The 144,179-nt window shown below is 38.2% G+C and overlaps 3 protein-coding genes and 2 long non-coding RNA genes across 9 annotated transcripts; 3 read left to right on the top strand and 2 right to left on the bottom strand.

Annotated features, from left to right (window-relative positions):
- Nucleotides 1–28,477: 28,477 nt before the first annotated feature.
- Nucleotides 28,478–35,019, top strand: LOC113039990 (beta-1,3-galactosyltransferase 2-like). The gene is made up of 3 exons (XM_026198170.1): nt 28,478–28,785; nt 28,936–29,103; nt 32,691–35,019. Exons 2-3 carry the CDS (start codon nt 29,078–29,080, stop codon nt 33,751–33,753), a joined length of 1,089 nt encoding a protein of 362 aa, XP_026053955.1. The 5' UTR covers nt 28,478–28,785; nt 28,936–29,077; the 3' UTR covers nt 33,754–35,019.
- Nucleotides 35,020–40,769: 5,750 nt separating this feature from the next.
- On the top strand, nt 40,770–63,346 carry LOC113039989 (beta-1,3-galactosyltransferase 2-like). Of its 3 annotated transcripts, XM_026198168.1 has the most exons (5): nt 40,844–41,037; nt 42,333–42,446; nt 45,861–45,935; nt 56,975–57,128; nt 60,771–63,346. In XM_026198168.1, exons 4-5 carry the CDS (start codon nt 57,103–57,105, stop codon nt 61,834–61,836), a joined length of 1,092 nt encoding a protein of 363 aa, XP_026053953.1. In that variant the 5' UTR covers nt 40,844–41,037; nt 42,333–42,446; nt 45,861–45,935; nt 56,975–57,102; the 3' UTR covers nt 61,837–63,346. The 3 variants fall into 3 exon arrangements, with proteins under 3 accessions (XP_026053954.1, XP_026053953.1, XP_026053952.1); XM_026198167.1 differs by lacking the exon at nt 42,333–42,446; XM_026198169.1 differs by lacking the exons at nt 42,333–42,446; nt 45,861–45,935 and having other exon boundaries at nt 40,770–41,037.
- A 22,887-nt stretch (nt 63,347–86,233) lies between these two features.
- On the bottom strand, nt 86,234–94,657 carry LOC113039979 (CD276 antigen homolog). 2 transcript variants are annotated; one of them, XR_003275113.1, is made up of 4 exons: nt 94,397–94,657; nt 86,995–87,035; nt 86,588–86,914; nt 86,234–86,411 (listed from the first exon to the last, which is right to left on the bottom strand). XR_003275113.1 is itself a non-coding variant. In XM_026198165.1 (4 exons), exons 1-4 carry the CDS (start codon nt 93,907–93,909, stop codon nt 86,314–86,316), a joined length of 477 nt encoding a protein of 158 aa, XP_026053950.1. In that variant the 5' UTR covers nt 93,910–94,245; the 3' UTR covers nt 86,234–86,313. The 2 variants fall into 2 exon arrangements, 1 of the variants encoding a protein (XP_026053950.1); XM_026198165.1 differs by lacking the exon at nt 94,397–94,657 and adding an exon at nt 93,899–94,245.
- An 8,248-nt stretch (nt 94,658–102,905) lies between these two features.
- LOC113039983 (uncharacterized) lies at nt 102,906–113,136 on the top strand. 2 transcript variants are annotated; one of them, XR_003275118.1, is made up of 5 exons: nt 102,906–103,657; nt 111,486–111,555; nt 111,646–112,279; nt 112,484–112,594; nt 112,763–113,136. It is a non-coding gene; the product is annotated as an uncharacterized LOC113039983 (long non-coding RNA). The 2 variants fall into 2 exon arrangements; XR_003275117.1 differs by lacking the exon at nt 102,906–103,657 and having other exon boundaries at nt 111,051–111,555.
- A 3,805-nt stretch (nt 113,137–116,941) lies between these two features.
- Nucleotides 116,942–118,529, bottom strand: LOC113039985 (uncharacterized). Its single transcript, XR_003275120.1, has 3 exons — nt 118,269–118,529; nt 117,850–118,182; nt 116,942–117,660 (listed from the first exon to the last, which is right to left on the bottom strand). It is a non-coding gene; the product is annotated as an uncharacterized LOC113039985 (long non-coding RNA).
- Nucleotides 118,530–144,179: the final 25,650 nt, after the last annotated feature.

The raw sequence follows: 144,179 nt of genomic DNA, 5'->3' as shown, positions 1-144,179 counted from the left end.
TGTGAGTTCCTGACATTACCCCTTCCTCCAGGGGTGGCTCCTGGCGCCCTGATGGAATGACGAGGGTACCCAAGACCTCACAGAGGTATTGGAGATTTGTATGATCTGTGATGACAGTAAAGGGGTGGTTAGCTCCCTCCAGCCAATGTCTCCATTCATCCAGAGCGAGCTTGATCTCTAACAGTTCCTTGTTTTCCAATGTTGTAATTCTGCTCTGCTGGGGTCAGTTTCCTGGAAAAGTAAGTGCAAGGCTGGAGTCTCACGGAACAGCTAGGATGCTGACTCTGACGCTGGTCGTGGAGGTGTCCACTTCGACCAAAATCTGAAATCTTGAATAAAGCATTGGAAGAAGTTAGCAAATCCTAAGAACCTCTGGAGTTCCTTCACGGACTGTGGAACTTGCCACTCCTTGATGGCGGTTACCTTCCCTTGGTCCATCTGGAAACCTTCTGGGCTGATGTTATAGCCGAGGAACTGATCCATGGAGTGGTGGAACTCACATTTCTCCAGCTTCAGAAAGAGATGGTGTTGTCGTAACTTGTTGTTGTCGTAACAGATTCTGGGAATATATTATGATATCGTCAATGTATAATATGACTGACTTGTTTAGGAATTCCAGGAACACCTTGTTCATGAACCCTTGGAAGACAGAGGGGCTGTTGGTGAGTCCACACAACATAACACAATACTCACAGTGTCCAGAAGGGGTAATGAAGGCCGTCTTTTATTCATCGCCTTTGCGTTTGTGAACGAGGTTACAGACACTCCGCAGGTCCAGCTTGGAGAAGATGCTGGCTCGAGTTCCTCAAGGGCGGCAGGGACCAGGGGAAGTTGATAAGGGAGTTTAACAGTCTGTGAGTTCAGGGCTCTGTAGTCGATGCATGGACACAAGCCCCGGTCCTTCTTGCCCATGAAGAAGCTGGAAGCAACCGGTAAGCTACATGGTCAAATGAATCCCTGCTTGAGGCATGCCTCCTGGATGTATTGCTCCATCACCTTTGCACTCCAGAATGGACAGAGGATATACATAACTCTTGGGGAGTTTAGCATCAGGCAGCAGGTTAATGGCACAGTCCCATGGCCTGTGAGGTGATAAGTAGTGAGGCAGTGTTGATGGCAAAACCGACTCCAACGGACTGATTTCCGGAGAGTGTAATGTGAGCCAGGGGCATCCCAGGATGATATCTACTGATGGTCCCTCCAGTACCAGGAAATTAATTTCCTCTTCATGGAAAAGACCAACATTGAGGGTTAGCCCATGCCCACGTCCTAACGGCTTTCCCTGGATGGTCTCCACTTTCGAGTCAACCAGCGCTGAAACACAGACAGTACAATCGGGATTGACTATTTGGACTGCAAGAGTCTCTGTCCCTATATAGATCAGTTTCAAATATTTCCCATCAGAGTTTTATATGATGTAACGATTAGCCTAACCTGATTTTACCAAGTGAGACATGTTCCTGGGACAACATCGTTGTTGACCCTGGAACAACATTGTGATTAACCAATCAGATTTGAAGAACCAGTTTATAGATTTTGTGAAGTTTATGCTTAAAATCAGTGTTTGGTGCTTGTACATCAGTGTCATTCATCTATCATTTCCTCTGATTTTAGGGATTACTCATGGTTAAGGTTAGGTTTAGGTGTAGGGATATGGTTAAGAATATATTTTTGGAGTAAAATGTTGTTCCAGGGTCAACAAAATATGTTGACCTAGGAACACATCGGACTTGGCAAAATCAGGACGTGCATAACGATTACAGCTGCATTGATGTGATTTGCAATTTACTTGTACTGAAGCTATTTGTTTAACTATATACTATTGGATAGATTAATATGTTTAGAGATACTGTAAGCTCATTGATTTCAAAGGATAGGCAATACAACATTTGAAAATTAATTAAAACTGTCTGACAAAAGTAATGGAAAAGAATATTATAATGTTTATCTCTAAGATGTAGTCTAGTCTAGACTACAACTATAAAGCTGCACGAAATTGAATTACTTAAATACAAGCACCTTGAATTCACCGATATAAAGCTGGTTCGACGTTTGACATTTGTCAGAGATTCAGCCTAGGAAATCTTTTAATAGGTCTTTAACGATTTAGCACAATGACAAGAAATGTGGTGTTATATTTGTTTTCAAATGTAGAAGAGAACACAAAATGTGTTTTATTTATTTTAATTTGCCAAAGGTATTGTAACTGATAGACCTGACAGACTGTAAAAGTGCAGGATAGGGACCCTCTGCAAAATGCAAAACAAAAAGCAAAAGAAAAATATAAAATTAAACAAATAATGGATTAGTTAACAAATAAATAAAATTTTCTATCCCAGCTTTAAAGGCTGTGTCTTCAGAACATTTCTTAAATAACATTTTCCAGTAGCTTTTAGGCTCAATCCCAATTCTACCCCTCAGCCCTTCCCCTTTCCCTTACCCGTGCGTTCACGTGAAGGGGTAGGGGTGTCTCGATTCTCTTTTGGTTGGAGGGGAAGGGGTAAGGGGAAAGTCCAGATAGCTCTTCAAATGAAGATTTTTCGGGACCACACTTCAAACGAAGGGGTATGATTTATCTCGGCAACATGGCTGCTACAGCGAACAAAAAGACACATAAATGTACGCTGTACATTTTTCAACTACAATAAAACACATACTAACCAATAGATAATTCAAATAAATACAATCTAAGCTACAAAGGCTGTTTTGTTACAGATTTAATAAAATACATTTTGCAATCATTTTCATTGTCAAAAGTGATGCCAAATTCATGCTATTGACATTTAAAAATCGCTTGCCCAGCCTTCTTTCTGGCATTACTGCCCCCTAGAGGAAAATACTGCAGTTATTTTGAATGAGTTTGATATTCAAACTTATAGATTCATTTAAAATAAATAAAATCTTATATTTCGATTTTTAAATGTCAATAGCATGAATTTGGCATCACTTTTGACAATGAAAATGATTGTGAAATATCCTTTAAATCTGTAACAAAACAGCCTTTGTAGCTTGGATATAAGATTGTATTTATTTGAAACTAAATCATGTATTAATTTCATTTTCCATATTATGTGTTATATTATAGTTATATGGCTAAAACCATCATCAAAATGTTCTTCTTGGATCCAGTAATATGACATACCCTTCAGATTTGAGAAAGAAAACGGCATGCATTTCATTTTATTAAAATATTTGATTTTAATTCAATAGCATGTATCCTGAATTAGAAATTAGAGTAAAACCTGCATGAAAATGCTTTTCAGGCCCAGGTAACAAGACACACTTTTGAAGTTGAGATGAAAAACTATATACATTTTAATTGAATTTATTAAAATATTTTGAACGTCAAAATAACTGCAGTATCTTCCTCTATGGGGCAGTAACACTGGAGACTCTTTGGAAGGCTTTGCAAACAATTCTTGAATGTCATTAGTGTAACTTCTCCATCGCTTCTGACAATTAAAACTACTGGAAAATGTTTGTCTAGGAACCTCTAAGAATACAAAGCCTAAGGATATGAGAAAGAAAGCTGCATGCTATTTAGATTAATTTATTAACATATTTGAATTTAATTGAATAACATGTATCCTGATTTATATATGACCGTAAAACTAAGTTTAGTTCCAACCCCAATCAAATATACCTTAACAAACAATTATTGAAAGCAATAAAAAGACACACCACAAGGTTGATACAGTGTATTCATTTTAAATTAATACATTTATTGGTTTTAATTTCAATAGCGTGTTCTTTTTTGTTGTCACAATTCTGTGAATATAACAAACAAACAAAAATGTTCCCACAAGGACCTGGAATCAGCCTACTGCATAACCACTGGATTATGGAATGATAATGCCTTTAATGTTGTTTTTTAATTAATATATTTATTAATAGTAATAATTAAGTAGTTAAACACTATAATTAAGTAGTTACATGTTACATGTTGCTATACGCACAGCTCTAACTTAAAAAGGAAAATTAAACTTTGGTAGAGTGTTGTAAAAAGTTGCTTTTTAATGTTGAGCACTTCCTGTAATACAAATTTCAGACAGATTGATTTTTAATGGATGTTTTTATTTTGTTTATAATGACCCGTCCTGCAAATAAAGTGACAATTTCTTTACCCGGCCCAACCTGTCATCACTACTGTCTATGCAGGGTCAGATAGCTCTCGGATTTCATCAAGAATATCTTCATTTGTGTTCAGAAAATGATTGATCTTACTGGTTTGGAATTGGAATTGGTTTCTCTTTCTGCCCCTGGAGACCTAGTGTCCTGTAGAGTTTAGTTCCAACCCCAATCAAACATATTGCTTGATTGATTGATTGAATACTTTATTGAACAACAACAATCAACACGAAGTGTTCAAAAGGATAAAAACACATCTATAGGCTTGTTTCCATACATGCACTAACAACACTGAGGACAATAAAGAAAAGGGGCATAAAAGTATGACTCGAGTATCAAAAAGCTATTTGGAATCACTGCAAACCTCAAAGATTTGGTTCAGGTCTTTATCCAGTAGAGGACGCCACACAACAGAGAGACAAATGACATGACAGTGTAGTAACACTAGAGAATTCAATCCAAAATACCATAGCTGTATATGAGGACAATCCCAAACGATAAGAATATCAGATTCATTACTGTCACCACAAAAAGAACATTGGTATCGATGTCGGATTTAAACCTTTTCAGAAAACCTTTAGCTGGGTAAAATCTGTGTAACACTTTCCTCCAGTAAGACACCATATATGGAGTTGTTACAAGCTCCTTCTGAAAAAGTGATCTTATCTTATAGTTACTACGTGATGAAGGATGTGACAACAAGAATAGTTTTCCTACTGGGATTTCAAATGGGTCTAAAGATAAAGATAATGTGCTGGGTGATCTAACAGAGTCCCTTAAAAGCATAACAGAGAGCTTTCCCAGATAGCATGTAACCATTGAAACAATGTTGAGTCAGTGTTGATGTGTCAACCACAAATCAATGGTGTTAATATTGCTTCAACATTACAAAGTGATGTTGTTTCAATGTCACTTTTGCACCCTCGGTTAATATTGAAATAATGTTCAGATTTCAACCACAAATCAATGGTGTTAATATTGCTTCAACGTTACAAAGTGATGTTGTTTCAACGTCACTATTGCACCCTCGGTTAATATTGAAATAATGTTCAGATTTCAACCATAAATCAATGGTGTTAATATTGCTTCAACGTTACAAAGTGATGTTGTTTCAATGTCACTTTTGCACCCTCGGTTAATATTGAAATAATGTTCAGATTTCAACCACAAATCAATGGTGTTAATATTGCTTCAACGTTACAAAGTGATGTTGTTTCAACGTCACTATTGCACCCTCGGTTAATATTGAAATAATGTTCAGATTTCAACCATAAATCAATGGTGTTAATATTGCTTCAACGTTACAAAGTGATGTTGTTTCAATGTCACTTTTGCACCCTCGGTTAATATTGAAATAACGTTCAGATTTCAACCACAAATCAATGGTGTTAATATTGCTTCAACGTTACAAAGTGATGTTGTTTCAACGTCACTATTGCACCCTCGGTTAATATTGAAATAATGTTCAGATTTCAACCATAAATCAATGGTGTTAATATTGCTTCAACGTTACAAAGTGATGTTGTTTCAATGTCACTTTTGCACCCTCGGTTAATATTGAAATAATGTTCAGATTTCAACCACAAATCAATGGTGTTAATATTGCTTCAACGTTACAAAGTGATGTTGTTTCAACGTCACTATTGCACCCTCGGTTAATATTGAAATAATGTTCAGATTTCAACCATAAATCAATGGTGTTAATATTGCTTCAACGTTACAAAGTGATGTTGTTTCAATGTCACTTTTGCACCCTCGGTTAATATTGAAATAACGTTCAGATTTCAACCACAAATCAATGGTGTTAATATTGCTTCAACGTTACAAAGTGATGTTGTTTAAACGTCACTTTTGCACCCACATTTGAAACATTATTAATATTGAAGACAAAAACATGCTCATAACATTGAATCAATATTCAACCAACTATATAAAAAAAACAAAAAAACAAAAAAAAACAAACACTGTTTCAATCGCATTCTTCTTTATTTTCCAGTCTTTGTTCTTTTAATTCATTCAACTCAAAGCACTCAATTCCATGTAATTCCATGTTGTTTGAAGTGCAGTTCCGCCCACACGGTACGGTGCATATCGGAGCCATTTCTGGACTGCCTGGCTATATTCATACTGGGAAACTTTTCCCACACCCATCTGCAAAGTCATAGCATCTAACAAAAGAAAAACAACAGGATATGAAATGTATTCAATTTAATACTTTAATGGAGGAACTGGAACAGGGAAATATTGAATGAAGTAAGGTCAATTCTGGGAACACAAAAGGCAGAACGACAATTAAAATCATTGATAGTAATAATTCACCAAATATACACATATTCAAGAACGTATCCTTGAATGCCCTCTTTTGCCTTGACTGCTTTTTAACCATCTTCCCAGCCCAATTTAGTGATGATGCCAGCTCATTGGTCAGTGCACAAGAAAGCATGCAACGGACCCTAACTTCCAATGAGGTTCCTCCAGTTATGCTGAAGTGTTTTACCTGCCATACAAAATGTGAACACAAAGCAGAGAGAACATGTAAAAAAAAGAAAAGAAAAAAAAGGGTTAACAACCAAATGGTACCTACATAGAACCACAAACCATTATTGTCCTTGCTTCACTGGATGCTAATATCTCCTCTGCACTCTCAAGCTCATCACTATTGTGCAGAGGGACTGAGACAGGCAAGGGTTGCAGCGGTTAAGAATTGTGAAGAATTCCTGACATTCCTCACGCAGTTCCTTCACTTCTTTTACAAGTTCAGTTACAGTTACGATCAATTTTTGTAAAGCAACATCTTGTGGAAAATAAAAAAAACATTACAGGTCAAAACATATTTAACATGTATACTGTATAAGGAAAGTAGGAAAACTTCTCTGCACTTGCCTTTCATTAACTCTCTTGCAGAATCCCTTGCATCTGCAACAAGGAAAAACTATTGCTAGTGAACAGACTCGCAGATTAGCAACCAAATTATATTTTAGGATAAAGTAACAGTATTGTATATTGGTGTAAACTGCCTGAAATTAGGAAGTTGGACATTAAAATCAAAGCAAATATTGGTCTCATTGCAAAACTGCCAAAGCACTTCTGGACTGGATACCCTCATGATCCTTGGAAGATGGTTCCTGGCAGGGGTACATGGCAGGCAGGGCTGTTGAGTCACTTGACTCAATCAAGTATGGAGAACTGCTGCACATCTGGTCAGAGGACTCTGGAAGCTGATTGAACAGGAGCCATTATATTGGAGACTGCAGTGAAACAGATTTTACGTGTTAGCAAAATTACATTTTGGAAAGTCCACATAAATGGAACAATTGCATATATTGTGCCACTCAGTCTTAGTTACATAACATCACTGTTATACCTGGAAATAGAAGTCTAGGAGCTGGGCAGAGCTTTCTTTCTTTAACTTCCTCTTCTGTTTCAGATGTGTTGTAAATGGGATTGGGTCTAATAGAGAAATAAAACTTCAGATACATCTAGGAATTTCATGTTATGATTATTATTTCCCCTTGTCATTCATTAATTGTGTTACATGGATTTTCTTTTTTTAAACTTCTCAGTTTCTACTTCAGACTGAATGTCACTTGTGTCGCAGTTCTCCTGTAGGTATCTTTTCAAACCCTTCTCAGCTTCTTCTATATATTTGGCTGCAAGTTATATGTTGTGAGTGTAATAAAGTCCACAATAATTCAAATTCCAACTCATATTAATTTATACACTCACCCCGAATTGCAAGGTGTCTTAACAGGTTCATAGGACAACCATTCCTCAGTAGGCAGCTCATATTTTTCACTGCAGCCCGTATCTTGGCTGTGTCTTTGGGTGGATATGGTGGCCAAAGAAGCTTATCTCCAATCAGCCAGCTGTGTGGCACAATTTCTGTGCCACCATTTTGAAATTGATTGATGCACCACTGCTTCATTTTTTAAAACAAAATAACTCCCCTACAACACAAGATTAGAAATGTAAACTTTTCCTTGGAGATGGAAAAGCAGGAACTAATTATGTTAAGTACAAGCTTTTCTTACAACAGCAAAATCATGTTTTAATCTACAAACAATTAATTATGTCATATGGATGAGTGGCATGGCAATGAAAACATTCTTGTCAGGACAGAGGAAATATTTCAGCTTAATATCTTGGAGCCTGGCCATTTCAAGATTGTCATGCAACTCCCAAACTTTATAACAACTGTATGCTGGTTGACTCAAATGGGTAGGAGAAAAATTACTCTTGATTGTGAAACTTTTGAAACAGGACAAAAATCCCCACTCCATCTACCTTAATGATATTTCTCAAAATAGCAATGCGGCCAACTATTTGTACACAATTATCTCCTTGCACTATTGACAGAGTGTACTTTTCAGTGACAGCTTTTCTGAACTGTTTGCCAAGACTAAGGCTATGGAGCACTGGACCGTCAAAATGTGTCTGACTTAAGTTGCACTCATGAGGCTTTGGTGAATCTGGACTTGGCATCTCGGATAACCTTTTCACAACTTGCTGTAAGGGTAAGTGAGGCTTGCGCAAAAGACGTTTTATTTGTCCTAAATAATTCTCAAAAGGAAATGCTGACACATTATCCAAAAGGTCCAAAGAGATGATACTCTTCAGCCAGATGAGTGAGCTGGTGTATATTGTAGACTATTTCATGTTTACCATACAGTTGTCCAAAGTGGCATACAAATGAGACAAGCCTCTAGGGTTCCAGAGGATAAAAGCAAATGCATTGCAACAGAAAACAGCATAAAGTTCTCATACATCGGCATTTGAATGCAATTCTGAAGCACAACAGGGCCTGTATACAACATACTGTAAATGAGTGCAGCTCAGTCACTTTCCAGCGGTCAATTTATGATAACCCTCTTGGCTTCCGACTAAACTCAACCAGCGTGTAGGAACTCAGCAGCTTTAAGTTTTCAGATATGTCAGCTACAGTTTTTTCTGGTCAGTGGCGCAATTGTTTAATGTAACAGCAAAATAGCACCAGGGATTGTTTGCGCCGGAACACGCCTCCTTTTTTGCGCTGAACCGCCCAGGGAGCGCAAGTTCATTCACTAGTTTAGCGACGTGCTTCTGTGGAGGGAAAAGCGCGCTTCGTGCAGGTGCAAAATAGGAATGACACATGCGTCGGTGTACAAAGTCAATTGCGCTGGGTGCAAGATAGGGCCCTCATTGTTAGTTCAATGTCACGGTCTTCACCCATGTGTGCTGTTCCCTTTCATCAAAATTTCAATGCTGATCCAACACACTTTAAACATTGAAATTGTGATGTCAACCAAAATGATGGTGTGGCAAGAAGGGGAGGGGATACGCAGTAGCAGACTACGCCACAATGGGAGTTACACCCAAAGAATTCGTTATCTTGTTCTAACCAGGCACTCAAGTTCGTGGATGGATCAGCCAGAGACAGTGGTCCAGTACAAAAATAGAATTTTTATTTTTACTTAACACACAATAATCACAGCAAACATAGAAGGGAATCTTCACAGCAAACAAAATACACAGTACACCAAATAAAAAACCAAAACACACACGAGAGGAGAACAGGGCAGAATCTTACCAGTGGGAGACTAGTGGCACGAGCAATGAGCATTCATAAGACACCCCAATCACCAGTGTTGAATTCACACACACACCACAAGGGAAATGACCACACTTGGTGAACACACAGCCACAGCACACACCAAGGGACCCACCACCACAAGGGGCACCACTCCCACTGGCAGTTCTCAGCACCTGGACAAAACGGACACTTGAAAGTTAAACAAAACTTAAAACACTTAAACAGGTTGCAGAAATAATATAGACAAAAACAATTAAAGTGGTGCCAGCTAGCCCAGCAAACACACTTTATACTCAACCACTGATTCCCAACAATAACAGAAAGGATCAAACGGAGTTAAACTGGAAGTATCAAACTGAGTTGAACCGGCAATACTGTAACACGCCAGCCAGCCATCTGTAAACTCGAGCTAACCACAGGTCCAATAATCATAGATCCCGGGTGAACAAAGCCACCAGGTACGACGAAAGTTCATACACAAGACATAACAGTAAAACATAAGCAAAACAGCAGTTGTTCAGCATCGATATAGCCAACTGGCGGCCGCACCCCTGGTTAAATAGCATTCCTTATGATTAACAACGTTGCGTCACAGGCCCTGAGCTCTGATTGCTGATCACAGGGCGCACACGCAGCTGGTAAAAGGGCTGCTGCCAGACCGGGCATTCTATAGCATAAAACATTCCCTTTAAGCTCACATTATAAAGTTAACGAGTGGAAAGAGAAACTAAGCTAACCATACCTGCGGCGCTACCGTAGACCGGTAACCAGGCAGACATCAGGTCGCTGGGCAGGTAAACAAGACAAGTCGCGTACCGGTGGCATCATTTGTCAAAAGAAAAGTCCCGGTTTATAAAGGGGAGTAGTCCTCGCGATTGGCTCAAAGTTAGATTCCCAGAACCACTCACAGCTGCAGCAAATTAAGCGTCACTTAGGGAGGCATGAGCCAGATAACTGCATCCTGCTACAATGGTTTGGATCAAAACTCAACATTGAATCAATGTTAGCATGTTAGCATGCAATGTTAGCTAAGCGGGAGAGGTAGAGGTTTCTCCGGTGACGGCTGCAAAGCGGCGCTGAGCTCACAAACACTGCCTAATCAAGCACATGCAAAAAGAATTTGAACATTTTCTAAATACAGTAGTTTTCCTTCTGAAATACAGTGATAAAAAACACCCACTCTGGTTTTTTAAACCCTGCAATGTAGTAATTTTAAACCATAAAAAAGCAACCCAGCCGGCTGGGTTAAACATGATAACCCAACCGGTTGGGTTAAAATAAGCATTGGGTTTGTCCCTTTTTGACCCAGCGCTGGGTTGCCAAAATAACCCAAATTGGGTTGTTTTCAACCCAGCAGTTTTTAGAGCGTAAACACGATATACTGTCCATGTCCAGAAAGGTAATAAAACATTTTCAAAGTAGTCCATGTGTCATCAGAGGGTCAGTTAGAATTTTTTGAAGCATTGAAAATACATTTTGGTCCAAAAATAACAAAAACTATGACTTTATTCAGCATTGTCTCTTTCGGGTCTGTTGGGAGCGCGTTCACTGCAGTGTAGTGTTATCCGGTTTGTGAACTAATCATTTGATTTAACTGGATCTTTTTAAACCAGTTCACTAAATCGAACTGAATCGTTTTAAATGGTTTGCGTCTCCAATAAGCATTAATCCACAAATGACTTAAGCTGTTTACTTTTTTAATGTGGCTGACACTCCCTCTGAGTTCAAACAAACCAATATCCCGGAGTAATTCATTTACTCAAACAGTACACTGACTGAACTGCTGTGAAGAGAGAACTGAAGATGAACAAGTCAATCGTTCATTCGTTATCTGGCTCGGCTCGATGTTCATCTTGAGTTCTCTCTTCTCAGTAGTTCAGTCAGTGTACTGTTTGAGTAAATGAATTACTCCGGGATATTGGTTTGTTATAACTCAGAGGGAGTGTCAGCCACATTTAAACAGTTAACAGCTTAAGTCATTTGTGGATTAATGCGTAATGGAGACAAGAACCGTTTCAGTTCGATTTGTTGAACTGGTTCAAAAAGATCCGTTTACATCGAATGATTCGTTCGTGAACCGGATATCACAAACTGCTTTGTTTTGAACTCGCTCACAACAGACACGGAAGAGAAGACAATGCTGAATAAAGTCATAGACTCTCTGATGTCACATGGACTATGTGATGACTATAGATGATGTTTTAATTAAATTTCTGGACGCGGACAGTATACCGTACATACAGTTTCAATGGAGGGACTGAGAGCTCTAAGATTAAATATAAAATATCTTAAACTGTGTTGCAAAGATAAATGGAGGTCTTACGGGTTTGGAACGACATGAGGGTGAGTCTTTAATGACATTTTTATTTTTGGGTGAACTAACCCTTTAAACTGGAATTATAAATAAATTGACTACAAGTTGGCAAAGAGCCCATCTGCAACTTTCCCTGAGTAATGTGTCAAATGAAGTGAAAGTGATTTTGCCAAGTAGGATATGTGTACTGGGTTAACATTCTCGTTGGTCATGGAACAACATCCCTGTCAACCAATCAGATTTCAGGGTTGGGTTTGGGGCTAAAATGTTAGGGTTAGGCTGGGGTTAATGTTAGGGCATGTGAACTGTTCTTATCAATCAATAACTGTCCTCTAATCTTAAGGGACGTGTTTTTTGGACTGAAATGTTGCTCCAGGATCAAACAAATAATAATAATTATATATAAACAAAGCTGTTGATCTCGAGAACCATATCTTAAAAGAGCTGTTTTGTTTGTTTTCCTGAAACATGGGAGAAAATGTTCTGCACATTGGTTCCCTCAGGAACTACTTGTGGGATTTTATTATTTGTGAATAATAATAAAAAAGGTCTGTGGTTGTGAAACTTTTGTTTTCCTAATGTGAGTCTGCAGAGCTCACATCCCTGAGCACCATGTATACAAAGAAAAAATAAATAAATTGACTGATGTTAAATGAATATGAAGCTTAGTTTAATTTCTCTTCTTCACTGTTTAAACTACAAAATAGTGTGCTATTTTCACAAAACAAAGAAAATTATCCTGAATATTTTTAACTCTGAATATGATTCATAATATGAAGGAGGATCTTCACCAAATTACCCTACTGGTAAAATGTTCAATGTTTTAAATGGCTTGTAAGACATTGAAATGAACATAACATAAAAATAATAGCAATGCACCACAAAAACAAAAATACAACATGCTAATGTCAGGTCAAAATAATAGTTTCAGCTTTGACCAAAAAAGAAAAAAAGAAAGAAAAACTATCATGGATTAATTGCATTTTGTGAAAAAAATTTTGAAAGTCAAAATCTGGATTAGAATTCTTAATGTTGTTATTATAACCTAAAGATGCTATGTGAACGTTTGGAATAGTAATCGTTAAATTGTTCTTGGTAAACAAAACACATTTGTACTCAAATTAATCAAAATGGATTTATTGCGTGGTGGATCCAAACTCTTCATATAAAGAGAGCGAGAGAGAGAGAGAGAGAGAGAGAGAGAGACAGACTTTATTTCTGAAATACTATTATGTCAACAAACAGAAACGTGAATCTCCCACGTCTTTTGTTTATGTTTTTTGGGGTCTGTACTAGATAATATAACGTCATCTATCGTCATCTATTTCTAGGTAAAAGAGCTTTTAGAACGATGTCGTGTACACTACACGAAAACAGCGTTTCATACAGAATTCATCGATGATCATCATGGCAGCTCAATAATATCAATGTAAGTTTAATTTGACAATACTACTTATACATTTTTCACGAATTAGGGTGAAATTCTACTTTTTCATCAAAGTATTATAAACTCTTCTACTTCTGTGTAATATTCTCAGATGTAAATTACAGCTGAAACGGAAAAAAAAAGTCGTCTTCAGATTGACTTCAACAACAGGCTGACTTTCATGCATTTTTTCACATATACTCTTATATTGATCTTCAACTGAATTTCCACCAATATTAAGGAGAAACTCGATTTGAAATGAGCGAACGATTGCGCAAGTAGGCTACAGTGCGTTTACTTTCATTTCCGCATTCTGAACCCGAGAAACTAAAAGAGAAAGAAAGCAAGTTTCACAGCCTTGTTCAAACAGTTTTTTTTATTATTATTATTTAATTGACATGTGAATATGTTCTTTTGCGTTGCTTTAATGCTAATAGATTGAATAATAAAGTTATATTATTTATATGATAAAAAAGGTTTTACAGTGCTAAAACATTGCTATCATTAAATTATAGACATATACACACTATTTATAAACTCAAAACAAGTGGAAAAAATAGACCATTCCCATGCATTCTTTACATTTCAGACCGTCCTCCAAAAAAAAAAAAAAAAAAAAAAAAAAAAAAAAAAAAAAAACTTATTACGAGTTATTAGAGTTAAAAATAACGACAGTGTCGTGTTGAATTTGTCGTCATAAAATGATGCATGACTGTAATTAGCAGTTAAAAAGCATGTTTATTAAAATGCAACTATGGACTCCCGATCTCACTGGAATTTGTACATATTTAAATAGGTGGCTAAATCATTTGTAACCTACCCTCACAGAAATCGAGAAAATAAATCATTATTTATAGTGTAAACATTTTATGAGCACAAGCATTCTTTGAGATCAAACCCATGATCGCATGATTTATGCATATGCAATGCTCTACCAACTGAACGAAACCCGAATTATAATGCAGATAAGAGACTACAAATCATTAAGATGAAAGCGTCCTTTTGCCGAAAGAGGCACAATTGTAGTATAAAGGTTTCGTATTTTAGGCCTATATGCTCCAAACTAGTAACCAAGTAGTTTTTTTTTTTTTTTTCTTTTTTAATCCGATACTTTTTTTACTCTTACTCAAGTAACTATTCAGACTATTACTAATAAATACTTCTATAAGTACTTTTACTTGAGTGCAGTTTTTGGGTAGGCTACTCTATCCACCTCTGAAAGTAACGCATTACATGTATACATGTATATTCCCATCCAGTTACATAAGACTGATAGACTGCAATGGTTTGAGCTCAAAATCTCAGTTTGTGTTCTACTGAAGAAACAAAGTCGCCTACATCTTAGCAGATAATCATCAAATTGTAATTTTTTAGGTAAACTATGCCTTTAAGCTTTACACAATTAGCAGCCACATTGTGCATGATCAATATGTTTTTACGATTTATTTTTGCCGCTTTGCCTTTATTATGATAAGACAATTGAGAGCAGGGGATCTGGAAGGGGATGTGGTAGGGTGGGATCAGGAAAGATCCTTGAACTGGAATTCAAACTTGGGATGCCTGTAATGCAACAACGTTATAGGGGCAACACACTTGTCCACCAGGCTATCCCTGTATATTTCATATATTGATGCATAAAACTACAAGATATTATTTATTTTTTTTATTCCCTTAAAGCAGGTCTTGCAATCATACAGATTTTTGTTTCTTAAATATATAGATTTAAAGAAACTACTACAACTACTTTGGTTTATTTATTTATAAATACATACTGCGTTTAGGTGGAAAAGGTCAGGGAACAGGTCAGGATGCTACATACAAGAGCCCGATTTGTTCAGTTTGATTTTTATAAAACCAAAGAAGAGGATTTGCATATGAGACCATCTCATTTTGTGCAATGAAATATCTCATTTGATGTGCATTAACAGAATAAAACCATTTTTCTCAGTAAATATATTTCTAAAGGTGCTGTTTACATGACATTTTCACCAGATGTCGGTAACAACCCAAGTAATCCATACACACAAATAATAATAATGATGATAAATTCAGAAATTATGTTCTTTGTAATAAAATGGGATGACACAGGGGAAAATGTATTGAACACGCTTACTGAAAACAATTTTAATACTTCGTACAAAAGCCTTTGTTGGTAATGACAGCTTCAAGAGTCCTCCTGTCTGGAGAAACTAGACGCATGCATTGCTCAGGTGTGATTTTGGTTCATTCTTCCACACAAACAGTCTTCAAATCTTGAAGTTTCCATTGGCCTCTTCCTCTTCAGACTTGTTCCACTTCTCTAAATACCAATTCTTAGTGGTGATGGTTATATGCGTGGTGAATTATCCATTTAATGAGCTAATGAGCAATGTGAAAACTGCTGATAATACAGATTAACCTTATATAATAATGCTTATATAGGTGTTGTATTCCCATAGGTGGATGGGGATCAGCTGATGCAAGCTTGACTAATGTGACCTGCCAGAAATAACGCTACACTATTCATCTTCAGTATGACATATTCATCTAACAAATAACTTGCATGCAAAAGAGGAGCACTTTGTATTGTATCATAACAGAATAACGCTATATTATATTACCTCACAGTGATCAGACTTGTTCTTAAATACATGCGTCTCATTTATTTTGCAGGTGAGCCATCTGAGGTGTATCAGCTGATGGCACTGTTTGATGTTTTACATTCACTAAGGCACCAGGATGCTTGAATTCTGAACACTGCTGCAAATCAAAACAGCCCACGTCCATTCCTCTAACAAACTCTGCTGCTGATGGACTGATGAGAGAATTAAGGAATCGGATCTGGTAAATGATGTGCATTTTAAAGGGGACATGACACACACAGTTTCACCCAATCTAACATTGATCTTGAGCAGAGTATGTGAGCGGAGTCGATCGGCAACAATTTCCCCTCCGCACTCCAAGCATTTAATAATCACTCCCCTCCGGGTTCACCATTTCCTGCTCGCACTCCTCCGCCTTCACTCCGCAGCTAAAGTATTTCCGTATGTTTGAAATATCACAGTTCTGTTCATTATATAAACATAAAAAAATCAAAATGGTTTGTCAGGATTAAAAGGTATAAATTGCTGCTTGCTGATGTGCAAATTTTGTTTTTGATGAAAATAACAGTACATTTTCATCAGTTATTTTACCTACGGATTGCTGCATTTCTTACATATTTCTGCTCATTCGAAATCGGATACAGATAGAGTAGCACTGTAAATTTATATTTGTTTAAATGCATTATTGAGAGAGCGATTGCATGTAGATAAGTGTTGTAGTACTTGTTTAAATCATGCTTTCCCTGCTGAAAGTAAACTTAATTCGTTTAAAATAAAAATAAAAAGTCATATGCTAACAAAAAATGTATCTTTCAATATATATAAAAATAGTAGCATTATGCTTATGCCTATTTTCACAATACAACTTTTAACACACTTTAAAACAATTGTAATTTAGTATACTTTTTAAAATTACTTGGAGATACATTGTTTTCAGAGAGTAATAAAACAAATAAATAAAGTGAATGCATTATAAAGTGTACAGTTAAGTTAACACTGTCTATATTGCATGGCTAAAACACTCAATCTGCAATAATAGTATTATATCCCTGCATTATTATAACATTATACATTTTATGGAGAAACAAAGCTGAAGAACAACATTTGGCATTGATATCTGTATAAAGCTGCAGAAGTAGTTCCCCATGATCAGTTTTTAGACCTTTTCAATATTGTTTGGAAGAAGAATGTCATGCAGTTTGTCTTTAGACCTAATTACACATTTACATTTGAGTGATTGAGGATGGACAGCAAATATATTATGATACACTATATACATGTTTGAGGATATACTGTATTTAGCTGAATATCTCTAAAACAATATGTTCCTCAATGCAAGCTCTTTAGTTAAAACACAGAATCTGTTTGTGGTGGATGCAGAAGATGCCCCATCCTCACACATAAATTAAACGGGGTCATAATTTCAAATGTTCCATCACTTTACTGTTCAACAGATTTTTTTTTTCTCTTTTTAAGAGTCTTGTTATTACAGGAATGATAAAGAACACTGCTCAAAAAATATTACATTATATCAGGTTCCTGTTCAAACACGACTGCATCAATTAAATAGATATTTTTTTTTCTCTTACTTAAAATTTTTTTAAAATAATAATAATTATTATTTTATAATGTTTTTGTAGAAAATGTATAGAGTATAGGGCTATATGTTGTTATAACTAATAAATACATAAACAATAGTAAATACATTTACTAATATTTACTATATTTCCCTGAAGAAATTATACATTGAATTTACAATTTTTTTTAAGGAAAGTGATTGCAATCAATTTATTTTAGCTACATTTAAATAAACAAAATTAGCTGAGTAACTTTTAAAATATTTTGTATAATTTTTATGTTTTATATCAATGCTACAATAAGTGTTCTTTTTTTAATGTAATAACTAGGGATGCACCAATAGCACTTTTTCCAGAACAAGTCCAATAACGATACTTTCATTTTTTGGTACTCGTTGATACTGATACCGATACCAGTATTTTCACAGCCTATTTTTTTTTTTTTAACAAATGTTTACAAAATAATAATAGTAAGAAAAAGAATAATCATCATGTGAATTGGCTTCATTACCAAATAGTGTCACGTTACGAGATGCTTGAAACACGACGAGAACCAATTGCAGGTAAGTATGATTTATTTCAAGGGATAATCCAGAGGGGTAAACAGTCCAGGCAGGGGTCGAAACCAAAACATCAATCCACATACAACAAGACACGAACACAAGGCAAGGAAGAGCAAGGCAAGACGAGAGTTGACGGACATGAATAATACATAACATTAAACAAGGACTCCGTAACATAGACTAAGACAGACTGGGTATTTATACACAGAAGGATAATGGGGAAACAGGAGACAGGTGGGGTGAACAATCAATTACGTAACAAGGAGGAAGGTGACCATATAAGGGAACAGGAAGTGATCTGGGACAGACACCGTGAGAAGGAGGACATCTAGTGGAACCCCGGGGAACAACAACCCAGACACTGTGACAGTACCCCCCCTCTACGGAGCGGCTCCCAGACGCTCCAAGACAAAACACCACACAGAGACCAGGAGGGAGGCGGACAGGTGGAGGCTCAGGGGGAGGGACGGAGGGCCGGAAAAGGAACACATGGGGAACAAACACCAGAAATGTAAACATAAAACAGGGAGACCAGGAGGGAGGAGGACCGGAGGAGGTACAGGGGGAGGGATGGAGGGCCAGACTAAACTAAAGGGAACAGACAGAAACAGAACTCAAAAAACACAAAACAGAAGTCCATGAAGGACATGTTGAGGCGTCCACCAGGGCGGAGCAGATGACCACCACAGCCGTGTGGTCAAGGCCAGAGCCCTCCAGGGCGGAGCGGAAGACCACCACGGCCTTGTGGACAAAGTCAAAACCCTCCAGGGTGGAGCGGAAGACCACCACAGCCTAGTGGTCAAAGTCAGAGCCCTCCAGGGCGGAGCGGAAGACCACCACAGCCTCGTGGTCAAAGCCAGAGTCCCCCAGGGCGGAGCGGACGACCACCACATCCTCGTGGTCACCGCCAGAGTCCCCCAGGGCGGAGCGGACGACCACCACGTCCTCGTGGTCACTGCCAAAGTCTCTGGAACCACCTCGGGCACTGCCTCGACATCGGGCACTGCCTCGGCCTTCGGAACCACATTGGTCACTGCCTCGGCCTCCAGAACAGCATCGGGCACCGCATCGGGCACCGCCTCGGGAACTGCATCGGGCGCTGCCTCGGCATCGGGTGCCACCTCGGCCTCTGGAACAGCGTCGGGCACCGCCTCGACCTCGGGAACAGCATCGGGCACCGCCTCGGGGACTGCATCGGGCACCGCCTCGGGGACTGCATCGGGCACCGCCTCGGGGACTGCATCGGGCACCGCCTCGGGGACTGCATCGGGCACCGCCTCGGCCTTTCGAACAGCATCGAGCACCTCCTCGGGAACAGCCTCGGCCTCGGGAACAGCATCGGGCACCGCCTCGGGAACTGCATCGGGCACCGCCTCGGGCACCGCCTCGGGAACCGCACCGGGCACCGCCTCGGGAACCGCATCGGGCACCGCCTCGGCCTCTCGAACTGCATCGGGCACCTCCTCGGGAACAGCCTCTGCCTCGAGAACTGCATCGGGCACCGCCTCGGGGACTGCATCGGGCGCCGCCTCGGGGACTGCATCGGGCGCCGCCTCGGGGACTGCATCGGGCACCGCCTCGGGGACTGCATCGGGCACCGCCTCGGGCACCGCCTCGGGAACAGCCTCGGCATCGAGCACCGCCTCGGGAACAGCCTCGGCATCGAGCACCGCCTCGGGAACAGCCTCGGCATCGAGCACCGCCTCGGCATCGGGCACCGCCTCGGCATCGGGCACCGCCTCGGCATCGGGCACCACCTCGGCATCGGGCACCACCTCGGCATCGGGCACCACCTCGGCCTCTGGAACAGCGTCGGGCACCGCCTCGACCTCCGGAACAGCCTCTGGCACCGCCTCGGTAACTGCAATGGGAACAGCCTCGGGCACCGCCTCGGCCTCCAGAACAGGATCGAGCACCACCTCGGCCTCTGGAACAGCGTCGGGCACCGCCTCGACCTCCGGAACAGCCTCTGGCACCGCCTCGGTAACTGCAATGGGAACAGCCTCGGGCACCGCCTCGACCTCCAGAACAGGATCGAGCACCACCTCGGCCTCTGGAACAGCAATGGGCACTGCCTCGACCTCTGGAACAGCGCTGAGCACCGCCTCGGCATCGGGCATAGCCTCGGGCACCGCCTCGGCATCGGGCACCGCCTCGGCATCGGGCACCGCCTCGGAGACGACAGCGTGAATGTCCTCCTGGACGGCAGCGGCCCACTCGGGAAAGTCCTCGGGGACGACAGCGGTCCGCTCGGGAACATTCTCCAGGCCTTGAGGAACGGTATGTGCCCGTCTCCTCATTCTCCGTCCTCTATGACGGTGAGTCGGTGGCACCTGGACTGGCGACTCAGGCGTTGAGTCGGCCATCTTGTGCTGTGGCACTGGGCTGGCGGCCATCTTGTGCTGTGGCTCTAAGTTGGCGGCCATCTTGTGCTGTGGCGCTGGGCTGGCGGTCCTTTTATGCTGTGGCGCTGGGCTGGCGGCCATCTTGTGCTGAGGCGCTGGCTCAGCAGCCATGACATGAACCATCTTGGGAACCTCTAGGATCCTTGATAGTGTAGCGAAATAATCTAAGAATGAGTCAGCGGCCCTCTTGGGTTGTGGTACTGGGCTAGCGACCACTTGGTGCTGTGGAGCTGGGCTGGCGGCCATCTTGGGTTGTGGCGCTACCATGGAGGGTGTGTGCTTCCTCTCACCTCTCCGTTCGCCATGGTGAGAGGGTGGCTCTGATCCATCCCACACGAGCCCCGGGTCAAAGGGAGGCCATGGTTGAGAGCGATGACGAGTCTCCTCTCGACCACTTCCTCCTCGGCGACCTCCCCTGGTCCCCCGGAAACCACCAGGCGAGTTCCCTCAAAACCGCCTCTGTCCCGCTCGGTGGCTGGGGATGAGGCATGATTAGACATACCGCTGGTTCTCTGTTGTGACGGAGTCCTTCTGTCACGTTACGAGACGCTTGAAACACGACGAGAACCAATTGCAGGTAAGTATGATTTATTTCAAGGGATAATCCAGAGGGGTAAACAGTCCAGGCAGGGGTCGAAACCAAAACATCAATCCACATACAACAAGACACGAACACAAGGCAAGGCAAGGCAAGGCAAGGCAAGGCAAGGCAAGGCAAGGCAAGGCAAGGCAAGGCAAGGCAAGGCAAGGCAAGGCAGAGCAAGGCAAAACGAGAGTTGACGGACATGAATAATACATAACATTAAACAAGGACTCCATAACATAGACTAAGACAGACTGGGTATTTATACACAGAAGGATAATGGGGAAACAGGAGACAGGTGGGGTGAACAATCAATTACGTAACAAGGAGGAAGGTGACCATATAAGGGAACAGGAAGTGATCTGGGACAGACACCGTGAGAAGGAGGACATCTAGTGGAACCCCGGGGAACAACAACCCAGACACTGTGACAAATAGAGATTTCCTTCTGTTATTTACACACTTAATTATACCTGTTAAAATGTATTGTATAAGCTTTTTGCATTGGTGCAGAATGAGAGAGACACTTTTAGCTTAGCGCATTTCACACTGTCTGCTAGTTTCACTTTTGTTTTAATCGTGTATGTTTGACGTTTAAAATAAATGTTGTTCATAGTAAATGGCCATATCATTTTTTTGTTTGTTTTATATTTATGATTTAGTTTTAATCAAAATGCATGATGCGCTAATGGAGCAAACAGCGATCACGATCATGCAACAGAAGTGCGCTATCTCTTTCTCTCTCGCTCTCTCTCACACCCCCGCTCTCTTACGAATCTCTAGCTATACTCACCGTCAAATAACTTTAGTAACTTGTGTAGTGTTTTACTTGCTTGCGTTTTACATATCTGACCGAACTAAACTTTCCAGTGATGTCTGTGAGATATTCACTCAACAAGATCGCGCATTTGCGCAGCCACGTATTAAGCCCTTAAAGGGTCATTGTGGTGAAAAAAAAAAATCTGAATAAGTGAAAAAATTTGGGGCGTTCTCTCGCAAAACTTTTGCGTTCTCTCGCAAAGATATTTGCGTTCTCTTGCAAACATATTTGCGTTCTCTCGCAAAACCAGCTGGGTTCAGACAAACACTTCCTGTTTAGCTTGTAGTGGTTCATACAGCTCCATAAGTCCACAATGGAGCAGTTCATAGAGTTTTCTTTTGAACTCGGAGAAATAGTCAGTGCATGCTTATTAAGGCATGGTTTTGGGACATAGTAAAACTATGTAAAACACTGTGTGACGAGAGCCGAGGGAACTGAGCGAGGCCGGTGGAGCACCTGCGCCATTCACTGGTATCGAGTCCCGCAGGAGTTTCGGAGGACAGTGTTGGACGAGAGAGGACCAGGCTAGGACTTTATTGGGTTTTGGTTCTGTTTGTGTGCGACAGTCATCCACGAGAAGGGGAATGACCGGCCTATAAAAAATAGCTTAGGAATCACTCATTATACCATATTTTCACCCAATCTTGGATTCAATCTTTTTGTCAACTTGTTCTCTTTCAATTAGGACTGGTTTTGCATTTAATTTTCAAACTATTTAATTGTAGGAGTCATTTATCCGAGCTTATGCACCTCAGTTTTTGAGTGAAAAAAGCATTATTTGTTAATAATTTTGTCAATATTGTGAAAAAGGTGAAAAAAAGTGTTGATCACACTAGCCTACTTTAATGTTTAACCAGGAATTTTTTTTTTTAAATGCTTTTATTTTGTACAAAATGGCACAAAGTCACACTTGGGATGTTCACGGTCAAAAATGGCCGGCCATTGAAAGTGAATGTAGAAGATTACAAAACACAGGGCTTGTATTTTGAAATGCTTTAATTTTCAGAAAAGGGGTGCACAGTAACACTTGTGCTGTTTCCTGACAAATCTGACCATTGTGACATACAAAAAATAAACACATTAACGCTGTCATATAGAGAACACAAATCAAACACTGTTCATTTTCTTTCAGTTTTCAAAATTATGAACTAACCAAAATAAGAAACTGTGACGATCTCTGTGTGAATTCATGCAAGTGACTAACAAAAGCATTTTTAAGATAACTTGCAATTGGTCATTTTGTGTCACTTATGCACATGACTGACAACAGTATAATGTATGTGCCTTGCAAATGTGCACTCTGCATTTGAAACAGACAGTGCCTGTTTTCACATATTTTGGGGCACACAAACTGCCTCTCTTTTGTTTCTCTCCTTTGCCTGTGCCAGCTGAAGGACCTGGTTCTGGTGTTTGTATGTCTCTCACCAACGTAGCAGAGGACAGTGCTCTGGGTATATTTTGGCGCCTCTGTATCAGGGGGCTCACCATGGATTTCCCCAGCTCTTCTAGGAACAGCCTCCTCCTGAAGGTTTTCCTTGTGTAATACTCAAAAAAGATTGTGTGTTTTAACGTGTGTGTGTGTCTGGGTAGCGTGTGTATAAATGTATCGATACATGCACAGGTCCAAGGGTTCGATGTTTGCAAGCACATATGCTCATATGTGTACATGAAAATAATGAACATGCTCCTGAAAACTAAATTGTTCTGTTATTTTCAGTCTCCCCATTCACTTTCAATGGTCGGTCATTGTGGGAACACCACAAGTGTGACTATGTGCCATATTTTTTACAAAACAAAAGTTTCAAAATAAAATTCCTGGTGAAACTTTAGAGTAGACTAGTGTGATCAACAATAGCCATTTTTTTCATATTTTTTTTCATATTTCCAAATTGACTCATAAATTATTTGTTTTTTACTCAAAAAATGAGATGCCTACTCTCAGATAAATTAGGCCCACGATTAATCAGATGCAAACAGAAATATAAAACCAGTCCTAATTGAAAGAGAACAAGGTGACAAAAAGATTTAATCCAAGATTGGGTGAAAATATGGTATAATGAGTAATTTATAAGCCATTTTTTATAGGCCAGTCATTTTTAACCGGGAACACCACAAGTGTAACAAGGTAACAAAACCCCCACAAAAAAGTAATAAAATTTCCCCCAAAAAATTTTATTTAGTTATACCCTTTGGGAACAAAGTCACTAAGTTTCAGTCCAAAGTGATAACATTAACTATTATTTTCGGGAAAAAGAAAATCTTCTCAAATGCCATACAAATGAAGCAATGTAATGCATGGTTCTCCTCACTGTATGACAACCACCTTCTTTTGGTGCCATCTTTACAGCAGAAAACCTTTTGAACCGAAGCTTTGCTTGAATTTTGTTGAGGGTGGAACTTGAAAAATATGTCTAGCTTTTGTGATGTCGGTACAGTGAAGAAATCAAGGTAACACTTTAGAATAAGGTTCCATTAGTTAATGTTAGTTAACTACTTCCGTTAACATGAACTAAGTAAGAACAATCCTTCTACAGCATTTATAAGTCTTAGTTCATGTTAATTTCAACATTTACTAATGCTTATTTAAATCAAAAGTTGTGCTTGTTAACATTAGTTAATGCACTGTGAATTACCATGAACTAACAATGAATAACTGTATTTTCATTAACTAACATTAACGAAGATGAATAAATACAGTAATAAATGTATTATTCATTGTTTGTTCATGCTAATTAATACATTAACTAACATTAACTAATGGAACCTTATTCTAAAGTGTTACCGAAATCAAAACTGCGGATGGCTTCCTGACTCTGACTTGGTCTATCTTCCTGAATCTGAATTAATTAATTAATTAATTAAAAACCATTACCCCTATGGGATGTCCCCACTTCTCACAAAAACAACCGTGTGTGTGTGTGTTAGTGGGTGAAGAAATGCATTTCTGAAATGCAGTGTGATGGAAAACACAGTTTTATGTTATGCATTACACGTGGGTAATCATTAAATTTTTAAGCTTACAGATGTATTAATCTGTTGTCAGTATGAAGTGGCAGGTCTACTGACTGATCTGGGATCAAATGTGAGCATAAACTGTGATCTTGAATAAAATTATGTTTATTGGATGTTTATTTACTGAAAACACCACAAAAATTTTATTTTTACTACACCAGACTGTAAATATCATGTATTAAACTCATAATACTTAATAAAATTAACATCATGATTAGCAGAGAGGAATTCCTAAAATGAGGTGCTTCCAGAAGTCATAGATCCTCTTCTTACTATTATTAATTCCTCATTGTCATTCGGATATGTCCCCAAAACCTTCAAACTGGCTGTTATTAAGCCTCTCATAAAATAATAATAATAAAAAAAAACACAACCTGACCCCAAAGAACTAGTTAATTATAGACCGATCTCGAATCTCCTCACAATTATATTCCTTCTTAGAGAAAAATGGTATCTGTGAGGATTTCCAGTCAGGATTTAGACCGTATCATAGTACTGAGACTGCTCTCCTTAGAGTTACAAATGACCTGCTCTTATCATCTGATCGTGGTTGTATCTCTCTATTAGCGCCATTGGATCTTAGTGCGGCGTTGAACAGTATTGACCACAACATTCTTTTGCATAAACTAGAACACTGTTGGCATTAATGGAAGTGCAATAACATGCTTTAAATCGTAGTTATATGACCGCCATCAATTTGTAGCAGTGAATGAAGAGGTATCATATCGATCACAAGTGCAGTATGGAGTACCTCAAGGCTCAGTACTAGGGCCGCTACTCTTCATGCTTTACATGTTACCCTTGGGAGTTATCATTAGGAAACATGGTATTAGCTTTCACTGTTATGCTAATGATACTCAGCTCTATATTTATTTGCAGCCCGGTGAAACACACCAATTTAAAAAACACTAATGGAATGCATAGTCCATACAAAAAAACTGGATGACGAGCAGAGGTGGGTAGTAACGAGTTACATTTACTTCGTTACATTTAATTGAGTAATTTTTTGGGGTAACTAATACTTTTCGGAGTATATTTAAAGATGGGTACTTTATACTCTTACTTGAGTAAATTTATTGGGAAAAATCTGTACTTTTACTTCGTTACTGTGGGCGACGCTCCTCTCATTACTTTATCTTAATGCAATAAATGTTATAAATGCTTCAGTTTATTCCAAACGCGCCGTCTACTTTTCTCTGGGCGATGAGCGATGCCCATTCGTGAATGATTCATTCTTTTGAGTCAATTCTGTTCAAAGGCTTGATCAATCCAATTGTCAAACGAGTGAATTGGTTCATGAATCAGTTTGAATGATTCGTTCAGTTCCCTGTCGCGTGCGCTGAGCGTCTGAAGCGGTTCACTCAGAGTTGTAACGTTTAACATCAGCAGGGTTGAAAACAGGGCTATGGAACTGCACTGAATTGAAAGCTAATCTGCAAAGGCTATTATTTGCTTGCGATGGAGATCCTTATTAGATGAACGCGTGTGCTGTCTACTGTTTGACATGTAATAACTTGGGCTACATTCGATTACAGTACACGATACCACTGTGACATTAGTTTGTTGTACGTGTGTGGCTTATAACAGAGGGGAGTCAAGTTGAATGCAGCTTCCAAAAGACAAAAAAAAAAAAAAAAGCTGCTTAAAATTGTATTCATTTTAATACAGTCACACCGGTGCGAGTACGTTCAGCAAGTCATATCATCAGCTGCTAAATTCAGATCTGTGATCGCTTGCTGGCGCTGAGCCAGAGACAGACGCGTTTTTACAGCGCTGCGCATTAACCAATCACACACGGTTCTGTTGAGCTTTTGAATGCGTCACTCGCTCACTGACTGAATACCTCTTTCTGGCGAATTCTCTCGTCAGAAACAACAAAGTGCAGATGTGTGTACGAATCTATAATTAAGATATTGATTTTACAGTGTTAACAGTTTCAGTGATTTTAATAGGGGTTTTTGAGAGTGACTGAGCTCTAGACTGTCAGTGAAAATTATCTTTAATAATGTAAATGTTTTTTGCTCTCTTTCTGAACAATGAAAGATTAGCAGCAATATTTATATCACATTAACTTTCAATGTTAAATTCACATTTAATATAAAGTCAGTTGTATTAAAAATATGTTATGGCATGACACCTATATCTGTTAGGTTACTTAAGTAAACATACAGGGTTTTATAATAAATTACATAAATTGGAGTAAAGGCTGATGAAATATATACATTTATACACACACACATACATTACATACATTTTATCTATGTATCTAAATAAAAATAGGCTCAGTATATATGACCCAAAGTAACTAGTAACTAACTACTTGAGTAGATTTTTTATCCGATACTCTTTTACTCTTACTCAAGTAACTATTCAAGACTAGTACTTTTACTTTTACTTGAGTAAATATTTCTAGAATTACTTTTACTTTTACTTGAGTACAGTTTTTGGGTACTCTACCCACCTCTGATGACGAGTAATTTCATACTGCTAAATTCTAAAAAAAAACAAAAAAACGGAGTTGTTAACTTAGGACCTAAAAACTCTGCATGTAATAATCTAGAACACTGTCTAAGACTTGATGGCTGCTCTGTCAATTCTTCGTCATCAGTTAGGAACCTAGGTGTGCTATTTGATCGCAATTTTTACTTAGAAAGCCACTTTGTAGCATTTGTAAAACTGCATTTTTCCATCTCAAAAATATATCTAAATTACGGCATATGTTCTCAATGTCAAATGCAGAAATGTTAATCCATGCCTTTATGACCTCAAGGATTATTGTAATGCTTTATTGAGTGGTTGTTCTGCACGATTAGTAAACAAACTACAGCTAGTCCAAAATGCTGCAGCAAGAGTTCTTATTAGAACCAGGAAGTATGACCATATTAGCCCAGTCCTGTCAACACTGCATTGGCTCCCTATCAAACATTGTATAGATTTTAAAATATTGCTTATTACTTATAAAGCCCTGACTGGTTTAGCACGTCAGTATTTGAATGAGCTCTTGTTACATTACAATCCTCCACGTCCGCTGCATTCTCAAAACTCAGGCAATTTGATAATACCTAGAATATCAAAATCAACTGTGGGTGACAGATCCTTTTCCTATTTGGCGCCTAAACTCTGGAATAACCTACCGAACATTGTTCGGGAGGCAGACACACTCTTGCAGTTTAAATCTAGATTAAAGACCCATCTCTTTAACCTGATTTACACATAACACACTAATATGCTTCTAATATACAAATCCGTTAAATGATTTTTAGGCTGCATTCATTAGGTAAACCAGAACGGGGAACACTTCCAATAACACCCGATGTACTTGCTACATCATTAGAAGAATAGCATCTATGCTAATTTTAGTCTGTTTCTCTCTTACTCCGAGGTCACCGTAGCCAACAGATCCAGTCTGTATCCAGATCAGAGGGTCACTGCGGTCACCCGGATCCAGTACGTATCCAGACCAGATGGTGGATCAGCACCTAGAAAGGACCTCTAAAGCCCTGAAAGACACCGGAGACCAGGACAACTAGAGCCCCAGATACAGATCCCCTGTAAAGACTTTGTATCAGACGACCACCGGGACAAGATCACAAAAAACAGATGATTCTTCTGCACAATCTTACTTTGCTTCAGCCTGGAACTGAACTGCTGGTTTCGTCTAGTCAGTGGAGAACTGGCCCCCCAACTGAGCCTGGTTTCTCCCATGGTTTTTTTTTTCCATTCTGTCACCGATGGAGTTTTGGTTCCTTGCCGCTGTTGCCTCTGGCTTACTTAGTTGGGGTCACTTTGGAGTATCCCTTTCTAGAGTATGTTAAAAGTTGTATTGTGAAAATAGGCAAAAGCATAATGCTAATATACTTTTCATACATTTAAAGATTGTAATTTTTTGTTAGTATATTTACAGTGTTCTATTAAAACAGTGAATATATTACAAATATTTCTTTTTTTTTCACTAGGGTATCACAGGTGCAAAAAAACTACAACAAAAAAACAATTGCTTTCAAGCTCCACCTCTAGTTAACCTGTTGCTAAATATGAGAGAGAGGTTTTTCAACAGGGAATATGTGAAGCTGCAAGATCATAGCTGCACTCCTCAGAATGGCTACTAAAAACATTTGGCAAAGGTAAGCAATTTCTTCCTTTATTATTATTATTATTATTATTATTATTATTATTATTATTTTATTGTATTTATTTTTTTGCTTCATGTTGTGTTATTTACATACAATATCTTATTACAGTCTTAGTAACTTGATGTGCTTTGAAATGAATCTGTCTGAAATCAAATTAGAACAATTATCTGTGCCAATACTGATCATATCTGCTTTAATTAGAAGGTGAGCATGTGTGTGTGTGTGTGTGTGTATGTGTGTATGTGTATATATATATATATCCCCTGAAGGAGGGGACAGAGACACATCTGTGACCTGCGAGATGGGATATCGGTCTGATAGACCAATCTACTTTGAGTGAAAACTAAATGAGCCAATGCACACTGGCATGCAATTATTGCATCCAGCTGCTGCTGATCACAGCCTGAGTATAATAAGGCAGCAGGTGCAATGCATACCAGGTTTTTGCTGAGTAGCCGAGCCGGTGACCCAGCTGCTCAGTGGTGATACAGCAACCGTGGCGATGTGGTGACCAATGAATTGGGATCCCTACCAAAGCGCCATGGGGACTGCCTCTACTGGGTGAGCACTACCTCACTGGGTGAGATTGGATAGCACTGGGAAACCGTACATGTTTCACTTGGAACAGGGATGCTGCAGAATTCACGTCCTTCCCGAAGGAGTTTTCGGAAGCAAATACAAATATAACATCTATTTTGGTGTATATGGAGAATCTTGAGGTGATTAAAACCCTCTTGGGAAGGCAGATGTCTGCTGGGGGGAAACAGGCTCTAAGGCTATACCGTGGACTCTACACATATGAGTAATGCTTAGGTCTGAATATGGAACCCAGCCTTCCATGGTTCTCACAGATTCATCATGAAGCAGGGTCTACAGTACGGACACTCTGGAGCAGTTTTAGCAAGCTGACTCCAACTGGGGCCTCTCTGTACCACTACCCATTAGTGGTGAGAACAAAGGAGGATACCAGCTCCACACAAAGGCTATAGAATCTAGCGAATGTGTTATGGGTCAACCAGCCCTTAGCTCTACAAATATCTGTCAGCAAGGCGCCATGAGCCAGCTTAAAGATGGCATTACCCTTCTGCTGGCCTCCGTAACAGACAAAGAGCTGGTCTGAGGTCCTGAAGCTTTGTTTCCGGTCTACGTAGCACCTCAATGCTCGGATTGGACAGAGCAAAGCCAGGGCTGGGTCTGCCCCCTCCAGGGCCAGCGCTTGCAGGTTCACCACTTGGTCTTTGAAGGGTGTAGTGGGGACCTTAGGCACATAGCCGGTCCGGGTCCTCAGGATTACCTAGGAATCAGCCAGCCCAAACTCAAGGCATGAATCGTTGAAGAATATGTGCGGGTCCCCTACCCTATTGGAGGCCAGTGCAAGAAAGAGCAGAGTTTTCTATAAAAGAAACTTTAGCTCAACTGAATTGAAAGGCTTGAATGGGCCTTGCTATAGTGATTTTAGCACTAGAGTCAGGTCCCAAGAAGGTATGGGGGGGGGGGGGATTTAACTTCCTGGCCCCTCTAATGTACCTGAATAAGAGCTCATGCTTACTTAAAGACTTCCCATTGACAGGGTCATGGTACACAGGACGTGGTTGCCACACTGTGCCCCATTTCTGAGTCAGTAGCTCCTTTCCATAGAGGAGTCGATCAAGGAGTGTCTGTGGTGATGAGCACTAGTTCGAGGAAACAGGTCTTGTGATGGGAGTGCAGACCACATTGTCGGTTGATGTACGCAATAGGCACTGTGTTGTCTGTTTGGTCCAGCATGTGCTTGCCTCGTAAGCACCTTTGAGACGGTTCAATGCAAGACGCATTGCTAACAACTCTAGGCAATTGATGTACCAATGCAGCTGCCGGCCCTTCCGAAACCCTAAGAATGCATGCCCGTTGTACATGGCCCCCCAGCGCCTGGAGATCTGCTCTAGGGACACCCCGGCCCGGAGGAATGCAAGATCTTACCATGGGGTGAATGTTTGGTGACAGGCTGTTATAACTGCACTTCCACGCCTACCTCAGAACTCAGCCATAAAGCCAGTGCTTGAGCGGTCTTATATGTAACAGGATAAGCAGTGTAAGGGTCCCAAGAGCCTCTGAAAAAGTTTCAGTGTGACGCTGTCCTGCCCTTGAATGTATTCAAGAAGGCTAGCACTATGAGGCGCACTGTCTATTCGAAACCAACTCCATACAGAGAAAAGAGATCCTCTGCATCAGGTAAGCTTGTTCTTTTCCCAGTTGACCTGAAGGCACAAAATGCTGAGGTGCTGGGGCACTAGATCCCTGTGCTCACACAACTGATCCCGATGCTCTGTAAGTATAATGCACCCGAAGATGCATATCTGCGTCAACATCATGAATGGTAGCTGATGAAGGGTCTGGTTCAAAACTCACAGATCCAAGACTGGCGCCGTAACCCACCGCCTTTCTTGAGTACAATGAAGTAAGGGTTGTAAAACCCTGACATCATATCGGCTCAAAGGAGGGGCTCTATCGCATCCTTCGCCAGTAGGACTGCAATCTCTACCAACAGAACAGGGGCATAGGCTGCTTTCACTGTAGTGAAGGCGAATTGTAACACATAGCCGAGGCTAATAGTCCACAGAAGCCAGCGAGACAGGCTGGTTAGAGCTTACCAGGTGCCAAGATCCACAAACAGCGAGTAGGGCAGCGAGGTGGAACACATGGATCCAACTCGGGTGGCTTGTGAGAGGGCTGGATGAGGGATGAGGGGTGTGAGTGTGGAGTGCATGGCTCACCTGGTTACACAGGTTGGCAGAGGGTGTGTGAGTAGGGTGAGTGAGTATGCTCTCGAACTGCCCACTGCTGCCATCTGGCGAAGGAGGAGGATGAGTGAGGTCCGTTGCTTGGCCCTCTGTGCCCTCCTGGGACTCTGACATAGAGAAACCACTCTCTTGTCGAGATTTCCAGATTCTCCACCCGGCCCTCCTCCAGGGCAAAAGCAGCTACTCCTCTCTGGGTCATCTGTCCCTGGGCCTTTTGCTCTTCCGCTCCCTGCCAGGACGGGTGTGGCGGCCTGCCTATGCCCAGCTCTACACCGCCACTTGCTGGAGGCTGCTTTGGATGCAGCGCGTGAGTGAGGGCGGACACAGGGGGCCACCCTCGGCAAGGAGCAGGCTGGGGAGCTGTGGCCAGCAGAAGGGTGGAGGCAGCAGCTGCCCTTTGGGCAGAGGGTTGGACTGCCTGAATCTGCTCCTGTGCAGCCTAGAACTGCCGGGCAAGGTTCTCAACTGTGTCGCAGAAGAATCATGGAGAGATGGTCATCTTTTTGCATTGGGAACATGACTCATCCACGAAAGCCACCTCAGCGTGCTCTTTGAGAGAAATTTGCTCTTTAGGAAATGCTCTTTTAGTGCTCAGGCACACAGTGAAATTGGCCACTTGCAACACGACAGGGGGTAGTGCAGCCACCCACAAGTGCGCAACCCACAACTGTTGTTTTAAAATAATAATAACAATTATAAAAATGTATTAATTACAGACCTATTTAAAAAAACACATTTCAACAGTTTATTCTCACTATGAAATATATTTTTGATCCATTTCTCTTTTTTTCTCTGCAGTTTGGCTCAAGATTGTGGTCTATTTAAGCGTCACATGAAAAAGACATTTATTCTGCTGCTTACATTAGCATTTTTATTGTCTGCTGTTGCTTATGTCTTTGAGACAACTACATTCTCTCAAACCTGGTTGAATAAAGTCATGAATCGGACTCATTATAAGGTAATTAAAAGCACTTCGGCTGATCGTAATCAAAAGGATTTATTAGCACCTTTGCCCAATCAGTATATCCAACCAAGAGGAACTATCTATCATCATGTGGCTCATCCAAGCAACTATCATTTCATCTTGGATGAACCTGATAAATGTAAGCAGGATCCGTTCTTGGTCTTGATGGTCCCTGTGGCCCCCCATCAGCTGGAGGCTCGTAACTCCATCCGCAGCACATGGGGGACTGAGAGCTCAGTGCAGGGAAAAGCAGTGCTGACTCTGTTCATGGTGGGTTTGACTGGAGGAGCTGAAGCTCAACATCAGCTGGAGGAAGAGAGTCGGCAACACAGAGATTTACTGCAGAGCAACTTCGTGGACTCCTACTTCAATCTGACCATAAAGACCATGGTGATCATGGACTGGCTGGCCACCCATTGCCCTCAAGCAGCTTATGCTATGAAGGTTGATTCTGATATGTACATAAACCTGGAGAACCTGATGAGCCTCTTATTGTCACCCAACACACCCAGACAGAACTACATCACAGGTCATTTGATGAGGAACGAGGTTGTTGTCCGAAACAAAAACTCCAAATGGTATGTGGCAGTGGAATTGTACCCTGAACCGACATACCCCACATACCTACTGGGAATGGGCTATGTTTTCTCCAATGACCTGCCAAAAAAATTAGTTCAGGCTTCCAAGAAAGTAAAGCCCTTTAACATAGAAGATGCATATGTGGGCGCTTGTCTGAAACAGTTGGGCGTTGCACCCTCATCTCCCCCAAACCCTTCACAATTTAAACTCTTTCTGGGACAAGATAATCAAGAAGATTTTCTCAGAGTTATCACGACAATCCTGAGTTCCCCACAGCAGCTAATAAAGATTTGGAAGGACTTAAAGGGGCTCACATAAGACTATTTAAGGCCTCAGTCAGTGAACATTTTGTAAATGTCTGAAAGCTGAGATTGGGTCTAAGACATACACATGTGGACATGGTGACTCTATTTAGACGGGGCAAGGGGATCGTCTGAGGAGCCACTCATGCAAAATGCACTCCTGGGGAAGAACTTCTTGAGACATGTTTAACTTCTTTTACCATGAAACAGGGTTTTAAAAACACAGCACTCCACCTGAGGCACAAATATCAAAGAAATCAGCAATGTTTGTTTACAAAGAAAAATAAAAGAACAAAAATGAACCTTTCACAGGCTCTATTACAACTTTTAAGATTAAATGTATAGTTTTCTGAAATTAACACAAAAGTATAGACTGTATGTATACATACACAAAGATGAATTCCACATAATAATAATTATAACTGAAAGGTTAAACAGTGTTTGAAAAGCAAAAGTATTTTTCCGTAAATCTCTTTTGGGGCAGGTTGTCAACTGGTGTTATATTTACCTTGTTGATAACTGTAAACTAATTAATTTACCATTTCTGTGGGCAAGAACAAAGGATGGATTTATGTGCATTGTTTTTCTTTTTTATTGATTTGTGAGTTATTATGTGTTTCATAACTTAATTATTCTTTAAGTATTGCTGAGGAAATGTTTTCCTAGATCAATGCTCAATCTTCTGTCAAATTTTTAACTTAAATGTGCCGTATATGTGTTATTTTTTTTTTTTTTTAATTGTATACATCTGTTTTTGTTTGCGAACTGTGGGTTTCATTTTACTTTTAAGGTTCACATTCTTAAACAGTGATCTCAGCCTTGCATTTATTTTAAGTATTTAAGTAATATGAATTAGATTGCCTTTACAAGGTACACAGCTGATAATATGCGCACACGTTTCTACATTTCTAAGCAATGTAATATTATATGAGACATTTCATTTAAATAGTAACTAATAATTTTGGGCAGAAAAACTTCCTGTTTGAGTGGGCAGCAGGCCAACTCTCATCACCCTTGTTCCCTCCAAAAAAAGCTAAAGCATTTCTCCATTGGCTTTGGGTGGGATTACTCCAGGAAATAAACTCTCTGACCAACAAAAGTTTATGATTCTTGGATATTTTATCAATATAAACTTCATAACACTATAAATCAATACAAGCTTTATGCATTTTGAAGCCTAATATATAATCACTCTTCATCCATCGTATGAACATCCATCTGTCCATCTTGTGAACAGCTGATAATAACGGCGTACACACTACACTTTATATTTATATACACATACACTTTATTTATCTAACACACATACTTAGTATACACTTAAATTTTGCACATAATATATATGTACATACATAACTGCATTTTGTAATATACCTGCCTACAATTGTCATTTGTATATTGTCATTCACTGTCTACTTATTTGTATTTTTTATTCTTTTATTATGTGTTTTATGTTCTGTCGCTGTCATTCTGTTGTACTGCGGAGCTTCTGTCACGAAAACAAATTCCTTGAATGTGTAAACATACCTGGCAATAAAGCTCATTCTGATTCTGATTCTGATCACTAGCCACTTTATTTGCATTCCTGCAGCATCTGAAGACTAGACTGTAGGCTTTCTCAGTAATGATCCTTTTCTGAAGATAATGTAATCATGTGGCCTAACAGTAACACAATATTCTATGGGCCTCTTTTATGACTCTAGCATAGATGAATTATATGATTTACATAGAAATATGTCTTGCATACTCATGAAATGTATGAAATAATATTGATATCCTACAAGTAAACGGTTACCGTTGGTTAGAGTTTTAATTTTCATGAAGACAGAAAAAGCAATGGGTCTCATTCACTAAATATGCGTAGGCACAGATTTTTGCGTGAAATGTGCATACGGACGTTTTCACGAATAAATCATGATTCATCAAAAACTTTCGTACTAAAATTCATTCTAAATGTACGAAAAGATTCAAGAACAACTTATACCACATGTACGCAATAATCATGTACAAACGGGGGCCTTATAAGCATGTGTTAAGAACCCTATATAATTAGATGTTGTTGATGAATTATAATTACAGTTCCAATTATATATATATATATATATATATATATATATATATATATATATATATATATATATATATATATATATATATATATATATACAGGGCCGTTTGAAGGAATTTGGGGGCCCCAAGCAAAATGGACATAGAGCCCCCCCCCCTATTTTTTTTTAGAAAAATAGAATGCATATACATCAAAAATAAACATTTAATTATTAATAATTGTTTTTCTGTCTGTACTTGTACTTTGAACAATGACAATAAAGTTGACAGATGAATTAAGTGCATTTAAGTGCCATTCAGGTGGGTTTTTAAATAAAGCATTTTCTGAGATGCACATTAAACACCAAACATTAATTTATCTTTTAATTATTGAAAATTAAGCAAACTTAACTTTTTGTTAAACAAAGGGGATTTACTATTAAAAATAAAACATTGAAGAAATTGTGTGATTAAACCTTTAAATTAAAAAAAAAATGTTTGATTTTTTTTTTTTTTTTTTTTTTGTAGTAGGCTATGTACATTCTGCTGAACAATAGTAATACATCTCTGGCAAATACTTGTCTAAAACAGGACTTTTAGTTTGACGGGTTGACGTACCTTTACAGCTCTGTGTATGTGATGTGACTCTAATTTTACTCAAATCAAACGGTAAAATGCTCATGAAGTGACTGTCAGAGCAGTTCTGTAGATGTTGTTCATGTGTTCACATGCTCATTTAGTGAGACATCAGACGCGAGACTGAAATCACCGCGAGCGTCGCGCGCGCTTCAGTGTGTTAATAAAGGAAGACACGCTTCTGCTCCTTTCATTAACAGAGACACGCAGAACATGCAGGATTCATATTTAAACAGACTGTTCCTGCTTAATATTTACAGATATTAGTCCGTATCGTGGTTTGATGTAAACGCAATGCCCTATTTTTAATTAATTCATTCAAAATTTGGCAAATTACGTGTCATTCTGCGTTAAACTAAATTCTGCGATTTATGACTGGATTCCGCGATTCTTGCAATCGAAACACGCCACAACGTTCTCTTTACGTTTGCCTGAGCCCTCAAATCAAAACACTGCTGACTCCTTGCAGTCTGCGATTTCTGATCTGCGTTTTCCTTAAAAAAAAAAAAAAAAAAAAAAAAAAAAAAAACATATTACAGTAACCATATTCCTTCCATTCGAAAAAAAAAAAAAAAGCAGAGATCACTTGACTTGGTTGGCTGGCTGCTGTCAGTGACTACTGAGAGGGGCCCCCTTAGGGGGATCCCGATGACGGTGTCATTATAAATGTCATTACATTATATATAATATTAGAGGTCCAAACAATAATCACCTGATCGATCCTTATATAAACGGTGATTAATGGGTCTCATCTTGTGTTTAGAGGCATGGCACACTTGGTACTGCTTGAAGACATCGCGGCGCGTGCTCTAATGAGAGAGCGCGTCTTTAGAGAGCACACAGATATGTTCGCTGAGAGTGACGAATGGCTGTTCAGTCGCTTTAGGTTGCCCAGAGAAGTCCTCATTGATTTATGTAACTCACTGGAACCACACCTAAGCCACATCACCAACCACTCTCACCACCTTATCTCCAAGCCTGTGTTATAATGCTTCCTTTTTACCTGTGCCCGTAATAACAAATAATTTTTCCTGGCTTCCACCTCCGACAGCAAAACCTCACGTTCATTATCGTTAAAGTTATTTTTCTTTGTCTTTTGTTTCGGTGCCATAATTGTCTTTCTCTGTACAAGTGCCTCGTTGTGGAAAGCCCTTATATGGAGCTGGTTTGGGCGTGAATTATGCTAATTCCTGACCTCGTGCACGCGGGCGCTCATTTAGAAGACTCCAAATTCACTAACAGAAGAACGAGTTTAAGAACAAGCTCATGTGCGTACGCACGTGTTGTGAATTTGGCGGAAAGTTCTCGTGAGAAGTTAAAATGTGCGTATAAATAAGAAAATTGTACGCAAAAATTAGTGAATGAGACCCAATGTCTTTTGACATTCCTCTTTAAATGCTGCCACCTGCTGGTGACTGTTATGAATTACTGTGCAGTCTGTGAATCAGGGAGAGCTGTTTACATAATAAATTAAATTAAGCACTGTATAAAGCACATCAATATAGTTTTCAATGTACGTGCACTGATAACTTAAAGCTTTTTATGTGTTTAGCTGAACCCAGATAGCACATGTGCGTCTGCAAGATGTTTGTTAAAGATAACTTGATCTGGAAAGCATCGGTGTGCAAACATCTGGCAGACATCTGTAAGATGTCAGTTTTGCACATATTCTAAACATCTTACAGACATCAAAACGTCTATTTGACATCTGATAGGAGACGTTCTATAGGTGTTTTGCAGATGAGCAAATCCTCTAAAAATACGTCTTGTAGATGTCAAATAGACGTCTTAGTGATGTACGTGTGCTATCAAGGAAATGTTTTTCATGTCAAGGTAGTGAATGTTGTATATAGTAGCTATTTAAATGAAAAAGACCAAAAAAACTCAAAAGCTGTTTGTCAAGATTTAAATTACCAACAAAATCTGACAACAATGGCATCACACATTTGGATCAAATTATTATTATTTTTTTAAATATATAAATACAATTATTACAACCACCATAGTGATCATTGACCCTTTTCTCATTTCTGGGTTTCTCAGCAGTGGAAGTCATCGTAGTTGGGTTAACCTCTAGAATGGGAGAGTACCACAAATAATCTTATTTTTTTTTTTATTTTTATTTTTTTTGCATTTTCATTTGCTCAAATAGCATAAGAAAAACTCCATGATGGTGTTTTCACAACTTTCAAAACTGGGAACAAATTGAGAGAGACATTCAGAAGAGAGAATGATGTTAAATGTGACCCTATATCACTCTTACATCACACAGTTATATCTGTTGCAATATACAACAATGCATAGTTTCGGTATAAATCATTAGGATATTAGTGTAAGTAAAGATCATGTTCCATGAAGATATTTTGGTTAACTATTGGTCAATATTAACAAACCATACATTAATGAAAAGCTAATTTATTAAAAGCTAGGTTTTTTTTTTAAACAGACCCTGATATGACTTTTTTTTTTTTTTTTCTCAGGGTTACAAATTTACTGTTCATTCCATAGACACTGCATTATAAACACCTTCGCATTGTGATTTCATGCAAAAGTTATATAATACAAAGTATAGTGTTATAAATGTATGCTTACATCCATAAAAAAAAAAAAAAAAAAAAAAATATATATATATATATATATATATATATATATATATATATATATATATATATATATATATATATAAAACTTTAGGAGATGTTGATGATGATGTTGATATGCGTCATCACAGTCTGGTGAAAGGGGTCCATTGCTTTTTACCGTGTATTTTTATATGAGTGGTCCATTTCCCCAGCCCACACGATACCCACGCCCAGCCCACACTGTACCCACACCCTCCCCACACCCAGTCCACACTGTACCCACACCCTCCCCACACCCAGTCCACACTGTACCCACACCCACACTCTCCCCACACCCAGTCCACACTGTACCCACACTGCTGCTTAAACCAGCTCATGACCAGCAGCCATTCTTCAAACATCCCTAACAAGCATATGCTGGAGTTTTCAACAGGACTTGTGTGTTTATTAATTGAATTTTGCAGTATTTATATATTTTGGTGATCAAAGCTGAATTTTCAGCATAATTACTCTGGTCTTCAGCTGTCTTTACAGATATATACGTGAGGTACATTTACTTAACTCAGCCTATTGGTTAACACTAAATCTGAAACACCAGAATCAATGTGCTCGTCTCTTCGCACTTTTCAGTCAAGCTAATGGTTATAGGGCTTTTTTGGGGGGGGGGGGGGGGGGGGGGGGATTTGGTTTAATGTGCCAATGGAGGAACTGTTGTTGTTATTTGCTAAATTAACTAACGTTGGCCTGGCCATTCATGTATATCAACAAAATATTAGTTTAAATGATCTATAACTAGACATTTTTGTCTTTTCAAACAGAGTTTCAAAATGCCACATAATGCTACCCAGCTTATTGAATACAGTATCGAACAATTATCAAGTATATTCATAGACAGCATGATGCACATGCAGTCGACCATATATTTGAACTTGCCTTACAAATTGCAATTTACTAAACTGTGTAAACAAGTACTAAAGATTTAAATTGATGTGAAATAAAAACAAGCTTTTGGAGCGAGTGAGTTTGAAAAAGACAGAAAAGTCACACAAAATGCACTTGGAGTTCCTTATGTATATGGACAACAAGGTTTCTTTTTCTTTTTCTTTTTCTTGTGCCACAGTTCCTCCAAATAAGTTACTGGAGCAATTGAGCTTGACCAAGACTGGTGTACTTAAGGAAGTTGCACATTTGTAATTAGATATTAACTCTTTTTTTTTTTTAGACAACTGTTATTCACAGTTCCTTTAAACAGGGTGCTGGAACAAGTTCAATTCGATTCAATTCAAGTTTAATTCTATAGTGTTTTTTTTTACAATACAAATCATTGCAAAGCAACTTAACAGAAAACTACGTTTCTACAATATTTATTAGTAGCTTATGTGTGGTGATCAGTTTATGTGCATATGACAGGAATTTTCAGCTCAAATTGTTACACTCACAATTGTTTGTTTTATTTGATGTTTTTTCATGTTAGAAGTATATATTTTTTTTTTGTATGTGTGTGTGTGTGTGTGCTAGACCAAGGTTTACTTTATATATAGTCCCAAAAAAGTGATGTTAAAATGGCTTACTTTTTAAGAAGTTTTAAGATCGAAAGTGAGTTAAAGTCCTACAAGGGTTGTTTGGGGATCTGTTTTCCCAAGAGCCAAGATTTTGTTGGCTAAAGGTTTCTTAAACATTGTGTTGCAACACTAAAATGGATAAAAGACTTAAAGTGAAGAAAGCAGTTTAAACTTTGTTGGTGCATGTTAAAGCCTTAAAAAAATATTTGCCTGTTTTCTGTGCTTTTTTTTTTTTTTTTTTTTCTGTAGATAACTGAACTTTTGATAATGCTTTGCGTCTTAGTGCTGTCCTCTAAAACAAATCCCCAGCTGAAAACGAAACCCGTTGTATTCTGCTGAAGTTAAACTCAGGAAGGAAATGAAGTGAAGCCCTGGCCATTACGCTCTGTTATTCAGCGTAAGCTGTGTTGTCGTGGAAAGACCAAACTAGCAGCTTATACAATCTTGACATCAACCCTTTGCAAGCATGTAGAGGTAAGAGACATACTTCATTGCATTGGTGATTAAAATGAAGCTTTGACAGTTTAGCAAAAGGGTTTGCATAAATTTAGCGTGTGTGATATATATCATCTGTGATAATACCATAGTTGCTATTTTAACAATGTTTGATTTGACGTTATCAGTATTTTGCCAAGAGCCAAACAAAGCACTTCTACAGAGTGCTGTGAAGTCTAGTACTAGACTAGACTAGTGCGCGTGCATATAGATTGTATTCAGTCTGTTTAAATGCATTTAAAATGATCACAAAATTGAACATATAGGGGCAGAATATTTATATATTTAAATCATTTCATAGTAAATCAATATCACATGAAGAGTTCTGTGTTTTCCTTCAGAAATCAGCATGATTACACACACATTAATAACAATACAACAGTTTAATAAATAAAAAGTTAATTAAGAGACTTGAGATTTAGACACCACATTGCCTGTTCTAGCTCTATTTCGAAAACAAAAGTAATTCCAAACACAGCCACCATAGTACCGTTTTGCGCCTCTCCCATAGACTGTTACAAAAACAGGTTTCTCCGCAATGACGGTGTTTCGTACGTGAATGAATCACCAGTTTAAATGATTCGGTTCAATCAATGACTCACTTATTGACTTATCTCATGGTTTCATTATTCAAATGAGTATTTAACATCGTATGTCTTATATATCAAAACATTTTTTCTGCATTTGTAACTGCAGGTTAAATGCATTCATGTCCTGCATTAAACAGCGGGTAAATACATCGAAATCCCACTTCCGACGAAGCTTCTGTGTTTCCTCTGCATTGAAAAATGTAATTCTGTTGATACTTATTATTATTATTATTATTTTATTCTAAATAACTGATTCCTTTAATTAAAAACAACTGGTTTGAGATTTATAGGCCTACTATCCCAGGGGTGTCAAACTCAGCTCTGGCTCAAACACACATCCCATGTAGTTTTTGGATCAGATGTGTTTAATTATCGCTCTTGGTCTGTCCCGTTTTTGCCTCCCTCTGTAAGATGTAAATGAGTAATATTAAATCAGATACTTTTTACTTTTACTTGAGTAGTTTTTTAGAATTGTACTTTTACTTCTCCTTAAGTACAATTTTATAAATGTAATGGTACGTTTACTTGAGTAGACTATTTTCGTGCTCTTTCCACGTCTGCTTTCCTGTATGAACTTATCAGTCAAACACTTCCTGTACAGTATCCAAATCACCAACACAATTTAGTGTTTACATGACAGTGTTTAATCTGGTTTTGTTTGTGTATGTTTTTGGACTCCAAAAGTCATGGTTCCCATCTACGTACACAAGACTGATAAACTGAGATTTTGAACTCTAACTATTGCAGTTTGTGTTCTACCGAAGAAACAAAGTCACCTACATCTTGGATGTCCCGGGGGTGAGCAGATAATCATCAAAGTTTCATTTTTTGGGTGAACTATCCCTTTAAGTTTTTCACAATTAGCAGCCACATTGTGTGTGACCAATTTTTTTATCATTTTTATTTTTATTTTGGGGCGTTTCGCATTTATTATGATAAGACAGTTGAGAACAGGCAGGAAGTGAAGTGCAAGAGAGATAAACAGGAAAGATCCTTGGACTGGAATTCAAACTTGAGACGCCTGTAATGCATCAAAGTTATACAGGCTGACCACTTGCCCACCAGGCTATCTGAGACAACAATATATATATATATATATATATATATATATATATATATATAGTTTTGTGCATAAATACCTGCATATTTCATAAGCATTTCATTGATGCATAAAAAATACAGATTATACAGATCATAGAGATTTTTGTTTCTTAAATATATTGATTTAAAGAAACTACTACAACTACTTTGGTTTATTTATTTATAAATACAAACTGTGTTTAGGTGGAAAAGGTCAGGGAACAGGTCAGGATGCTGCATACTTGATTTTATACATATCTTGATTTTATAAAACCAGAATGAGGATGATTTGCATTTGAGACCATGTCATTTTGTGCAATGTGACATCTAATTTGATGTGCATTAATAATAAGTATTGAACACATCATCATTTTTGTTAACATGACATTTTCACCAGATGTTGGTAAAAACCCAAATAATCCATTCACACAAATAATAATAATGATGATCAATACGGAAATTATGTTCTTTGTAATTAAATGGAATGACACAGGGAAAAAGTATTGAACACGCTTACTGAAATCAATTTTAATACTTCATACAAAAGCCTTTGTTGGTACTGACAGCTTGAAGAGTCCTCCTGTCTGGAGAAACTAGCCGCATGCATTGCTCAGGTGTGATTATGGTTCATTCTTCCACACAAACAGTTTTCAAATCTTGAAGTTTCCATGGGCCTCTTCTACGTATGAACTCTAATATTTAGTTCTTTCCAGAGATTTTCTATTGGCTTCAAGTCAGGTGATTGGCTGGGCCATTCTAGCAGCTTTACTTTCTTTCTGTGAAACCAAACGAGAGTTTCCTTGGCTGTGTTTGTGATCATTGTCCCCGCTGGCAGTGGAGGACGACGTACACAAATCAAGTACTTGAGTAAAGGAACAGATCCATATAATCAAATATAACTCCAGTAAAAGTAAAAGTAGTACTCAGTTTTTAATTTTACTTGAGTGAAAGCATAAAAGTACTTGAGTAAATTGGGAAAACAAATTCCACTTCTCTAAATTCTGATTCCTAGTGATGATGGTGATTTTGCCTGCCGAATTCTCCATTTAATGAGCAAACTGCTGATAATACAGATTAACCTTATATAATAATGCTTATATAGGTGTTGTATTCCCATAGGTGGATGGGGATCAGCTGATGCAAGCTTGACTAATGTGACCTGCCAGAAATAACGCTACACTTGATATTCATCTTCAAACATATTCATCTAACAAACCCCTTGCGTGCAAAAGCAGAGCATTTTGTACTGTATTATAACAATATAACCAGTGCTTGAATTGAAAGGGTGGGGGTGTGTGTGTGGGGGGTGGGGGGTGGGGGGTGGGGGGAGCATTTAAGGCATTAGGGACCCCCCATTAGAAGTAAAAAATAGACCTGGGGGTCCCTCAGATATTTTTATTTGAGTAAAAATTATAATGACAAACGTGATTAAATTCACGCAATGGATATGGTAAATTCGGTGAATTCATTATTTACAATCATTTATATCAAGTTTGTTTGTCATGTCTCTTTAAATTTTAAACGCTGCTTGATTGGCACCGCTCCAGTGAAGCTTCCTTCAGCAAAAAAAGAAAAAAAAACAAGGAACAATGAACCACCACTCGCAGTCGGGAAGAGGAAGCTTCTCACAAACTTTTATTGAGGGGAAATTCTCTCTCTCTCTCTCTCTCTCTCTCTATAAATATATCTTCCCACTATATTTATCAACTCCATGTTGGGACTTTTTTATTTCGGAAAATATTTTTAGGCCTGGTTCAGGGGTGCTAGAGATCTCAATGAGATGACTGACAACTTTTTTGTAATTATAGAAGGAGTGTTTGTTGTGCGGTTTCTGTGCTATATATAATCTGTAGCAATTACATTGGCGTATAAATGCAGGAATCACTCTTGAAATAGCTATGATCGACACATTGATAGCCATAGTTAGTTACTGAATAAAGCAGAGTTTTGGACTGAAATGGTTGAATATAGTCTCCAGACTGACAGACACACTCATAACAATCCCTTGCCGTCATCTACTAGAGGTTACTATGTAAACTGCACTGAAATCATTAAATAATCCCAGCCAGTCTTGTCACAATTTATAGTTTTAATATATAGTAAACTAGTTTCTTGCATTTAAATAAACCTTTTGGAACAAACAGTATCACAAAGTTTCAATCATCCAGTTGTCTTTAGAGAAAATAATAAATAACTACAATAATAAAAAAAAAAAAAAAAAAAAAAAAAAAAAAAAAAAAACTACATTTGTAAATAATTCTAGAATTATTCTGTTGGAAGTACATTACTGTTGAAAAGTCATTTCTGTTCACCAAGCCTGCACTGATTTGATCCAAAATACAGTAAAAATAGTATAATGATGTATCATTACAATTAAAAAAATATTTTTTTTCTTCACATGATCTTCAGAAATCATTCTAATATGATGATTTGCTGCTCAAGAAACATTTCTGATTAGTATCAATGTGAAAACAGTTTTTCATTTTTTTTTCAGGATTCTGTGATTAATAGAAAGTTCAAAGGAACAACATTTTATCTGAAATAGATATATTTTGTAACATTATAAGAATTTAAATTATTTTTTTGGATGGTAAGAAATTGAAGAAATTAATACTTTTATTCAGAGAGGATTCGTTGAATTGATCCAAAGTGACAGTAAGTGACAGCAAAAGATGATATTTCAGATAAATGCTCTTCTTTTGAACATTCTACTCGTCGAATAATCCTGAAAACAATTTGTCTTCACCCACCGGTTCCTGAAATCACCTCATAGCTGTGATGGATAAATGAATTGACTTTTGAGAATATACTGGACATGCCTATGATAAATTTATGAACTATTATAAAGACTAAGGCACCAGGATGCTTGAATTATAAACACTGCTGTAAATCAAAACAGCCCACGTCCATTTCTCTAACAAACTCTGCTGCTGATGGACTGATGAGAAAATTAATTAATCATATATATATATATAACACATGACAAGCTAATAACATGGTTTTCAGCATTAAAAGGTATAATGCAAAAGTATAATGCTGCTCTCTCTCTCCTCACAATCAAATAACTTTAGTAACTTGTGCAATGTTTTGCTTGCTTTCTTTTTATATCCGACCGAACTACCAACTTTCCAGTGATGCCTGTGAGATATTCACTCAAGACCGCGCACCTGTGCAGCCGCGCGCTCAAGTCATGCTTCATTTCTTACGGTAACTCCCTTCTGCTCTCAGGGTTTCTTTTTCTGGACGCGGCTCTGTTCACACGCTGTGTGGCTTTTGGTATCGGGGCATTTTTACAGAAGCGAAAGTATCGGTGCAGCCCAAGTAATACATGTAACTCATAGCAAAATATAAATTTTAAGATGTTTCCTAAAAATATTCAAAAACCGTGACCATTTTCTAGTAAATCCCGTGACGTCGGCCCGTCCAATCACAGATGAGCTGAGCTCACTCAAAAACAACAGATAAACATTTCAAGCTTCTTTATTCCTATTTAAAGAGCTTTTCTTATCTTGTCTTATCTTATTATTTAAAGATTAACCATCTCAGCAACACTAATATATTTGCTGGCAAAAAGGAACTAACATGACATAACATAATTGATATAAAAATAACTCTGAATTTGGAAACAGGAACAGATGGTACATTTGAATGTGGACATATATATATAAAGAGAGAAAGAGAGAGAGAGAGAGAGACAGCACACTATAATAAGAAGCTTTTGAAACCGTCTCAGAAGACACAGTATTAAGCACGTATTAATCCATGTTGTGAAAACTGACGGGAAACCGTTATATCCTGCTCCCACTCATACTCGTAGTTCACAGTCTAGTGTGACCGCCCCTTCAGGCGTCTGCTGCTGTGAATCATCACTCTTTTGTGTGTGGAACACAATCTACTACATATACACAACTTCATTTGACTGAAAAATAACAAATGAACAAATACATAATCATAATCCATGACAAAAGTACTATTATAAACTAGGTTAGTGGATAATTCAGCAGCAAAAGATACTCTAGATTCTAGAAAAATCACGGGAGCACAATAATTTGATCAAATCTAGTGACATATTTTATTTACAAATAAAAGAGAATAAGCCTAACATCGGGTAAAATGTACACATTGTTCTTTGTATTGTTGAAAATTACATTAATGTAAAAACTAGGGAGAGCAGGGGCGAAAGTACCATTTTTCAGAAAAAACTTCATTTTAAAAGATAATGTTGTATAAAGAGATATATTTCTGCTGTGGCCAGTAACTCAGAAGTGTGGTCTAAAAATACCAGGTGGTAGAAATGTAGAAAGACTTCAGTATAATTTCACTTTGAACATAAGTTGAACATTGTTACTTTCGACCCCCTGTTAGTCTTGATTTTCTTAAGTATACCTGATTGTGACCTTGTTAATAAGTAACTGCAAACATATTTTGTCATTTATCTTTGCAAAAAAAATTATTAAATTTTATTTTAACATTTTCATATTTTCATTTTAAATTTAGGTTTAAGTTTCATCAGATATCTTAACTGACTGTATTTTTTATTGTAAATTTTAATGTATTTTTATATAATAATAAAAAAGTTCTACAGAATGCACAATATAAAATTTTTATCACATTAGCATAATAAAAAAAAAATTCATAATGCAACAGTAGACCTATTTATGTTTCCATCCAGTTGTTTTTATGCATGAATTGAAAATGTGCATTAAAACATCTGGAAACACTGCAAATTCACAAAGTTTCATCCTTCATGACAGCATCCCACAGTACGCTATTATGAAACCTCAAATTCAGAACAGATGAGGGTGGTGTCAATATCACCATATCAATTTGAGCCGGTTTCAGAGCCCGAGAATATTTCAATAAATCACGCACATGATTTACGAAGGTTTGTGGAAATCAATTTGCCGGTATTTGTGCCCATTATCTCCATTCTACCTTTGTTAAAAAATGTTTTCCTCCAATTCTGCCTCCACTTTGGAACAGATTGCATAAGGTCCTGGGCGAGCCCAAATCAATTTTGGAAACGTTTCTTTGATTGTGATTTTGGGCACAGGTCCAGTTTTTTTTATAGCATTCCCCTGCCATTCACATTCAAACAGTGCATGCCTTCCTTTTTGAACCTTTTTGATGTCTTTTGTAATTTTACAGTCGCTTGTTATGAGCTGTGGAGATGACAGATAAAGCAAAAGCTTCACATTAAGTAACGGTAATTTTCCGTTATTCAAAAATACAGTTTTTACATGAGATTTTCTGCATTTTTTCTGCACAGCTTTTAATGTTCAATAAGATGTTTAACATAAATATTGTGGAAAAAAACATTAAATTATCATAAAGTTTGAACACTGCTTTAAATCAAATAATGATCATAGCACAACTGCAACAATATTCCAATAGTTTGTCCATAACTGCAATACTATAGAAAATATTATTACAAATGATCATCATACTGCAACAATATTCCAATTAAAAAATAAGCCCAAAAGTTAACATTTTATCACAACTTACCAATTCAGTTTGTTCATAACTGCAACAGTATATATATATATATATATATATATATATATATATATATAACTGCAGCAACACACAATAAAATAATTGTTAAAAACTGCAACAATATAGAAGTTTGGTAAACAAATAACAATTAATAATTCAATTGTCCTTAAAAGTGAACCACTTGTGAACAGATTAATTCATCTCGACAACAGATGATGCATGAAAATAAAAATAAAAAAAACAATTAAAATGAAAGCAAATAATCAGCAAGTATTTTAGGTCTGTGACACTGTCAAGAATTTCTGCTAGGCAATGAAGGAAGATCTGACACTCAAAGTTTTTACTCCATCCATTCTGCAGTCTTGTTAATCAGTGAAAAAACCATTGGACTAACTGCCGTTTTCTTTATTGATGCGGTCTTTTCCACTTTCAATCCCTTCTCGGAGTTCATCTTAAGAAGGCATCTGTTGAATGAAAAAAAAAAAATCCTCAGTAATAAAACATGGACTGTAACATATGCTGTGGATATATCTGAAATAAAAGCAGAAGAATAAGAACTTATAAAGGGGGTGCTTGTGGTGGATGTGTACAATAAAGAAGTATGTGAGAGGTTGTTGTTTGTGAGGCAGACTGAGAAAGTTGAAATTGACAGTGTAAGAGAGTGTGTTGTGTAAGATGAGAGTGTGAGGATTACTCTAGGGCTGCACGATTACAGTTTTTGCCCGTTGCTTGAACACTATAGACCCATGCTTAGACTAAAGTAACACAACTTGAAGCTTTTGTTACCATCCCACAAACACATGTACCCATACCTTAAACAAAATGCATATGATGCAAGTATGTGTCATTTTGTCATCAGAGTTTAGGTTTTGATAGCAGAAATGCAATTTGACACAGATGTGAATGGTATATTTCCCAGTGTCGTGTCATGTTTACTCGTGTGTAGAGTTTTGGCACAATGAGTGAATTTTTGCAAAATGTGTTCAAGCAACGGACAAAAACTGTAATCACATGCGGTTGTCAGATGCGTTTGAAGATAAATTGCATTCAATTATGAACAGGATATTGCGCAGCTTGTCAGTGAACTACAGCTCTGTGTATTAAATGCTGCTCCATTTGAAAACAGCTGATGGATATTCACTACTAATCACAGGTCCACTGATGAGACACACCTGACAAACGCATGTGATTAATCGGGCAGCCCTAGAAGCGTGTGTGAGGATGTGTGAGTGTAAGGATGCATTTGTAAGGGTATGTGAAAGTGTGTAACTGTGTGTGTGAGAGTGTCTGCAAGAGTGTGTGGATGCATGTGTGTGAGTGTGATACGAGTTAGAGTGAGTGTATGAGTGTGCGTTTTACCCTTTGCACAATTTCTTGCATTTCTCCTTGGGTTCCTGGCAATGAAATGTTCAAGCAGTAGTATGAAGCAAACATCAACTTCAGAGCGTTGCAGAAGTTGATGATGTGGCTGTTAACTATGACTTGGTCAACAGAAAACATCAATTCCTCTGGGGTCAAAGAGGGAACTTCCTGTTGATAACTGCAGATGGTGAAGTTAGACGTGACTTTTAAATGCATTGTAGTTTCTGAAACGTAAGTGCAAAATGCTATGCAACAAGCTAATAGGCATTTTGCCTCTTTTCTGTGTAGCCCTTAATGTTGTGAGTTTTCAAAGAAACACCAAGTGTAATCTGTGAAGATCTTTGCATTGTGCAACTCACCCTTTCATGTTGACCTTGGTTTTAGCCTCACACAGAATTTATCTGTAAGTACAAAAAAAAAAAGCATGTAAATGTGAAATTTTAGTAAATCTACAAAAATACAAAGGAATATATTGATAAATGTTTTATATCTATAGTTCTGAACCTTATCTGCATCACCTATTCATCCCTATCAGTGAGTCTATCAATAATACCTATAAGCTTCAATAACAGTGCTTTCATTTAGAAGGGTGATAAAAACTGTCATGTCATGAAACAGAAGTTGTGAAACTTTTTCCCTATTACAAGATTACTCAGATGACACACTACAGACATTGTTTTTTCATGCTGTCATGATCCTCCCCTCGTGTCCTTGATTTTTCCTAGTCTTGAGGCAGGATCATGACAGACCCTTGTTTTGTGTACAAGCGCATGGCCTTGTCTTTGGGCCATGTGCTTGTGTTGTCTCGTTCCCTTGCCCCGCCCCCCTTGTTATCCTAGTTGTGTCGTGATTGTCCTATCTGTAACACCTGTCGTGTCTTAATTGTTCCCCCTATTTAGATCTCCTAGTGTGCTCTGTCCTGCGTCGGTTCATTGTGTTTCTCAGATGTGTTCTACTTATGTGATCGTGTGTGAGATTGTGCTGTACCCTCTGAAGTCCTTGTATTACCGTGAGTGTTTGTAGTTAGTGTCAAGAGTTTGTTTGTCTTATCAATCCTGCCCTGTTAAGTTGTTTAGTTCCTGCCCTAGCTGTTGTTTTCCCCCTCGTGGGTTTTGTTTTCCCCTTTTTGTATTTAATAAACCCTTTGTGTTGAGAATCCCTGTCTGCACCTGAGTTCCTCCCTTACCAATACCTGACAGAATGAACCGACCACAAGGGAACTCAGCAGACAGAAGGCAATACTGGATGTTGTCAGCCAGCAGGCGAGATTGTTTTGAGGGCTCTCGCCTTGTGGTGTTCCGGGGGACCAGGGGAGGTCGTTCCGGAGCGAGCGGGCGAGAGGAGGAGCCCCAGAGGTCCCCACCTACCCAGCTGCCAACGGTTCCAGAGGGTCGTATCCTGGCCGTGGCCACTCTGGGGGATCAGGCACATCCCTCACCGAGTCCTGAGGTGCCTCCCACACCCGTCGGTCTCCCCGGGAAGCGAGGGAGACGGTTATCGTGGGAGTCTGCCTCGGAATCGTCGGAGCCAGCCCTGCCAGAGACCGAACTTCCCCAACCCGCCTCTGACCCAGCTGTGGTCTCTGCACCGCGCCCAAGGAGGAAGAGGAGGAAGAGGGGGCCTGCCGGTCCTGTGACCCCGTTTCCTCCCGTGCCAGCAGCGGAGAGCGCTGGCGTGCCCGTGCCAGCAGCGGAGAGCGCTGGCGTGCCCGTGCCAGCAGCGGTGAGCGCTGGCGTGCCCGACCCAGCAGCGGTGAGCTTGCCCGAGCCAGCAGCGGAGAGCGCTGGCGCGCCCGAGCCAGCAGCAGTGAGCGTGCCCGAGCCAGCAGCAGTGAGCGTGTCCGAGTCAGCAGCGGTGAGCGCTAGCGTGGCCGAGCCGGGAAAGAAAGCTGTATGCAAGTCGGCAGTCGTGAGAGCGGAGGAGAGAGCCGCGGCCGACTCTGCAGCAAAGACTCTTGTACAGTCGGTTTCATCTCATAAGGAGATGCCAATTGTCCTAGCTGCTAAAGCATTTTCTGATTATTTGTCCCGTCTTGTCCAAATTTTAGAAATCCCCGTCAGTCCTGTCTTGTCCCCTGACCCTGCCCCCAGAAGTCCTAAATGTCCAGCCGTTGTCTCCCCGTGTCCTGTTGATGTGGCCCCGTGTCCTGTTGATGTGGCCCCGTGTCCTGTTGATGTGGCCCCGTGTCCCGTTGATGTGGCCCCGTGTCCTGTGGTCCCCCCGTGTCCAGTAGATGTTGTCCCCCCCGTGTCCAGTAGATGTTGTCCCCCCGTGTCCCATAGATGTGGTCTCCCCGTGTCCAGCCGTGGTCTCCCCGTGTCCAGCCGTTGTCTCCCCGTGTCCTGTTGATGTGGCCCCGTGTCCTGTGGTCCCCCCGTGTCCAGTAGATGTCGTCTCCCCGCGTCCCGTAAGTGTTGTCCCGCGTCCCTTGTCTGGTCCTGTCATGTCCCCTGTCAGTTGTCCCGAGACCCCTCCCCGTCCCTCACCACCCAGACCTGCCCGTACCCCCCGTCGTCAGCCTTCGTCCTGTCCTCCTAGGATTCCTACCCCTCCCACCCGCCCTGGTCTGTCCCCCATGAACTTTGTGGTCCCGCCCCCTCCCCTTCCCTGTTTGTTTTTTTTGTTATGTCACCCTAACCCTGCCATTGTGTTTTCATGTTTGCCTTTGTTATTATTAGTCATGTCTTGTTGGTTTGTGTCTGTGTCCCAGTCTGTCATGTCAGTCATGTCCCGTGTTTGATGTTCCCTTGAGGAGCGTCTGGAAGCCGCTCCTTAAGGGAGGGGTTCTGTCATGATCCTGCCCTCGTGTCCTTGATTTTTTCCTAGTCTTGAGGCAGGATCATGACAGACCCTTGTTTTGTGTACAAGCGCATGGCCTTGTCTTTGGGCCATGTGCTTGTGTTGTCTCGTTCCCTTGCCCCGCCCCCCTTGTTATCCTAGTTGTGTCGTGATTGTCCTATCTGTAACACCTGTCGTGTCTTAATTGTTCCCCCTATTTAGATCTCCTAGTGTGCTCTGTCCTGCGTCGGTTCATTGTGTTTCTCAGATGTGTTCTACTTATGTGATCGTGTGTGAGATTGTGCTGTACCCTCTGAAGTCCTTGTATTACCGTGAGTGTTTGTAGTTAGTGTCAAGAGTTTGTTTGTCTTATCAATCCTGCCCTGTTAAGTTGTTTAGTTCCTGCCCTAGCTGTTGTTTTCCCCCTCGTGGGTTTTGTTTTCCCCTTTTTGTATTTAATAAACCCTTTGTGTTGAGAATCCCTGTCTGCACCTGAGTTCCTCCCTTACCAATACCTGACACATGCACCATGCACCAAGGTCTAACTGGTAAATGGGTTTAGGCACCAGCTTTTTAAAATACGTTTAATATTTGCTTAACCGATAGACAGATATATCGGAGATATAACCAAAAGAAATAATTTATTAAAACGTGATTAAATACTATTTGTAACATTACAAACGATATTTCAGACCATCCGTGAGACTATATCTGGAAGTACAACAGTAAAACATGCAGTGCAATTAAATACTAGTTCAGTGAATTCAATTATACAAGCGTAATAACCAGTGCTTGAAGAGTAAAAAGTGTCGACGAACATAACGTTAAAAACGTTTCAAATCGCGCGTCACTTTAAGAGCTGGTCCTGATAAATCTGTTTCTGAATTCAGAATTTTCATCCAATCTCGCCTCGGAAAATAGCATGTTTTCAGCTTTTAGATGACGCCTACGATTAAGTATATAAAAACTGATTAAAAACACTGCATTATGCATTGAAGTTCGGTAAAGTTGGCAACATATCTACAGATTCTAAGTTAACGTAACCTGAGCTAACTGTTAAACTCCTGAGTTCTTACAGTTTTTGCCCGTTGCTTGAACACATTTTGCAAAACTTCGCTCATTGTGCCAAAACTCTACACACAAGTAAACATGACACAACACTGGGAAATATACCATTCACATCTGTGTCAAATTGAAGCTCTACTATCAAAATCTAAACTCTAATATCAAAACCTAACATTCCTTTGTCAAAGTGTAACTCTGATGACAAAATGACACACACTTGCATCATATGCATACACTTTCAGATCAGGGGGAACACACTAGTCTACTTTATATAAAACACTGCAGTCTTTAATTTTCACTGTTTATTCAGAAGGCATAATTTCAGGAGGCACATTTTCAAACAACCAAAAAAGCAAATAGGCCTGCTCAATATTGTACATTGTAGCACTGTACATTGCAGTAACATGAACTCAGATAAAGCAAAAAAAAAATAAATAAATAAAAAAAAAAAAAATATATATATCACTATACTGTAAACACAGAAAATCATGGCAATTGTGCATTCGTGAGCTCATGGATCCCGCCGTCTGTTGGCCTCATCCACATCGCAAGCAATGTCTTCTCTCGCTAGGCCCAGGGAAAATATCCCCTTGCATGTCGAAACCATCCATGGATTGCTGTCACCTGTCACCTGAATGTCACCACAGTTCCATTGCCTGCAGAAGAGACATGCGGGCGTGTGGGTTGACTCTCTGCCCAGCTTCCCTCACAGTCAGGCCATGGTTGATGACATGGTCCGCCAAAGTTGCTCTTATATCATCAGAAATAGGGGTCCGTGCATGGCCTCTTTGACCTCCTCCTCTTCCTCTTCCTCCTCCTCATCTTCCTCTTCCTCATCCTCCTCCTCTTCCTCTTCCTCCTCCTCATCTTCCTCTTGCTCTCCCTCCTCTTCCTCCTCCTCCTCTTCCTCTTCCTCCTCCTCTTCTACTTCCTGCTCTTCCTCTTGCTCTTGCTCTCCCTCCATCCTTTCTTGCAAAGTTCTTGAAATGGCTAAACTGAGGGCTTTTTGTAGCTGGCTGATTGGTGTTCAGTTTTGCAAGTAAGTGCCTTCAGTTGTGTATTTGAGTGGTAGCAATTACTCAATGTGTTTTGTATTTTGGATACATGTGTTTTCCAAATGGAACTCTGAGATTTCATTTTTGAACAAAGTGTCTTATGTATGAAATAGAGTGTAGTATGCGGGTGTTTACGGGTGTTACATGTTTACTATCTCCCTCTCTTACTGTTCTGTGAACATAGGAGGCCTCCCCCCTTGTCGTTCCTGACCCTCAATCCTATGTAGAAAAAAAAAACAAAACAAGATACAATAGTACAGGAATTTCACAGGAAAAGGTAAATGCTGATAGTGCATAGAATACAGTACTGTAAGCAGTTACTGAAACCGTGCAGATGTTTTTGATATGATGATATTTTTACAATATCTATTTTCCAGTCGAAATGTTCTTATCACACTTGCCACGGTGTATCGGCTTAGATTTGGCTGTACTGGCAGTCCAGCCTCCCTCAGCATCAGGCCGTGTTTGACAACGTGGTCAACCAGTGTTGCGCGGATCTCATTCATCAGATTCGGTCCTCTTTGAGCACCTTCTTGTCTTCCTCCTCCTCCTCCTCCTCCAGCATGGCCTCCATCTCTTCCTCTGTTGATTACTCCTCTGTTGATTCCTCTTCCTCCTTGTCCTCATCCACGTTCTTCTCCTCGTTCGCCTCCTCGTCTTACTCTTTCTCTGACTTTTTCCATGGTGCTTGAAGACAGATGAACTCACCTGCTGCTTTTTATAGTGATTATACACCTGATTGGTGTGTCTACAATTAAGCAAACAATTGTTTTCATACCTGATGGCTGTGTTGAACCAATTGGTTGGACGGTGCAGTAATTTGACAGTCAGTGCTTTGGTATTGCAAGGAAGTGACGTCATAGATTTTTCTGTTTAGTGTTTTGCAAATCACTGTGTGTAGAGTTTTGCAACAAGTGTGAGGTTGACAATGTGCTTATAGTTGTGCAAATATGGGCTGATGTTTTGCTTCCTGAGTGTAAGGTTTTGTCAATAATGTACTACTTTAAATTTTAGTGTGCAAGCAATCCAAAAAAACTGTATTATAACAGCTGATGTTCAAGGAGCAACATGTTTGTTCATTTTCTATAGATTTTAGATCTGTTTTTGAATAAAGGGTTGGAAATGAATGCTTTTTTTTTTATCCGATTCATTGAGTTTCTATTTTCTCCAGTCATTCTGCTTGTTAACAGCAGCTGTTCTTTATTAATGCTCAATCAGCACTTATTCAGTCACTTACAGTTTTTGCCCGTTGCTTGAACACTATAGACCCATGCTTAGACTAAAGTAACACAACTTGAAGCTTTTGTTACCATACCTCAAACACATGTACCCATACTTTAAACAAAAGAGTTACACTTTGACAAAGGAATGTTAGGTTTTGATAGCAGAGTTTAGGTTTTGATAGCAGAGCTGCAATTTGACACAGATGTGAATGGTATATTTCCCAGTGTTGTGTCATGTTTACTTGTGTGTAGAGTTTTGGCACAATGAGCGAAGTTTTGCAAAATGTGATCAAGCAACGGGCAAAAACTGTAATTATATCATGAACTTCAACACTGCTTCAGTGTTATTTTTAACTCTCTGTAGATTAGGACGATATGCACTCTGAGCAGAGATGATTTAACTAGTGATTTTGTTGTGCACATTATACAACAGAAGCAAGTACACCCATATAGCATCACTATGAATCAAATGAATCAAATCCACAACCTGATGTGGACGATGAGCATACAGATGAGTGCAATATAGAATAAATTAAAATGCAATAAATCTATTGAATTAATATGAAAGTTATTTTTCATGTTGACACTGATGAAAATACACAACATAGTAATTTGATACACATATGACAGCCTCTGAACTTGGTCAATACTAATTATATTATATTACAATCATACTTATATATAGCCACTGGACTAAAAATACATCCATCAACCATCGCTCCCGAAATAAATTGAACAGGTCATCTTGTTAATGCTATAAATCAGTTACAGCAATAAAATAAAATTTAATCATGAACAAGAACATGAAAAACATCACATTAGAATCTCACATGTGAGATTTCCCTTACATTAACTTTTTGCCATGTTACATTAATTTAGTTGACCAGTGCTATGTGCTGTTTTCACAAAAACATAAATTTCATTAATAAAAACACTAACACTGAGAGGCTACGCGATTATCACGTTCACAAAATCAAATAATCGAATGCGATTCATCTAATGAACACATTACCGCCATTACTTTCCGCGTGGAATGGTGCGCTGTGATTGGTTGAACAGATACTTCTAACGTATATAACGTTTATTGCATTTTGGAAAACAGACTCTTCAAATATACCAAATTACAATAGTTTTAAAGTGTTAAAAGTTGTATTGTGAAAATAGGCAAAAGCATAATGCTAATATACGTTTTATATATTTAAAGACGGTACATCTGTTGTTAGTACATTTGTAATACAATAAAGATTTTTTTTTTTTTTTACACTAGGGTATCACAAGTGCAAAAAAAAGTTGCTTCCCAGCTCCACCTCTAGTTAACCTGTTGCTAGGTATGAGAGACAGGCTTTTCCGACAGGGAATATGTGAAGGAGCAAGATTAAAGCTTAACTCCCCAGAATGGCTACTAAAAAAATTTGGCAAAGGTAAGCAATTTCTTCCTTTATTATTTTTTGGCTAATGTTATTTGTGTTATTTACATACAAAATCTTATTACAGTCTTAGTAACTTGATGTGCTTTGAAATGAGTGTGACTTATAACTGACTGACTGATAACTTGTGTATTAAACATAGACTGAAGTAGTTTAAGTCTTTGGTTCTTTAAATTGAGATGATTTTGGCTCATATTTAACAAAAAACCCACCAATTACAACTGATTTGGCAGTTGTCCAGAAGACAATCATTGATTCCCTTCACAAGGAAGGTAAGCCGCAAACATTCACTGCCAAACAAGCTGGCTGTTCACAGAGTGCTGTATCCAAGCATGTTAACAAAAAGTTGAATGGAAGGAAAAAGTGTGGAAGAAAAAAAAGCAAAACCAACTGAGAGAACCGCAGCCTTATGAGGATTGTCAAGCAAAATCGATTCAATAATTTGAGTGAACTTCACAAGGAATGGACTGAGGCTGGCATCAAGACATCAAGAGCCAGCACACACAGACGTGTCCAGGAATTTGGTTACTGTTGTCATATTCCTCTAATTAAATCACTCCTGAACCACAGACAACGTCAGAGGCGTTTTACCTGGGCTAAGGAGAAGAAGAACTGGACTGTTGCCCAGTGGTCCAAAGTCCTCTTCGCAGATGAGAGCATGTTTTGTATTTAATTTGGAAACCAAGGTCCTAGAGTCTGGAGGAAGGGTGGAGAAGATCATAGCCCAAGTTGCTTGAAGTTCAGTGTTACATTTCCACAGTCTGTGATGATTTGTGGTATAATGTCATCTGCTGGTGTTGGTCCATTGTGTTTTTTGAAAATCAATGTCACTGCCCCCCTTTACAAAGAAATGTTGGAGCACTTCATGCTTCCTTCTGCTGACCAGCATTTTGAAGATGCTAAATTTCATTTTCCAGCAGGATTTGACACCTGCTCACACTGCCAAAAGCAACAAAAGTTGGTTAAATGACCATGGTGTTGGTGTGCTTGACTGGCCAGCAAACTCACCAGACCTGAACCCCAGAGAGAATTTATGGGCTATTGTTAAGATGAAAATGAGAAACAAGAGACCAAAAAATGCAGATGAGCTGAAGACCACTGTCAAAGAAACCTGGGCTTCCATACAACGTCAGCAGTGCCACAAACTGATCACATCCATGCCACGCCGAATTGAGGCAGTAATTAAAGCAAAAGGAGCCCCTACCAAGTACTGAGTACATGTACAGTAATTAAACTTACTTTTCCAGAAGGCCAACAATTCACTAAAAATGCTTTTTTTTTTCTCAGGAAGTATTTGTTTGTTGAAATGTTGTTTGATGTTTGTTTTTGTGAATTGGTGGGGTTTTGTTGAATGTGAGCCAAAAATATCACAATTAAAAGAACCAAAGACTTAAACTACTGACATCTTTGTGCACTGTATTTATTTAATACACGAGTTTCATAATTTGAGTTGAATTACTGAAATAAATGAACTTCTCCATGACATTCTAATTTACTAAGATGAACCTGTATATACAGTCTCTCTCTCTCTCTCTCTCTCTCTCTCTAATTGTGTATACTGTATATATATATATATATATATATATATATATATATATATATATATATATATATATATATATATATATATATATATACACTTCACTTTGTTTTGTTCAGTGTCTTTCAGTTTGTAATAGAAAAGGGAAATTGAAAGACGAATGTAAGATGATGCAGGGGAAGAAGAAATTTATTATTAAAGCAGGGAACAAAGTAACACATTGGGACTTGACACTTCATAATAATCCTGGCAGTCAAATTGTGATGTCTCAGTCACATCAGTGACATCACTTCAGTAGACCAATCTAATTTGAGTGTAAACTAAACGAGCCAACATACCTTGGCATGCAGCTATTGCATTCAGCTGCCGCTGATCACAGTGTGAGTATTACTGTGGCAGCAGGTGCAATACATACCAGGTTTTCGTTGAGGAGCCAAGATGGTGACCCGGCTGCTCAGTGGTGGTACAACAACCGTGGCGGTGTGAAGTGACTTTTCACTTTCAATCGGTCACTCTCAAACTCACGTTGGTGACTGACGAATTGGTATCCCTACCAAAGTTGCATGGGTGCTGCCCCTGCGCCCCTATATGGTGTAGGCAGGGTCTTGGCAAGTCATGCTTAACTAAAGACTTCCTATTAAGGGGTCATGGTACGCAGCAATAGCAGCAACTTGGAATTTGAGGTTGGGGGAGACAGCCTTAGCTCCAGCCCTTGCTGCAGAAAGGAAAGAATGACCACAATCAGGCATCTTCGGGGGTCTTCTCGGCAAGAACACCACCACTCTACAAACAGGTTCCACATCAAAGCATAAGCATGTCTAGTAGACGGTGCTCTCGCCGAAGTGATGGTGTTCGCTACGTCGTGGGCTAGGTCACCTAGAACCTCTGCATCCCAGCAAGTGCCACACGGTACCCCGTCTCTGAGTCAGTAGATCCTTCCTCTGAGGAATCGGCCAAGGAGGGGCTGTCACAAGGCACACTAGTTGTTGGATCCAGGTCAGAGTGGGCGCTAGTGTTGGGCGATATTGTCATTTTACTGTATTTAAAACTCCTAGTTCATATATAGTCGGACGCAACTGTCATATCGCGAAACCTGTGACAAATCTGCCACATCTGCGCACAGAAGTTATCAGTCTAAATGTTCTGCAAAATCAGTAATTGGTTAAAATCAATAGTAGATTTCTGTGTGTGTGTGTGTGAAATGCGGTGCTGAAGTGAAATAGCTGGGCATTTTAATAGCCGAATTATAACAGGCCCCCAATAAAAATAATAATAATTATTATTATTATAATTTAATACATTAATAGGAGAATGAGAATAATATCGTCTTGATTATCGACAGAGACATCTGCTATCCTCGATACCTCTGACTATTGTCGATACACAATATTATATTTTATCGGCACAACCCTAGTGGGCGCCACTAGGAAGATTTTGTGTCTAAGCAAGAAAGCTCACTGGGGAGCTGTATATTTGTGTAGGTGGGACCGCTGTCCTGCCCTTGAACGTATTCAAGCAGGAGTGTCATATTTTTAATATAAAACGTGATTGTGAACTGGATATTTTTTAACCTTTTATCACAGTCTTGGGCATGTCAAAGATTAGTAACAACATTGGCTTTGATGCATTGTTAGTTTTTTTTTTTTGTAGCATTAGAAATAAATTAAAATTTGTCTCCCTCATTTAACAGGGAAAACCACCAACAATCAAGAATGCATGATATTATGTTGTCATGGCTTTGCAATCAAAAAAATGTCGTTATAATGGAAGTCAATGGGGCAAAAACAGCCACGAACAATAAATCAGTGGCAGCTGGATACAATAACTGCATGCCAATGTGCATTGGCTTGTTTAGTTTACACTCGAAGTAGATTGGTCTATCGAAGCACTATCCCAATGAATCGGTCACCTACGTGACGTCAAAAGTGACCAAATGAAAGGGAACTAATTTTACAATAAAACATTAAAATATATTTTTCTTTTTTTATATAATAAATAAATAAATAAATTACAGGCCTATTTAAAAAACACTTCTCAACTGTTTTTTTTTCACTATGAAATGCATTTTTGATCTGTTTCTCTTTTTTACTCTGCAGATTGGCTCAAGATTGTGGTCTATCTATGCGTCACATTAAAAAGACATTTATTCTGCTGCTCACATTAGCATTTTTATTGTCTGCTGTTGCTTATGTCTTTGAGACAACTACATTCTCTCAAACCTGGTTGAATAAAATCATGAATCTGACTCATTATAAGGTAATTAAAAGCACTTTGGCTGATCGTACTGAAAATAATGTATTATCACCTTTGCCCAATCAACAAATCCAACCAAGAGGTACAACTATCTATCATCATGTGGCTCATCCAAGCAACTATCATTTCATCCTGGATGAACCTGATAAATGTAAGCAGGATCCATTCCTGGTCTTGATGGTCCCTGTGGCCCCCCATGAGGTCAATGCTCGTAACGCCATCCGCAGCACATGGGGGACTGAGAGCTCAGTGCAGGGAAAAGCAGTGCTGACTCTGTTCTTGGTGGGTTTGACTGGAGGAGCTGAAGCTCAACATCAGCTGGAGGAAGAGAGTCGGCAACACAGAGATTTACTGCAGAGCAACTTCGTGGACTCCTACTTCAATCTGACCATAAAGACCATGGTGATCATGGACTGGCTGGCCACCCATTGCCCTCAAGCAGCTTATGCTATGAAGGTTGATTCTGATATGTACATAAACCTGGAGAACCTGATGAACCTCTTATTGTCACCCAACACACCCAGACAGAACTACATCACAGGTCATTTGATGAGGAACGAGGTTGTTGTCCGAAACAAAAACTCCAAATGGTATGTGGCAGTGGAATTGTACCCTGAACCGACATACCCCACATACCTACTGGGAATGGGATATGTTTTCTCCAATGACTTGCCAGAAAAATTAGTTGAGGCTTCCAAGAAAGTAAAGCCCTTTAACATAGAAGATGCATATGTGGGCGCTTGTCTGAAACAGTTGGGCGTTGCACCCTCATCTCCCCCAAACCCTTCACAATTTAAACTCTTTCTGGGACAAGATAATCGAGAAGATTTTCTCAGAGTTATCGCAACAATCCTGAGATCCCCACAGGAGCTAATAGAGATTTGGAAGGACTTAAAGGGGCTCACATAAAAGTACTGGAGCACAATAAAAAAAGATTTAAAAGAGAAGTCTATTTAAGGCCTCAGTCAGTGAACATTTTGTAAATGTCTGAAAGCTGAGATTGGGTCTATGACATACACATGTGGACATGGTGACTCTATTTAGACGGGGCAAGGGGATCGTCTGAGGAGCCACTCATGCAAAATGCACTCCTGGGGAAGAACTTCTTGAGACATGTTTAACTTCTTTTACCATGAAACAGGGTTTTAAAAACACAGCATTCCACCTGAGGCACAAATATCAAAGAAATCAGCAATGTTTGTTTACAAAGAAAAATAAAAGAACAAAAATGAACCTTTCACAGGCTCTATTACAACTTTTAAGATTAAATGTATAGTTTTCTGAAATTAACACAAAAGTATAGACTGTATGTATACATACACAAAGATGAATTCCACATAATAATAATTATAACTGAAAGGTTAAACAGTGTTTGAAAAGCAAAAGTATTTTTCCGTAAATCTCTTTTGGGGCAGGTTGTCAACTGGTGTTATATTTACCTTGTTGATAACTGTAAACTAATTAATTTACCATTTCTGTGGGCAAGAACAAAGGATGGATTTATGTGCATTGTTTTTCTTTTTTATTGATTTGTGAGTTATTATGTGTTTCATAACTTAATTATTCTTTTAGTATTGCTGAAGAAAAAAAAAGTTTTCCTAGATCAATGCTCAATGTTCTGTCAAATTTTCAACTCAAATGTGCCTCCCCAGTCTAAAAAGAGTAGGCTTATTTATTGAACCTGCAGATTCATAATTTCTATTTCTTCTTCTTTTTTTTTAATGTATACATCTGTTTTTGTTTGTGAACTGTGTGTTTCATTTTACTTATAAGGTTCATATTCTTCAACTGTGATCTCAGTAACTAGTAATTTTGGACAGAAACACTTCCTGTTGGAAAGGGCGGCAGGCCAACACATCACCCTTGTTCCATCCAAAAAAAAAAAAAAAAAAAAGAAAATCATCTCTCCATTGGAGGAATAAGGAAATTAACTCTGTGACCAACAAAAGTTTATGATTCTTGGATATTTTATCAATATAAACTTTACAAATCAATGCAAGCTTTATGAATTTTTAAGCAATATATATAATCACTAGATAATGTAAGATAATGTATATACAGTAGCTCTATCAAGTGGCCACACAGTAACACAATATTCTATGGGCCTCTTTTTTGACTCTAGCATAGATGAATTACACAATTATATAGGAATATGTCCTGCATTGTTACGTCTCCAGAATTCTGTGTTCGTTTTACAGTCATTTTTTTTCTGGTACTGCTTGTGGGCTCTTTAAAAAACTCCGTTTTGGATCAGTTTGGTCTCTCTGTTCCTGTTTTTGGTTTGGTTTGTACCCTGTGTATGTGTGTGTGTGTGTGTGTGTGTGTGTGTGTGTGTGAGTGACACAGCAAATGTTTTGATCGAAACATTTGAGAATAGTTATAAACTATTTCTGTGTGTTAGTAAACCTAACTTGCTCCATTTTTTTTGGAACTTGTAGTAGCAGGACAGAGCGCTTGTGTATTTGTGGATTCTTTTAATTTGTATGAATTATTTTTGTTTCCTTTTCTCTCTGTTGTTTATAGGGAGTTGGGGAGTAGATTTAAAGGGTTAGTTCATCCAAAAATGAAAATTATGTCATTAATAACTCACCCTTATGCTGTTCCAAACATGTAAGACCTCAATTTATCTTCAGAACACAGTTTAAGATATTTTAGATTTAGTCCGAGAGCTCTCAGTCCCTCCATTGAAACTGTGTGTACAGTATACTGTCCATGTCCAGAAAGGAAAGAAAAACATAATCAAAGGAGTCCATGTGACATCAGAGGGTCCGTTAGAATTTTTTGAAGCATCTAAAATACATTTTGGTCCAAAAATGGCAAAAACGACGACTTTATTCAGCATTGTCTTCTCTTCCGTGTCTTTTGTGAGAGAGAGTTCAAATCAAAGCAGTCTGGATATCCGGTTCGCGAACGAATCATTCAGTTCACCAAATCGAACTGAATCGTTTTAAATGATTCACATCTCTAATACGCATTAATCCACAAATGACTTAAGCTGTTCACTTTTTTAATGTGGCTGACACTCCCTCTGAGTTCAAACAAACCAATATAAGAGCCGTTTCTGTCAGACGTGTACGATTCGTGAACCGAGGAGCTGATGATACTGCGCAGCACGTCCTGATTTTGCCAAGTCCGATGTGTTCCTAGGTCAACATATTTTGTTGACCCTGGAACAACATTTTACTCCAAAAATATATTCTTAACCATATCCCTACACCTAAACCTAACCTTAACCATGAGTAATCCCTAAAATCAGAGGAAATGATAGATGAATGACACTGATGTACAAGCACCAAACACTGATTTTAAGCATAAACTTCACAAAATCTATAAACTGGTTCTTCAAATCTGATTGGTTAATCACAATGTTGTTCCAGGGTCAACAACGATGTTGTCCCAGGAACATGTCTCACTTGGTAAAATCAGGTTAGGCCTACTGCGCATGTGTGATTCAGTGTGAAGCAGACCGACACACTGGTCTGAACTGAACTGATTATTTTGGTGATTGATTCTGAACTGATTCTGTGCTAGTGTTATGAGCACGGGTAAACCGAAGGCTTGAATCAAGGGCAATCATCGCAAATCAACCGGTTTATTGAATCGAACTGTCCAAAAGAACTACCGGTGATCCGAAAACCGATGCAACCGGTTTTTGACTCGTGAACGAGTCAGTCTATTGTTCGTTATCTGGCTCAGCTCGGTGTTCATCTGCTTTGATTTGAACTCTCTCTCACAACAGACATGGAAGAGAAGACAATGCTGAATAAAGTCGTAGTTTTGGCTATTTTTGGACCAAAATGTATTTTCGATGCTTCAAAAAATTCCAACGGACCCTCTGATGTCACATGGACTACTTTGATCATGTTTTTCTTAACTTTCTGGACATGGTCAGTATACCGTTCACACAGCTTCAATGGAGGGACTGAGAGCTCTCGGACTAAATCTAAAATATCTTAAACTGTGTTCCGAAGATAAAAGGAGGTCTTACATGTTTGGAACAGCATAAGGGTGAGTTATTAATGAAATCATTTTCATTTTTGGATGAACTAACCCTTTAAGTTTTAAGTCAGCTGTAAGTTTGGTTAGGGCGCATTGACCGTGTGCCAGATAGGGATTGTATTTATTTATTTTATTTGTGATTAGTATAGGTTAGGGGTGGGGTCCTTTTTGTTTATTTCTTTGCTTTGGTCCGTCCAGCCATCCCCTTTTCCCAGAAAATTATTGTTTATTACTTACAATTTATTATTATAATGGTTGCATTTTATTTTACAATACGTGTACTAACCAGAGATGCTCACAAGTCTCTGAGCTAGAGTCCAAGTCAAGTCTCAAGTCTCTGAGCTAGAGTCCAAGTCAAGTCTCAAGTCTCTGAGCTAGAGTCCAAGTCAAGTCTCAAGTCTCTTTATTATATTAAGTCTCTGGTTATAATAAATGTTGCATCACGTACAGCGACCCATCCAAGCTGCTTAGAACACTGCATAGCTATATATAAGGAATTCAAAGCATGTAATATGTTATTATGACAACCCTATTTATTAGCATACAATATCAACTTTGATTTTGGTATATAATCAGTGTAAACAGGCTATTGCAACATGACAAAAACACCAAGAATGCTTTACTTTTAAGTTAATATCTGTATTTTGCATTTATGGATTCAGTAATGGCCTTCTGTCTGTCCTGGCTGTATAGCTGCACACCTCTTGTCTGGCTTAAGAATGAACAAAGCTACGCTGACTTATGTTATTCATACAATACCTACTCACAAATAAACATCAAAAACAAAGCCGGCTGCAATGAATTTCTGTGCAAAACAGCTTTTACTACAAACACTTCAACACAAGAACATTGTTATCACACAAGAACATTTTGATAGAGAACCAAAAATATTTAAAGTAGATAAAATTAGAATAAATAAAATGGAAATGTCTACATACTATTACTACTGTAAACTTTGCAAATAGGACATCAGCCCCTGAAGTCAATGAACAATAACAAAGTGGGCTGCAATGAATATCTGTGCAAAACGTCATGGCTCCGCTCCTACCCAATGACAGAGGCACGCAGGTTTTTTTCCACTGGAGTACTCGCGTGAAGGATGCGTGCACAACTAATAACTAATATCATCACGCTATAAAGGGTTGGCCTGCGCTGGGTGCGCCCCTCCCCCTATAACTGTTCTGTCTCGCGGAGGAGCTCATTTGTGTGCATCTGTATGAAACACGCGCTCTGAAACACGCATAGGAAAAAAGAGCGACAGAAAGAACGGCTCCCCTCCAGCCGTGACTCGGCTCCCATCGTTCATGTTTATGAGCCGTTCAAAAGAATCGGTTCGTTCGCGAACGTCACAACTCTAACAGCGAGCTCATCTGACGTTTACTAAAAATTAACATTGTTCACGAGTCCCGGAGCTCGAGTCCGAGTCGAGTCTGAAGTCTTTCGAGGACGAGTCTCAAGTCGAGTCTGAAGTCACTGTTTGTGCGACTTAAGTCGCACTCGAGTCGGAGTCTCAAACTCGAGTCCCCATCTCTGGTACTAACATGTACTTATAGTGTACTTACAGTGTATTTATCTAAGAAAGTTCTGGTAACACAAGGTAACTACATGGGGTAGGGTTAGGTTTAGGGGTAGGTTCAGGATTAGTACCTAGTTATTAAATATTTATTTTAATTACTATAATAAGTACATAGTATGTACATGAGGAACAGGACTGTAAAATAAAGTGCTACCATTATTATTTACAATATTACCGTGGCTAATTAAAAGCTTTGTTTTTATATGGTATTTGGTGTTTTTTATCCTTGCCTCGCACAGCAACTATACCTCCTTTGCTGGCATTGGTGGGCCCGAGCAGTGGGTTGCCAGCCTTCCCTCCCTTTGGGGAGCTAGAACATAACATTGCAACAATGCAACAACTCATGCAATGTATGAAAATGTTGATATCCTTCAAGTAAACGGTTACCGTTGGTTAGAGTTAAAAATTTTCATTAAGTCAGAAAAAGCAATGTCTTTAGACATTCATGTTTAAATGCTGCAACCTGCTGGTGAATGTTATTAATTACTGTGCAGTCATTGAATCAGGGAGAGCTGTTTACATAATAAATTAAATTATGAACCCCAATAAAGCACTGATAACTTAAAAGCTTTTTAAATGTTTAACTGAACCCACATAGCACATGTGCGTCTGCAAGTTGTTAAAGATAACTTTATCTGGAAAGCATCGGTGTATAAGCATCTGGCATCTTCTATTTGACATCTGATAGGAGACATCCTATAGGTGTATTGCAGAGGAGCAAAACAAACAAACAAACAAACAAAAAATAAATAAATAAATAAAGTATTGTAGATGTCAAATATATAAATCATTAGGATATTATTGAATGTAAAGATCTTGTTCCATGAAGATATTTTGGCCGACCATTGTTCAATCTTAAACCATACATGAATGAAAAGCTTATTTATTCAGCTGTAAATCTCAATTTCAAACAACTGGCCCTTATATGACTTTTTTGGGGGGGGTCCAGGGTCACAAATGTACTGTCCATTCCATAGACACTGCATTATAAACACCCTCACATTGGGATTTCATGCAAAAGTGATATAATATAAAGTGTTACGACCCTCTTAAAAATGGTCTAGGGGTAAAAGGAGTAACATTCAAATTTTGTGGTAAAACTGTAAACTTGGAGGTAGCAAGAGACAATGCAGAGACACCAGTTGCCAACAAATGTGATTTCTTATACAAAGTGAAAATATTCCAAATAACTACAAAAATATTGAAGATATTATAAAAATTATATAAATAGTTAAAGAGACAACCAATATGTACAAATATTTACAACTCAGAAAACAAACAAAAGAACAATATAAATCAACCCAAGAGAAAAAGGACTCTTGTGACGCCAAAAGAAAGAAAGAAACAAAACAAAAGCACTTCTAACTTATTTTAAACCTCTAACCTAACTAAAGAAAAGCAAGCAAATCTTCAGCGCCAAGCGCCATATACTTCCCTATCCTCAACTAATAAAAACCAAACATACAGGGGGTGGCATTCACCTCTTACCTAGGGTGTCTAAACAGATCGAGTTACCTAAATGTTGCACAATGGAAGTCACACGACATCTTTCCTATCCACCTTCCTCTTGGGTAAAGAGTCAATGTCCTAGAGCCTAAGCTCAGCAAAGCTCAAAGAGCAACGGCATCCAAGTCACAAAGTGACAAAAACAAACAAAATGGCAAATCAAGAAGAGGTCAGGTTCAAAAGAAAAATGTAAAAACAAACAAACTGAAATTTGGCATAAACAAAGAAACAACTCAACTCAAGAGACAAGTAACATAACAGCAAAAAACCCAGGAAGCAAAAGAGGTCTCCAGTTCACTTCCTTTCACATCCTTTTATCTGCTGGTGGAAACTTTACTGGCACTGGATAGGTCAGTGTCACATTGATTAATGAAGATGGACAGCTTCCAGAGCCAATCAGCAGACAAGGGAGGCTGCCTAAGAGATTGACAGTTAAGGAGAGAAAGAGAGCAAGAGAGAGCAGGCACAGGAATGTTTATGGACGTAACACTCCCACCCTTAAGAACAAACTCGTTTGTAAGAATAAACACCATACCCAACTATGCTCTCGAGAGAGCATCAGCTAAGACATTCTCTGAACCCTTCTTATGTCTGATTTCTAAATTGTAGCTCTGGACAATAAGAGCCCAGCGCATTAAACGCTGATTGTGGTTGCACATTCGAGTTAAAAACACAAGAGAATTGTGATCTTTATAAACCACAATCAGAAGACTACTGGAACCAAGGTAGTCTTCAAATTGTTGTAACGTGAACAATAAAGCAAGAGCTTCTTTTTCAATTGTTGAGTAATTCAGCTGATGTTCATTACACTTACAAGAAAAATAACTAATAGGATGTTCTATCCCATTCTCATCCTCCTGAATAAGGACAGCACCAGCACCCACGGCGCTCGCATCAACCTCCAATTTAAAACTCGAGTACAGTCAGGTGCCATTAAAACAGGTGCATTACACATCAAACTTTTGGCTGAAACAAATGCATGCTGACTCTCAGCAGACCACTCATAAGATTTAGATGGGCTGAGTAGTGAAGTAAGAGGACTCGTAAGACGACAGTAGAGAAATTCTTACAGAAGCTACCATAATAGCCTTTTGGTAGTCCAAACGTGGAAAAGAATTTCACCAATTCTTTTACGATGACAGGCGCAGTGATTTTTCGTAGTGGAATCGCCTCAGGGAATCTGGTAGCCACACATCTTTTTTTTAATCCTGGCCAAAAGAAATGGCTCAAAATCCTATTATAGGTCTTCGTAACTCCTAAATGACCAGCAAGCTGGTGATCATGAGCCAAGCACAAGACATGTTGACGATAGGAAAACGGGACAACAATTTGATAAACAACGTTCCAGTCTGAATTCTTGTCAACATGAGAACACCACTTTCTCATCAATAAGTCATTAACAATAAAATAAGCAAATTAATTTTCCTTAGCTCCATCAAGGGAAAGAGCAGAATTGATAGAAGTCACAAGAGTTTTTTCCTCCTTCTGCGCAGCAATAATTCTCTCAAATGAGACTGGTAATTTGAGTATATCTGCGTCAGACATAATTACACCTTTATTTTCTGTCTTTAAAGCATTTTTCTTTTCAAGATTGTCACCCGACAACAAGATTGTCAGCCGACAACAGTGGAAACATGAAGGAATTAGACAGATCAATCACATCACCTACTCTGCGTGACTGAGCACGCGTGACGGCACAGGCTGGGAAACATTCAGGGTAAGTTTCAGACAGTACCTCTAACTCACTAAACACATTTGGTTCATCAACAACTTCAATAACAGGCATTACCTTTCCACCTGTCAGGTCATTTCCAAGGATAAAATCAACACCCTTCACAGGAAGTGAATGACACACAGCAACTCTCACGAAACCAGTACTCAACTCGCTTTGTAAGTGCACAAAATGAAGCGGGAATTTCACTCAACCCATATCAATGCCTTGTACAATCACGCTAGAGCCACAAAAAGTTGTTGTCAGACAGCTGTAATTTACCTGCCAAAATAAACGATTGCATGGCACCAGTGTCCCTGAGTATTCTTACTTCTTCCGGGTCCTCTCTTATCCCAATCAGTGATATTAACCCTTTTGAAATAAAGTAACTCTCATCAATTCTCTCCTCAGTATGCACAGCCACTGCATATTTAAGAGCTTTCACAAACCCCATGCTCTTTGGTTGTGGTTGCTGCTTGCGCTTCAACACCAAGCAATCTGCGATCAAGTGCCCTTTTTTGTGACAGTTAAAACATTCATGCTCCTCTTTAATATGAGGTGGACTAAATCAGCAACATGATGTATGAGATTGCGAACTGTCAATCTGTAAGTTTTCAGGACGTGCAGAGGCAAATACATTATTGTGGGTTAAATTAAACTCATCTGCAAGTGCAGCTGCGTGTGACAGTAGTCACCTTCTGTTCACTAAGGTATACTACTACGCGTTCCTTCCCGTGAATCAACAGAACTTGGTGAAAATGGCTCAAACGGTGGACCTCTGCCTCCACGTTAGCATCAACTCCACCACTACGCTTGTCCTCCTCCCCAGAAATGAATTGTGCCAGAGCCACGCCAACCACGTTAACCTCTCCACCCATTTCACTCCCCCCAACGTTTGACATAGGCAACACCTGCAACTCATTCAAACGCAAGATCAGTATTCATTTTATTTCGTTTTTAAAAGACTTTTTACTTACAACAATCTGAAAATGGTCTGCGATCTGCAATAAGTCCTGCTTCCCGCATGAATTAATTTGCTGTACAGATGGACTGGTAACAAAATCTCGCAACTTAAACACTTCCAACATTAATAACCAACCAATAAGCATTACACTACTACACCGCATGAGAAAATTCAACACAAAGTATAGTGTTATAAATGTAGACTACCTACATGAAAAAAGTAAAATATTTAGATGTTCATGTTGATATGCATCATCACAGTCTTTTGAAAAGGGTCCACTGCTTTTTACCATGTATTTGTATATGAGAGCTCCATCTCCTCCCTTTAGCTGTCTCAGGATGGAATGAACTCTTGTTGAATAAGATCAACTTTAAAAAAGAAATCAGTCTTGGAAAATACTCAAAATCCACTTTTCTCAGGATATAATTTTTGGTCTAGTAATTTGAATGTTGCATTTGAAAGGAGATGCAAAGAAATTACACATTGTTGGGTGTTTTTTAGAGTCACTTATTTGCTTTAAATAGTCTTTTAAAATGTCAATGATGTCACAGTAATCCTTCAGTCACTGTGGTGCTTTAAGCAATCGAGTAAGGGAGGAGTCCCCCTCCCAACAACACGTATCGTTACGATGTGTGGTAACCCACGCAACTTGGCTGATTTTGGACATTAGCCTACTTGGCATTTGCCAACTTTCCCTCCCACGTGAACCACCCTAAATTCAGGTAGGCTTTGACAATTAACACAGTCCACATGGGTTACCTTTTTTCATCCTTGGGAAATGAGAAATAGAACAACCCTTGCCAACTATTAGAACAATTTATCATTGCACACCTGCGAGCCATTTTTTTCCTTTTTCAATTTTTATTGATGTTTAGCACTATTGAGCGTGATATTTGTTTAAGGTGGCAATACTATACCACATGTATCCGGTATTTCTTAACACAAGAATAACACAAAAAGTACTCAAATTCAATTTATTTTCTGTGTAAATTTCACAGTACATACACAACAATGGGCAGATAAAAGTGCCAGCAACCAAAAAAGTTGCTCCATTGAAAAGAAAAACTTGGGCGAAAAAGTCCGCCTTAACATTCCGATCACGCTAATTCTGATTCGGATGCCATCAAGCGGTATCTCTGGTCGTAATCAGTCCTTCACTGACCAATCAGGGTTCATTAGCAGAATGCTAGCATGTTATGGGCAACAACAACTCAACCTGTAAGAAATCGAAAGGACATACATACTCGTTCATTCAACTCTCAATCTATAACCCATGTTGAACTTGCAAAACCTACAATCAGATCTGAGATTTCTCAATGGCAATTGGGTGAAAGGGACAAATTTAGCCGTCTAGCCCCATAGACTCCCATTCATTTTGCTCTCATGTCGATTGCCCCCAGTGGGACTCTGGTGGAACTGCAACCAAAATTAGGTACAATAGGACTTAATAGGGAGTGGGAAGGCTCTCCGTAGACGGGCTCTGGTCGAACCTTTTCAGTTCCAATTATGGCAACAAATCTGTGTTTTTATAATGGTAAAAGCATTTTTTTTTTATTGTAATTGCACTGTTGTATTGAGTCACGTTTATCATTCAACACTGATAAAAGCATACCCCACTGTATTCGTATTTAAATATGAGATTATGTTGAACTTATTCTTGAAAAATATTGTGCTGTAGTAAGCAGTATGTAAAAGTATGTAAAATTTCTGTTGCTCATTAAAACGTTTCTAAAACGTCTGTGTATTTTACAAATATTGCATTTAATTCACTTCATCTGTGATAAAGTATGCAAACACCCCCTGAAGATGTCCGGCTTGACATGTCTGTTTTCAACTCCGCCCTGACTGCAAGCGGCTGCTCTCGCTGATCGCCGTTTCTGATTATTATCCCTGTTGAATTTTTTTTTTTTTTTTTTTTTTTGTGGAAATTGTGATACATCACCTTGCAGTCTAGAGTAAGATTTAAGATAATATGTTTATTCAACAAGGTTGCATTACATTGATTTGAAGGAGAAATCATAAAAATTTGACTTATCATTGCTGTCTTTACAGTTATATACCTGAGGTACATTTACGTAACTTGGTTATCAGTTTATGCGCATATGACAGGAATTTTCAACTCAAATTGTTACACTCACAATTGTTTGTTTTATCTTATGTTTATTCATGGTTACGTTAGAAGTTATTTGTGTGTGTGTGTGTGTGTGTGTTAGTGTGTGTGCCAGACCAAGGTTTACTTTATATATTCCCAAAAAAGGGTGGTGTTAAAATGTCTTAATTTTTAAGAAGTTTTAAGATTGAAAGTGAGTTAAAGTCCTACAAGGGTTGTTTGGGGATCTGTTTTTTCAAGAGAATTGGCTAAATGTTGCTTATACAGTACATTGTGTTATAAACACTAAAATGGATAAAAGTCTTAAAGTGAAGAAAGCAGATTAAACTTTGTTGGTGCATGTTAAAGCCTTAAAAAATTATTTGCCTGTTTTCTGTGCTTTTTTTTTCTTCTTTTTCTGTAAATTATTGAACTTTTGATAATGGTTTGCGGTAACACTTTAGAATAAGGTTCCATTAGTTAATGTTAGTTAATGTATTAATTAACATGAACAAACAATGAATAATACATTTATTACTGTATTTATTCACCTTCGTTAATGTTAGTTAATGAAAATACAGTTATTCATTGTTAGTTCATGCCATCACAGTGCATTAACTAATGTTAACAAGCACAACTTTTGATTTACATAATGCATTAGTAAATGTTGAAATTAACATGAACTAAGACTTATAAATGCTGTAGAAGGATTTTGCTTAGAATTGCTTAGTTCATGTTAACGAAAGTAGTTAACTAACATTAACTAATGGAACCTTATTCTAAAGTGTTACCTGGTTTGCTTCTTAGTGCTGTCATCTAAAACAAATCTAATTGAAACAACAATATGGATATTCATTAAACTACCAAAACCATACATGAACAAGACATTAACTAGTTGATGTAAAAAGGCATAATTTTATTGAATTGAAGTGCTTTAGACAGACACAATACAGACATTTTGATTCAATTAGTTGCAAAGCAATCCAAGTATACTTGATTTGATCAGATGCATAATGGGTGCTATGATTAAATCATAAAAAACATTGAGCACTACAGCCACTACAATGTAAACACAAAGCAATGATGGTGATGCCACTGTGTCTCCTCCTCGGTTTCTTTGATAAGTGAATGTGTTTTCTGTTTCTGCTCTGGATTCTGCAATAAAAACAGTAAAGAAAAATAATATCAGTGCACTGTGATAAATGAAACAAATCTGTCTTAAATTACAGATCTAAAATTTTCGGTAACACTTTAGTATAGGGCCCAATTCACACTGATAACTAGCTGATTATTAGCATGTCTATTATTAACATATTGGCTGTTTATTAGTGCTTATAAAGTACATATAATGCATGACATCCATAATCCTACACAATTCCCTAAACTTAACAACTACCTTATAAACTATAAGTAAGCATCATATAAGTAGTTAATTGAGGCAGAAGTTATAGTTAATGGCTAGTTAATAGTGTAAATTGGACCCTAAAATAAAGTGTGACCAAATTTTCTTTACAATTAATTAAAATCATCACACATTTATCAGTTACTTTCACACACCGTTGATGATCAGCTCTACAGTCTCCTGTTCAGATGAGGGAGTGATGAGACAGATGTATTTTCCTGCATCAGCGTGAGAGAGATCAGAGAGACTGATGGAGAAGTTTCCTCTCACATACTCTTCAGGGAAAGTTTTGGCTCTGTTCTTGTATCGTGGGTCCTGATCTTCTATTGAATCTTCACCTTTAGTAATATCATAAACATGTATGCTGCCATTGTGTCTCCAGTGCACAGCAGTGTCTTGAAGTTTAAGATCATGTTCAGTTGAAGAACACGGCAGGAGAACAGAACCACCAACAAAACCCTTTACTGTGACCTGCAGAGAGACTGAAATAACACATACTTTAACTGTAAACACAAAGGTCTGCCATTAATACAGTATATGTTAATATGGCATGGATTTAACTCTTAAATGTAGTTTGTGTTGTTCTCACCTTTGGTAATGAGCACTGAAAGTACACAGATGAAGCAGCATCTACAGAAACAGAAAAATAAATCGGTAGATCTGAAATGACACTTTGCTACAATGTAAAGTAGTGAGTGTACAGCTTTTATAACAGTGTGATTTTGCTGTCCCCTTAAAATAACTCAAAATAAACTGCTGGCCACAAAAGTGAGTACACCCCTGTGAAATGTCCAAGTTGGGCCCAAAGTGTCAATATTGTGTGGCCACTAGCCACTATTATTTCCCACACTACCTCAGCCCTCATGGGCATGGAGTTCACCAGAGCTTCAGAGGTTGCCACTGGAGTCCTCTTCCACTCCCCCATGATGACATCACGGAGCTGGTGGATGTTAGAGACCTTGCACTCATCCACCTTCCATTTGAGGATGCCCCACAGATGCTCAATCGGGTTTAGGTATGGAGACATGCTTAGCCAGTCCATCACCTTTACCCTCAGCTTCTGTGGTGTGTTTGGGGTCGGTATCATGTTGGAATACTGTCTCCGAAGGGAGAGGATCAATGCTCTGCTTCAGTATGTCACATGTTACATGTAGCTCCAGTGCCGGCAGCACTCATGCAACCCCAGACCATGACACTCCCACCACAGTGATTGAGTGTAGGCTTTGTACCCCTCACCTGTTTGCCGCCACACACCATCTGAACCAAATAAGTTTATCTTGGTCTCATCGACCACAGGACATGGTTCCAGTAATCCATGTCTTTAGTCTGCTTGTCTTCAGCAAACTGTTTGCTGGCTTTCTTGTGCATCATATTAAGATGTCTCTGGGATGACAGCCATGCAGACCAATTTGATGCAGTGTGCATGCAGTCTGAGCAGTCTGACAGGCTGACCTCCCACCCTTTCAACCTCTGCAGCAATGCTGGCAGCACTTATATGTCTATTTCCCAAATACAACCTCTGGATATGATGCTGAAGCACGTGCACAAACTTCTTTGGTCGACCATGTTGAGGCCTGTTCTGATTGGAACCTGTCCTGTTTAACCACTGTATGGTCTTGTCCACCGTGCTGCAGCTCAGTTTCAGGGACTTGGCAATCTTCTTATAGCCAATGCCATCTTTATGTAGAGCAACAATTCTTTTTTTCAGATCCTCAGAGAGTTCTTTGCCATGAGGCGCCATGTTGAACTTCCAATGACCAGAATGAGAGAGTGAGAGCAATAACAGCAGATGAACACACCTGCTCCCCAGTCACACCTGAGACCTTGTAACTCTAACAAGTCACATGACACCGGGGAGAGAAAATGGCTGATTGGGCCGAATTTGGACATTTCACTTAGGTGTGTACTCACTCCTGTGGCCAGCAGTTTAGACATTAATGTCTCTTTTGATGAGTTATGTTGAGGGGACAGCAAATAAAATAAATTGTACCAAAGTGTAATTTCTTCAGTGTTGTCACATGAAAAGATATAATAAAATATTTACCAAAATGTGAGGGGTGTACTCATTTATGTGAGATGCTGTGTGTGAATATATTAATATAGAATATATATAAATTCACTATAGTATACATCTCAAACATCTTCATTATTTATCATAACTTATAGACAAATTGAATCAGTTTTAATCATTTAATATAAATACAGTTTATTGCTACTTTGACAAGTCTGCAAATATATATATATATATATATATATATATATATATATATATATATATAGATAGATAGATAGATAGATAGATAGATAGATAGATAGATAGATAGATAGATAGATAGATAGATAGATAGATAGATAGATAGCGTAATGATATAATGTAACACTCAATTCTCACTATTAATTACTTGGTTATTAGCATGCATATTAAGAACATATTGGCTGTGTATTAGTACTTATAAAGCACATATTAATGCCTTATTCTGAATGACCATATTTTAGATCCCTTAATGTATGGTTTAAATCACCATCTGTATTTAAATAAGCAAATACTTAAGATTTTATGGCTGAATGAGTATTTACACATCCCAAAGACTTTGCAACTCATTTAACAAATATTAAATCTATTGAATCGTGTGTATGCTGAAGTCATCTGTAAATATACAATTTAGTTAATGTTTATAAGAGGAGCATCATCACACTTACTCTACTGATACAACATTAAATACCTTGAATGCATTTTAAGACTATCAAATTGCACAAAACTACACAAGCATCGAGATTCAAGATGATGAAACAAAATTGCTATTACTTCTTTCTAAAAAACAAAATAATAATTGCAGCTATTTGCCTGACGATAAACTTGTTAATTAGGAATAAATGATACATGTATCTATTAAAGATATTTTTGAAACCAAAACACGACAGGCTAGTTGCAGATACGAGTTCTCAAACTATAGGCCCAGTACATGTGTTTGAACGCATAACATTTCATTCAGAATTCATCCAACATACCTGATCATCATGGTGCCCGAATTATAATAATATGTTTTATTTAAATGTATTAATATGGCTCGAATTTAAATTAAATTAAAAAAATTCTAACAAAAGAGTGCGTCGTACACACTTTCGATATGCCACACTACGGATGACATCAGACGTAAGTGACGTCAACTGCAACCACGTGAACGATCAGAAATGTGCAGCAGATATTTGTTAATGAAACTCAAATGAACTTCAGTATATTCAAGACACCTCTCTGCCGTACTTCAATGTCTGTATCTGGACTCCAGTTCATCAAAATGTTTTATTTATAATATTATTTAGTAAGACTACAAAATATTGTGCCAGTTTCACAGATTTTTTTTTGTATTATTTTTTTTTTATAGACTGTCATTAAGTGTCTCCACAGTTATTAGCATTAAAAATATAGATTTAAAGTATATATATATATATATATATATATATATATATATATATATATATATATATATATATATATATATATATATATTCCTTTTTAACAAATTATGTTCATTTATAACACTATAATGCTAATTAAGTTTTAAAATGTCAATTCAATTAGCTGTGTAGGAGTTTCTAAACAACGGCTGAGGAAATTATGGCAAATTTGAAAATTTTCTCTCATCTGACCAACATAATCAATCTCTGGCTGCATTAGTTATTAATATTTTCATCTGGCAGCTATAGACATCCTTACATGTTTTCATTTTAGTGAAATGAAAAGGAACAAATGAAATGAGATCATTAAATCAATAACTTACATGAGTATGAGGATGATTCTTCCTTTCTTAAACTCCTTTGAGAAAATTCTGGATTCTCAAGTGAATCATTTATCTGAATAATGTCTTATTCCTGCTGTCACTGAGTCTTTTCTTGTCTTGACTTCAGTTTGTTTCTCAGAGGAGCTTCCAGTTACATTTCCACTCGTGAGCTGCAAAGAAACCAGAAGAGAGAACTGAAAACAGGATTTTCCATGTAATGTCTTTCAAAATTGGTTTGATGTTAACAACACCAACAGATGCAGTTAAAAAACTGAAAAACAGTTACTCTCTGAAGAGAATATAGATATAGATACCTATTTTTTTTTGCTCCATATCTGGGCTTAGTCCAGAAAGGTCTTCTCTCACTTGCCTTCATCCTGACAGACTGAACAAGAGCTGTTAAAAACTGGATTGACTCTGTCAATCTGAGGAGAGGAGAGTAAGCTGTCAGACCTGATGAGCAGGTAAGTGCACAGATCATGTGGTTCAAAACAGAAGACAGCAGATTCTGTTAAGAATAAATGCGCCTGAATGCCCTTTGATAATTATATATATATATATATATATATATATATATATATATATATATATATATAAATAATCAATCAAAGCCATACAAACATGTTTCTATCCATGTAAACTGAAGAGAGGGAACTGAAACAGGGTAATTCATGAGTCTTTCAAATTGTTTTCCATATCTGGGCTCAATCAAGAAATGTCTGACTCATAGTCTCTGTCACTTCTCGTTATCCTGACAGACCTGTTAAAAAAGTGCTGTTAAAAAAACTGGATTGTCAATGTGTTGGAGGAGAGTTAGCTGCCAGACCTGATGAGCAGCTGAGTGGGCAGATCATGTTTTCTAAAAACAAAAGACAGCAACTTCTGTTAAGAATAAATGCACCTGAACTCCCTCTGACAATTAAATACATATACAGTACAGACCAAAAGTTTGGACACACCTTCTCATTCAAAGAGTTTTCTTTATTTTCATGACTATGTAAATTGTAGAGTCACACTGAAGGCATCAAGGGCTATTTGACCAAGAAGGAGAGTGATGGGGTGCTGCGCCAGATGACCTGGCCTCCACAGTCACCGGACCTGAACCCAATCAAGATGGTTTAGGGGTGAGCTGGACCGCAGACAGAAGGTAAAAGGGCCAACAAGTGCTAAGCATCTCTCGGGGAACTCCTTCAAGACTGTTGGAAGACCATTTCAGGTGACTACCTCTTGAAGCTCATCAAGAGAATGCCAAGAGTGTGCAAAGCAGTAATCAAAGCAGAAGGTGGCTACTTTGAAGAACCTACAATATGACATATTTTCACACTTTTTTGTTATGTATATAATTCCATATATAATTCCACATGTGTTAATTCATAGTTTTGATGCCTTCATAGTCATGAAAATAAAGAAAACTCTTTGAATGAGAAGGTGTGTCCAAACTTTTGGTCTGTACTGTATATTAATAATGTTACACACACAGACATACAACCATTGTTCTCTCGGTGTAAACAGAAAGAGAGGGACCTAAAAAACAAAAGGGTCAATAATGAATTTGTCTTTCAAAGTTCCACAATGAAAACAACCGGTTGACAACAAGAAATCACCTGCATTGAGTTTTTTCTTTTTTTCTCTCATGTCTGGGCTCAATTCAGCAAGATCTGTCTCACAATTCCCCTCTCTCATTTGTATTCAGACAAACTGTACAAGTGCTGTACAGAGACTGTAACATTCTCAAACTGATGAGAGGAGAGACTAGAGTCTAGAGAACTGTTATCAGACCAGAAGAGCAAGTGAGTGGGCTGCTATCACACTGTCATGGCAGTTTTCTTTTTCATCAACAAGAAGAATGCAGATAAACCTAGGAGAACAATCATACAAGAGATCACTGCACAATCAAAGTCGCAAACATTTAGTTTTGTAATGATTTTTTTTGTTTAACATATTATTGATTCTGGATATATGAGCCTTTTGAGAAAACTGGAGCCTTTTGTATTATTATAGTTGTACAGTGTTTTATGTGGTTTGATATAATGGATAGTATGCTTGTAGACTGATATTATATGTATGTGTTTGTGCTTGCAAATGTGTGTGTGTGTGTGTGCTCTTGTTTTTGTGACATATCAGGACACAACTCTGTATAATGACATGGGTATGACAGGTATTACAAGGAGAGGGTGACTTATGAGGACATAACCCATGTCCCCATTTTTCAAAACGCTTATAAATCATACAGAATGAGTTTTTTTGAGAAAGTAAAAATGCACAAATATTCCTGTGAGGGTTAGGTTTAGGGGTAGGGTTGGTGAAGGGCGATAGAAAATACAGATTCTACAGAATAAAAAACCATTACGCCTATGGGATGTCCCCACTTTTCAAAAAAACAAATGTGTGTGTGTGTGTGTGCTCTTGTTTTTGTGACATATCAGGACACAACTCTGTATAATGACATGGGTTTGATACAGTGCTTTAAGTGGCCCAAAAGAGGTGCCGGTACTCTATTATATCCTATATATATATATATATATATATATATATATATGTAAGGGGGTGTCTGCGGTCTTGGGTGACGGGATGGGGGCTTAAGGCCTGTTCACACCAAGCACGATAACTATAAAGATAACGATAAAGATATAGTTCTAAAAATCGTTCTCAATATTAAGGAATAGCAGAGTCCACACTACAACTATAACGAGAGAAACGGTATCGTTGGAATCATTTTCAGAATGATTTTTTTCCAGCTGATGGACGATACAAACATTGACATCCAATCAGAATCAATCCTGCTATAACGAGCTCAGAATAAACAGACGATATCGTTCGCTGGTGTGGACGCTAATATCTTTATCTTTATAGTTATTGTTCTTGGTGTGAACAAGGCTTTATGATATTAGACTTCGTAGCCTATAATAAAATATAATGAATTTCGAACCTTAACTAAACACATTTTTATTTAAAGATCAACCGTCTGTCATTACTCTTTAGTCTGCCACAAGAAACAACAACATTAAAATCATGAACTCAAATGTCATTGTAAAAAAACATACAAACAAACCAAAAAAAATCAATGACTGTTGTAACAGTGCGTAAATCAGACCTTTCTGTAACACTAACGCTAATGAGCTTAAACGTATTTTTTGTACGCATTCCCGCGAACTGTCAATCACTCCTGTACGCGTGCATCACTGTCCTCCTCGCAGCTGCAGCAACTTACGCTCTCTTCATAAAGCTTTAAAACAAAAAGGGGACAAAAAGGTCGTATTGTCTTTGTGTATTTTTGTATTTTTTTAGAAAAAAAGATGCTGCAGCCAATGAGCAGTCGGCTGAGGCTGGTTGCAGGACGATTCAACCGCCGCAGACAGTTTTTAATGTTTATCAGACAACAACTACTCAATATTTTGCTTTAGTATAATTTTCGGGACAATTAGGACCTGATTCGGGATTTGGAACAACAGTTTTGATTTCGGGACTGTCCCGAATTTTTCGGGACGTCTGGTCACCCTACTTGAAAGAGCTACTGCATTACTTCATTTTCTTGCGTCTAAGTTTGACCTGCAGCGATATCTCTTAGGTCTGGTGGGGTGTCGATCAGTAAAACATCTGATTCTGACTGTGTTGTTTAAATATTGAGAGTCCGAAGCCAGTAGAACATGTTAAGTGTTCACTGTAATTGAATTATAATCAATCCGAATATGCGCGTTTCACACATCCTTTATGTCCATGTTGAGTACAGACAGCGGCAAAAGCGGCGCGTGCAATATTTACTTGTAAAACCCAAGGGTGTATGGGGAATGCAGTCTCTGCTCTCGGTGGGATGATATAGGAGCTTGCTTTGTGAAGGGCGCTCTGAAAAGCAGCAGCGCAGGCAAAAGATTAAAACCTCTATTAAAACAGATGTCCAAATGAGCTCAAAAGCTATATTTGGAAGTGGCAGTACTGAGTACCAGTGCGTACCGGCCCACTCAAAGCACTGGTATGACACAAGTATTACAAGGAGAGGGTGACTTATGAGGACATAACCCATGTGTGTGTGTGTGTGTGAGTGTGAGTGTCCTCAGCACCCAGAGTTTTGTCATAAACATAATCAGAATCATAAAAGCTTTTGTTTTCAGGTATGTTTACTCATACAAGGAATTTGTTTTCGTGACAGAAGATTCCATAGTGTAACAGAACGACAGTGGCAGAAAAAAAAAACACTACTACTACTACTACTACTACTACTACTAATAATAATATTAAAATAAATTGACAATTTTATGTGTAGGAATATAATAATAGACAGTAGTAAGGTACAGGGGTGCGTTTCCCAAAACCATAGTTGCAAACTAAGTTAGCAACTTTGTTGGTTGCAGTGCAATTTCCCATTGCCAACCAACTTAGTTGCTAATCAGTCCATTCCTTGTGAAGTTCTTGGATATTTTGTTCAGACAATTTTGTTTATCCAAATGTCCATTTTGTGTGATTATGCACATTAGTTAAATCCCATATAACCCACCAAAAAAAAAAAAAAAAAAAAAAATTATGTGAGAGACATGTGATAAGGAAATATACCAATATACCTAACGGACTGAGTCATTCAATGATAAATATTTGCTCTGGTAAATAACTACTGGGAATTTTGTCACACAGAATCTTACTGTCATTCTGTTTGGTTTGGTGACATAATTATATCAGAATTACTGTTTTTAAACTAACTGAATCAATTGTTAAAGTTTGTAAAGTCACTGAAACTTATTACAGTGTAGTGAGTGGCTTTTTCAAGTAAAAAAAAACATGAAGCAATATGGTTTTAGTCTAATATACCATGCCAGTGTTTTAAATGTAAAAAATATTGTCTGAAGCCTTAAGTAAACAGTTTTAATTTAAAGAATCAGGTGATTCTTATAGGTTCCTAACAGCACTATTGTTAATAATGCTAAAGGGAAATGAAAGAGTTAGTGGTCTTAAAAGTGGACATTAGAAACCGTCCTGTGGCTGTTGCATAACATTTTTACTGAAAATGTTTCACTGTGACAATTCAAACGCAACTTGACCAAATCTCATGGTAAAGTCAGTATTAAAAGCACAAAGTTAATGCATGAGAGAAGCCACTGAAAATGAACATGAGCTGATTTTCTGGTCAAGGGTGTGTGAAAGATATGAAGGTTTCAATAATAATAATAATAATAAAAAAATCTAATGATAACTTATCACATTTTACACATGTATAATGTTTTAGTTTATAGTATAATTTGGTATTCATGAGGGTCTTTGGTTTTGTTCATGTTTGAGGTTTTATCAAGCATGTTTGATTATGATTTTCCTGCACAGGCAGCTGGGGCTTTTTGATTTTTTTAGTATCTAAAAAGTTTAGTAACTAAGTCAGATACCCTCTTCCTTATAAAGGCTATGTTTTTATCCAATAGAGGGCGCCACACAACAGTGAGACAAAATACATTGTATTTAATCTGTATTCAACACACACACACACACACACACACACACACACACACACACACAAATACAGGCTACAGATAAACTCAACTTCAGTTCTCTGTCCATTCTTGCAAACAGATTACACATAGATTAAAACGATAATCAATTGAATGCAATTAACAAATAATAAAATGTCATTAAAAGTGTCTGCATAATGTCTTATTAATTTTCAGGTCTTGTTTTGTTTCATGAACCACTTTTAACTTCTACTCTTCCTTTTAATTACACATGTCATACAAATGTCTTATTACAGTTTTTTCGACAGTGAGCATAACTGAAGCTACATGTGCAAAACTCTAACTACAGTCTGCACTAGCAACAGTCACCTGAGCTAAACAGTGCAGCCAAACTCTACACACAACCCTCACTGAGAGAACACACACTTGTCACTCAACACACTGAGAGGAAAAACACAAGCATCAAACACCAATACAGAAAATACTCACGTTTCATCTTTTCAGTTTGAACTATTTCAGTGACTTCATACAAATATTTTCTTCAAAGAAAGGAGTGACATTCTTTCACGTGATTTATTTACATTTTTAGAACATAGTTTTTCTCAGTTACTTTGGTGCATTTCTCAAATCAGAAATGAAATACTCAAAACTACTTGTACAACCTCCACATCTAGTCATTTATACACATCAGAAAACCAGTTTCTCATTCTTTTGAACAAGTTGCGATTGCTTTTGTACATTTATGCAATTATTCAAATTTATCTGCGGATTCCTACATTATGAGTTGCTAATGTCATGTCGCTCAAAATGTATTATATCGTTTTATGTGGATAGTCCTACACCTCAAAACATTTAGTCTTTAGTTCATCGTATAAGTCATTAAATGCAAAATGGTTAGTCTAGTTGTCATAAACTGCCAGGCACACTTTTTATTTTTACACATTTTTATTAGACTTTTTGTCAATTTGGCATGAATTGTGCAAGTGAATCTTGACTAATGAAGAGAATGTAGATGATAAACCAATGATAAACCATTTCTCTGAAATAGCTCAAAGGTTCACCTCATGAGTCTTCAGTTGGAAACCCAGAGGACACACACAAGAGTTACAAATTATGAAAATATATTTTCATCTTTGTGCCTTGTGACTTATTTTCATCTTTGTGCCCATATTTCTTTTTCCAGACCACTAGTAAAAGTGTAACTGGCAATTCTTTATACAGATGTATAAAACAGGTAAAAACTAGACACTAGTTCAATGATCTCATGATTCATGGGTTACTGAGACATCATCGGCACCCGGCGGTGAACCAGTGACATTTCCGAAACAGTTGTGATGTGACTTAAGCTTTGTTTTCTGAAATCACGTGACTTTGGAAGTTTGATACACCATATTACATGCACACTTCAAACAAAGACTACATTTTATTCTGTTGTGCAGTAAAAGTATAGATCTTATTCTGTAATGCAATACGAAAATCAATTGTACATCATTTGGTATTTTCAGCATGTTCCTTTGGCCGTTCATATAGACATCTATTCTTTTACCTTATAATAATGTTAGTATTCCACATATAATTCATCCAAAAAATGCCCCGTGTGCACAAGCTGAACCTTTTGTATTATAGCATTGTGCATGCTGTTTGTCTATTATATGAACATATTGCTTTTGAAGCCTGTTCTCATTAGAGATCATGAAGACCTTCACTGTGCCCCCAAAGAGACCAAGACTACTTTTTCACACATAATTTATAAGTTATTATTATTATTATTATTATTATTATTATTATTATTATTATTATTGTGAACATCCACATTCATTGAAACACGAGACTCTTTGCTCCTCTGAATGTGAGAATTGTGCAATATCAATTTTCAAGCTCTAGAATCACTGGCAGCATCTTTTATGCATTAACATGGAAACATTTTCATGTTGGGTTCAAGTTCACCTTGTCGAGACCTAGCCTTTAACCAAGTGGGAGATGTTTATTATTGTTATTTTCTAATCTTAAATGTATGTTGTTACTCATTTTTTATCTTTCATGTTATGACATTGTACGTTATAGGTATTTTGAGCAGTAGGATTATAAAAAAAAAATATGTGCTAAAATTAAATTAAGTAACGTTAGCCTATATAAAATTGCAAACATCTATCTTTCAGTACTTTTTTACTTAAGTACATAAAAAATCAAGTACTTTTGTACTTTCACTTGAGTAAATTTGAAACAGGAGTACTTGTACTTTTACTGGAGTAATATTTTACCATATGTATCTGTACTTTTACTCAAGTACTTGATTTGTGTACTTCGTCCACCACTGGATGTTTCTAAGAAAGAAAAACATCTGAAATTGGATGTGAAAGAATGACAATATATAAACTTGAATTGAATTGAATATAAGAAATGTGCCTGACAATGCCACAGTCTGTGGATTTAAGAACAAAACTATTCAGTCCTGGAAACAGTTTAAGATTATTAATTGCTTCATTAAGCTCATCTGAATAAAAAGGTTTCCTCTTTTCATAGTTTTACATTGCCATGAAACTTCTGTCAAAGCACAACATGAAGAAAAAACTACTGTGGTACAGAATTGATAAGGCAGGAACATATTGACAGTATTGCCAGAAAAAATTAAAAAGAATATATATATATATATATATATATATATATATATATATATATATATATATATATATATATATATATATATATATATATATATATATATGTATGTATGTATTCTATCTATTTATTGTAAAACAGCAAGAGTATAACAGAACAAAAAGGTTTCAAACTTGTAATACATGCCTTAGAATTAGTGTGCACTGTACAGAAACAATTAAAGCTGTACTAATTTAGCTAAATGTAACAAAGTTTGCCACTGTTCCTTCTGAGGCAGCTTGAGCTCTTTTCTCCATTTAAAAATCAAACAGGTTACAGACAGAACAGTTGGTGCAAGTAACAGAGAAAAACACAGGTCAATATCGTCATCCAGATAGTAAATAAGTTATTTCCTTTTTCTGCTGTTGATCCTGCAAATTCAGAATAATAAAAAATGTGATAAAAACAAGAGATGTGCCTTTAATTTATATACAGTAGCATTCAGACTGGAATTGTTTTAATATATATATATATATATATATATATATATATATATATATATATATATATATATATATATATATATATATATAGTATTTTTACACACCTGTGATGATCAGCTCCACAGTCTTCTGTTCATCTGAGGGAGTGATGAAGCAACTGAACTCTCCTGCATCAGTGTGTTGAAGATTGGTGAGGATTATGGAGAAGTTTCCTCTCTTATACTCATCAGGGAAAGTTTCAACTCTGTTCTTGTACTGTGAGTTTTGTTCTGCTATTGAATCTTCACCCTTAACTATATCGAACACAATCTTGCTGTCTTTGTCTCTCCAATGGACATCAGTATCTTGAAGTGTAAGATCATGTTCAGTTGAAGAACACGGCAGGACAACAGAACCACTGATGAAACCCTCTACTGTGACCTGCAGAGAGACTAACATCACAGAGAAACATTATCGTAAACAGTTTTTTGCATGAATGTATCTTTCAAATACATTTTGTTCAGATACTCACCTTTATTTATCAGCAGTGCAAACGCACAGATAAAGAACCATCTGCAGAAACAGAACAGAACCAGTTCATTTAGCTTAATCTCAAACAGTAGATCATAACCTTGACATTAGACTGGTTTGAGATGAACAGAACTGATCACTGGTGATTATGACTGTCAGAAAAACTCTGACTTGCTGTGGTGTCAGTAATTTCGCAAGATGCAGGTATGCAGTTTACCAGCTGCTCAAACTAAAAGCATGATGGGAAGTGATTCACTGCTGATAAAACGTAACACACATTGTTTTAAAATAGTGCTGAGGGATTTATTATTATTATTTATTTTTTAATCTTAGTCTTTTAACTCAAATTGGAATTTTAAACGAGCCGAATGTAGATAATGGGTTTGATTCTCACAAAACACATAATTAAGATGCCCCCTCATCTTTAATATTTATCTTGACCACATAGATTTTTTTCTTTTAGGGTTATGAATTTAAAATTGTTTTTTGTTTGTATTTTTATTTATTCATTTTATTTTATTTTTTTAATCTAAGATTAATATTGTCAAGTTTGTAATCTGGAGTCCCCATGAACTCCAATAGAGGGCACTCCACTCAGGACTCTTGAATTTGGTGTCTGTACTCCATTTCCCATAATCCTGTGCTTAGGGCTAATCACCACCAGGTGTTCCCCATTGCCACTCCCCTACCTTGTTTGGACTTATTATACTGTGTTTTGCGTTATTGTGAATCTGACATTTCTGAGCGGTTTCCTTGTGTTTTTTCCTGTTTTTTCGACTCTATTTAAACTGATTGCTGCCTGCCCTGACCTCTGCTTGGAATATATCTATGTCACTGAATTATCTGTTATCCCTGATGCTGGTGATTGATCTTGTCTGTTTCTCACCGTGATTAATAAAAGCTGCAAATGGATCCGCTCACCTTTGACTCCATGTAACAATTATTAAATTGTCACTGTGGTGTGTGACACTCCTTTGGGAAAATAACTAATTTAATTCAAAGATCACACATTTGCTGTGAACTTTTTGTCACAAAAACCGGCAATTATTATACATGAATTTTGACTGTAAGTTAAAGTATATATTTACTTTAATAATTAATATAATTTATAGAGTTACTATTTTAACACATCTTCATAACTCATTATAGCGTTAGAATCAGCTGAGTGGAATGATTCAGTCTGAATTAAATGTCTGTTGCTACAAACTGCCTTTTAATTAAGAATATTTATAAAATAAACATGTTAACAGGTTGACTAGATTTCATTTTCCAGTTGTAAATTGTCACTGTTTAACTAAATTGTCAAGATGTTTTAATGTACTAATTACAAAATTAACTATTAAATTAACGTGTTGCTATTTGTATCCCTAAATAATATACTAAATGTTGTATGTGCAGGATGATTATGTATCAGCCAATGTGTTATTAAAGAAAATAAATAGAAACATTTGCTAATTTAGTTGTCATAGCAGCAAATGTAAAATATTAAGAGAGGAGAGAGTTAGTTCTCCTCCTAAAGGATAAAACTTAATAGAAAGAGATATAACAAATGACAGACAAAGCTGAAAGGTAAAATTATTATTAGGTCTGGTAAGTGATTAATTGTTTTATCTAATTAATTACATGATGTGATTAATTAATCTAATTAATCGCACATTAAATTTGGATAAATTACATATACTCTTTTTTACCATGTGAGTAAATGATGACAGAATTGTCATTTTTGGTTGGGTGTACTATAACTTTAATAATTTATTTTCTTAATTTTATCATTATTACTATGAAAATATAAATGTTTTTCTTTAATGAAATGATACTCTAAATAAGAAACTAAAACTGCCAGTAGCTGGTGGTAAATGTCTTAATGATTAAGTCATCCAGTCATTTATTCATTCATTTGATTCGTTCAAATGGCTGATTCATTCAGGAGTAGAAATAGTAAGTAAATAGTGTTTTTATGGCTGGTTCATTGAATCATTAGGCTTGTTCGACTTGAAGCGGATCATCACCATCAGACTGACAAAATATCACAATATTAAAGGTCCCCTTCGTCGTGATCCCATGTTTTAAACTAGTTAGTGTGTAATGTTGTTGTTAGAGTATAAATAATATCTGTAAAATTCTAAAGCTCAAAGTTCAATACCAAGCAAGATATTTGATTTAACAGAATTCGCCTACAAAAAACGACCCATTTGGACTTCATCCTTCTAGTTCCTGCAGTAATGACGTCACTAAAACAGTTTTTTAACTAACCTCCGCCCACATGAATACACAAACAGCGGGGCGTGGTCTTGTTGCGCTCCGACGGAGAAGAGGAAGAGCTGAGTTTGTGTTTGTTGCCATGTTGTCTAAACGCTGTGTTTTTCATCTCTGAGTCCAATCATCTTTGTTTGGGCTTCCCAGGGATGCTGTACTTGGAGATTAATGGTTACAATTTACATTTAACTCGTTTCCCGAAAATTATAATCCACTTGTAAAACTATGTGCAGCACAGCTTGCTGAGGACAACTTTCTCAATCTCAATCAGTTTAATGCCGGATTCGCACAAAGATTATTCCTGAAAGATGGAGCAGTTCCCTCTTTGTCTGGAGAAGGCGTTGTTTATGGACCACAACCGGTAAGTGTATTTTATTATTTAAGTTGGTGCGTTTAACAGTTTCTGTAACTTACTACACAAAGGGCAACGCCGTTTAGCTTTGTTAACTAGATGTTAGGGCTGTGAAAAAAAATTAAACGCGATTTTCATGCTCATCTCGTCAGTAAAATCGCTTCTGTGATTATAAGTACATCTCCAGCACATGCTCCTGCCCAGTTGCTTCTCAAAACAAGTCCAATTTCTGAAGGAGGGACTTTATAGAACAAGGAAGTCATCAGCCCGTTTTTATGACAGTGAAAACAGCGGTATACAGATAGGTGAATTGTGTGAAAAATACTGTGTTTTTTCACACGCAAAACATGAACACGTTATATTGCACACTGACACAATCAAAGCTTCAGAAAAGCGCGAAAAACGGGACCTTTAACTTCTTAATGAACTGTTGTTTAAGATGAGTATCACATTTGCACTCGTGTGATATTGCACTTAGTCTACAACTCATGTGATATTTCTTAACTATGTGATGTAAATATGAGACAAAATTTCCAAAATGGGCATTTTACCCCATATCTTGAATTTTAGGGATGTTCGCTAGGCTCCATCATGCAGTAAGTTGTTGCTATGCCTCATATTAATCATCAATCGACTGTATGAAATGGCAGATGATGCACATAGTTCTGGGGCGGGGGCACCGGCGGCGCCAGGGGGGGTCTTGGGGGGTCTCAAGACCCTGCCAAAAACTGCCTTGACCCCCCCATTTGACCCCCCACCCTCTTCCTGATTAAAAAATATATATATTCGGGATAAAGAACCAAAAATGTGTCTCTTCAAACTACGCAGAACAATAATAAATAATAATTGTTTCAACATTTATTCGTTCACTGAACCGAGAACTGTTTCTGTCGGACACGTCCGATTCGAGAACCGAGGAGCGGATGATACTGTGCATGTGTGATTCAGCGTGAAGCAGACTGACACAGAGCGCATCTGAACCGAACTGATTCTTTTGGTGATTGATTCTGAACTGATTCTGTGCTAATGTTATAAGCGCGTGTAAACCAAAGGCTTGAATGAAGGGCAATCATCACCAATGACGGCATTACATTGAGCGCAAAAGACCGCAAAAAAACGGTGAACCATTTTTTTTTTTTTCAACTGGTTTATTTGATCGAATTGTCCGAAAGAACCGGTTCACTTGAGCACCTGCTTCTTTGCCCCTTAAGTGCCCTTTTATCAAAGCAAAATTTCTTCAAATTTTTTTTGTAATAACATGAACTTTTGTGAATGCCTGCCCATGCCCAATCATAATATTAGTACAATTTATTAATAATAATTTAGCCGTAAATAAAATGACCAACATGATGACATTTCACCTGACAACGACCTCATCCAACCGGGAAGATTCCTCACGCCGCAAGTGCATTTTTTAATTGCTAGAGGATATTTTCAACACTGTGGAAGCTGGAAAGTGGTGTATCATTCTCAGCAAAGAGATTTTGATGTTTATTTACTTATTATTATTTTACAAGAACGATATGATGTGAGAACATGCAGATACGTTGTTTATATTGCTGTGTGTAGCCTGTAGTGTAGAAGTAACACTAGCGTGCTGTTTGAGGGAGAAAAGTTTCACAGGCATCGAGGGGTCTGGTCTTTTTTATGTTATTTGAATAAACTTTTATTATATTACAGTACTTATTTATTTTTAACACGTAAAAATAATTATCACAACACTGGTAAGGCTTATTCAGATTTTCTCATTCTCTGAATTATCATTATAAAAATAAAAACAATTCAGAAATGAATTAAAATATAATTATATTTTAAATGTCATGCAAATATTTTTTTTTCTACAATAGCAACAGTGTTTACAACAGCAAGACCACTTTAGCCTGTAAACTCAATAATATCTATCTGGAAATAAATGTAAAAATATCATTGTCAATAAAAATGCATAATATACCTGACATGAAAGTGCAGTGTGAAGGATATGAATAACAAATGTAGCCTGTCATTTGTTTACATTGCAAAGGAGTTTTTGTTGTTTAGTAGCAGTAATATGCAGTTATTAGCCATGTCCACTGTATTTTTTGTTGGTTTTCATGAGACCCCCCTTGAAAAGACCAGGACCCCCCCCATCGCCCCCCCAATCAAAATTGTCTGGAGCCGCCACTGGGCGGGGCAAGTGCGTTAAATGCATTAATAATTTGAGTGCATCATTTTTCAGAATTAATTAATCTAATTAACATGTTAAACTACAAGCCCTAATTATTATATGACTTAAATACATGCATACCAGTATTAACATATTTCATTTCCCATATTTTAATAAGGGGTGCACGATATATATCAGCCGACATGCATCTAGTCAGTAAAGCCGGCTTTACAGACTAGATGTGCATTAATTATCACCAATATATATCGTGCACCCCTCATTTTAATTGAATATATGTCATGATAGCAAAACTATGACTGCAAATGTAATGATTTCAATCAATAAGCCAATGGATTTTAATGAAAGCTAAAATTTCTGAAATGTACTCTTAATACTGAATAATAAACCCATTAATTACTAGAAGTATTACATTTGTATAAAAATAATAACACTAGTAGCCATGGCCATAGCCAGCAATGAGGTCACCGTAAATTTTTCATGATCTAAAATGAAATTTGATCTCTGATTGACTCATTTGCTGCTAAACTCCTCATATGAATGTCTGCATGTATTATTCTCAATGTTTAGCATCCGTGGTATGAAAATGATCGGAATGCTTCCGAAGTGAACAAGTCTTCAGAGAGTTGTGAGCGAGAGCTCGAGATTTCTCCCAGCTATTATAAGCATTTTCTGACTTGTTTTTCCACTTATTTTGACACTTTAGAAAGTTAATAAAGTAGGAAGTTGCGGTTAAGGATCAGCGATAACTTTTTTCTTATCTAATTGCCAAATTCTTTTTTTAATAATTTTGGTTTATTTTATTTATTTATAGTTTGTTTATTTTAATAGCAATATCTGGCAACATTGCATCACCAACATTAGTCTGGCAGTAATCAAAAAAGGCACTGGCTATTTACACTAAGTGCAAGTATCTATAGATTATATTTATACTATGTTAAAATAGCAGGATTTTTTGCTATTTATACTACTTACTGGAAATAGTGGCAATTGTCTGCACCTCAGTATTGTAGTACATTATAAAACAGTATGCAATAATAACTTATTGAGTCTAATATAATGGATGCCACCTTTTTAGGACAATAAAGCCCTCCCTACACCTACCCTTTTTGATTATTTACTCAATTTTAAAAAATTAGCCAAAAGGTGGATTCGAACCCAAGTCGATCACGTTAAAATATGTATGACACATGCTTTACCATCTGTTTGGTGGGTAATATGTATGTTTTTATGAATAATAAAAAAACTGATAAAATTATCCACCTCATAAGTATTGACAAACTCTGATTCAATAAACAGGGTATGATTTAAAAATGAGCATCCCTCCAAAAATATTTACATTTCTGTCTCTTTTCAAGTGTTATTGAGTAACGTTATATAAGTATATGATTAGTTGTATTTATAGGGGTTATTATAGCACAATTCAATAATTATTATAAAAAGTCCCCGGACCTCACTAATTTTCAAAGCTAGTAGCTATATGTCACTTGGGGCCCATTCTGGTGGGTTATATTAGGGCCTAATTGTTTTTGTTTTGTTTGTTTTTTTACTTCAAAATAAAAACTATAATTCTTTCTTCATAAATCTAACAACAATGATTTGTCTACAGAGCCCCTATTAACATATAGACACCAAACAATTGATATTCAGTATCATGTACAGTGTCATGATAGATCACTAATTTCCAGAAACACAAAATTAGATAATTCCTCAGAACTGTTTTGACTGAGAAAATCTCACAAACGTTTATATTCAGATAAAATGACAAAATTAATAATAGCCAAGCCTGAAAAGTGCTGAGATGAAATTTTGGGCAATCTGTGGTTAGGAGAAAAAATTAAAGGGAGATCATCTTGGCCCAGGGGACATCTGATCACATCTTACCCTAAATAATGATGTTCTTAACTGAGAACAAAGGGGGCATCTTTATCTATTTACCCTAGTGGTAAAATATAAAATATATTGAATGCATTGAATGTAAGAATCAAGTAATCATAACAGCACATGCACCGCGACACAAAGACAATACAAGCTAATGCTAATGCTAATGCCGAATATACACGTGTCACAGTGTTTTGAATGTGAAACATGAGAAGTGACTCAAAGCAAAATTTTATTTAAATATCATAAACATACCTATTGATCATGGTGCCAGCTCACAACATAAACTATATATATGCTGCGAATAAAACTTGTGGCAACGTCTCCGCGTACTGCAACAACAAAATGTTTCCGGGTGCTTTTTTTGCCGGAAGTCGTCATAGAGTCAAACAACGCCTCCGTTGAATTACATCAGATTTTTATACATTTGTATACGCTAGACTACTGAAACAGAAGTTGACTTTCACATATGTTTTTATGTACTCTGATTCTTGATCTTCTACTGAATTTTCTGATTTCATTGTATCTTTCATTTTCATGATACTTGTATACTGTTGTTGTTCGCTTGTTGACCTGACTGCTTCTATTGTTCTCATTTGTAAATCGCTTTGGATAAAAGCGTCTGCTAAATGATAAATGTAAATGTTAATCTTTAATCACGTCTTTCACGATATCCTTGTGTCCGATGTGACATTTGATCCAATAATGGAAAGAACAGCAGTGAATTAAATAAATAAGTGTACTCAGACTTACCTGAGTATGTGATTCGTAAACTCCTCTTGTAAATCATTGTATTCAGGCTCCTGATCCTCAAGAGAGTCATTTCTATAAATTATTTGTTATTTATTCCTGTTGTCCATGAGCCTTCAATAGAATGTTATGTCCTGAATTCAGATTATTGCCACTGAAAAAAGTGGCACAAAACTGCAGAACTTCAAATAAAATACTCATTCTAATCTACAGAGAATTTTTAAGACAATTTAAAAAAATAGTTGTTAAATAAAAATAAAATAAAAAAGCATTTCAAATGCTTTTCAGAAATCAACAGGCAGTTATCTATAACTATATATATATATATATATATATATATATATATATATATATATATATATAAATATATATATTTTTTTACAGATGGGTTCAATCCATAAAATTCTGCCTCACGGATCCTGTCTCATGGTTTGATCTTGACAGATTGTTTAGTTGCTGTGGGACTCTGTGGGACAAAAGGTAATATTTGATGACGCCTTGTTGGGAGGAGGAACTCAGGGATATGGGCAGGTTAACCATTATTCATGACATGACAAAATGCTTGTGATGCTTGTTTTTATCATACCGTTTCTGAAATATACTGAAGCATTCAGTATTTATATTCGGCTAAATATGGAAACTCTGGACCAATGAGAAAGCCCAATTCCATGTGTTCATGTTATTCAGGTACTGTACCAACTGGTGCCCTTAGATTCTATTAAAGAGGTTTGTAACGATGAGGGGCCATTTATTTAGAGTCCAAACATTGATTCACTTAAAACAATCTATTTCAAATGTGTACACCAATTAAAACTAGTTTGTTTTACTACATGTTTGTTTGTTTAAAAAAAGGAGGAAGAGAAAGAGGAAGGATTTCAGAGGAAGTATACCCAATGGGATTTTTGGTAGTTGTTGTTGGTTTCGGAAAGACTTTACGTTTTAGTAAAAATGTATATAATAGAAATATCCCAAAAACTTCAACAATGTATGTCTGTAGTTTTAAAACATACAACTTTGTTAAACAAAAAAACAAAAAAAAAAAAAGATGATAATCTGTACAATTCGTGATGAGATAGAATGTACAGTATTTTCCAGCACCAGTATATTAATGATTGATGGTTTTGATGGAGAAGTTTACCCTTTAGGAAATGTTTCAGTTCATACTCTGGACCATTTTCTCTAGTAAATGAGTAAATAAATTGATTTAGCTTTAAGGATGTGTAGATAATTTACTTAGACATAAATATGCAGTATTTGGGTGACTAAAACACATTAGGGAAGAGTTCAGGACGCTGCACACAAGAGCACAGAGTAGTTAAATTTGCATTTCCTGAGATCAAATGTAAATTCATCATGTGGATCATGCAAATCTGATAAAGGTTAAAGATGAGGGGACCATCTACTCATTTTGTGCAGCATTTTTCCCCCTTAATTTAATTTTCCATTACTTTGTTGGTATTATAACATATTATTACACGGCTCTGTGGAATACTTGATTCTTATTGGTCAGTCACCACATGTTATTTCCCAATAGAAACCAGTAAAAACTAATAACACAGGATCACTTGGTAACGACAGTCTATGCTATATGTTTGATGCAAACTTTTTTCTTTGTGGAAGCTATGCATTTGTTTGGCTAATAAAATAGTAATACCAGTAGAGCAGTATTAATAGCGGTATTAATACTAGTATATGTCATACTAGTATAGCAAACTCACTCTCTAGTTTCATTAAAACGCAGCTGCTGCCATTTTGTGAGGATTGTTTTGCATACTGTGATGATTATAAAATAAGATTATAAGATGCTGATAAGCCTTGGTTAACAACTGGCTGAATGCACATTATAACTTACTTTAGTTGAATTTTATGACTGTGTAGACTTCATAAGTTAGAGTTTTTAAGAGTTAGATTTGAATAATATAATTCAAGTCTCCAAACTAAACTCGCATAGGTTTAAGAACTGGAAAATATGATTTGATGTGCATTAACATACATGTTAAACCTAAGCCTGATGTGTTTAAAATTATTGTACACATACCAAAATATGTTCTTTTCAATTAAAGTTTGTTTTATTCTGAAAGGATTTAAGCACAGAAGAAAGACAAAATCAAAACTCAAGGTAATGTAAGATATTGTTGTTGTTATTTTTATTATTATTATTATTATTATTATTATTATTATTATTTTCTGATTTATTTTATTACAGATCTACTCATATGGTGTAATTGAGGTTTAAAGCAGGAGTTGGAAAATTAAATCACATTGATGTCAGATGTCATTTGGGGTGATATGAAATACTAAAGCTAATCTGATAACCATTGGATACTTAAATTATATCAGTGGACATTAAGTGTTACATTCATATTTATTCAGTAAGGTCACTGGCTCATTGTTCAGTTAATGTAAATGTAATAATAATGTGCATGTGATTCTCATAAAAAAGGAAACTATGACAAACGCTGTTTTGAAGGGTGATCAACATTGAATTGATTTAGTTGTGATTCTGTATTATTTGTAGATAATAAGACTGAACTTTGTTCTGATCAGACTGGTTCTCAAATACATAGATACGTGTCATTTAGTTTGCATGTCAGCTGATGTTTTACTTTCACTAAGGTGTGGAATTACTGTGTTGACACTCAATACAAGGATGATGAACATATAAACACTGTCAAAGCATCTCAAAATATATCTCAAATATATTTCTCTACAAAATTCTGCTGCCAATTGACTGATATTTTAAGGGATTCATTAATCATATTTGGTAAAGGATGTAGTTTTAATATTAACAAACATAGACAGATATATTAATACAACTATGAGTACACAAAGCATGGAGCACATATGATAGGAGGAATATAAAACTTTTCTTTACGGAGGATAAACAGTGTTAAGAATGGATGGTGGATAGATGGAGTTAAAATATATTTTTACATATCATGAATGAACAATTAGAGAATGATGTACAGATAATCCCATCCATTTTAGGATTCACATTTACAGATGAATTGCCATTAACCTATTTACTGCAGTAAAGTGTGAATCTTTTTAAATCTAAGAGTATACATCTCATTTGGAGACAAGCCTCATATACTGTAAAAAAAAAAAAAAAAAAAAAAAAAAAAAAAAATATATATATATATATATATATATATATATATATATATATATATATATATATATATATATATATATATATTTCCACATTTACTTACCTCAAAACGTTATGCAACAGTAAGCCTCTATGCAGCAGTAAACAGGGTTTATAGCAGCACTGATGGATGTTAATATAATATAAAAAACAACTGCAGTAAATGTTTACCTGGGCAATAGAGTAGGGCCATTGCAGGGCTATATGTCACGGTTGGTAAACCGTGATCTCGGGTTGTTTACACTTTGTGGTGAATTCTGTGTGTTCTGCGTCTGCACTGATTAGTTGTGGGCATCTCAGTTAATTGTATCAGCAACAGCTGCCACTCATTACTCATCTCCTATATAATGGCTTGTCTCACGTCTTGTGTTTGTGAGATCGTTGTTTCATGTCGTTGTGTTACCCCCGTCTGGCTTTAGTGTTAGTTTGCCTTTGGATGTCTGTGTTTTTCCCTAGAACCTCATCCACTCTCCGCACGATCACTCAGCCACGGACACTTACCTTCGGCTCTATTCCCCGCAGTTCCTGTGCCACTCTCTCCTGCTGCCTCACGCCACCAAGACCCGGACTCCCGACCTACACTCCACTTCCGGCTGGATTTCTCACCTACCACCGTCTCCCTGGAGTGTTATCGTCTCATCGTCTTTGTGTGTCGTTGTATTATTTGTCTTCATCTCATTAAATCCTGTTAACTCGCATTTGTTTCCGGACTGTCTTTCACCAGCCGTCACAGAACGATCTCACCCAGACATGGAAGCAGCGAGCACCAACACCCTCACCGATTTCATGCACCATAGCGTCAAGAGAATGGATCAGCAGCAGGAGAGCATCTCGAACACCGGACGCGCTGTCCAAGCGCTGGTGGCACAGGTGTCTGGGCTCACCCAGCAGATCCATTAGCTCACGTCTCCCACTGCGCCCATCGCCTCGCCTGCGCCGACCGTTCCCCCGGGGATTCCCCAGGACCACTTCCGGCCTGAGCCGCGACTTCCGGCACCGGAGAATTACGCTGGTGAGCCAACTTATTGCAGAACATTTCTTAACAAGTGCTCTATGCATTTTGCCCTGCAGCCCCACACTTTCGCCGCAGAAGAATCCAAGGTAGCGTTCACGCTCACACTATTATCAGGCAAGGCTGCCTTATGGGGAACGGCGGTGTGGGAGAATCAACATCCGTGCTGTGCCTCGTTCCACCTCCTATCTGAAGAGATGAAGAGAGTTTTCGACCGGGCCACGACCGGCAGGGAGGCCGCCCATCGCCTCTCGGAACTCCAACAAGGACACTCATCTGTCACTGAATACTCCATCGAGTTCCGGACCCTGGCGGCCGCGTGCCAGTGGAACGAGGCGGCGCAGTGGGATAGATTCCTGCATGGGTTATCCGACTGTGTTCAGCAGTAGATCTACCTCCTCGAGCTGCCTCCTACCCTCAACGAACTCATTGACCTGGCGTTGCGGGTGGAGGCCAGCTCAATTTGGTTTCTGCCTGTCCTGTTGTTCCTGTGTCTGTCTTTCAGAAGGAGACCATGGCGTTGCCAAACGTGCCCGTAGAGTATCTGGACCTGAAGGAAGTGTTCAGTAAGTCCCGGGCTGCTTCTCTTCCTCCGCATCGTCCCTATGACTGTGCCATAGACTTAGTGTCAGGTAAATCTCCGCCTAAAGGCAAGTTATACTCTCTTTCTATTCCTGAGAGGGAGGCCATGGAGAAATACATTTCTGATTCCCTAGACTCTGGGTTCATCCGTCCTTCCTCATCTCCAGCGGGGGCGGGGTTCTTTTTTTGTGGGTAAGAAGGATGGTCCTTTGCGACCTTGTATTGATTACCGGGAGCTGAACAACATTACTATTAAGAATACTTATCCATTACCACTCATGTCTTCAGCTTTCGAGAGGTTGCAGGAAGCATCGGTATTCACAAAATTGGATTTACGTAACGCTTATCATTTGGTCCGCATCAGGAAGGGGGATGAAAGGAAAACTGCCTTTAATACCCCTAGAGGGCATTTTGAATATTTGGTTATGCCGTTCGGGCTTTCCAACTCGCCCGGGGTTTTCCAAGCACTCGTGAATGACGTGTTGAGAGATATGATAGATCAGTTTATATATGTTTACCTGGATGACATACTGATTTTTTTCTTCATCTCTCCAGGAACATGTCCAACATGTCAGACGAGTGCTCCAGAGGTTACTAGAGAATGGGCTTTTTGTAAAGGCGGAGAAGTGCGTATTCCATGCACAGTCGGTCCCCTTCCTAGGGTTTATCGTGTCGTCTGAGGGAATACGAATGGACCCTGAGAAGGTAAAGGCTGTGATAGATTGGCCATCTCCAGATTCCCGTAAGGCCCTACAGCGGTTTCTGGGGTTCGCCAATTTCTATCTGCGTTTTATTCGTAATTACAGCCAACTAGCCTCACCTCTGACAGCCTTGACCTCCCCCAGTACTCCGTTCAGGTGGTCTGACGCAGCTGAAACTGCGTTTTCCAACCTAAAGAGCCGCTTTGTTTCGGCTCCCATCCTTGTCGCCCCTGATCCCACATGGCAGTTCGTGGTGGAGGTCGACGCATCAGAGGTGGAGGTAGGAGCAGTGTTGTCCCAACGTGCTGCTTCAGACGATAAGGTCCACCCTTGAGCGATTTTCTCTCATCGATTATCTCCTGTCGAACGTAATTATGACATTGGCAATAGAGAGTTGTTGGCGGTCAAATTAGCGTTGGAGGAGTGGTGCCACTGGTTAGAGGGTTCAGGGGTTCCCTTTATTGTTTGGACCGATCATAAGAATTTAGAATACATTAGAACTGCTAAAAGACTCAATTCCAGGCAGGCTCGGTGGGCACTTTTTTTCGGTCGTTTTGATTTTACCCTATCGTACCGCCCAAGTTCCAAGAACGTTAAACCCGATTCTTTGTCACGTCTTTTTGATCCCTCCGCCCGTCCCGTTATTCCTGAGTGTATTTTGCTTAAAGAGATTAGTTGTCTCAGCACTCGTATGGGAGGTCGAGTCGAAGGTCAAGACGGCCTTAGAAGGGGTAACGCCTCCGTCCGGTTGCCCACCGAACCGCTTATTTGTGCCGGAGGAGTTAAGGTCCGAAGTTGTCCGGTGGGGTCATTGTTCCAACATGGCTTGTCATCCAGGGATAAGTAGAACTAATGGGTTGGTTAGACAACGATTCTGGTGGCCACGTATGGCTCGCGACGTCCGCGATTTTGTTTTGGCTTGCTCAGTGTGTGCCAGTGGTAAGTCATCTAACCGACCTCCTCCGGGCTCCTTCAACCGCTGTTTGTCCCTTCGAGACCCTGGTCACATATCGCTCTAGATTTTGTTACCGCCCTCCCGCCCTCTAATGGCAAGACAGTCGTTTTGACTGTAGTGGACCGGTTCTCTCCTGCTGCCTCACGCCACCAAGACCCGGACTCCCCACCTACACTCCACTTCCGGCTGGATTTCTCACCTACCACCGTCTCCCTGGAGTGTTATCTTCTCATTGTCTTTGTGTGTCGTTGTATTATTTGTCTTCATCTCATTAAATCCTGTTAACTCGCATTTGTTTCCGGACTTTCACCAGCCGTCACACTATACCTGTGCAGAAACGTCTCTGATGCAAATCATTTAGTAAGCATATAACCATGTTGAACAGCTTCATCACAGTAAGGCTACAACAGTTTAAGATGTATTTGTACAGTACTTAAAACAGGTGAAGAAATATATCTATATCTATATATATATCTTATAAAAAAGGCTTGATATCAAATAATAAACTAAATCCAAAAGGTGACAATGTACTTAAAGTTTAAATCCAAAAACATTCCCATAGTAAAAGTATCCTCTCAAAAATTCCCCCTCTTGATGTTTTTGTACCCTCTCTATGCCAATATACTGTAAAGCACTAACATTGTGGCCCATTCATTCCACAGCATGAGAGAAAGGTCATATGAAATTATAGATGACCAATTACAGCATTGCAGTTCATATGCTTTCATTGTTTACTAGATTTACAAATTGCCAAATGTGTAAGTTCACAAAAAAAAAAAAAAAAAAAAAATGCTGTAAAGTTACACCCTCAGGCCATCCAAGATGTTTTCTTCCTCCACAGTAAAAAAAAAAAAATTGTTGAAACAATTATCCTTGGTGATTAATAAAATGCTAGTCAGCAGCTATCAGCTATTGAGAATCAAAAAAGCATATCAGGGAACAAAATTAATACCTGTGGCTCCTGACAATATTCTGAGGCTTTATGAAGTGAAAAAAATTGGTGTGTGCAAGAAATTCTACATTCTTTACAATATCATTGCCTCCAATCTAGCCATGGTCAAACAGGGAAGTCTGATTATTTTCCAGCAAACTGGTTCAAATAGCTGATTCACCAGTTTATTTACATACAGTAATACCGTAAGGTATACACAATTTAATCCCCCAATAATGGACATGGATATTTTTCCTCTCTAAAGAATATCAAGTGAATAAACGACTATTAATCTAGTTATCTTTTTACATAAACGGTGCAAAAACATAAAAACTTTCATTCCACACCTTCATCCGAGTACTCAGTTCACACATGTGCATATAACCGGCTCATGGTGGCCATGTCTTGAATGGCGCCCTAAACCCTTCCGGTCTTCCTCTGAGTTTTCACCTTCATGACGTAATCCGTTTTGTAAAAGTCTGCTGCAGAGCTCATCCCTAGTGGGGGCTCAGCAGAAGTGCGGATCAAGGGTGCATAGTGGCTGCAAAATGGGTACCCTAAAATGACAAATGGGACACACTACTTTATTGTGAATTTAACGGACAAGTGAACAAGGCGGCTATTGTAAGTCCATAAGACCGCTATTACACATGAAGTGTTCCATTTAGGACAGGACTGGTCTTCTGTCCTAGTCAAATCTGTTTCCTCAGTTTAGAGGCTCTTTCCCAAATCACACCCTAAACCCTTACGTGTCCATACTTTCGTGACATAATTGTCACGATCGCGATCCAGAAAACACAGGGAGAGAGATATCCAAATGCAGGTATGCTTTTATTGGGGTAATCCAAATCGTAATCAGTCCAGGCAGGGGTCAAAACCAAAGTAACAAATCAAACATGAACAGACACAAAACAAACGGGTGACTAAGCTTAAGGGGGTGGAAGCATAGCGAAGATGGCCTTGGTGAATTGATTTTGAGGTGAACACAGTCAGCAACAAGATGACCGAAATCCGGGTTTTAAAACAAACCAGTTACGCGTAATTTGTAACGAGAAAATGGGAACAGGTGTACGGGTTAATCAACGTGTGCTTGTGATCGGTGACTAGACTGGTTGGAGTACTTTGAATACCCCAGGAAACAACAGTATGGGGGGGGGGGGGGGGTTGTGGTGATATGGAGGATTGAGGATCAACTGGAGTGAGGACATTGGAGAGCAGGCAAGTTGCGAACCTATGTGTTTGGACTACTTTGAGTTGAGCGATGAAGGCTAAGGACATATGGCTTATAGTGGAGCTTAAGAATTGGATTGGTAGTGACTGACTCTGTGGACATGAGGAGACTGAATATATCCACCCTCAACAGATAAGTGATTTCTGTATATATTGAGGAGACTGTGTAGCTATGCTAGGAAACTAATAGTGTTGTAAACCTGACTCTACACATGGCTGGTCCTCTTCACCTTGCTCGCTGACTCCCTCGACTGGTAAATAAGTTACCAGCTCCGTGTGACGACGGACTGGCATCTCTTATGCGAGCTGGTTATTTCATGCCTTCCCACTGTGCGAGGTATTGCTCCATACTTTGTTTGCACTGTGTGTTATTGCATGGCGCTTGTTTGTAGTGGTCATATGCTGTGCATGTTTGGTTGGAGTATCCACCTTGTATGAATACTTTGAGTGCAGTTTCATTCACAAATATATTTAACTTGGGTAATTTCTCTCACTCCACAGGAGCGTGAGACACATTGGCTGAGAGTGTTAATAAAAAAACCTTGTACATTGTTGCCTTGTAACAACAGAATCTAGAGAGCTGCTGCTACAGTACATCCCGCAGACCTCCTTCTTCACTGTTACGCTCTAACCATCTGAGTCTGGAGAGCCGTTGTTGTATCAAGTTACACTGTCCCATTGCTGTTACGCTCCAACCGCCTGGTGAGCCCACTGTTACACTAAATTAACATATAATATGTGCAGTGTTTTCTTGTTCCCACAGAGCCTTGAGAGTTGTTGATGTATCAAGCTAAGCTGCCTCATCACTGTTATGCTCTGACCGTCTGATTCTGGAGAGGCATTATGTAACAAGCTAAAGTGCTCCATAGCTGTTACACCCAACCGCCTGAGCCTGGAAAGCAGTTGTTGTTTCAAGTTATACTGCCCCACTGCTGTCTCATGCTCACCTTAATCTATAAGCATTGCAAACACACAGATGAAGTAGCATCTGCAGAAAAAGGAAAAAAAAAAAGTTCCTATGAGTTCCTGTAACTTAACAAGTAGATCATCACTAGAAATGTCAAGGACATAAGTTTGATCCTCATGTAACAAAAATAGAGTATATGTTGTGAAAAACATGATAAGGGCACTGAATATAACAGTGAAGACATTTATTAACACCTAGCAGGGACAAAGTACATGCAGCACCTTCGGTTCAATGAAACTGGAGTGAACCCCATACATCCTAAATGCAAACCTTTTAACCGTTTACTACTCTTAATGTAACAGATGTGTTTGTATGTTAATGAAGTATAGACCCAATGTCTGAGATCTCAGTGTCCCACACCCATTTCCATTAGACACTGTGATTGGCCTAAGTGGTAACGGACTTCTTTAAAATAACTAAGCCACTTGAGCATATTCACCAATCTTACCCTACTGATAAAACATTAATACCTTGAACTCACTGTAAGACTAGACATATAAAATAAAACTAACTGCACATGCAGACAAAATGCTAATGCTAATTGCTAATAACTCAAATCAAAATAATAGTTATTGTTACGAATGATGAATAAATAGTAATTAAAGATGCTAAAAATCTTAACTCTAGTTTAATCAAACAAACTGACGACCAGAATACATCAGGCAAAAAAACCCTGAAATGAACAAGCGAACTACAAAATAAGTCATATCAAACTGTCTCTGTCATGTGTGGACCTTATATCAACAATAAAAGACATTGCAAAAATTCTTAATTTTTGTTTTCTTATCTTCATTGGTTAGATTACAACATTTGCCAGTTTTCATAGAAAAATTATTAAATTGGTTAAAAAAAGAAGAATAATAGCTTGTCATTTCAATATGAATCCTTACATTTAATGTGATTTGATCACAAATACCATTTAATAAATAGAGTAAATCTAATCAGTAACTTACATGAATATGAGAGTGAAGCTTCCTTTAGGCTGTATTCTGGATCCTGATCCTCAGATGAAAACAAGAATTCTGAAAGTTGTCTTGTATATTCCATTGTGTCTCAATACCCTGTCATGTCTTGACTTCAGTTTCTGATCATTTGGTTCGTGACAGACTGAACAGGTGCTCCTAAATGACAGGAGTGGAATCAGTCTGACAGCAACAGAGATAAAAGTAATGGAAAGAGATGTAAACACTTGGCCCCAGGATATTGGAGCTGAATATATCAACAAGACAAAATCTGTGTATATCTGACATACAGGGTGACAAGATGGTTCCTACATAAACACATTAGTGACTTCTTGTAAGGCATATGCAAATAAAATAGGCAAATATGTACATATTAAATTAATATTTAGCTCCATATTCAGTTTGTATTCCTAAACAAATAAGAGTTTTTGTTTTTTTTTTTCAAACCAATGGTTTCCTCTGGAAATAAATTTTTTTAGTCAAATAGGATCTGCAGTTAAGATTAGGCTTCTTGAAGAGACTTTCATGGGTTTTTTTTTCAACAGATTAAATACAGGCATGTGAATTTTGTGTAAGGTCTAAAGGTGTCACAAGAATATGACTTTAGGTGCTTCATGAATGAATCTACTTTAACAGCGATTACTGAGTTGTAAAGTGCAAAGTTCTTTAACAAGACCAAAATGGTCATAAAAGAGCGATTTATAATTTTGTGGGTTTTGTCCAGCAACTACTGTAGTTGAGTGCAGCAGCATATCTCAACCATGAACATTTCTATAAACAAATTTTATCAATCTTATCTTATGTATTAGGCCTATATGTAAACAGAAGGAATATTAAAATAAACAAACTGCTTTAAGAATTAGTTCATCTATTGCTATTCTGAAACTTACCCTTGAAAGTGTTGCTAATATGTGTTCAAGCTGCTGAGCATTTATGCCATAGATGATATTTTCAGTTAATAAAAAATGAGAATGTGTAATAGATGTCTAAGGGGCCTCTGCTGCCCTCAGGAGACTGGAAGTGGTAGTTCTCCACTTACAAGCCTATTGTTAAAATGAGACCCAAGCCATGATTTAGCAGAGAGACCTTTCTGGTCCCACCACTGGATGGCAGCATTTACATTTACTAATGATCTCTGTGTTTCACATGATTGGGTTTCAATGGCTGCTCGCTCCACTATCTCTCAAGGGCCAAAAACATCATAGTTTCAATTTCTACTTAACTGTTTAATGTCAGTGTAGTGGTCAATGTGCAATACTGTTAGTGGTCACAGATTATATGTGCAATATTATGAATATATTTTTATAATTTTACTGGTTTTATTCATTTCTTTACTTCTTTAACCAGGAAGGTCCCATCAAGATCAATATATCTTCTACCAGGGAGTCCTGGTCGAGATAGGCAGCAAAGTAGACATTTACAAAAAGAAATACACATCACCACACAATGAACAAACATAAAACACTATTTTCTAAAAACAATACAAATCCTAGTCAGTTATTAAAACATGTATACAGTTCTACAGTATTGTTCAAAATAATAGCAGTACAATGTGACTAACCAGAATAATCAAGGTTTTTCGTATATTTTTTTATTGCTACGTGGCAAACAAGTTACCAGTAGGTTCAGTAGATTCTCAGAAAACAAATGAGACCCAGCATTCATGATATGCACGCTCTTAAGGCTGTGCAATTGGGCAAATAGTTGAATTAGTTGAAAGGGATGTGTTCAAAAAAATAGCAGTGTGGCATTCAATCACTGAGGTCATCAATTTTGTGAAGAAACAGGTGTGAATCAGGTGGCCCCTATTTAAGGATGAAGCCAACACTTGTTGAACATGCATTTGAAAGCTGAGGAAAATGGGTCGTTCAAGACATTGTTCAGAAGAACAGCGTACTTTGATTAAAAAGTTGATTAGAGAGGGGAAAACCTATAAAGAGGTGCAAAAAATGATAGGCTGTTCAGCTAAAATGATCTCCAATGCCTTAAAATGGAGAGCAAAACCAGAGAGACGTGGAAGAAAACGGAAGACAACCATCAAAATGGATAGAAGAATAACCAGAATGGCAAAGGCTCAGCCAATGATCACCTCCAGGATGATCAAACACAGTCTGGAGTTACCTGTAAGTACTGTGACAGTTAGAAGACGTCTGTGTGAAGCTAATCTATTTTCAAGAATCCCCCGCAAAGTCCCTCTGTTAAAAAAAAGGCATGTGCAGAAGAGGTTACAATTTGCCAAAGAACACATCAACTGGCCTAAAGAGAAATGGAGGAACATTTTGTGGACTGATGAGAGTAAAATTGTTCTTTTTGGGTCCAAGGGCCACAGGCAGTTTGTGAGACGACCCCCAAACTCTGAATTCAAGCCACAGTACACAGTGAAGACAGTGAAGCATGGAGGTGCAAGCATCATGATATGGGCATGTTTCTCCTACTATGGTGTTGGGCCTATTTATCGCATACCAGGGATCATGGATCAGTTTGCATATGTTAAAATACTTGAAGAGGTCATGTTGCCCTATGCTGAAGAGGACATGCCCTTGAAATGGTTGTTTCAACAAGACAATGACCCAAAACACACTAGTAAATGGGCAAAGTCTTGGTTCCAAACCAACAAAATTAATGTTATGGAGTGGCCAGCCCAATCTCCAGACCTTAATCCAATTGAGAACTTGTGGGGTGATATCAAAAATGCTGTTTCTGAAGCAAAACCAAGAAATGTGAATGAATTGTGGAATGTTGTTAAAGAATCATGGAGTGGAATAACAGCTGAGAGGTGCCACAAGTTGGTTGACTCCATGCCACACAGATGTCAAGCAGTTTTAAAAAACTGTGGTCATACAACTAAATATTAGTTTAGTGATTCACAGGATTGCTAAATCCCAGAAAAAAAAAAATGTTTGTACAAAATAGTTTTGAGTTTGTACAGTCAAAGGTAGACACTGCTATTTTTTTGAACACACCCCTTTCAACTAATTGCCCAATTGCACAGCCTTAAGAGCGTGCATATCATGAATGCTGGGTCTCATTTGTTTTCTGAGAATCTACTGAACCTACTGGTAACTTGTTTGCCACGTAGCAATAAAAAATATACGAAAAACCTTGATTATTCTGGTTAGTCACATTGTACTGCTATTATTTTGAACAATACTGTATATAAACGGTCTATTTGTACAGTATATATGTACAGTATATAGTCTTATTTATTGAATGTGGTTATATGTTTATATACAGAAAAATCCAATGACAATAAAGGCGTTCAATTCAATTTCAGTTCAATTCAGTTTACTGAATTTAGACTATCCGATAGTTGAGCCCGGTCTCATGAAAATGCGTATAAATAGTATGCCAAATAAAAACAAAGTCTTGTGGTATTGATACACAAAAATTTACTTTAGCGTGAATATGATACGCACATGTTTGGCGTGCATATAATACGCAGTTTTCACATGCATATGATATGAAATTTGTTGGCTTGCATATTGACACGCAGTTTCCCTTTTAAAGAACACCACACTGCACCCCCTAGGGGACACATTGGGGAATGCAGCCTGCATGACCGGTGTCTGCAGCACGTGTGAAACAATGCCAATCTATTTGTCCACCTAGCCCATGACATCATAGGTGGGATGCCCAGAAGTATAAAAAGGCACCTGCTGAATAAGTCATCCACTTATTTGTCTGAAGGAGACATAAACAGACAGGCTGAAGGCCCGAGTGATGAGTTACAAGTGTTTGCATCTAACGGTTCGATTTCTGCTGCTGCCGAGGCACATCTGATGGACCTTCTGAAACCCACTTAGTGAGTTTGGGCTGAGTACACTGCTCCCCCCTCTTCAGGGTTTTAAGTGAGCAGTCCCTGCTCAGAGTGTAGCTGTCTGCAGGTGGTTCTGCTCCAGCTCAAGCATACTTTGATGTGGAGTATGTCGTTCTGAGGGCAGCTATGTTCTAGCCTGGCTTGGGTTCACCTTGACACAAGCTCTCTCAAGTAAGCGCTGAAGTCTTTGTCCTGTCTTCTGCCTTATCTGAGGGAACTGCTATTCTAGGATAGTGTCCAGCCCTCTAGTATTCTGGCCGTGGCCGTGATTGCTCCCCTGCTAAGGGTCTTAAGTAGTTGTCTCTTTGAGCCCTTGCCTAGACAGTGCTATCTCCCCTGCTAGGGTTGTAGTAGATAGCCCACTCTCTGTGGTCTGGGTAGTCTCAGTCGGCCCCCTTATGGTAGCCCATTCCTTGGTACTTAGCTATCTGAGAATTTAAGTAGCTTTCTTTGAGCTATCTTTTGTGAGGCTTTCTAGTTAGTATCTTCAGAGGTCTTGAGTATACAGGCTTATATGGCTCAAATAGCATAGCTATCTGAGGATAGTTGTGCTCTTAACTTGGGTGGGATGTTCCCCTTGGTATAATCGGGTTCCCCATTTCTGCCAAGATGTGTGAGTGGCCTGTGGCGCACCTTTCTGAGTAAAGGTTTGGTGCACATCTGTTGCTTCCTTGGTGCCCCCAACAGGTGGACAGGCATGCACCTCCACACGGCATGGTTGAATTTCATTCCACAATGTGCCCCCTTGGGGGTACAGCATGAAGTTCCCTAGAAGCAGAGCGTCTCGGGTTACGCATGAAACCATGGTTCCCTGAGAGGGAAAAAGATGATGCGTCCCCTTGCTATGCCTTCAGCCTGTCTGTTTATGTCTCCTTCAGACAGCTAGGTGGATGACTTATTCAGCAGGTGCACTTTTATACTTCCAGGCACCCTTCCAGTTTGTTGTTTCATACATGCTTCAGACACCATTCATGCAGGCTGCATTCACCAATGTGCCTCTTAGGGGGCGCAGCGTCTCATTCCTTCTCAGGGAACCGTGGTTACATTCAATTCAGTTCAAATCTATTTGTATAGCACTTTTTATGATGCAAATTGTTACAAAGCAACTTTACAGAAAATTAAGTTTCTACAATATTTAGTAGTAGCTTATCAGTGGTAACTGTCAGTGTATGTAGATATGGCAAAAATGTATGGAAAAATCAATTAAAGACCTAATCAACCAGACGATGAACACTATTAACAGCAATTATTATATGATGCAGTCAAACTTGTAGCAATATTTGTTGTTTCAAGGTTGGCATCATCTGAGGTCCTCTGAGGGTCAGCATCATCTCTTCTCAGGTGATCTGGATCCAGACTGGAGCTTGTTTAAATCCTAGTTACCACGGGATATAAATCCCATGGCAAAACAACAAATAGAGACATCATTAGCATAGCTGCTGATCCAAGAATAAGAATGCACATTTGATCAGATATAACTGCAGTCCAAAATTATGAGATGCATTATTCAGATCCTTGCCGTTGGAAAGTGTTTTTAATCTAGATTTAAACAAAGAGAGTGTGTCTGAACCCCGAACATTATCAGGAAGGCCATTCCAGAGTTTGGGTTCCTATCCTAGGAACTACCAAAAGTCCAGTGTTTTGTGACCTTAGGGTGCGTGATGGGTTGTAACGTTGTAGAAGGCTAGTTAGGTACACAGGAGCTAAACCATTTAGGGCCTTATAGGTAAGTAATGATAATTTGTAACTGATACGGAACTTAATAGGTAGGCAGTGCAGAGACTGTAAAATTGGGGTAATATGATCATATTTTCTTGGTAAGGACTCTAAGTGCTGTATTTTGGACTTCCTGTAGCTTGTTTATTGACGAAGCAGGACAACCACCTAGAAGTGCATTACAATAGTCCAGTCTAGAGGTCATGAATGCATGAACTAGCTTTTCTGCATCAGAAACAGATAACATGTTTCGTAGCTTGGCAATGTTTCTAAGATGGAAGAATGCAGTTTTTGTAACATGGGAAACATGGTTTTCAAAACATTTTTATATATCCTTTTCTTTTTTTTCTTTTTTTTTAATCCGGATTTAATTGGAAAAAAAAAATATTGTTCATCCAATCTTTTACATTTTTAACACACTCTGTTAGCTTAGATAATTTAGAAGTTTCATCTGGTCTCATTGAGATATATAGTTGAGTATTATCAGCAAAACAGTGGAAAATTACATGCATTACCCCAGACGTTATGTATGCCAAAGTTAATTTTTGTGTATCAATTCCACAAGTTTTAGTTTTTATTTGGCATATTATTTATACACACTTTTAATGGGATGGGGTTAGTTTGTGAGGGGTAAGTAACTGCAAATTATGAGAGAGAAAAAGAGAGCAATTCAAGGATAAAAAAAGTGTAAAAGAGCACATTTGGCCCATACCTGGAGCTTGCATAGTCTGCCCTTTATTATCAGAGATCATTTTCTCAGAGTAAATGTCACGAATGATGCCAAACTGATGCTTCCTGTGAAATCTGACCTATTAATATAAGATACTGTGAATTGGGCAATGAAAAGGCAATGAAGACGTATTTTAAATTTTTATGTACGCAATAACTTATTTTTGTTCATTTTTAACCAGAAATCTTCTCTAATAAATAAAATATGTAATAAAACATTTAATAAAGTTAAAAGGCCCTTCATTATTGAGGTTTTGGAACACTGCGTGTAAAAAAAAAAAAAAAAAGTAAATTGACTTCCTCTTCTTCGTTTCTTTCTTGTCGCCTTCACACATGCAGTGTGGAGGGAACCAGATTTTATATTGAAGTGATCCAGACAACAACATGAAGATTAAACCGCTTCAGCTCTGTAAGTTATGTTTTATGAATATTTTTGACATAGATTTACAAACTTTGGAAAACTCAAAACTTTTGTAATAATTTTTTTTTTTTCACACAGTGGTATTAATCTGTTGTCAGTATGCAGTATCAAATCTATTAACTGATCTGGGATCAAATGTGATCATAAACTGTGATCTTGATGAAAATGAGGTTTATTGGATTTTACTGAAAACAGCAGATCCTCCAACAGTCATTCTACGATCTTTCTCAACACCAACAAAATCACCTTTTTACCATAATAAATCATTCAGAAAGAAATATTCAGTGCAGTTTAAACATGGTCTGGTTATTAATAATGTGACTGCTGATGAATTAGGAGTTTATTACTGTATGAACACAGAAACACCTCCAAAACTCAGCAACAGCACCAGAATATACTTCAACGGTGAGTGACAGTCTGATATTCAGTGTGATTATTGACATTTGTTTTTTACTACAGTTTTATAAGAAAAAAATGTAAGCCCTCTCATTGTTTGCTTCACATAGAGATGAATCTATTATAAATATTTGATTTAGTTCTATAAAACTGTATCATTGTCATTGTGCTCCAGTAAAACACTGACAGTAACAGACTGTGCATGTTTTCTTTACAGAATCAGTTCAACCATCTGCGAGGTACAATCAAACACAATGGCAAATTATTATCATCATATCTGGTCTGATGAATGGGTTTCTGATCATTGTGCTGATCGGTGAGTTATTTTTCTTAAATTAAGTAAGCAAATTAAATAAACACTTGTGGTGTCTGTGAAAATATCCATATGATGCTCTTCTGCAGCTAGGAGGTGAATATGTTTTTCATAGTCCTTTGACTTTAGTTTATCATGTTTGTGTCTCCATATATTTATTGTTACAGTTTAAAAATATTGAATCTGAATTGTCGGTTTCATTCTTAGTTTTCGCTGCTAAAAAAGCAGAATGGTTGGAAAAGTCTGTTTATAATGCTGATCTGCAGACAAAAGTTACATATCGGCTTCAGGATGCAAAACTTTTAACAGTACAATAAGGTAAATATTTGAAACCATTTAAAATCTTAAAATTGTTACTAAAATGTATTACTATTATTTTTATAGAATTATTTAAACTGAAGGTTTATAATTACAACAAACTAAAGCAAATTAGTTTTAGGTTAAGTGCAGCTGAAATGCTAATTGTTTTCCTCATTGCTCTTTCAGTGTGCCGAGGTGAAGAACTAGTCGTCTGAATATTGAATATTTAAATTAAATGTAATATTTCCCCCATTACTGGTCAGTAAACAACAACAAGACAGTTTAGGAGTTAGTCATGCATTAAGCATCTCTGTCAGATTCATTGAAACTCCTTTATCAAGTCTGATGTAAAGTTTTTGATCCAGTTCATTCACATTTAGCCATTAAAATGTTTTTGCGTGTAACATTAAATCAACTGAAAACAAATCAAAGTCAGACCTTATACGGTGTTACATAGCAATTTAACAATGTACTTCTTACTTTGTTACTTTGTTAACTATTTCAGAAATGAAAACATATTTGTGTTTTATATAATTTTGCATTTAGCAAAAAAATGTATGTGTCTAGCCCTTTCACAAAAATCAATCAATCAATCAATCAATCAAATTTAATAAATAAAGAATAAAAAAAGTAATATTGTTTTCATTGCTTTTGGTCCACTTTGTCTTGTATTCTAATAAACAGCCACCACAATTTTATATAACAATTAAATGTTTCAGTTCTAGATCACAAAAAAAAAAAAAAAAAAAAAAAAAAAAAGCCCAGTCTAGCAAATATGAAGTTGAAATATTTAATATTATTGTTAAGACTAGTGAACAATAGAGCAAATATACAAAGTACAAGCAATAGCAGAAATTGTAAATATATAAAACAAGGACACCGATTAAACTATTAAACTGTTTTTTTAGGTGTTTAGGTTCAGAAATTATCAATATTTTAATTTAGTTTGATATCTACATAAAATTATATAATATCAGATCTTTAATCATATTTGTATAATATTATATTAACTATGTTGATTGCTTTATAAAAATAACAGTTGTTCTAAAAAAAAGAAAAAAAAAGAATTACAAATAAACTGTGCTAAACCAAAACCAGAAAAATGTCCCACTGGTTTGGTCGTTTTGCTCACAAACAGCGTCTGTCACCTTTGTCTAGAGTTGAGGTTTTGTAAAACCTTTACACATTTATGTTACTTAGTTCTCATAGCTCAGATGGAAACAGCAACACTGCAGAATAAACTCTGTCTTGTGACATGATGCTTTTGTTTGTGTATCTAGATATGTTTAATATAAGGCCATTAGACAATAAATCAACTTCACACTTGATGCTGACATTTCTGTGAATATTCAACAGTTAATGGACTGTTTAAATAACTTTTACATGTCCTATATTTCTTTAAAATCAAGTTCTATTAAGCCTGTATTTATAATACATTATAAGGGTACTCTTAAGGCATTATAATTAATGCATAATGCATAATAAATAAAAAAATACATCATAATTCTATACATATTTGTGGTTAGAAGTTTAAGAGTATGATTATTTATAATGAATACCATATTAAATCTTCTTCATTTACAGTATAATGGACTGTATCATATCTTGACATTGTTTAATATCTGCACTGTATCTGTCATGATCATTACATGGAGTGCCCATGAACTTTTGTAGAGGGCACTCCAATCAGGACAATTCCACACTCTCCACCAGATGTCAATTGGACTCTAGCACCTCTTATCTGTTGCACCACACCCTACTACATTTCCCATTAGTCTCTGCATCACAATCACCCTGCCACACCTGCACATCATTCCTCAATCAATCTCCTTGCCACACCTGCACCTCATTTACACACACATATAAGCAGCACACTCACTCTCACTCACTGTGAAGTCTTGTTTAGCCAGTCTGACATTTCCGAGCGGTTTCCTTGTGTTTCCCTTCTGTACCTGACCTTTGGATTGTTTATACCGACTCTGATTCTCTGCTGCCTGCCCCGACATCTGCTTGTTCCTGTTATCGATTCTGATTATCCCCACATACCTGATGCCGTTACTGATCATTGCCTGTCTGACCATTCTCATTAAAAGTTCTGCACATGGATCCGAATCTCTCTGTCTCATCATTACAGAAGACTTCGCCAAACCAGGATCCAGCAGCTTTCTTGAACCCCAGACCAGGTATGGAGTCAGCTAACAGTTCATGCAACCCTATAAAGGTGCTATGCTCCATCTTTCAGTATGGTAGACCAGTTGAGCTCTTTGTGGAGGAATTCATTCAGTATAGTCACCTTTTGCCTGGGGATGAGGAACTGGTAAAGGACTGTTTCTGGAGTGGTCTTGATACTAGGGTAAGCTTGAGTTTACCGGAGGGAGACCCTAGCTGGACCCTGGGACAGTTTATTGACTTTGTGTTGGAGTTTTGTGGCTCTCCTTTTACAGTTGAGGAGGTTACTTCTCCAATGTATCCAGCTCCTATCTGTAAGATGGCCGCCAGCCCAGAGCCACAGCACAAGATGGCCGCCAGCCCAGAGCCACAGCACAAGATGGCCGCCAGCCCAGAGCCACAGCACAAGATGGCCGCCAGCCCAGTGCCACAGCACAAGATGGCCGACTCAACGACTGAGCCTCCAGACCAGGTGCCACCGACTCGCCACCATAGAGGGCGGAGGAGGAGGAGACAGGTGTCTAGCATTCCTCAAAGCCCAGAGATCATTACCGAGGCCGTTCCAGAGGCAGTACCCGAAGCTGAGGCGTCTCACGTCTCTACAGGCAGTCCAAAGGCAAGTCAGGTGCCCATTGACTTTCCAGAGTCGAGTCAGTTCCCAGTGGACCCTCCAGAGTCGAGTCAGGTCACCGTTGACCATCCAGAGATGGGTCAAGTCACCTCTAACACCCAAGAGTCAAGTAAAACAACAGTTAAACTTCATGAGCCAAGACAAGTCACAGTTGATCCTCAGGAACCAAGTCAAGTCACCAATGATCTTCATGGGCAAAGTCAGGTCACCAATGATCTTCATGGGCAAAGTCAAGTCACCATTAACCTCCGTGAACTAAGTCAAGTCACCATTAACCTCCGTGAACTAAGTCAAGTCACCATTGATCCTCAGGAACCAAGTCAAGTCACCAATGATCTTCATGAGCAAAGGCAAGCCACCATTAACCTCTGTGAACCAAGTCAAGTCACAGTTGTTCTTCAGGAGCACAGTCAAGTCACCAACGATCTTCATGAGCACAGTCAAGTCATAGTTGATATTCATGAACCAAGTCAAGTCACAGTTGATCTTCATGAACCCAGTCAAATCACCACAGATCTACCAGAGCCTCATCACAACTCAGAGCTCTCGTCCTATCCTGTCACGGCCAGGGAGGCCGTCAATGAGCTGTCATTCATTCTGGTCAGGGCTACGGGGACCATACACCAACTCTCTGTCCTGTCATGGCCACGGAGGCCAGCTACCATCTCATCACGGCCACGGAGGCCGCTATTAACCTGTTTATGTTCACTGTTTCAGTCCCACCTGACCAGACTTGCTTTCCTGTGCCATCAACTCTACTGTGGTGGTCGTCTGCTCCGCCCTGGTGGGCTTCTGCCCCATCATCTCGGCTGTGGTGGTCCTCTGCTCCACCCTGGTGGGCTCCAGCTCAACCTGCTCCGCTCTGGTGGGCTCCCACGCCACCTGCTCTGCCTTGGTGGACCCCTGTTACAGATTTAGGCCCATGGCGGGTCCCTGTTTCCTCTGTCAGGCCAAGGAAGGGCCCTTGTTTCCCATGTCAGGTCCAGGAGAGACTCCTGATCTCCATGTTAGGCCCAGTTGTGCCTGCTCTGCCCCAGTCCTCGACCACTCCACTTCCTCATGGACCTGGCCCTCCGTCCCTCCCCCTCCTAGATCGTTTTGAGCGTCTGGAAGCCGCTCCTTTGTGGGGGGGCTATGTATGTCATGATCATTACATGGAGTGCCCATGAACTTTTGTAGAGGGCACTCCAATCAGGACAATTCCACACTCTCCACCAGATGTCACGGGGACTCTAGCACCTCTTATCTGTTGCACCACACCCTACTACATTTCCCATTAGTCTCTGCATCACAATCACCCTGCCACACCTGCACATCATTCCTCAATCAATCTCCTTGCCACACCTGCACCTCATTTACACACACATATAAGCAGCACACTCACTCTCACTCACTGCGAAGTCTTGTTTAGCCAGTCTGACATTTCCGAGCGTTTTCCTTGTGTTTCCCTTCTGTACCTGACCTTTGGATTGTTTATACCGACTCTGATTCTCTGCTGCCTGCCCCGACATCTGCTTGTTCCTGTTATCGATTCTGATTATCCCCACATACCTGACGCCGTTACTGATCATTGCCTGTCTGACCATTCTCATTAAAAGTTCTGCACATGGATCCGAATCTCTCTGTCTCATCATTACAGTATCTTTCTACAGCTTGTGAGTGGTTAGATGTTTGAGTGTTTCCCGTGGAGCTGATGTTAATTAATTCATGTGAGCTTAATACTCCAACTGAAAATAATGTAATGTAAATAAAAAAAATTTTACCACACATTAACATGGTTTTACTACTAGCTTCATCATGGTATTTGTAGTAAAACTGATTATGCTAATGGTTATCAATCCGAATGACTATAGCCTGCGCAATGCACGCATACAGAGCGTGTGATCTCTGAAACGCCCAGATGTATAAAACTGGTTTCTAAAATAGTTTAGAAAACTAGTACTGTCCTAATAGGGCATTATACTGCATTATAACTATGATAATTATTATCCATTGTCAAAGTGGAAGCAACATGTTCATTGTGTTATAAATCATACTCTTAAAAGCTTTAACCACAAATTAGTAATTATTATAATATATTAAAACTGTTTTACATTTTATAAGATTTTCAAAGTGTGACAGACCACAAACACTCTCAAGTGAAATATTATTTAACAGGCTATTAACCCTAATACAATAACTACAATGCAAACCCGGAGCACTGATTTCCCCAAACTGTCTGCTCCTGAATCTTCTCTTTGGTTTTCTTTGTCTCTTGATCCATTTCCTTTTTCTGCTGTTGACTCTACAAGAAAAGAGTATAGAAAACTAAAATATTACTGCACTGTGATAATCACAACAGATCTTTCAGCTTTCTTTATATACAGCAGAATTCAGACTGAAATATCAGTAGATAAAACCCATATTGTATTCAGATTTTATAAAGCTTTTAAAAATGTAAATCTTCATGCATCAATCAACCAGTTTTACAGACCGCTGATGATCAGCTCTACAGTCCTCTGTTGAGAATCAGATGGGTTTGTGATGAAACAGATGTATTTTCCTGCATCAGCGTGAGAGAGAGAAGTAAGTTTGATGGAGAAGTTTCTTCTCAGATTCTCATTCGGAAAAGTTTCAGCTCTGTTCTTGTACTGTGTCTCTTGTCCTACTACTGAATGTTTGCCCTTAATTATACTGTACACAATTTTGTCATTTTTGTCTCTCCAGTGGACATTAGTGTCTTGAAGTTTCAGATCATGTTGAGCTGAAGAACACGGCAGGACAACAGAACCACAGATGAAACCCTCTACTGTGACCTGCAGAGAGACTGAAATCACACAAGCATTAAGTCCAAACATGCAATCTGACATCTATAGGATACATGATTTCCACTGTAATTAGATTTTTGCTCACCTTTATGTATGTATGTCTGTGCAAAAACAAAGATGAACCAGCAACTGTGGAAACAAAGAGAAGTAGATCATGACACCAGTAATGCCAATGATATGGGTTTAATTGGGTTTAGACGTTGTAAGAAAAAATGATGAGGGCATTAAATATATCAGTGAAGAAGTGTATTGCCATGTATCACCAGTGGTGGACAATAACGGAGTATCTGTACTTCGTTACTGTACTTAAGTCCTTTTTTTCAAGTATCTGTACTTTACTGGAGTAGTTTTATTTTGAGTAACTTTTACTTTTACTTCACTACATTCCAAAGCATAAGATCGTACTTTTAACTTCACTACATTTCATAAAAAAATATTGTTACTATCACGGTTCAATGGAGGACAGGAGGCAAATGCAAGTAATAATGTTTATTGTTGGAAGGTAATGATGAGTAGATGTTGGAGAGTGACGCAGGGCGGATTAATAGGAGAATGAAATACGGGCTTTATTTTAGACACATGAAAGGCGGGATGAATTCTCCTGTACGCAGGAGGAAGTTTGAGGCGGACTTCCACCGGGCTAATGATCTTGGTGACAGTAAACGGGCCAATAAATTTGGGAGCCAATTTATTAGATAAGGAGTGGAGAGGAATATTCTTAGTAGAAAGCCACACCTTTTGACCCACGACGTATACAGGAGGCCTAGACCGGTGGCGATCGGCTTTAGCCTTGGTGCACGCCCCCACTTGGAGTAAAGTCTCGCGGGCTCTAGTCCAAGTGCAGTGACACCTCTGGACGAAGGTGTGTATGGAGGGGACCGCAACTTCGGATTCCAGACTGGGAAAAATAGGTGGCTGCTAACCTACACTACACTCAAATGGAGATAGGCCCATAGCTGATATTGGTAAGGTATTGTGGACGTACTCCACCATAGACAATTGTTGGCTCCAGGAGGAAGGATTCTTGGAAACCAAACATCGCAACGTCCTTTCCAAATCTTGGTTGGCTCTCTCGGTTTGACCATTGCTCTGGGGATGAAACCCTGAGGACAGACTTACTGTCGCTCCCAGTAATCTACAGAATTCTCGCCAAAATTTGGACTCAAATTGGGGTCCCCTGTCGGAAACCACATCTTTCTGGAGGCCATGTAAACGAAAGACGTGGTCTATGACGGTCAACGCAGTCTCCTTGGTTGAGGGTAATTTGGGCAAGAGAATAAAGTGGGCAGCGTTCGAGAACGGGTCCACCACGGTCAAAACTACCGTGTTGCCCTGGGAGGGCAGGAGGGCGATAATAAAATCTACTGCGATGTGGGACCAGGGTCTCGAAGGGACCGGCAGCGGTTGAAGTAAGCCATCAGGGGGTCGACTGGAAGTCTTACCAGTGGCACAAACCGAGCAAGCCAAAACAAAACTGTGAATGTCGCTAGCCATAAGTGGCCACCAGAATCGTTGCTTGACCAAAAATTTAGTATGGTTAACTCCTGGATGACAAGACACATTAGAACAATGCCCCCACTGGATAATGTTGGACCGTAATCCCTCTGGCACAAATAAACGGGTCGGTGGGCACCCGGGCGGAGGCGTTACCCCTTCTAAGGCTGTCTTGACCTTCGATTCGATCTCCCATGTGAGTGTGGAGACCACTAATGTCTCAGGAAAAATACGCTCGGGAGTGGACAGGCATTCGGAATGGTCAAAAATACGTGACAAGGAATCGGGTTTAATATTTTTGGAACCCGGGCGGTACAAGAGAGTAAAATCAAAACGTCCGATAAAAAGTGCCCACCGAGCCTGCCCGTAGTTCAGCCTTTTGGCAGTGCTAATATATTCTAAATTCTTGTGGTCAGTCCATACAATAAAAGGAACCACCCATCCTTCTAACCAGTGGCGCCATTCTTCCAATCCCATCTTGACTGCCAACAATTCTTGGTTACCAATATCATAATTTCGTTCTGCCAGGGATAAACGATAAGAAAAAAACATGCATGGGTGGACCTTGTCGTCTGAGGGAGAACTTTGAGGCATAAGTCGTATAAGTGTCAGGAATATGACTTTAGGTGCTTGATGAATCAGATAATTTGTCACAAACATCTACTTTATCTGCAATTAATGAGTTCCAAACTGCAAGGTTTTTAACAACATAAAAAGGGCCATTTATAATTTTGTGGCTAGTGTGTTTCTGTCCATCAACTACAGTGTTTTGCTCTTCTGACAAGAGTCTGCAGAGCTGCAGCATATCTCAACTCTGAAAACATTTCTATATACAAATCTCATCAGACTAATCCTGTGTGTATTGTATTTAAACAGAAGGAGTTATCAATGAAAGGAACTGTTGGAGGAACTAGTTCATCTAGTGCTATTCTGAAACCTACCATGGAAAAAGCAGTTTATATGTGTTCAAGCTTTGGAACTTTTACATTATAGATGATATTTTTGGTTAATAATAATTAAAAAGACCAAATATAATTTTCAGAACAGAATGTTTAAGGTTGCATGCAGCTCTTTCATATAGGCTCTAGGGGGCAGTGGGTGAAAAAGTATGTAAGTCAAAAAGATGTGTTGTCCACAGTCAAGCAGATACGACTTGGTCGTCTTTCATAAGAAATAATACAGATGTCATTATCTGATGTGTTTCATTTATTAGTATTGAGTGGTGATTAATAGGAAAACTCTCACCATCAGGATGTGAGAAGAGCCCAGTCTCATGCTTTCATGATAGTCAGGTGCTAAAAAGGCCATTTATTTAGAGTTCAAACATTGATTCTTTTTAATAACTCTATTCCAAATGTGCAAACCACATATATAACGTTTACAGGTCATATCTAATGTGACCTGCAGAGACACTGATATGAAACTAAAAGTCTAAACCAAAAAATTTATTTAATATTTATATAATTGTATATTCTGTTTTTGTGTTTTATGGACAAAGTCTGGTCAGACTGGTTTATAAATATTAAGATCCAGTTTTTTTCTTTTTTTTTTTTTTTTTTGCAGATGTGTATCACCTGATGCCATTGTTTGATGTTTTATATTTACTAGCAGAATAGTGTTGCTGTGGCACCCGGATGCTGGAGATATAAACACTGCCACAAGTCATATGAACCCAGTCCCATTTCTTGACAGATATCTGCTTCAGAGATGCAATTGGGGCCCCGTTAATCATCAAGAGCCTCACTGGGTCCCCAAACAACCCCAGTGCATGTAAAGAACACATTACTATGTCTCAAGGTCATTCTGGTCATTTTTACAGCTTTATTCAGTTTGTTCCTCTTTTATTTAAGTGACAGTTACCATGTGTTGCAAGTAATATATTGACATTCAGCAGTTTTCAGCACACAAAGAAGAAGTAACAATCTGGGTTGAGTGCATTGTCAGCAACAATTCTGAATGTGGATAATACTGACTAATATTACTCTGACAAGGGATAAGGAATAGTTCAGGACACTGCATACAGGAGCACATATTATTTTCATATAACCTAGAAGAGAATTTGCATTTGTTTTCACTGATCACATAAAATGTAAATTATGTTGTGTATGATGCACATGTGTTAAAGGTTAAAGATAATTATAGCATTACAGTGTTTAGTGTGTAATAATAGAGATTAACTTACACAGCACTTTTACACACAGATTTACAGTCTTGTATTAAATGAACATTGTACAATAAATAAGTACACTTACGTTGCTCATTTTCATTACACATATAGATTGTACAGCTTCTGTGATGTGATATTTTAGACACTTATCTTTTCTGTGTGCTTTTATCATGTTGTGAAACCTGAAAATGAAGACATTCCCTCTGATCTCTAACTTATGAAAACATAAGATCAAATAAGTAGTAATATATAAAAATGTATGAATAATAGATGAATAATTTAAATTCACACAGGTTTAAATCTTAGCAGGTCTTTTGAGTTTCATGTCGCAACCACACAAAACAGTGGAAAATATCTTGCTTCTCTGTGCACCTTTATTCCAGGTGCTTTTGTATTTGCTTTGTTTGTTTGTTTCATTAAATAAAATAATGCAGACTTAAATAATCATCAAACTGAAGGAATTTTTATGGCATTAAACACTTTACCAAGGCATTTCCATAACATTGCAGTCATAGCAGTGAACAATAAAGACAAAAGTAATTGTTAGTCATTTTTTTATTCAGTAAGTTTGTTTGGCTTCCATCATATTAAATTAATGTAAATATACAGTACTGTGCATGTGAGTATTCTCACAAAGTAAACTATTACAAAATCTGTTGAAAAAAATGGTAATCAGAAGTTCATTGTAAAAGATCTTATAGTCACATATTAAAAGATTTCTGAACCCTCACACATTCCTGCTGTCATTGTGTCTCAATACATTTTATCATCACGGTCAAGTATGTCCAGAGTGTAGATCTTCTGGTGACGTCCTCATTCTGACCTGAAAGGGATAAACAAGAGAGTCAAGCAAACAGCTTTTTTATACATTTGCCATTCAAATGTAATTAATATTGGTTTACTGGCATATGGGCATACATATTTGGTTTTGTGTGTTTGCTTTATGGTTATATTAATCAAATTTAACTCTTTGGCCCACAATTGTTTTTATTACTACGCAGAGCTCCAACCCTAATCAAACACACCTGAACAAGCTCATCAAGATCTATTACTGAGGCCTTTTCTCTTTGCACTTTCTTTGTGAGAAGAAAACCTTTTGCGTTTCATTACAGATGATAATCAGTATTGAGAATGGATGATAAATGAAGTTATATTAATCAATATATCATGTTATTTACAATTACTGATCAATTAGAGACAATGAGGTACCAATAATCCCACATATTTTAGGAGTTATTTCTGATATTTGTCTGAAATGTGTTTCCTTCTAGAGAAAGAATCCAGTTATGTGAAGGAAAATCAGTGCATTTGCACTTTTTGCACTTTTGCGAATAAACGGGTGGCAACAGTCCTGGCAGCGTTGAATAGTCACTGAGAAGGTTGGACCGGCTCGTTCCACTAAGAAAAAAGTTATCAACAGGTCATTGATTTGGAATCATTAAGGCAGCCACCAGGGTCAGAGGTCTTGTGGCAAAAATGCAACCAAAATGAACAAAAATACCCGATAGATTCAAGACAAATTTGCACGATTAAAATGAAATGTGAAAATTATTGAAAAGTGTGAATTGAATGCAAGCAGAAAACATGCTTTCACACACTTTTTTTCTGCAGTGTTGAACCTAACACCCAATCAAACACATTTCAGTTTAATTTAGGAATGCATTTGCCAATCAGAGGCGCTTAGATTAGTCAGTTGCAAAAACGCGCCAATCAGATGCCCTTACATTAGTCAGCGCTGAAAATGGGCCAATCAGATGCGCTTAGATTAGTCAGCACTGAATATGGGCCAATCAGATGCGCTTAGATTAGTCAGACCTAAAAAGGAACCAATCAGATATGCTTAGAATAGTCAGAGCTAAAAACACCCAAATCAAATCAAAACAAGTGCCATTGCTGTTCGTGAACAGATGCCGATAAGTCCATTTTAGCAAATCAGTGTGCTGTATTCAGGCCAAATGACAAGACTGCCAGTCACTTTGAAAAGATGTGCAAGCTGACAGGAGTTCTGTCAAAGCTGACTAAAAAAAGGGATCGAGGATAGATAATTTCAATTTGATGAACCCATGAAATCTTCTTCAGGGTGTAAAAGGAAAATAAAACGGAAACTTTAACGGAAACTTGCAAAAGCAGCAGGCTACAATGTTGTGGGAAAATCTGCTCTCTGTGTAACATCTTTACTGCCCAACTTAAAATACTACTGTAAAGCTTAGTGTACTGTTCAGTCAGTGTACTGTTTGAGTGCATGCATTACTCCGGGATATTGGTTTGTTTGAACTCAGAGGGAGTGTCAGCCACATTAAAAAAAAAGTTAACATCTGAAGTCATTTGTGGATTAATGCGTATTAGAGATGCGAACCGTTTAAAAATATTCAGTTCGATTTGGTGAACTGAATGATTCGTTTGCGAACTGGATATCCAGCTGCTTTGATTTGAACTCTCTCACAGACACGAGACACGGAAGAGAAGACCATGCTGAATAAAGTCGTCGTTTTTGCTATTTTTGGACCAAAATGTATTTTCGATGCTTCAAAAAATTCCAACGGACCCTCTGATGTCACATGGACTACTTTGTTGATGTTTTTCTTACCTTTCTGGACATGGACAGTATACCGTACACACAGCTTCAATGGAGGGACTGAGAGCTCTCGGACTAAATCTAAAATATCTTAAACTGTGTTCCGAAGATAAAAGGAGGCCTTACATGTTTGGAACAGCATAAGGGTGAGTTATTAATGACATAATTTTCATTTTTGGGCGAACTAACCCTTTAAGTGATGACGTAAGAAGCGCTGTTTCCGGGTCCAAGCCTCAACTCGCTTCACTTGTGAATACGACCTCAGCAGCCGTTTATGAGCACTGTTTGTTCATATTAATAATTTAAACTAAACACTTTCAAACTTACGGTATACACTACAGTCTCCGTGCTCACAGCGTCCCAAACACAAATAATTTTTACATATAGGGCTTGGGCGCCAAGTTGCATTCTGGGAAGTGGCGGCCATGTTGCCAGCTTCGCGAATGTAAACATACAGCCAGTTGAACGAGAAGAGCAGAGTTGGTAGAAAGAAAAAAAGATGTCAAAATCGCGAAAAGGTTGTGGGATTTATAGGGATACGCTAAATAGGGATGCCAGGGACCGGTATGTGGACAAAATCGGCTCTATTAACGGTTTGGATCCATATGAAATTCCCAACAAATAGTGGAGTACCGACGGAGACTTTTTGCCGCACGTTTGCATTACAGATATCTTCGGCTACCTTGTTTTGTGAGCGCCTACACTTCAAAATAGTTCCGAAGCTACAAGTCAAGTCTCATGTACAGTTCACAAATGGATGGGTTCAGGAGCTGCAAATCATAGAAACGGAACAGCGGCAAAACAGTATACAGTAATACGGTAAGCTGCGCTCTAACGTTACCTAGCTGCTACTTTAGTAACCGTTAGTGCTAACAACCATTCACACATGGACTTTTAACAATGTGTTTCAAAAGTGTAGTTAGTAGCTGTCCACCCTCCCGTTTATCCGGGGTTCTCACGTATTTGAGCTGTTTGCCCGCTGTCTTCCCGTTTTAGTATTTTCCTGTAAAATATCCCGTTAGCCCCTCCATCAGACCTGTCAAGTCTCTGTGTTGTTGTCCTGTTGCTACTCCTTGTCCTTCCAGCGAAACAGATGTTTTCAAAGCATTGTTTTGATTACTTGAAAGCAACCTTAGCGTGATGTTGGGCTTTTTAAGATAGCGTTGTTGTTGTGAGAGCACCATTTCACGCCAATCTGTAACTAAAGTCACGTGAGACCTAGCTTCACAAATCGCTTAACGTTAGTTAATGCAGCAGTTTTATAGTACGAATTTTTGCTGTCAGCAGAGGGATAGCAACAAAAAGATGAATGTTGACATTTTCCGTATTTTGGATGAGTAACTTGAGAAATTTCGCTTATTTTCAATGTTGACTTAAGCTATATAAATTAATATTCAGATGTTATGGTCTCTGTAGTCGCGCCTCCAAGCAGGAAAGCGGTGTAAAGTTAATCCATTCTCATTTTATTTTCCCCATGGCTATTATGTGTTGCGCTATTACACCCCACAATACAGCAACGGTTGAAAATGGTTAAAATAGATTTTTAATTCATCAAATTAAGACACACGGATGAGAGGGAGTATGTCTAAACACTGCGCAGTAGTCCGAGTGGCAGTAAAGGAAGCATTCAACATGGCGGCCATGCCAAGTAATGACGTCACGACGCCCAAGCCCTATTTGTTTTATATTTATATTTTCATTGTCTGGCTATATGGGACTTCGGTATGGAGTTAAAGGTTAAGATCATAACCTTTTCGCTAGTATTCTATCAGATTGTGAGTTTATATTAGCACCTTTTGTTGTTTTCTCGTGGTAACCGATAGAGCGTTTGGACACGGAAGCGCTGCTACGTGACGTCAGACTTAACAAGCGAATAACAACCAAACGGAGATGTTACCAATCGTAATACTATCCCCACTCCCAGTCATAGTAACGTATAAACACTTACCATCAGGAGATCACGCTAGATAACACTCTTAATAGACACGGATTGGCCAGTCATGCCCACCGGTTACACAATGGAATACAGGGAATCACGCCTATTTGATATCCGAAAAAATTTTAAACCCACACAGCCATTTCAGCACCATATCACGAGCGCTTAACAATCAACATTACCTGTGAGGTGAACAGTCATCAGACCCACTAAGCAGCACGGAGGGCACCGCACCAAAGCTGCACTAATTGATAACAATGATTTAAAAAGTTATACATAGGAAAACTCCAGAAAGGATCACCCATTAAAACACAGCTCTCTTACTTACAACCACCGTCGACGCTAGCAAAACAAACTGGGAAATCGGACGTGACGCACCCCAGGTAACAGCCAATCCGACTTAAATGCAAGGTACTACTTGCTGATAGGATGACACTGCTGTCAATCACCTGATACCGTTACATCTTCAAGACCACATACTTAACTACTGATAGTATGTTGGCGCAATGTATTTTGTTTAAAGCACTATATAAATAAAGGTGATTGATTGATAATGTTTGTGATGCGAGAGACAGTATATCTCTTATTCTAAGGAAATAATTTTACATGATTATTTGTAATAGTCAAAAAGCATGTGCAAAGTAACAACTCTGTAGGACAGGGGTCTCCAAAAACCACATCCTGGATGGCCAATGTCCTGAAAAGTTTAGCTCCAACTGGCCTTAACACACCTGGAAGATTAGTGTGTCTAGTAAGAGCTTGATTAGCTTGTTCAAGTGTGTATAATTAGGGTTGAAGCTAAAAGGGGCATTACACAAGATCCTGGGCTCTATGCATAGGCAGTTCTGATGGGTCCCCATGCCCCCCACCCATGAAAACATCAAGGTAAAATCAAATATATTTCAGATTCATACTTTTCAAGGGCCCTCTCTTCCTTTGGGGCCCTGGTAATGAGTACTGGTTTTACCCCCAGTGCGACCCATAGGAGCTGAACTATAAAGGACACTGGCCCTCTAGAACGGAGTTTGGAGCTGTTAGGTCAAATTATTTTTACTTAATAATGCTGCTTTTGCTGACATTATGTCTGAGGTCAAAAATTAAAATGACTGATCCCTTGGCACAGTGCACACACACATGCAAAGCTCGGGATATGACAAATGTGCGCGGCAAGGCTTGAAGAGATACGTTTGTCTTTACTGGGCATGTGCACATAAATACAGCAAAATTTTTGTCATACTGTGCCAGGGCTTGCATAGACTAGTCGAGCGCTGTCGGAAACAATCTACTACTCGAGGATGCATTAAACATAATGCATACAAAGTGTTTGCAAGTACGACGGGAAATTTAGAATTACAATATTGTGTGGAGCTGTTACTATATGACCTTATCTATGTTGCATGTAAAAATAAAATATGTAATGTAATAATTAGTTGTTGTGCCTTAAGCTGAATACCTTATTCGGAATGGCAAGGATAATGGCTTAAAAAACCAATAACGGACCAGGAATAATTCTGCCTGAATACTCACTGAAGCTGACACAGTCTGGTGTTTGCTAGATAACAGGTGAGCCAGGGGATCAGCGCCAGAAGTGAATGAATGTAAACTTAAAGGGGGGTTGAAATGCTATTTCATGCATACTGAGTTTTTTTACACTGTTAAAGAGTTGGATTCCCATGCTAAACATGGACAAAGTTTCAAAAATTAAGTTGTACGTTTGAAGGAGTATTTCTGTTCCAAAAATACTCCTTCCGGTTTGTCACAAGTTTCGGAAAGTTTTTTTCGAGTATGGCTCTGTGTGACGTTAGATGGAGTGGAATTTCCTTATATGGGTCACAAGGGCGCGTCTGCCGGAAGAGCGCGCTCTCCCCTATAGCAGACCACTGAGAGGCTGAGCACAGACAATCACTGATCAGAGCGAGAGCGTCTTGAAATGTCACGAAAGGAGTGTGTTTTTGGTTGCCAGGGCAAGAAAACCCTGCACAGATTACCAAAGAAAAAACAGCATTAAGGGACCAGTGAATGGAGTTTATTTTTACAGAGCATCAACTGACTTGTGCAAGTGTTTGTGTTTGTTCCCTGCATTTTGAAGATGCTTGTTTTACAAACAAGGCCCAATTTGATGACGGTTTTGCGTATCGTTTATTTCTTGTGTTTATTTCGTGTGTTGGAACCGCAGGCGTTGAGTAAAACTGCTTAAAATATCTCTGCCTCCTTGTTAGTGCGTCCGCCTCCCATGTCGGAGACCCGGGTTCGAGCCCCGCTCAGAGCGAGTCGTTGCTGCTGCTGCTCTCGTTCAGTTTCAGCCTCGGGATCTGATTCTGTATCATAAATAAACCGCTGAATCTGACTGTTAGCCATGGTTTGTTTTGGATGATGGTTTTTTCCTCACGGTAATGTCACAGCTTCCAAACGCTTTCAACGCAAAAGCCTACTGGCGCTCGTGATTCTTTAGCTCCGCCCACACGTCACGCCTCCAGTCGGTCGTGTTTTTCCGGGAAAAATCGGTACAGACTATCTTTCTCTTATGAATATAATAAAACTAGACTTTTTGGAGTTATGAAGGATGCAGTACTACTCTATAGGTACTCAAGATTAACAGGATATTGAGTGAAAACGAGCATTTCACCCCCCCTTTAATGAGTGAAAAGAGCCCAAATCAAACACCGCATTGTTGTCGCCTCTCTGGGCATCTCTCAGAAATCAGAGCATTGCAAGAGTAATTTTACCTATAATAATACATCAAACACGTTATAGTATTTGTATATATTTAAAAGGCAATGATTTAAAGCTTAGGCTACGATATGATACGAATGAATGGAATTAGCACAGCGCGCTCACCAATCAAACAGCAACGTTGCACGTCTCAAGTCTCTCAAAAACCAAACCATTTCTCTCTCAGTAGATTTAATAATCAGCTTAGATACGGATACATTTTCTACTTGGTCTACGTGTTTGCATCTTTACCTTTTGCTGGTTTGCGCGGCACACACACATCTGTTTAGTGAAGTTCATTAACATTAAGACTCGCTTAAAGTGTTCTGCGTATGAAAATGTGCGCATTGAATTGATTCAGTCATGTTCAGATGATCACTAAACGTTTGTCATGACCTCTCTGCTTGCATGATAAATATTATTTTAGAAATTAATAATTATTTTAGTTTAAAACGACATACTTGTTCAGTGATAAGTACGGGAAAAAAAAAAAGTCATAACGGTCTTATCAAGTAACTGTACGATATGTTGTATCCGAATGCAGATAGGAAAAATGTTGTGATTGCTACAGATACAAATACTGGCTGTTAGCCTACATGAAATGTTAAATATGTAATGTCATAATTATAAAGTTTTTAAAATTTACATATGTGATTGTTGCATAAGGCTATACATTAATGAGCGTTTATTGATAAAAAAACGATTTAATGTGTTTTCATTTACAATAGCATGAACCACAAGTAGTCGAGTAACTAATTTTTTATAAAAAAAAATCGACTAGTAGAAATCAGTAGTCTTGCAACCCCTATACTGTACAACAATAATTAGTATTTCATTATTGTAAAGGGGACATTTGAGGCTATCTACACTGTTAGAAAAAGAGGTACAATACAGGTCCATTTTTGTTCTCTAAGGTACAAACTTTGCATATGTACCCTTAAAAGTACAAAAATGTATCTTTAAGGTACAATTGTGCACCTTAAAGGTACAATTATGCACCTTCCATTGTTACATTGTGAGCTTTTCGAGGTGTAAGGTAGGCTACATATTTGTCCCTTACATATTTGTACCTTAGTGTTTAAATATAAAATGGCAGGAATTAGTGGATGCTGAAAATGTAATCTCTCAATATAGAAACACAAGTTAACCTATACTATCAAACTCAATAATTGTCAAACTAAATTAACTGTGAAGTTTTGAGATATGGGCAAAATAAATCAGAATGTGTAAAGTTTTGAGATATGGGCAAAATAAATCAGAATGTTTTTTTTTGTTTTTTTTTGTGAAGTGTCCCTTTGAATAATTTTTAATCATGTTAATGAGGATTATGTAATCATTCATATTCAGAAACATTATTGAAGAATTTGATTTTCAAACCATTTACCCTATTTATATTAGAATAAAACAGACAAATAATTGTTAACGCTTTAAGTTGTGTTCTATTGAAAGGATCTAGCTACAGGCTAACCAGAGTTTGACTCCGCGGAAGCATAAATATTGCAGCGCGGAATGATACATGAGTGAATCGACAGTGATCCAACTGTCAGTCTCTGTCAGTGTCGATCAAAGGTGGGAGGATGGCCCTTCGATATTTATCCACGGAGGATTTAATCACAGAGTTATTTAATTTTGGGATAGAGGTCACTGAAGAGTAGAAAAGCAAATTCAAAGGTAAAGTATTTGAATTTTTAATCAGTGTTTGTGGTGTTAATTCAAAGTTGGAAGTTAACTTTTACTGTTAATGTTAGTGCTAGCCAAGTTCATACTCTGTCAACATTAGCTAGCTAGACTCACGTTGACGATTGCCATTATTAATGTTAACTAGTTAACGTTAGTTAAAATATTATTATATAATAATAGCATAAATAAATATTATTATTATAAGTAGCAGTACTATCTTGGCTACAGTTCACCATCGAGCTAACGTTAACTTCTCGGCGGCAAACACGCTTCTCATCCAACTCTGCAGCCGAAAAGTTAACGTTAACGTGAAATATTAATGAAATATTAAAGTCAGCATGAAACGGAAGTTGAGATTGTCATTTTTTCCTTGCTGTGACGTATATCCAAGTTAAACGGCTTCTGAAATTAGAAGAAAAATGTAGGGCGGGGCTTGGTTTCGTCCATCGGGGAATTGATTGGATCGTTGGAGGTTGGCCGTTACAAACAATATTACGTATTGCTGGCTGAGATGACTGACACTGACAAGTTTCTCTGAGAGGCAGTGCAGAAACGAGACAGACACCTATAGCTGCACCCTCATCGGCTCTGGCCGCACCCTTTCGCCATGGCATGTGACCGAAAGAGAAGAGAGGTCGTTTCGAGGGGGGATGGTAGGGTAATGTATTTGATTAAAGATTATAAGGGTACATGAATTTTAAAAAAATAATGAAGTGCACAGATAAATCATTTATAATAAACAATACAATATTACATATAAAAAGAATATTTGTCAAATTTGATTTCATGCTGACTTTAAAATATTTCAGAACAAAAGACTAATGGGCGGCAAAAACGTTTTTTTTTTCCCCCATCATTATAGCTTAGCTGTAAAACTACTGCGTCAGAGTTGGATGAGAAGCGTTTTTGCCGCCGAAAAATCTTTTGTTCTGACTAATGTGAGCTAGCTGGACTGCGTCAGAGGAGAACGATAAAAAAAATAAATAAATAACTTTTTGCCGCCAAACAGTCTCTTGTTTTGGAATATTTTAAAGCTAAAGCAAAGCCATTTGGGCGGAATGTGACTATCGATAGCCAGTGACTGTTTGAAAGTATGATTTAGTCTTTAAATATGCGTTTTATTTATAAAGACAGCGTCTATTTAAAAAATGTGTTTCGCCGATCTCGGAGACATTAGCTCCACATGATCAGCTGGAGCTCCGTCATCATGTATCCGCCGAGAGCAGCCTCAGCTCGGATAGACCTTCTGACATTTGCCGCTGGCTCTGATTAGTTATGGGTCGTTCGCGAATGAGCGACTCTAAGGGTGTACTCACACTGCCAGTTTGAACCGTGCCCGAGTGCGTTTGACCACCAAAGCGCGGTTCGTTTGACTAGTGTGAGTGCTCCGAATCGTTCCCGGGCGCGGCTCGATTAGCCGGCCCTGGCCCGCTTGGAAGAGGTGGGCCAGGGCACGGTTCAGTTGGACTCGGGCGCGGTTCGCATGCAGTGTGAGCGCTAACCGTGCCGGAGCACGGAAAAGGACGCTTTGCATCACGGTTTTGCGATGCTCCAAAACCAACATGGCAGGGAAAGGGTCGCTTTGGTCTACGGCAGAGGTGCAAAACGCATAAAAACTAAAAACTGCAAAGTCCTTGCTGCACTTCAGCTGGTACCTTGCAAATATCCTCATACGAGCAGCACGATTACGTGAAAATTTTCGCGCCATTAAGGCGACACATCTGTTTAACAACAGGCTGTGGACCAAACAACACAAAATTATCCACAACGAAAACAGAGCGATGCACTCCATTGTGTTCAGAGAGCGCCGCTCTTCCTGTTTATTCCGAAACCGTCGCACCATAATGACGTAAGCGTGCTCCGGCACGAATCTGAAACCCTATATGTGAGTGCAGGCCAGAGGGGGAGTGGGGAGGGGGGACAATCGTACTCGGGCCCGGTTCATGGCAACCGTGCCTAGTGTGAGTACACCCTAAGAGCCGGCTCTTTAAGGTGAACGACGGGAGCTGGCTCGCATATCTGAAGAGCCATTTAAAAAATATATATATAGCCTATAGAAATTAAATCATTATGTAATAATGAAATAATGGATGCATTTTATTTTATTTAAAATAATTGACTAATTCAAAGAACAAAAAAATATATATTTCGACTGTCTGATCAGCCTCACATTCTGTTCCTGTCAATCATACGAGGTTTCAACCAATTACACGGCATGAGGGAGGGGCCAAGCCATCACACACACACACACACACACACACACACACACACACACACACAGTGTCAAACTCAGAGGAGAGGAAAAACACAACAGCTTTTGAAAACAAAACAAAAGCAGGAAAATGAGTCGGAAGCACAGCCGCATTTGGAATCATTGTAATGATCATCAGCCCTTCGAAAGTAAGGCAGCTTGCATTTCTGAACGCAAATCTATCATAAAATAAAAATATGATCAGCATTGTGTGTGTGTGTGTTCATGCTAGTTATACAAAACAGAACTAATAAGATAGTTCATGCTGACTATATAACATGCCAAAAAAAAGAGGGACCAGTTTAATCCTTTCAGTTATTTATTTTTCTTTAATATGGGTTCTATTATGTTGTTCAGATTCAGATTGTAGACTATTTGTTTTGTAATGTTGTTTCTATACATTCAAAAGTTGTCATTTAAATGCAAATGTTTAATAGTATTCTTTTTTTCATAACAAATCAATGCATTTTTAAAGAAATTGTGAGTATGATTTAATTTAATAATTTAATTAGAATAGTTTTCACACCAAAAAACCATCATCCAAAAAAACCATGACTAACAGTCAGATTCAGCCGTTTATTTATGATACAGAATCAGATCCCGAGGCTGAAACTGAACGAGAGCAGCAGCAGCAACGACTCGCTCTGAGCGGGGCTCGAACCCGGGTCTCCGATGCGAGGCGGACACACTAAGGATGTACTCACACTGCCAGTTTGAACCGTGCCCGAGTGCGTTTGACCACCAAAGCGCGGTTCGTTTGACTAGTGTGAGTGCTCCGAATCGTGCCCGGGCAAAGTCCTTGCTGCACTTCAGCTGGTATCTTGCAAACATCCTCATACGAGCAGCACGATTACGTGAAAATGTTCGCGCCACTAAGGCGACACATCTGTTTAACAACAGGCTCTGGACCAAACAACACAAAATTATCCACAAAGAAAACAGAGCGATGCACTCCATTGTGTTCATAGAGCGCCGCTCTTCCTGTTTATCCCGAAACCGTCGCACCATAATGACGTAAGCGTGCTCCGGCACGAATGCTGGAACCCTATATGTGAGTGCAGGCCAGAGGGGGAGTGGGGAGGGGGGACAATCGTACTCGGCCCGGTTCATGGCAACCGTGCCTAGTGTGAGTACACCCTAAACAAGGAGGCAGAGATATTTTAAACAGTTTTACTCACCACCTGCGGTTACAACATACGATCGTTACCCTTTTTCGTTGGGATTGCATCATCCTTAAGAAATAAACGATACGCAAATCCGTCGTCAAACTGGGCCTTGTTTGTAAAACAAGCATCTTCGAAATGCAGGGAACAAACACAAACACTTGCACAACTCCGTTGATGCTCTGTAAAAATAAACTCCATCCACTGGTCCCTTAATGCTGTTTTTTCTTTGGTAATCTGTGCAGGGTTGTCTTGCCCTGGCAACCAAAAACACACTCCTTTTGTGACATTTCGCGACGCTTACGCTTTGATCAGTGATTTTCTGTGCTCAGCCTCTCAGTGGTCTGCTATAGGGGAGCGCGCGCTCTTAGGACCCATATAAGGAAATTCCACTCCATCTAACGTCACACAGAGCCATAATCGAAAAAAAACTTTCCGAAACTTGTGACAAACCGGAAGGAGTATTTTTGGAACAGAAATACTCCTTCAAACATACAACTTAATTTTTGAAACTTTGTCCATGTTTAGCATGGGAATCCAACTCTTTAACAGTGTAAAAAAACTCAGTATGCATGAAATAGCATTTCACCCCCCCTTTAATGTTTTTTTTTATATCAGACATGACATCCTAAACATTGTTACATTTTATTTTGGGTTGTTACATTGTATGGTTGTGAGATGAATTATTATTTAATCTGTGAATTAAACTGTTTTCCATTTAAGGACTAAAATAAATGTCTAAAATTCAGTTAGTTGTTGTTTGCCTTTATTTTCTTTCACTCCTTAAGGAATAAAAAGGAACTTTTTTGCCACCTAAAGGTACAAAATGGCTTTATCACTGGGGTGGTACCTTAATGGGACAAAATTGTACCTTTTTCCAGAGGTACTTTATTGTACCTTTGTCTAAGGTACATTATTGATCCTAAAAGGTACAGTATTGGCCCTTAGAAGGTATAAAGCTTTTGTTCCTTAAAGGTACCGTTTTGTACTTTTTTTTCTGAGAGTGTAGGTGTAGACGTAAATAAAACACAATCTAACAGGTAGAAAATTAAATTAGAAACATCTAAACTTTTCAGGTCGCAGCAAGTTCACCGCTAGTCATTCACATCCTTTCCCGGAACATACTGAAAGCTAAGATGGAGAAAAAGATGATCATAGCTGTACAAGGATAGCCATTTTTTAAATGAATCTATTAGCAGAGCTACTTAACGGGATGTTTAGCATAGACAGTAAAAGAAATGGACAGCGACCCCATTGGAACTCAATTGAGACAAGTGAAGCCCGTTTTTAGCGTTTTTTAGCACTTCCATTTCTGACGCACAGACTCAAACTAAGCTTGACGACGTCAGCAACCTGTCTGACAGATGTAAATCTTCTAGTAGCTGTGCGTGCAAACTGCCATCGTTAATCTTGAGACGGCGAGCTTGAGCTGGGAGTTCTTTGGCGTGAGTGAGCAGGAGTAAGTATTCTGATTAATTATTTTGTAAAGTATTTTAAAATTTAACGCCAGTACGCCATATTAAGTTAATTGCCTGCGAGCTTCTCCTCCTGTCTGTACAGTAATGTGACAGAGAGTCGAGTGGTTATGACGCAATCGTTAGCCTATTTTTACAAAAACTGTTTCTACGGGCCATAATGCAACATAGAAGGTAATGGAGCCCTTTATACATTGTCATGTATTTTTAGAAATAAATAATGGACAAATGCAGTCTTTAAACGCCTCAGATGTAAAGTTATTCGCTGTCAAAGTGACGCCAAAATGAATGGGAGTCAATGGGATGCTAACACAAGTGAAGTTCTGCTACAAGATGGCGGCACCCAGCCGACTTCAACTTCCGGTTGACTTCCTTGCCGCCTGATGTTTAGTGCTAGAAATCAATTTATTCTTTGCTGAAACTTCTGCGTCTTCATGGAGAGTGGGTCATGGTTGCCCAGCAACAGCAGACGCCATTGGAGCCCTAGCACAGATTACAGAGTGCTTTGGAAATAAGGAGAGCAGCGCGCCTAGCGTTTTACACATGTTTTCAGTTGCGACATCATGCAGATGTGGTTTTGTTTTGAAGGATAATTTTTATTTTATTTTTTTGCTGGAATCGGCCGAGACCAACTAGAAGACTTGGCGAGTCCAATGGCCAAGTCCGAGACAAGTCCGAGTGCAAATGCAATGAGTCCGAGACAAGTCCGAGACGACAGAAAAATGTCTCGAGTCCGGATTTGAGTCCAAGACCGGACTCAAGTACTACAGCCCTAGACACAAGCTTAATACAAGTGAGCCCTGCATTTCACGCACCGAACCCGCTGGACCCAAGCTTATTTACGCCCCTAGGACTGGGCTTCGGGGCAATTTTTATGTCATAGCTCAGACGCAGGCCTGCATCTGGCCTGTTTTGGTCTTCTCCTTATTTTTATATTTTAGACATCCATAGATTATGGTGATGAAAAAATGTATCAGTAAATCATGTCTGTAAGACAAGCAGACTACTGAAATGCAGCAGCTACTGAAATGTATTATATTTTTCTTTTTTTAGAAATTAAGCTTCATATTATGAGACTGCTACTTTCTACGACAGCTATATCTTGCAGTCAGAAATTAGATTAGACAAAAATCATTGAAGAATTAAAAAAAAAAAAAAAAAAACAGTGAGGAATCGATTCTAGGAATAGAATCCTATTGATTCCAGAACCAGAAATCAAAATTGGACTCAATTCCAGAACTTTGGAACGTGTATGTTTGAAGTTAACACAGCACTGCACAGATCGATCATATTCTGACTTGAAGCAGTGTATGCTGGTTAGAAATGTTGTCCTACTTGAGATGGTGCCGATGCCATGTAACTGTCATGTGTGGCATCAAAGTACCGAGATAGCGATTGGTAGCCAACTAACTCAGCCGCTGCAGTTTCTCCAGAACAGCTGCAGGAGGGTTAAGGCCAGAAGGGATACATATGGCATTACTGGACATGCGCACATCAATACAATATATTTTTTATCACACTGTACAATAATCTTAATAAACTTTTCTTTTTTTTTTTTTGTAATGGGTAGGTTTAGGGGTGGGGGTAGGTTTAGGGTTGAGCTAGGTGGTTGCCGTGATTTTGCCAAGTAAGACATGTTCCTGGATCAACATCTTCTGATGATCAACATTACTGTCCAAAAATATAGAATTGACCCAATCCCAATCCCTACCCCTAAACCTAACCTTACCCATCATTTATTCCTAAAATCAGTGGGAAATAATAGCTGATTAACAAGGGTGTAGAAGCACCTGACTCTGATTGTAAGCCTAAAATAGATATTTTCTGAAAAGTTATATCTCAGTTCTGATTGGTTGATTGGAAATGTTGTTCCAGGATCAACAAGGATATTGATCCAGGAACATGTTGTACTTTGTGAAATCACGCTAGCCGAGCTAGGTGTAGACATTAATAAAGCACAATCTAAGTAAAAAAATTACATTTCATTGTTCGTTTCCGATCAGAGTTGTAAAAAGTGTTTCTGTTGCTCATGAAAACGTTTCAGAAACGTCTGTGTATTATATTGCACAATAATGCATTATATTCCCTTCATCTGTGATAGAGCTGAAAGTGTCCAGCTTGACGTCTCCATTTCAACTACGTCCCCGACTGCAAGCGTCTAATCTCGTTGACCGCCATCTGTCCAATACATCTTTTGAAAGCTCCAAAGATCAAAGAATGTCGCAACTCTGGTTTTCAGCGGCTCTGCAAATGTTATTCCTTCTCCGATTATGTCAGTTTAACAGCAGTGGGCAGAATAATAACTGATTAATCGCACCCCTCCAATGGTTTGCTTAAAGTGGGAGAAGGAGAGGAAGTGTGACAGAAAAACTGCCCTCTATTCAATAATAGGTGTTCGAATTAAAACATCGCTGCGAAGATAGATCAGTTTATGACATCAAAGTACCGCGACAGCGTTTCAAAAGAATAATGAGCCATCTACTCTCTAATCGCCCTCGCCGTACTTTGACATCATACACCGACTGATCTGCGCAGCACTGCTTCAAGTCAACATGCCTATATTCTGTTTCAGTTGGAAATATGTCACAATACTGAAAAGGCGACTGCAACTCCCAGTTCACACTGTAAATGTTGTTAGAGATACAACCATACACCCCGATAATGTTTACGTGTTTGGCAATAAAAAATAAAATAAAAACAAAAAACTTTTCAAAACTTTTCAAATAAATAAATAAATAGTTCACACAGACTTTATATAGGTATATAATTAATGCATGTCTCGTAGCTCACAGTTTGCGGGTTTTTTATGTTATGGTAATATTTTACTTTGCGTTACATTGTAATTATTTTTTTCTGATATTTATAACAAGGAGCTCTAAAATACTTTTTATTTCAGTAGAAATCATGTCTGTTTTTGAAAGGGGAGAATGGAGAAACACGCCATCGGGTGTAGTCATAGACAGTAAAAGAAATGGACACAGCGACCCCATTGGAACTCAATTGAGACAAATGAAGCCCAGTTTTAGCGTTTTTTAGCACTTCCGTTTCTGACGCGCAGACTCAAACGAAGCTTGACGACGTCAGCGACCTGTCTGACAGATGTAAATCTTCTAGTAGCTGTGCGTGCAAACTGCCATCGTTAATCTTGCAGAGACGGCGAGCTTGAGCGGGGAGTTCTTTGTCGTGAGTGAGCAGGAGTAAGTATTCTGATTAATTATTTTGTATAGTATTTTAAAATGTAACGCCAGTACGCCATATTAAGTTAATTGCCTGCGAGCTTCTCCTCCTGTCTGTACGGTAATGCGACAGAGAGCCGAGTGGTTATGACGCAATCGTTAGCCTATTTTTTACAAAAACTGTTTATACGGGGCCATAATGTAACATAGAAGGTAATGGAGCCCTTTATACATTGTCGTGTATCTTTAGAAATAAATAATGGACAAACAGAGTCTTTAAACGCCTCAGATGTAAAGTTATTCGCTGTCAAAGTGACGCCAAAATGAATGGGAGTCAATGGGAATGCTAACGCAAGTGAAGTTCTGCTAAAAGATGGCAGCCCCCACCCGACTTCAACTTCCGGTCGAGTTCCTTGCCCCTTGGGTGTAGTTCCACAACCCACCAGCAGCGACTAACCGGATGTTACAAAAAGAGGCTCGAGAAGTGACTGTAAATGTGCTCTTTACTTTTTTTTTTCTCTCTGTAGCCTTCTATCTCTATCTGTTTCCTCTCTTCGTGAAAAACGTATTCGACAATTTTTTAATTGATTAATATATTTTTTTATTGATTATATATGATATATATATATATATATTTGCTTATCTCCGGAGGTTTTTTTTTTTCTATGACAACTTCCTCCCGGAAAACGGCAAAGCGTTAGATACCTTCTGTTTTAGCAAATTATGTATAAGCTAAATTAATTATTTCGGGACAACATGATCATCGGGTATGTTAATAATTTCTACATGATAATCGGTTTTCACAAAACGAGCCGTATCGTGCTTCCCACATATGTCGGATCTGCCGCGATATGTGCAAAGTGAAAGTTTGCTCGCTCGTATTTGGCCTGGTTTATTTAAACTAGCATTAACAAACAACTTGGTAAACAAACCCCTCTCAAGGTCATTAATGCATTAATCGTGGTTTAATTAAATAGCCATTAGCGAGTTGCAGGTTATCACAAATATCTGTTGTAGCTATTCACATTAGCACGTTGTATTGTCTTTGCGGCGTGATGCATGTCCTGTTATTCTTATTTTTTGATTTTTGATTTTTTTTATAGTAATATGAATGACAAAGACGGATGCATTCAACATATTAAATATTTGACCAGTAGGGTAAGATGGGTGAAGATGCTCCCTTATGAACAAAATTTACAGCTAAGTCATATTCAGAGTTTGGCAATCTACAGCCTATGCAACATCCAGTATATTGTCAAGATAAATAAATAGAAGCTTTTAATTCAGTTATACATTTTGACAATAAAGTGAATATTTATAACCTATTTAATGTAAATTTTATAAAAATCAGATGGAATTTAGCATATTAGAAGAATTTAAATTTCCACATAATATTTTATATATATATATATATATATATATATATATATATATATATATATATATATATATATATATATATATATATATATATATATTTAGTTAGTCAAGGTTAATAAGAGAGCAATTATTTGAGGGGTGTTTCAAGATTTAGTGAAGTCTATGCAGGACTACATAATCAGACTCCATAACTCAAGTACTCATAATAAGTGTACATTTTTAAAATACTCGTAATCAGACTACAGCTACTTTTTATAGATTACATGATTACATATTATTTGCACAATGGTAAGAAGTTGTATAGAATTAATTGATTCTAAATTTCCTTTTTTAAACGTTTATATTTTTTAATGTTTTTTTTAACGGGGCGCTCAGAAGAAATCAGCAACAAGATAATGAAATAAAAAAGTTTTAGTTTTTTTGCATTCTCTTGCAAAACTTTTGCATTCACTCGAGAAACTTTGCGTTCCCTCGCAAACCTTTTTTTGTTCTCTTGCAAAATTATTTGTTCTCACAAAACATTTGCCTTCCCTCACAAAATTATTTGTTCTCGCAAAACATTTGCCTTCCCTCACAAAATTATTTGCATTCCCTCACAAAACTTTTGCATTTCCTCGCAAAACCAGCTGAGTTCGGACATACACTTCCTGTTTACTTTAAGTTAAGTTCACAATAGAGTGGTAGAGTTTTATTTTGAATTTGGATGAAATAGCATTCTTAGAAAGGTACAACTTTGGGACATACTAAAACATGTAAAACATTGGATGACTAAATTCAGTGCACACCTTTAATAAAGCATACAGACACGCAGAATAGCCTAGAATATAAACGTAACCCGGTTAATTGCACTTTAAGTGTATCCCTCATAGAAAGAAAACACTTTATTAATGGACTAAGACTGTGTTATAAAAAGACAGAATTCGGTATACACTTTATTAATAAATTATACATGAAAGCAGATAAGCCCAGAAGAACAAGTGGTTTCCTCCCATAAAGAAAACGTGGCTTAATGAAGGCTTAATGAAGGTTCATAACTGCATGCGATTCATCTGCGATCAGAGCTGGGTAGTAACGGATTACATGTAATCTGGATTACGTAATCAGATTCCAAAACTCAAGTACTTGTAATTAGAGTAAACTACTTTTTAAAATACTCGTAATCAGACTACAGTTACTTTTTTATGGATTACATGATTACATATTATTTGCACAATGGTAAATCATTCACAATCCATTGATTCTCTTAAGTTATTTTTTTTTTTTTTGTTCTTAAACCTGCTACTTATATACTTGTGATTCTTCAAGTTTTTCCGGCGGAGAGGTGGAAGGGGGTCAGAATCGCGCTCAGAAGAAATCAGCAATAAGATAATGGAAAATGGAGAGGGACGCAGCCTTTAATCACTGGATGTACAGACATCATGTCATTTTTAAATCAAGACATGGGAAAAAAATCACTATATTCAGTGTAAGATCTGCCTACCACAGATTAATTTGCTGTCCATGGAAATCTTTGACCTAGCAAAGTTATTACTGGGAATTTCATGATCTTTAATATTTTTTTGTAATGTTGATTCTTCTTCATAATTAGCTACTACCTTATGCACTTTAAGTGTTTTTGAGTTGAAATATTTGACCTGGAAATGGTCTTTATATATTAGCCAAGGCTCGACATTAATGCTTGTCCGGGACAAGTGGATTTTGTGAAGGGGCAAGTGAAAGAGAATTGTACTTGCCCGACCGGACAAGTAACCTGATCAAAATTTTAATGACAAACAATAACTAGGGCAGCACAATTTGGTGAGAATGATTCTGATTTTATTACTTTCAGTGTAAACGGTGACTTATAACGGATAATGTATTGACAGTATCAAGGTCGCATCAGTTGAGGCTCGTGCAGCCTCGCGGAGAAATCAACACTACAGCACACACAAAGAAACAAACATATTGAGGTAGAAAAAATATAAATGTTCTGTATAATATGTGCAACATCACATGACCAGGAGTGATGCTTACCCGACTTTCAGTACGATTGCAAATGTGATATTGATTTCACACATCTTTAAATAAACAAGTAATGTTAACTGACTTACATGTGGATAGTTTTTGCTCCATTTCAAACAAAATTAGTTCTAAGCAAACCCACAGCAGAACAGTCGTGCATCTCCGAGCAACACACACTAAATGATAAATTTTTGAACGAGTCAATGATTCAGTAAGCCATCTATCAAAACGGTCACTTACTTCATTTGTTGAATGAATCAGTTGTTTGAACGAATCAGTTGAATCAATGATTCACTCATTGAGAAAGTGACTTGTCACCACCTACTGGTGGTTTAATTTCATATTTAAAATTTTCATATTTTTTTTTTTTCCAACATTTCATATTTTGTATGTCAAAAAAGTAAAATGTTAATCAACATTATTTATGCATTTGGACAGATGGAGTTTGTTGATACTGATTTAATTTTAATAATGTCAACCATAATGTCTTATTATTCTAATTTAATGTATTGATCACACATAAGAATTCAACATAAATGTAGACATCTACATTTAATCAGTTTAGGAAAATATTTTCCTTTATAAAGTTAAAAAGTGTAACAGCAATCAATTTAAGGAAATTATCAAAAATATATTGATTAAAGTAATACCTGATAGAGCACTGATGAGACTGCTTCAGAATAAATTACATTTGTGCCAAAAAAAAGAAAAAAAAAAATTCCCCCGGACAAGTAACTTTTTTTACTCGGACTAGTGATAATTCTTTTACTCTGACTTCTCCAAAGGACAAGCTAATGTCAAAGCTTAATGTTGAGCCCGGTATTAGCAATGGTATTGTTGTGAGTTTCATCCTCTTTAATATTCATTTTTGTAATGTTGTTATTGTTTGTCTTTTTCTCATTGTTACTATGCACTTAAAATGGTTTGAAATGGATAGAAATGTCATCGCTGTGTGAGTTTAGTCTTTTTCAAAATTCATGTTTGCGATGTAGCTATTGTTTGCTGTTTTTCATTGATAGTCATATTCACCTCTAGGTTTTTTAAATTTATTTTTTATTAAATATTCTACCTAGTAGTGATATTGCTGTGAATTTCATGTTTTTCAATATTGGTTTCCTAAATGTACTTTATTATAAGTAAATATGCTATAAAATCATAAGATGTTTTTTTTTCAGTGTTACTAGCAAACACTAACAGCCAGGGATACATTAGTTTTAGTATTTTTAAGTATTAACTGTCCATACATTGCACTTGAAAAATAAGCTATTGTGGCTCTTTTTGGTGAATAAATGTATATATTTTTTAAATATATTTTCAAAAAAGTACAAGATTAAGCTAACTGAATATATGTGATTTCAAATGAGGGTTAGCACAAATGTAATCTAAATGTAATCCAAAAGTAATCAGATTACGTTACCAAAAATGTGTAATCTAAGAGATTATATTACTGACTACAAATTTTTCCATGTAATCTGTAATCAGTAACTGATTACAATTCATAAGTAATCTACCCAGCTCTGGCTGCGATTATGATAGCAATATTGCGTAGCTTTTCAGCGAACTACATCACAGACATCACAGCTAATCACAGAACCAGCTTTTCTGACGAAAGACACATGACAATCGCATGCGATTAATCGTGCATCCCTAATGTACACTTAATATTGCCTTTTTGTTAAACTGTTGGGGGCCTATATTAAAGGCCTATATAAAACCAATGTCACCTTTGCAATATTTGGATATTCAGGGAAAATTGCATTCTCGGTTCCAGAGTGAAATGAGAGCGTAACGGTGTTCACTTTATAACATTTCTAATAATCTTTTATATTATTGAATCTTCAAACTGAATTCAAAATCGAATAAAAGTGACAGAGTATTTTGTCTCAGGGATTTGATGATGCGCACATATTCATTGCAAGAGCTGCCTGTTTATTATTAAAATAAATAATCACCAATACAGATATAATGTTACACAGTCAATTTAAA

This window comes from Carassius auratus, chromosome 22 (assembly GCF_003368295.1).
Source record: "Carassius auratus strain Wakin chromosome 22, ASM336829v1, whole genome shotgun sequence".
NCBI lineage: Eukaryota > Metazoa > Chordata > Actinopteri > Cypriniformes > Cyprinidae > Carassius > Carassius auratus.
The sequence above is the reverse complement of the archived record's forward strand: the minus strand, read 5'-3'. Positions and strand labels throughout refer to the sequence as shown.

Bases quoted from the DNA above. Each gene is read 5' to 3' on its own strand.
- LOC113039990 (XM_026198170.1), top strand. From the start codon at position 29,078: ATGGCTACTAAAAACATTTGGCAAAG. The intron at 29,104-32,690 runs GTAAGCAATTTC...TTTTCTCTGCAG, and splicing joins ACTAAAAACATTTGGCAAAG to TTTGGCTCAAGATTGTGGTC.
- LOC113039989 (XM_026198169.1), top strand. From the start codon at position 57,103: ATGGCTACTAAAAAAATTTGGCAAAG. The intron at 57,129-60,770 runs GTAAGCAATTTC...TTTACTCTGCAG, and splicing joins ACTAAAAAAATTTGGCAAAG to ATTGGCTCAAGATTGTGGTC.
- LOC113039979 (XM_026198165.1), bottom strand. The intron at 86,915-86,994 runs GTGAGTATCTGA...CTGTGATGTTAG, and splicing joins TGCACTGCTGATAAATAAAG to TCTCTCTGCAGGTCACAGTA. The intron at 86,412-86,587 runs GTGTGTAAAAAT...CTGAATTTGCAG, and splicing joins TGTGGAGCTGATCATCACAG to GATCAACAGCAGAAAAAGGA.